The sequence below is a fragment of the Ahaetulla prasina genome, chromosome 1 (genome assembly GCF_028640845.1).
Source record: "Ahaetulla prasina isolate Xishuangbanna chromosome 1, ASM2864084v1, whole genome shotgun sequence".
NCBI classification, from domain to species: Eukaryota; Metazoa; Chordata; class Lepidosauria; order Squamata; family Colubridae; genus Ahaetulla; species Ahaetulla prasina.
Window position 1 is genome coordinate 263,022,086 of NC_080539.1, and position 144,179 is coordinate 263,166,264.

The 144,179-nt window shown below is 38.2% G+C and overlaps 1 protein-coding gene across 1 annotated transcript; it reads left to right on the forward strand.

Moving 5' to 3' along the window:
* The first annotated feature begins 20,671 nt into the window (after nt 1-20,671).
* MUC2 (mucin 2, oligomeric mucus/gel-forming) lies at nt 20,672-87,811 on the forward strand. Its single transcript, XM_058160314.1, is given in 50 exon segments — nt 20,672-20,741; nt 22,014-22,278; nt 24,671-24,785; nt 25,744-25,834; nt 26,606-26,715; nt 26,937-27,153; nt 29,110-29,235; nt 30,063-30,180; nt 31,696-31,834; nt 36,150-36,260; nt 38,346-38,415; nt 39,021-39,158; nt 41,214-41,378; nt 41,985-42,079; nt 43,092-43,218; nt 43,973-44,228; nt 45,493-45,518; nt 46,419-46,445; nt 47,460-47,560; nt 48,150-48,301; nt 48,468-48,606; nt 49,714-49,818; nt 50,528-50,710; nt 51,957-52,199; nt 53,083-53,239; nt 54,763-54,894; nt 56,075-56,231; nt 58,136-58,179; nt 60,713-60,910; nt 61,080-61,106; nt 61,213-61,227; nt 62,515-63,894; nt 64,002-65,125; nt 67,089-67,269; nt 68,772-69,019; nt 72,010-72,193; nt 72,621-72,819; nt 73,506-73,684; nt 74,726-74,795; nt 75,623-75,723; nt 76,130-76,161; nt 76,470-76,650; nt 77,766-77,870; nt 78,879-78,919; nt 79,989-80,111; nt 81,704-81,802; nt 83,581-83,709; nt 84,931-84,970; nt 86,026-86,155; nt 87,529-87,811. Coding segments are annotated over 50 exon segments (8,748 nt in total).
* The last annotated feature ends 56,368 nt before the right edge of the window (nt 87,812-144,179 follow it).

The following is a 144,179-nucleotide window of genomic DNA, read 5'->3' on the forward strand; positions in this document are numbered from 1 at the left end:
AATTGTAACAATGTTCTGTATGTATTTATTTAAATGTTTTCCCCTTTTGTTTATGTTTAATAGCTTCCAGGTATTTACCTATCTATAGAGCCAATGTGGGTGACACATAGTGGCTCGGTGGCTAAGACACTGAGCTTGTTGATCGAAAGGTTGGCAGTCCAGTGTTTGAATCCCTAGTGCTGCATAAGGGGGTGAGCTCCTGTTACTTGTCCTAGCTTCTGCCAACCTAGCAGTTTGAAAGCACATAAAAAATGCAAGTAGAAAAATAGGGACCACCTTTGGTGAGAAGGTAACAGTGTTCCATGCACCTTTGGCATTTAGTCATGCCGGCCATATGACCACAGAGACATCTTCAGACAGTGCTGGTTCTTCGGCTTTGAAACAGAGATTACCACTGCCCCCTAAAGTCAGGAATGACTAGCACATATGTGCGAGGGGAACCTTTACCTTTACCTTTTAGGACCAATGTGCTCTCAATTTGGACCACACAAAAATACCTGTCAAGCTGAATATCTGAATGGAAAAGGATACTTTTCCAACTATGATTCTCTCAGAGATCTTTTTAACAAGATTTATTGATATGAAATGGATTGAGGTACAAGTAGGCCGGCAAATGAATTAATTTGAACCCTTCAGAGCCATAGTGGTACATTATGGCTTTTTACACGCTTATGACACACGTTTCCAATGTACCGTCAAAGTACTTTTATGCATTTTAAACAATTTTTCTAACAACAAATACCAATTATTTTATAAAAATTCTCTTTAAGATTATAACACAATGTGAATTTTAATCCCTTTTTCCACATATTCTCCCATTGTTCAATTTGTATATTATACCCAAAGTTTTTAGTCTATTTATATCATACATTATTTCAGTTGTTCATTTTTCCGTCAATAGAAAATTTTATTTATTTCCAAAAGGTTTAGTTTTGTGTTCTTTCTAACTCAACAGAATATTGAAATAAATAAATAAATAAATAAATATATGCAAAGGGCCTTGAAACTCTATTGAACTGTCAGCAGGATAACTCTCTAAGCATTTAACAGAATAAGACTGGATTTGAAATGATAGGAGAAGCCAGCAGAAGAAATATTGCATTTGAAAATGGGGCAGATCTGGTTGATTGCTGAAGAGAAAAGACATCCAGAAAAAAAAAATCTTACTTTTGAGAGAGACAGTTGGAAGGTGTCTCAAAATGTTGCTGACTGTTCCATTCAAGGCCTCCCTCCCTCTGATTGTTTGACCAGAAAACAGTGCACATATATACAAATGCACATAGAGATGCAGTGCAAGGGGAGATCAGAAACATACAAACAATATGCTATTTCTTTACATGCATATACCAAAAGTATGAGCATCTCCTATGCTGGTAAATAGCCTTGAAAAAAGCTCCAGAAGTACGGCCTGCATGCTTTACCCATATTGCTATAGTTACATAAACACCACCTGTATTTCCTCCTTCTGGCCAGTCTTATGCTCAATTCTCTGTCTTCTTAAAGGGTTGTTGTATACATAAACAAGCCATATGGTGCTCATAGTATGAGTGAACATGGCACCACCTATGCAAATGTTCTGGGGTTTAAACCAGAAATTTCAGAAGATGTGGTCTAGTCCTTGCTTGTTGATCAATCAAAGGGCATAGGGTTCAGATTCCATTAAAAACAAATGAAAATTAGAGGTGCATAATGCTAGATTTTTGAGATTCAAATTCACCAGGCATTGGTTAATATCAAGTCTCATCTTTCTTAACTTCTATTTTAATTATACTAATCATTTGCCAGCAGTGTAATGGATTAAAAAAAATCACTAAGATTCAAAGGCCTTGAATGAAAAAGAAAAAATCCATGACATCATTTAATTTTCAGAGAAGAAATTGAAGTTGCAAGTAATAGCAAACAATTAGTTTATTACGAACTTGGAACCTTACATAGACGCAGTGGAATTTTTCATACAGAAAAGAAAGATACCAATCAATTTGAAAGAATGCAAAGATTTTCAGAAGTACATGATGCAAAAAATCATGAAAATATACACTTATGGAGCTGGAAATAAAAAAACCACAGAATAGAGCTGGAAATAAAAAAGAGCATTTTCAGTTTCTGCAGCAAAATGGATCTCTTTTATGAAAATAATAATAAAAAAGACATTAGCGATAGTTTGCAGTTGTTACATGTCACAGTGGTCAACATATAGTAATGTTCAAAACTCTGTCACTTGTGTTCCTACCTTTGACTGATTATTCATAATTTTGTATCTTAAGAAACCAATACCACAATTGAACAACAGAGTTCCAATGTTTATGAAGTGAGGAGGTGTTTGGAAGACAAGACAACTATCTCCCAGTGGGCAGCCAAGGAAAATGCTTATAGTTGTGGGAAAAATCCTGTGGTATTAATGCCTGAATTTCAATATTATTGGTTCCTCATTGGTAGAATCCTTATCTTCATTCCATGTTCCATCTCCTCACTTTTTCTATCTCCTGTCTGAAGCTCAGGTACATTAGCATCATGCCACTTTGTCTTCACCCATTTAAAATGTTCTAAGGGGCAAGGTTCAAGCATCTCCTAACAGAGGGTGGCTGAGTTTTGCTTAAACCAAGGGTCTCCAACCTTAGTCCCTTTAAGACTTGTGGACTTCAACTCTGGGAGTTGAAGTCCACAAGTCTTAAAGGGACAAGGTTGGAGACCCCTGGCTTAAACCACTGGGAAACTAAACAAAGCAATGCAGTACCTGTGACGATGAGGTTGGGGATGCTGCCTTGAGGTCAAAGTTGTACTTCCCTACTTGTCCCTGTTCTTAGTTCAACCATTCTTCCATAATGCTACTGCTGGGTATTCTCTTTCTGTGTTGATGAATGTGTATATGTGTGCCTTCAAGTCAGTGTTGATTCCTATTGACTGGCTGGATTAATCTTTGAAGTTTTCTTGGCAAGAGTGGGGAAATGTTTTGTCTTTGTCTTCTTCCTAGGGCTGAGAGAGAATGTCTGGCCCAAGAACACCCAATTGTTCTAATAATTGTTTCAATAACTGACCTAAGCACAGTACACAAAATTATCTGCTACAATGTACTACCTGTCAATGACTACTTCAGCTTCAACCACAATAATACACAAGCAAACAATAGATACAAATTTAAAGTAAATCACTCCAAACTCAATTGCAGAAAATGCAACTTCAGCAACAGAGTGGTCAATGCCTGGAATGCACTACCTGACTGTAGATTCTTCCCCAAACCCCTATAACTTTAAGCTTAAACTGTCTACTGTTGACCTTACCTCATTCCTAAGAGGTCTGTAAGGGGCGTGCATAAGCGTACCTACGTGCCTACTGCCCCGTCCTACTGTCCCCATTTATTTGTATCCATTTCCTGTATTCATAATCCTGTTTATATTTATTTCTGTTATCTTATACATGCTTGACAAATAAATAAATAAAAATAAAAAATAAAATAAAAAATTGACTTTGTGTGAAAGGTAGGACTAGAATTCATAGTCTCCTGGTTTCTAGCCTTAACCACTGCACCAAACTGACTCTTGGGTATACTCATAGATTTCTGTAATTTAATTTGTGAGGGCTTGAGTGGGATAGAATTAAAAATTGTGTGAAAGAATTCTTTTAGCTCTAATCATTCAGTTATATAATCTTGTTCCAGGGTTCCAGTTTTCAGAAAGAGAAAGTATAATAAAATCTTTGGAGCCAGCTTCTAGGCATGCAGATGATTGTACACTGTGCCACAAGATAATATAGAAGTGCTATAATATGGAAAATGCACACTTATCAGTCTTGTCTCTACTTCAATCCCTCACAAGGTTTTTTTCTTTAATAAAAATGTTACATTTTTTTGTGTCATGCTTGTTTTGAATACATTCAACCTATCTTAAAATTTTTATATTTAATGTCAGTACTTTAACTTTTTTAAAAACCCCATCCTCAAGATTTCACATTTATTGCAGACCGAGATACAATATATGAACCATGAGTTTGTAGAATTTAAGTCAACAACCTGATATAATATAGACCGTTCTGATGTAAAATGCTAATTAAAATTAAACATATTTTTAATATAGCAATCTGGGTTACTAGTCCTTGAGGTAACATTTCTCATCTAGATTTTTTATCTATTCCCCAACTGGGAGCCATACATTTGAAGAGAAAACAGTGAATCTTAAACTCATATATAAAATGTAATTCTGTATCTGTAAAATCAGATAATTTTCTCCTGAAAAAGAAGGCAGAGAGTTCTGAGGAAAAGAGATTATTGTCAGCAAACCTATCATTTCATTTTATGTAAAAACGCAGACAGCTCAGGTAAAGGTCTTCCAACCGGAGCTTTGTTCATCATCAACAGGAACTTCTCATAAATTGAGAAAGGTCGGTCTGTGGTCCACACCCAGGCCACCTCACAAACACGCCAACATTTTTTATCAGCTCATGACCAGCAGCTGTTACACATTTCATTGGAATCCTGAACATTTATGGCTTGTTCCTTTAAGAAGCAAACTAGAAATTGACATGGAAGTGTGTATCTGACTCCACCTGTTTACCTACTGTCATAAATTCTTGCAATAAAACTACTTTCTTTACTAATTGTCATAAAATCCTTTTGCTTGCTCTCTTTCAAGGAAAACAGGCAAATAACAAGAAAGGGAAACATAAACTGAAGGGTTTTTCAGTCCATATTTCCTTGTATCTTCCAAATGTGTCACTCCCTGCATTTATACTGTACTACTGGCATTCTCTTTGTATTTAGACATGTGGTGCATTACTATTTTACCAAATAAAGTGGCAGGGGCTGCTGCTGGGGAGAATCCTTTGTTTGCCTGTTTTGAAAAACGTTGGGTACAGTTGGACTCCATTTGTTTGGATTGGAGCTTATTCAGGGAAGTAGAATGGTGCCTGTCTGTCATTCTTAATCTGAATTCCATATAGGTAGTCTTCAACTTACCACCATTTCTTTACTAACCGTTCAAAGTTACAACAGCATTGAAAAAAGTGACTTATGACCAGTTCTCACACTTATGGCTTTTGCAGCATCCCCAGAGTCATGTAATCAAAATGCAGGCATTTGATAACTGGCTGGTTTTTACAATGGTCGCAGCATCCTGAGCTCATGTGGTCACCATTTGTCACCTTCCCAGCTGGCTTCCAACAAGCAAAGTCAAGGGGGGGGATTGGATTAGTTTAATAAGTATATGATACACTTAACTGCAGTGGTTTGCTTAACAACCATGGCAAAAAAAGGTTGCAAAATTGCAGGCAATTGACTTAACAACTCACCTTGCTTAGCAACAGAAATTCTGATCTCAGTTGTAAAGACTACCTGTATATAAGACCATCAGCTGTAGCAAGCCATACCAAAACACAGTGGCAAGCTCAATAGATTCAAGACATGAGACAGATCAGACCAATCAATTTGTTCCAGATCAGCATAATAATATTAATTATAATATAGAATAGAATAGAATTTTTTATTGGCCAAGTTGGATTGTGTGTCCAATAACACTTGGCCAATAAAAAATTCTATTCTATTCTATTCTATTCTATTCTATTCCATTCCATTCTATGATCATAACCTCACCTCCATTTTTTTTCCTAAATCCATGAAAGCAACCTCAAAAAAAAAAAACAGGTAACGTTTATTCCAAAATGATATACTTAATCATAGCTTCAATGATAACTTTGACTACTAAAGTGAAAGTCTTCATTTATAGTATCTTTTCCAGGAAGAAAACGTGAGGTAAGTTTTTACTGTAAAATAGATTAAAAAATCTGTCAATTCATATATTTTATTATTTCATAGAAAGGTATAGATCTATGAATTTATTATTATATTGGAGAAACAAGATCACAAAACTTTTTAATATTTATTTATTTATTTATTTATTTAATCACATTTTTATACTGCCCTATCTCCCAAGGGATTCAGGGAGGTTTACAGCCTAGTAAATCATACATATAAGTACAAATTAAAACACCAATTTAAAAAACTTATTAAATACGGCCGAATATTAAAACTACAATAAAATAATAAAACCCCGTTAAAACCAGATTTAAAATTTAAAATTCTAGTCCAGTCCTGCGCAGATAAATAGATGTGTCTTAAGCTTGCGGCGAAAGGTTCAAAAATCAGGAAGTTGGCGAAGTCCTGGGGGAAGTTCGTTCCAGAGGATTGCATATATATTTTAATATCTTACTGCTGTATACCTACTTTTAGTTTGTCTTGTGTCCTTTCAAAAGAAAAATATTCTCCTAAAAGCAATGAATATGTAGCACTATTTGCTTTAAATGTCATCATCAGTTCTTTAGATTTAAGATACTCTTTAATCATTCTACTCAAACTTGGAAAGGATGTACTTAAAAAATACTTAAAATCAGTCAAAATTGGCAGAAGCTATCCAGCACTTTGATACCTTCATTGTCAGTTCTAAGGCTTGTTATTCTATCTATTGTCATTAGTTTGATGTTCTTTATATTTAATTTTAGTTTTTTCCACTATGCTGTTTGACTTTGACTTACTGAACCTTGCAGATCCTTTGTATTTCAGGTAGTGTCATCAGCATAGCGTAAACTACTGATGTTTTAAAGCACAGGTGTTAAACTCGTGGCATCTCGTTGCCGTGACATGATATTTCATGATTTTTCCTCCCTTCGCAGAGCTGGGGTGGGCTTGTCCTGCATGTGACACATCCGGCCCAGGGGTCGCCAGTTTGACACCCCTGTTTTAAAGTTTTAAAAACTCCAGTTTCAAAACCATGCTCATCTTCTTTCATTTCAGTTGCCTTTAACATATATTCAGTACATAGTTTGAATAAAGAAAAGGAAAGTATACAGCCTTGTCCCACTCCTTTGCCAACCCGAAGCCTGCTTGTTTTACTATGTTCTTCCCAGTGGTGGGATTCAAATAATTTAACAATTGGTTCTTTGCCCTAATGACCGGCTGGGTGGGCGTGGCCATGGTGGGCATGGCCAGGAGGTGTGAGGTAGCACTCAGCCTCCTGCAATCCCCCAGAAGCAAAAATGAGCTATGGGGGAGCATGCCCCCCCACAGCCCGTTTTGGGCCTAGGAGGCCTCCCTGAAGCCTCCCTGCACTTACCTGGGATTCTAAATGGGGCATGTGGGGACTCCTGGAAGGGGCAGGGCAGGAAGGGGTGGAGCCAGCCAGCAATTTAACTACCGGTTCACCCCGAACCGGCCTGAACCAGCTGAATCCCATCATTGGTTCTGCCCATATTGTGACTTCCTGCCCTGTATATAAATTTATCATGAAGACAATGAGATGTTTTGGGATTCCCATTTTTCTGAATACTTTCCACAGCTTGATGTGAACAACACAAAGACCTTTCTATAATCAATGAAGCACATTGTGACTTCTTGATATTTGTTGGTTAGTTTAATTATACAGCATACATCAACAAAAACATCTCATATTTCTTTTCTAAAGCCAGCTTGAATATCCAAGTTCTCTTTTTCCATGTTGGACCGTAACCTGCATTGGAAAGTCATAAGCATTATTTTATTGGCACGTATTGTGCAAAAGGTTGCACTTTCTGCTGAGTCCTATTTTTTGGAATTCCTTTTAATATATTAATATGGTATGTGCACTATTTTGCAGAAATAGGCAGTGCAACAAGATTGTAAAGTTTTTACATCAGCTCCTGGTTTGGGTATGTTTCTCCTCTGATCCGCTTTCTGTAGTCAGTGTAGCAGAGAGCTCTAATGCATACAAAATCAACCAGTTCCATGATATGCCTCTGTAGAACAAGAAGGCTTGATTGCATGTTGCATTTCCGCCAATACCATCAGAAGATATTTTACTTTTACTTTGTTATCACTGTGAGTTTTCAGAGTATGTTAACACTAGGTATTTCTTAATAAGTGACTTTTTAGAATAGAATAGAATAGAATAGAATAGAATAGAATAGAATTTTTTATTGGCCAAGTGTGATTGGACACACAAGGAATTTGTCTTGGTGGATATGCTTTCAGTGTACATAAAAGAAAATATATTTTCATCAAGGTACAACACTTACAACACTTAATGATAGTCATAGGGTAAAAATAAGCAATCAGGAAACAATCAAGATCAATATAAATTGTAAAAATATTTTGAACAAATAGGTAGCATTCCTTTCTTCCAAATTATGGATGCAGTTCATGTACGTTAAAAAAATATCAGATACCCACAAGCTGAGTTCAATTGCTGATGGTTACATTTCTGGACAGCTGTACAGAAGTGGTTCTCACTGGCTTCTTCCAGAGTGTTTGTTTCACTTTCCAGTTGAGGTTACAGTCCTGAAATTTTGAGGCAGCCCTTCATCTGAATTCCAGTTATGAGTGACTCTGATTAACTTCTGAGATCAGCCAAAGATAGGTAGATGCTGCCATCAGCTTTAGATACTTTGCACTATTAATGAATGTGTAAATCTAAATATAATCTTTTCTTCATTTTTTTTGTTACACCCAGATAAATACTTGCATATGTATATTAAAGTTCCCATCATATATTTCTCTCTAGTTTCTATTTGTTTGTTTGGTAACCATTGTCAGCTCATAATCCTTCAAATGAGGAAATCACCTCTACTTAACCATCCCTATTCAAGTAGAATGTTTATTGATGACACATTTTCTTATGATTTAGACATTAATAATAAAGGTCATACTAAAAATGCATATAACAGCTGGAAAGCATATATAAAACTTAAAAATAGCTCAGTTTGTTAGGCGTTTTCCTCATACATCCTCTTTGACTGTGCCTGTAAACTATAAATGACTTAGGCACACTATCTATACTTGAAGTAATAAACAAGTTTCTTTATACATTGTAATGGAAATTCAAATAATAAAATACGGAATTGGAAAAATAATATACGCAAGATAACTAATGTCCAGGATATCTCAAATAAGAGTGCCGTTTTTATTATACCAATGAACTTTAGGAGAGGGTAATTAAAGTTTTTAAAATATTGACCTGGGAGCTCTCTTGGGCAGGATCCTTATGGATTCAGTGGAGTTTCAGTCAAGCAACTTCTGGGAAAATCTAGCTAGAAAAATTTCTTTCAGATCTGATGCTTGAAATGGATGTCTCATTCTGCCTTCAGCTAGGAATGGACTTGCATAAAACATGTGGCTGAGCAGTAGCGACTGCAACAACATTACAACTAGCAAAACAGTCTTGAGTATAATATTCCCCAAAGTCTGTGTAAAAAAAACCCCTGATACATTTACTGTTTAGATTATTTTCTCAGGCTAAGAAAATGCATAATTTCAATAAAAAAATTGATTGAAAAAATTCTGGAGAGGGCTTAATATATTAAAATACTGGGTTGTTGGACATAATAGAGGAAACTCACTGATTGAGACAACAGTACAAAAACCAAAATGCTAGCCACAAGCCTCCATGTAGATCATTCTGAGTGGCAAAGAAATTAGCACTACGATATCAACTGAATGAAAATGGTTTGTTTTGATTCCAGTCGGAGTAAGGATACTGTATGGATTTCAAATGTTCTTTTGCAATAGTAAGTGAAATTTGAAAATCCATCTGTCAACATTTCAGTTAGGCCAGAAGAAGCAGAGGTAAAGCGAGGCAATATGAAGAATGAGATCTTAATGTATGAAAGCTTGGGACATGATACTTCCAATGGCAATGCTGCTGGATTCTGATTGCTATTTTATTTATTTTTTAATTATTTATTTTTGTCAAGCATGTATTAGATAGCAGATATAAGTATAAACATAATTATGAATACATAAAATGGATACGAATAAAAGGGAACATTAGGACAAGGATGGTAGGACAATAATTGTCCTAATATAAAATATCCATTTATGCAGGAAACCGGAAATGCTAAGTCTCCCAAGAAACAGCTGGTCGAAGTCAAGAGACAATCCTGGTAAAATGATCTCTGCCCTCTATACAGAGGTGGATTTGGAGAAATAGGGAAGAGAGGCTTCAATGGAATTTCAGCTTGTGGAAGGCTCTGAGACTTGATTTTAATCTTCTAATGTAAATCCATATCAAATCTTAGGACTTTTAGTGCAGGAACCATATATTCTCATGCTTTGGTTCTGTTTGCCCCTCACAGTGCATTTTTAATTATATAATATGTATCAGCTTTTTGTGTAATATAGCCAGCTTCCATTTCGGTAAAAGTGTATATAATAAATGTTGCAGATGATCCAATCCGTCATACGCAGTGAAAATTCCATGGGTGTCAAATGACTGGGCCATTCAAATAAAGATGTACGGGGCATTTATCTGCCCTTTTAATGAAAATCACATGTCCTCCTCAGAATTCTCTGAAAAGGGTTTATTACGTAAAATGGGCCGGGTAGGAGAATGACATAATGCATTTTTTTTTAAAAAAAGTGAAATCTCTTTTGAAAAGATCCTCTTCCTTGTGTAAAGTATGTAACTATCCATACCATAATCAGTCTGAAAACAGACGGTCCAAGCGATGTACATTGCTGAGTTTACCTGGCCAAGAAGGAAAAGTTTTCACCTGATTTTTCAATACTGTTTGTCACAGGAGCGCAGAAATAAAAGACACCTGCAAACTGAACAGTAACCCGAGTCAGTTTCATGCTCCCGAAAAGGCGTGTAAAAGTGCTGGTTTCTGGCTGGAGCTCAGTGATCCTCTCCCTGTTTCAAATCGTCCCTTCTCCTTTTACCCCTTTTGTGCATAGACTAGATTTTTTTAGTTGCAGAGGAAGCCCACAGAGGAAGCTGGAAAAACCAGTGTCACCAGCAGGATTATGATAACCTCAAATTTCATATAAGGGCAAACAAAAAAAGTGGCTTTCTCCCTCTCCTGCATATTTGAAATGCTACACTAGGACCTCTGGCAGCGGTTGGTAATCTGTCTGGCACATCTCCCCTTGTTTTAGGGCTGCCACGAACTGCCTCACCAGCTTCCTCCAACTTCAAACTGCTGAGAAACAATCCCCCCCACCTCAGAACAAAATCAGCATATAAATCTTTGTTTAGGCTTAATGCAGTGAACGTATTATACTCAGAACCCCACTTTTCCATCTCCAAATCCCCCAAAATCCCTTTCTCAAACTGGAATATATCAGCTTTGAGTTTAAAAAGTTTGCTTCAGCACAGAGAGCAGCCAACATAAGCAGAACTCCTTAAAGCTGAAGCCAGTGCATGGGTCAATATTGTTGAACTATGGCTAAAGCCTGTGCATTTTTCTGTGGGCTTAACTCCATATGAGTTAGAGGAGCCTTCATTACGAAAAGGAAAAAGGGCTGGAGAGCAGGTACATTACTGCAGTTTTTCCCTTCATTCACTGATCACAATTGGATGCAATTCAGCCAGTTGTTTTTTTTAAAAAAAGTGTGTTTGATGAGGAAGAACAAACTAAGGATTGTTGTCGATGTAGGTAGTCAGATAATCAGGCATAAGCGTGCCAGAGTGCTCAGTCAAATTACTATACCAAATTACTATACCAAAACTGGGATTGTGCTGACTCTTACATGTTGTAATGTCTTGCAAAATGTTATTTTAGAACAAGGGTGTCAAACTCAAGGCCAGGGGCCAGATCCAGCCCACGGGGTGCTTAGATCTGGCTCGTGGGGTTGCCCTGGAAACAGTGAAGGTGCCCCCCACATCAGTAATGTCAAGCTGGCCAAACCCACCCAGGCCACACCCACCCCAGCCATGCCGACCTGGCCCCCCAGGGTCAAACACAACCTTGATGCATCCCTCAATGTAGTCGAGTTTAACAGCCCTGTTTTAGAAGATCCCATACAATGAACGTCTTTGTCATTGTAAAACTAGAGCTACTGAAACAAATGTTCATTACTGTCAATCCTACTACAAACCACATCACAAACTTTTATTATGTCCTTCTTACACTTTTCCCTTTTATCTCAACTATCTTTTAGCTGATCAGAGTGATGTACTGCCTTACAATGTGGCCTCATTTTGTCTAAAAGCTGGCAAAATCCATCAGAATCTAGCTAGGAGCAGTTCAAATTGACTCCATTCAATTTGACTCTATATTCCTTTTAAACCATGTTTTACGCTATCAACCTTATTTCATTAATCTTATTATGTTATGTTATACCAATCTGGTCAATGACTAATATAAAACCATTGACTTTATAATTTGATGAAGACATTATCACCTGGCCTCATATTTTTTTATAGTATAGTCTTATTATACTATATTATAGTATAAATAAAGTGACTTTATGGTTTCAACAAAGAAAAAGAAAAATGTGTCCACCTACATAGGAAAAGTGTGTCTGAAGGCTTCTTTTTATTCTTGGCTAAACTACGGTATGCAGCAGCTTTATTCAAACTGCTGGATCCAACCCAGAGCTGCAATTGTCTTGATTGTTTCTGGCACAAGACAAAGATGTTTTTATTGTTCCAAGTATTGTAATGAATTCATGTGTTGAACTTTTAAACATTGCCATTTAGGAAAAAAAAAACGTTACACAGCCTGTTGCTTTTGCTGTTTTATTATCACAACCTTGAGTACTGTCAGAAAAATCTAAGCAGGGTGGTATCCAGTTAGAAATGCAACAGAACTACTGGGAAATCCCAGGATTGCGGGTTACATTAGAACTCAGAAGGAAATGGCAAAACTACTTTTGTATTATTGCCAAAAACCTCCTATGTGGTGATACCCCTAAAGATGCCAGGAGTTCAGCTTGATTCAATGAAGTCTAACTTACTTTAATTGGGTTTGCTTATTTGTTTCAGGATTGTATTTAGTGATTTTATTTTATTATGAACTGCTCTGGGAAAACCTTCAATTCAATTCAAATCAAATCTTTATTGTCAATGCACAACACATGTACAATGAGATTGGTTGAGCTCCCTCAGTGCAGCCCCCCACCCCGCAACACAATATAACTCACAGAAGTCAGAAAATCCCTAACCCAATAAATCATATTAACAAAACACCCAGTTCTATTGCACCACTGTGAACATGTTACACATTGCTCTGGCCCTGCAGTCCATCATACTACGTAGTTATGATGTTATTTCTCATTCAGAAGTCTTACAGCCCACGGATAAAAACTGTTCTTCAGCTGTTTGTGTGGCTGGCTATACTTCTATATCTTCTTCCCAATGGTAGGAGGGTAAAGAAGTGATGACCAGGGTGAGAGCCATCCCTGAGAATTTTCCTCATTCTTCTAAGGCAACGAGCCCTAGCGATCTCATCTAGTGGTATCAGGGGACAGCCTACAATGTTTTGTGCTGTACTCACCACCCTCTGTAATGTTTTTTTTTATCCACGGCTGTCAGACCAGCAGGCCATACCATGATGCAATAAATGAGGACACTTTCTATTGTGGACCAGTAAAAGGAGGTCATCGGTTCTTGTTCCACCCTGTTTTTACACAAGACCCTAAGGTCATCTTTTAGAATGTGGCGTACAAAATTTTAAACTACAGATGAAGTAAAAGGATGTGAATTTAATTTGTGGAAACTTTGGAGCAATTTTCTAAGATCTTTAGATTTGAAGAATAGACTCAAGAAGATTATAAAGAGAAGTGTTTGGACAAATGGGACAGGACTGCTATGAAGTTAACATGTTTTGATCTGGATCTTTTAATGTTATATTTTATGTGTACTGATTATGATTTCTCAAAATTGAGGATAAATATTCCCACAAAGCAGGGGTGATATCCAGCAGGTTCTGACAGGTTCTGGAGAATCGGTAGCAGAAATTTTGAGTAGTTTGGAGAACCGGTAGTGGAAAATTTGAGTAATTTGGAGAACCGGCAAATACCACCTCTGGCTGGCCCCAGAGTGGGGTGGGAATGGGGATTTTGCAATTTCTTTCCCCCAGGAATGGGGAAGGAATGGAGATTTTGCAGTATCTTTCCCCTGGAGTGGGGTGGGAATGTAGATTTTGCAATATCCTTCCCCTGCCACACCCACCAAGCCACGCCCACAGAACCAGTAGTAAAAAAAATTGGATTTCACCACTGCAACAAAGAGTGCTATGTAACAGCACCCACTCCATATTTCAGCAGCATCTTGTACGGGAAAACATCACCATTAAATTAGCTCAGAAATTCTATCAAACTAATACAAAAAACATCTTGAAAATAAGAAGAAAGCTATAAGCATTTTGGTGGGGAATGGGGAAAAAAAGAGAATTGGCATTGTATTGTTTTTAATACAAATAAATAATAACACAAATGAAGACACTAACGCTACATTCCAAGGCAAAAGTTCAACATATAAACCCATTAGATTCAATTAATGTTTGGGCACTTAAACCAATTCTCTGGGAATTTCCCAGGGCTGTAGTAATAATTGACTCTAACTGAAATTTGAGTGCATGTAAAAAGAGGTTTAATTCAACCACTGAATATTCTGCATTCGTAAGAGAAAAATAATACAGCCTCATTCTTTCTTGAATGAGGCAGCTCTTTAGTTGATTCCTTATGCAAGTCTGTATTATCACTACTAATAACTAAGATGCTTCCTTCTGGTTTTCCTCTTAATAAGCGTAATAGGTTATTTGCTTAGCTCCAGACTTCTTGTTCTGTAACAATAGTCACCGTAATTACAAAACTATAATGAGCAGTATCTTAAGAATGAGAGGAAGTATTTGTAAAGGTCTTTACTAAATAAAGTGTGTTTATTTAGTTGTCACTCTTTCCCCAACAAATAAAATACAGTGGTATTAAATCTCAATCACCACTGAATCATTTAAATGAAAAAAAAATATGACTGGTAAAACTTTCTTATTTGCTGGAAGGTAAGAAAATCAAAAGTCCCCAAATTGTGCGAAGTGCTTTCTTTTGAAAGACACTTAAAAGAAAAAGTTCAATTTACAGTTATACAGGTGGCCTTTAAGAGGAAATACTACGAGACACTGAATCAGCCATCTCATATCAGATTGCCTAAATGTGGTTGCACCAAAACATCTACCTTGATGTAGTGAGGAATATAGCTAATGATCTCAGTAACATGTCCCTCTTTGGTACTGTAACACAATCCTCTCACTGTGAGATGTTCCTGGGCAATGGGCAGTTCTCCAATCTTTGCTTCTCTCTTCACCTCTTTAGCTCCCCACACTCGAAATCAGGGGTCTCCAACCTTGGTCCCTTTAAGACTTGTGGACTTCAACTCCCAGAGTCCCTCAGCCAGCAAAGCCCTGCTCTAAATCATTGGGTAAGGGTCCCTATGGCCTGAAGTTATTTTAACTCATTTTCCTCTCTTTCACATCCTTCATTTTTCGCAGCTGACTTTGAATAGGGTGACACTGTTTTGGCTACCTAAAATGTTATCTCACACACAATATCCAGTGGTGGGTTTCAAATTTTTTTATTACCGGTTGTGTGGGTGTGGCATGGCTTGGTGGGCGTGGCTTGGTGGGTGTGGCAGGGGAAGATATTGTAAAATCTCTATTCCCACCCCACTCCAGGGGAAGGATACTGCAAAGTCCCTATTTCCTCCCAATTAGCTGGACTCGGGAGGCAGAGAATAGATGGGGATGGGCCAGTCAGAATTTTTACTACCGATTCTCCGAAGTACTCAAAATTTCCACAACTGGTTCTCCAGAACTGGTCAGAACCTGCTGAAACCCATCTCTGACATCTCTCAGTGATGTTACTCATCTGTGCTTTGATGCATGTTTGATAAGAAACGAAACCATATACATGTAAATGTGAATAAGAACAAAGAGTGGCCTCCCATCAAAAGTACTTATGATTGAACCCTCTCCTCAAAAGTCACTTAAAAAGCTGGTAACTACTGCCAGGAAATAGTGCAGAGATTCATTCAGTTTTTAAACAGGGATTCGAGGAAGACATATTACAGGCCAGTGTTTCTCAACTTTGGCAGCTTGAAAATGTGTGGAGAATGACTGGGGAATTCTGGGGACTGAAGTTCAAATATCTTCAAGCTGTCAAGGTGAGAAACTCTCTTATAAATTAGTGTCTGTTTTGGGCAAAATGATGGAAAAATATCTTCATCAACCTATTTATGTTTTTAGAGAATGTGGATGTTTAGAGAAAAAGTATGTGGAAGGAAATGATCCCGTTGATGCATTTGCTTGAACTTTAAAAAAGGCTGTGAGGAAGTCCTTCATCAAAGACTCCAAAATTAAGGTTGTGATTATGGGTAAGGGGACTTTATGCTGAAAGCTATGAACAGGAAAGTGTAGGAATAAACTGACATTTTCCTCAATGTGGACAAGCAAGAAGCAAAATCTCCCAAGGATCTGTGTTGGCTTTATAACTTATTTATTAATGATTTTGATTTAAGGATAAGTAATGAGCTAGCTAAATCTGCATATGATATCAAATACACAAGCACACACTTTTAGTGAACCACTAGATAGCCTGTGCCCCATTAGGTCATTGTTTCAGAGATATTTCCTTACATAAAGAGAGAAACAGAAACACTACATATGGGTAAAAAAGCAGTGAAAGCAGGGGCAACTTCTGGCTTCCTGATGGCTTCCCCACTAAGTTTTCTTGTAGGAGACTGGTAGGCACCATCAGAAACCTCCCTCCCTCCCTCCCTTCTTCCCCATTTACTTTGCTTGTGGTCAGCTTACCAGGAGAAAGTCAATGTACAAGCCAGCAGGAAGTTGCAGGTCGAAGGCCAGTAGGCAAATAAATAACTGTTCCTGGGAAGGGAAGTGAGGGTGTGTGCTGGATGCAAGTCAAAAATTGTATATGGGGTATGAAAGAGGAGCTGCACAGGTCAGGAAGGGTTTGTAATGATGTGTGCAAGAGAAGCCGCATGGGTCAGGTAGGGTATATGTGAAGGAAGTGGCATGGATCATGAAGGGTGCATGGGAATTTCTGGGAGCTTTGAGAGATGCCCTGTGAATTAGGTATGGTGTGTGTGTGTGTGTGTGTGTGTGTGTGTGTGTGTGTAGGGAATGTTTGGTGGTGTTTGGAAGTATATGAGAGATGCTGTTCAGGTCAAAGACATTCTGTGGGGGTAGGATTATATGGGTTGGGCAAAGTGCATGGGGTGTGCAACAGGTGCCATATGGGTCAGGGAAGACACACAAAGAATGAGTTGCTGACAGTGCATGGGGATATATAAGAAGTTCAGGTTGAGAATGGCATATAATGGGGTAGCATGAATACATTGACTACCGTGCTGACTACATAAAAAGAAAAACCTATAATCAATTAGCCAACACCCAACCCCACTTCAATCAAAGCATCCAACCATCCGTCAATCAAAGCATCCAACCATCCAGCTCACTAAACTTCAAAACATCCGTCATACAGAACCCTCATCCAACCAACGTTCAACCAACCAACCTCCAACCACCCATCGTACAGAACCACCAACCATCCACTGTTCAACCAACCTTCATTCAACCAACCATCAACCACCAGTAATACCTTATGCCACCAGACTTGAAATCCTGGGTTTAGAAAATTTAGAACTATGTCGCCTTCGACATGACCTGAGTTTAACTCATAAAATCATCTATTACAATGTCCTTCCTGTTGAAGACTACTTCAGCTTCAATTGCAACAATACATGAGCACACAATAGATTTAAGCTTAATGGTAACCACTCCAATCTTGATTGCAGAAAATATGACTTCAGTAACAGAGTTGTTAATGCTTGGAATACACTATCTGACTCTGTGGTCTCTTCCCAAAATCCTCAAAGCTTCAACCAAAAACTGTCCACTATTGACCTCACCCCCATTTCTAAGAGGTCTGTAAGGGGCATGCATTAGGCACAAGCATGCCTACCATTCCTGTCCTATTGTTTACTTTCGTTATATCCAATTAATATTACATATTATACTTATATATATGCTTATATATCGTATAGTTATTTCATGCTTATGCTTATATATACTGTGTGACAAAATAAATAAATAAAATAAAATAAAAATAAAATAAATTGGGGGAGTATATGGGAAGGAATGGGCCAGGAAAAGTGGGGTTTGGGTTCCTTTCCTTTCCTTTCCTTTCCTTTCCTTTCCTTTCCTTTCCTTTCCTTTCCTTTCCTTTCCTTTCCTTTCCTTTCCTTTCCTCTCCTCTCCTCTCCTCTCCTCTCCTCTCCTCTCTGCCCAATGAGCAAAATTAAACTCTAGAATTCAGTCCCACAAGATGTGGCAATGATCATTACCTTGAATGAAATCACAAAGGGTTTGGATGAATTCATGGAGGACCACACTATTACGGCATATGAGGCTTGAAATTACAATGTTGTCACCATGCTGGAAAAAGTAGCATTCAAAATACCAGTTGCAGAAGAACAATGGTGGCAGAAGAATATCTTCTACTGAGAATTTCCCCCAGAGATATATAATTGCTTGTGAAAAATAAAATGATGGATTGACATGGTCTTTAACTTGAACCAAGAAGGCTGTTACATGTTATTATTTAAAAATAGAAAAATTGGAAAGGGCACGTTTGCCTACAAATTGGAATCAGAGGGAAATTTGATCAAGAGTGTGAAATTCTGGCACCAGTCTTATTTCAGCAGCTTTGAGACCATAGAATTACAGAGTATTCCAAACAGATTTGGAGTAATATAAAAAATTAAATTATTTGTTAAATTAATAGGAAAAAAACTTCCATCCCATAAATATTTTTTAAAAAATTCTGTATCCATTATTGAGCTCCTGTCCAGAACCAAATGCATGTGTTGAAATAAATCACTGGGTTTTATTTATTAATCTCACTTTTCTTTGATGTTAGGAGTAGATGAAACTGCTTAGGTGAGAGTATCAAGTGTGGGAGCAGTAAAATCAACCCAGCTTCAATTTCTGGACATGTTGAGATTCAGTAAAGCTAATGGGCTCACTCTACCATCTTTCTTTCTTTTTAATTCTTTAAACAAATGGGTTTAGAGATCAGCTGATCCATCATGAGAAATTTTGTTTAATGTTAAAATCATGCTTCTTCTCAATTGCCACTAAACATTGATGAAGAAAGCTGTTTCCCCTCCTCTAAAGGCTACTAAGCTCAGTCTAAAATGATGGTATTCTGCCTCTTTGAAAAGGAACAAGAAAACTTTTAATTATGAACTGTGGAAATGCATCAGGTGAACCACTAATCCCCTAGGTTTTTTAAAAGGCCAATGTAGATACCTTAGATCAGGGGTCTCCAAGCTTGGTCCCTTTAAGACTTGTGGACGTCAACTCCCAGAGTCCCTCAGCCAGCTTTGCTGGGGGTTGAAGTCCACAAGTCTTAAAGGGACCAAGCTTGGAGACCTCTGCCTTAGATAGCCTTATGTAAGTATACGCTAGCAAATACTGTAAAGGAAAGTCGGATGCCCTCATAAATTCTGACTCCTTTCTGTGGGTCCCCTCCCCTTCATATTTTCATTCTATAAAATGGTACCTTTTGAAACAGAGATTAGTCTCCTTTTGGTGGCTTTTATCACTATGAATCCTGATATTGCCAGATTCCTAATTGTTCAAGACAGTTCTGTGAGTAGAAGAGGCTCCCAAACCAGTGGTGGGATTCAGCCAGTTCGCTTCACTTCGGGAGAACCGGTTGTTAACTTTCTGAGCAGTTTGGTGAACTGGTTGTTGGAAGAAATCATTAGGGCAGAGAACCGGTTGTTAAATTACTTGAATCTCACCACTGTCCCAAACATATTATTTTTAATTAAAAGAGGCCATTCAATCACATGAACCCCATCTTCTTCCATCTGAAGTGATACAATTCAGATAGAGATCAATTAGTACAGTAAAGTTAGATCTAAGAGTGTAATTCTGGAAATGCAGGACTAGTGGAGGCTCTCCTTGCTTTTGGATTGTTCAAAACTTCTGGGAGAACTTGAGATGAATCTCTTGTAAACTTTAACAAAAGAAGAAAAAAAAAGATGTTATTTTGCCAGTATGAAAGTTGAGAATGTTCTTTTTTCATAGCTGCTGGCACAAAGTGCATGATATCCTATTTAGAATTAAATCCTATTTTTCTTCAGCCCTGTGCCAGCATCCAGGTAGGAGCAAACCAAAAGACTTGGGTGTGCAAATGCAGTTTATTTCTTTGAGGGACATTCCGCAGTGCCACTTTCAAAGTTTCCGAAGCTCTCAAGCAAGGCTACTTCCTAACGTGGAAGAAAATAGTGATTCAAAATGAGAATAATGGTCCTATGAGCATGGCATTTAAATAATAAATTAACTTCTTTTCAGATGAATGGAACTAGTATATGTTCTTTGGATCTACCATTGCATTAATATTGCTAATCAATAAACCATGTTGGTGTCTTAATTTTTTGATAACAACAATTAATCCTGTTCCAAAGGCTAAATCTTAGGATTTGAGGAATTCTAACTAGTCCTTATTCAGAAAAAAAAGTGTTTCTAGGTTCATAGGCTATTCTTAAATAAATTATTCTTACATTGAGCATCTACTTTCTACAATTAAAAGATGCATTCAATTAAGCCTGGGTGAGATGAAAGAAAGTCCAGCATCCTTCTGAGAAATAAAATATAAATGGGCCATATAAAGGGTAATTGCATGATAACTGAACCAATAAATAATAATAAAAAAATTATTCTATTTCCTGAATGTTAGATTACCGGTATTACAGTGAAAAATTCAGGTCTGTTTACTTTCTGAAGTTAACAAACATTGTACAAACATTTGATCCCTCCTCCTCCCTTCTGGTGGGATGGATTGCGGCAATGGGCATTATATAAAGAAAAGCTGTAGACTGGCTCTTGCCTTGCACTCGTAGCTACCATGGGGCCAGAGGTGACCAGCCTGTTGTTGCTAGGGCTGGTACTTTGCTATGCAAGTGAAATTAAAACAGGTAAGTTGTTTAACAAATATGTTACAGAAGTGGTCAATGGATAGCCTAAAGAGCACTCAAGGCTTGTTGTAATGCATATCAGATAGGCTTTCAAGCTCTCCACTGATTACATAGGGCTTGGAAAATATGGAAGGTATTGGGTGCTTGTAACAAGAGAATATTCTACATGATATGAATGAAAATATTGCCAATATTAAGGCATGGCAGATCTTGGCTTACGGTATTTGTCACAGAGTTTATTGAATCTATAGTCCTGCTATATTGCATTTTTAAAGGATGCAAAGTGCATCTTATAACTTCTTATTTAATAAAGTATCTAAGCATTTATTCTATGCAGAGTGACTGTTAATCTGGCCAGTAGGATTCAGTTTCTATGAATGTGATCAATATTTGCTACAGAACTTGTTAAACCAGATGCACTTTGACTGCGTTAGTGATGTAAATTATTTTGTTTAATTTTGTTCCATCTGCTGTTATCTCATTGAATTCTCGTCAGTGATCATAATAAACATAATATGAACAGTACTAGAAGGGAGGGTATCACTTTGTTGTACTATAATGTCCATTTCAGCACTGGGATACGGATTCTGAATTCTTCATTAATCTTCAAATACTAAGGTCCTGCAAATAGAGCAAGACTTATCTAAATTTATTTATTTATTTTATTTTATTTATCACATTTATATACCGCCCTATCTCCCTAGGGACTCAGGGCGGTTCACAGGCAGATAAAAAAGATACATATAAATACAAAATAAAATAACAGTTAAAAAACTTATTCTACATGGCCAAATTGTAAAAGCGATATAAAATAACCCATTAAAACCAATATAAATTTAAATTTCGCTACTGTTAATGAATATAATTCAAATCAGCAACCTTTTTATTTTTAATTAAAAATCATATCTTATATGGTTAAATGCTTCAGTATCTCACTACCATCCAAATGCATTAATAACTCACATTAATAGGTAACACTCTCCTTCTGCTTTGTTATACTACCAAAAAAAAGAAGCGCCAATATTTGTGTCTCTTTTTCATGCTCTATGCGTGCATATTTCTTGAGATGTTGCAATCAACAATGGTAATATAAAATGTTAAAATTTCAGTCAAGCAAGCTGAAATGGCAAGCTTTCCCCATTCCAAGGCTGTTTAAATTGTTTATTTTCACTTAATTACTTAAGTGTCATTGATCTGGTGGTTTTTTGTTTTGTTTTTTTGCTTCATAATAGTCGTTAATGGTTATTTGTCATCACATTTCTGTCTTTTCAGTAAGAAAATCTAACCACGGCCACTTTGTCTGCAGTACCTGGGGAAACAACCATTTCAAAACCTTTGATGGAGACTTTTACACATTTCCTGGGTTCTGTGATTACAACTTTGCCTCAGACTGCCGAGAAACTTACAAAGAGTTTGCTGTTCATATCCAGCGTGAGCAGAATGGTCAAGGTCACCCTAATATCCAATATGTTCTTGTTAAAATCAAAGATGTTGCTATTTACCTCACTCACAAGATAGTTGCGGTAGATGACCAAATGTAAGTTCCTCTGATGTGGTTTTGTTTCCAAGCATGCAACTTTTGAATTCTGAAAATCTTTCACAAAAAATTCACTGTAGAAGCTTTAAATATTGCAGAAGCTACAGCCCCAAACATTCAGAAATTACATTGTGTAGAAACTCAAGTTACATTTTCAAAAGAAATGTTGCTTTGAGCAAAATTTGAAGTAATGTTGGAATTCTTTAGAAAACTTTCAAGAGAAGTACAAAATAAGTTAGAATAAGAGAGGTGAAATGACTTCAGGGAGTCTATACATACACAGGTCATCACCAGTTTTCAACTAAAGCAAAATTTGGATTGAATTTGGGCATGATTATTCAGGAAAAACATCTGAGGCAACACAAGTTTTAGTCACTATTCCTAAGGCTTGCACATCTCTGTTACTATTAAACACTTAGTATAGAGCCTAATAAGGAAGCTAGATTCTGGACTGTTGAACTTCAATATACTTCAATATTATAGTCAGCAATTTCATTCTCTATCCAGAGGAGAATAATATTTTTCAACTTTTCATTTGGTCACATTTCACCCAATTGCCTTCCATATTCAGTCCCTCCTTGTTTTATACTAGCTTCACCTTGTTGACTTTTAGAACAATTGTTAATTAAACATTATGATGTCAACTTACAAAAATACAACTGAGACTGAGAGAGAGGTTGTACTGAAAGCTGCCAAGTGAAGTTATGTTCCTGTTGATCCATTGCATAGGTTCTCTTTAGATCTAAACACTGGACTTCACTAGAATTCCATCTGTATCCTACAAGCAACAGCATAATGGCCTTGATTTTCTATATGCTACAAACACTCCAATCTGTCAATATCTACTGAGAACGTTTTCTTTTCTTATTAAGGGATTTTGACTTAAAATTGAATGGTCATTACTAGAGATCCATCCAAATTCATGTAGAATATAAAGCAGGAAGATGAGAAGGATTAGAAGACTATACTAGCAGATTCAAAGTATTCTAGTTCTATGGGGAAAGATCCCTATGGTTCTATAGACTGGTATAGAAGCTTTAGTTGTTTTTCTCCTTTAGCATAGTTGAGATAAATGATGGTAGCTTTTCTTCTTTAATTAGCATTTTACATTCCTGATCAGATTATTGAATTTTAAACCCATGGTAAATGTTGGGTAATTGGCTTAAGAAACATATTCATTCTCTTAATGAATCTTAATATTTCTCTTTTCCTGTAATACGACCTGTTCCATTATTCTAGGGTTGACTAACATTTTACTTTGCAGCAAATCTCACAAATGATTAGAAAACCTGTATATAAGATCCTGCTGAGCGTAGCACAGGGAAAAAAACCAAGTCTAAACAATTCTTTGCTTTTTATCTCAGAAAAGGTTAAACACACACAAAGCCTATCAAAGTCTAATATGATTACTGCATACTGCACTGAAGTCTTGTTTATTCCAATATGTTCTGTAGCTTTGCATTCAAGTACTTTCCTCCTGCTTTTTCCCATTGCTTCTAGGATGCCTTTCAATGACTCTCCATATGTATAAGATGCTTCAGTGGTGAAATCCAATTTTTTTTACTACTGGTTCTGTGAGCGTGGCTTGGTGTGCATGGTGCACTTAGTGGGCATGGCAGGGGAAGGATACTGCAAAATCTCCATTCCCACCCCATTCCAAGGGAAGGATACGGCAAAATCCCCATTCCCACCCCAGAGGTAGTTTTTGCTGGTTCTCCAAACTACTCAAAATTTCCACTCCAGAACCTGTCAGAACCTGCTGGATTTCACCCCTGGGATGTTTCCAACTAACCTGTTGGTAGACTGAAAGAGAGAGAGTACAATTATTTCAGTAAACAAAGGAATGTGTCTTAAAATTTGCTAGCGGTAACCATACATAGTGACCTTGCAGAACGTTATTATTGGAATTAGCTTGACTGGAACCAATTAACATTTGTTGTCTGTTAATATCATTTTTATTCCCTGTTACCAGATTTTCAGAGGCTTATGAAAGAGGCTAGTAAAAACAGTCCGCTTTTCTTTAAACTGAGGTTCTTTTTCCCACTGGCTATGCCGGCCAAATTTCTTCTAGCTCATAAAAGTATAAGTTTTACTGAAAAAGGGAATTGCTTCTAACAAACAGTGTATTTTTACTTGCTGGCTTTACTGAGCTATTAAGAATGCACAAATATGGAGCCAAACTTGGGTACAATTTGGAGTGGTGGGTGGGATCAAATCAGGCAACAATTCAAACTTATTAAAATTCTGAAAACCTAGCTGTTTGGATGCAAAATAGACCAGGGGTACAATGTAATTCCTCACTAGTTATAGAAATATGATTGACTTCAAATGCTTGAGCTGTCCAATGCAATGGAAACCAATGCATGCACTTTTCTGTCATCCTTCTCTACAGGGTAAAGACTCCATATTATGGCTCTGGCGTCCTGATTGAGATGAACAATATATATACTAAAGTCTATGCAAAAATGGGCCTGAATCTGATATGGAACCAAGCAGATGCTTTGATGGTATGATATCAACCTCTGGCTGATATATATCACACAGGCAACTGATAAGAATAGCACTTAGCCATAGCACTTAGACTTATATACTACTTCACAGTGCTTTTATAGCCCTCTCTAAGCAGTTTGCAGAGTCAGCATATTGCCCCCAACAATCTGGGTCCTCATTTTATTGACCTCAGAAGGCTGAGTCAACCTTGAGCTTGGTGAGATTCGATCTGCCAAATTGTAGTCAGCTGGCAGTCAGCAGAAGTAGCCTGTAGTACTGCACTCTAACCACTGCGCCACCATGGCTCAGACTTGGATACTTTGTGGGTTGTTTTTTTCTCGTACCTATGATAGATTTTAGAATAATTCTATCCCATTGGTTATCTTTAGGCTAGACTGAATACAACTTGAGTCAGCATAGCTTGTAAGGACTTTTTCATACATCAGATTATTCAAGTAAAGTGCTAGCATTAGAAACATACCCTGTTGCAAAATATCCTGTTCTGTATCAGAGAATTGCTTTAGGCAATCAGCATTTATACAAGTAGTCCTTGACTTATGACCACAATTGAGCCCAGAATTTATGTTGCTAAGTGAGAAATTTGTTAAGTGATTTATCCCCATTTTACAACTTTTCTTGCCACATTTGTTAAGTGAATCAGTGCAATTGTTAAATTAGTAACATGGTTGTTAAATGAATCTGGCTTCCCCATTAACTTTGCTTGTCAAAATGTCGCAGAAGATGATCATATGACTTTGGGACACAGCAGCGGTCATAAAAATGAACCAGTTGTCAAGCATTTGAATGTAAATCACATGACCATGGGGATGCAGCAATGGTCATAACTGTGAAAATTATCATAAGTTATTTTTAAGTTATCTTGTTAAAGGATCTCAGCATATAAAAAAAGACATTCTTGAGATACTGAATCACCACCATCAATCAAAATGTCCTGGTTTTATTTCTTCAATGTAGATTGAGCTTGACTCTAAATTCAACAATTATACTTGTGGCCTTTGTGGTGATTATAACGGACAAAATATCTACAACGAATTTATCTCAGATGGTAAGTAGAGCAATAGTACAGAAAGCATTCTACTACAAACTGGAGAACATGCTTTAAATGCAGAATTTACAGTCAAACAATGGTTTAAATCACACATGCAACACCTTACTTTTTTTCCAGCAAATTAGTTTCTAAATGAGAATGTACAATGACTTATATATTCTAAATTTTAACTAAATTATGAGGTCATTAAACTAAGTTAGCAGAACTTGATTTACTATTTAATATAATATTGTCCACTGTGTAATTAAATCTGTTTTTTAATATAGTCAGAGGATCTAAAGATCGGTATATTTAGAGCAACGGAATTCACTTTACCAACTGTATGTATTACTTCCACTCAATCCAAGTTAAATTCTGAGGTTCATGCATTCTTCCATGAAAATGGAATGAAAAAAACCCACATTCAAACAGATCTTTACATATACGAACACCAACAACTAGAATAAAATTGTAAAAGATTTAAACAGTCTATTCCAGCTGAATGCATCATAGAATAAGAAATTGTGGTTTGCAAGCAAAACCAGATACAAAACTAGGATGCTTTGTACCCTAGTTTACTTAATGTACAGTATAACATTTTTTTCAGCGTTTCTATCGATCATCTGTCTTCCTTCCTGTTCCCAAAATACATTGTGTGGTATCCATAACACAACAACGTGCACTCCTCTAGCTGATTTATCATAATATGGATCTTTACACTTATCAGGATGCTAAGAATCATAAGCTAAAAATGAGATTGTTGAAACACATCTTTATTGTTTCTAATAGGATTAAGCTACAATCCAATCACATTTGGAAACCTACAAAAAGTTAATAACCCCACAAAAAGTTGTGAAGACCCTGATGAGACAAAGCCTATTGAACTGTGCAAGCAGCATGTAAGTCCTCAAACCCTCATGGATTCTCAGAAATATGAAGAGATCAGCCTCTAATCCTGACTGTTTTGGCTCCAGCAGTTTTTATTGAGACCAATGGCCCATGTTTCACAGCCCCAAAACTTGAATGCACAATTTTGGTTTATGGTTTTAATCAATTCTTTTATTATTGGAGGATAATGTAAGGGAGTCACCTATTCTTCTCTGCTTTCTTCCCTTTCAAGCGTGAAGAGTGTGAAACTCTCCTAACATCGCCAGCATTTGCAGATTGCCAGAATCGCCTGAATCTAGAACTGTATGTTCAAGCTTGTATGCAGGACAGATGTGCTTGTCAGCATGAAAAGGATTCTTTCTGCCTCTGCAGTACCATTTCTGAATATTCACGACAGTGTTCCCATGCTGGTGGCAGACCTCAGAATTGGAGGACCCCTCAGTTCTGCCGTAGGTAGCAAACTGGCTTAGATCATATTGATTGATTGATTGATTGACTAGATTTATAAGGCTGCATAACTCAAACAGTATTGAGTCTGGGCAGCATCCAAGAACAAAATGAAGTTGAAAAAAATATATAACAGGGTGCAGGTGTGAATACTGCAACTCCTTTATTTTATGTCGAAATGGCCCCAAAGATCCTCCATCTTTCATCCTGAATATGTTTCTCCTTAATATCCTCTATCATTGATTATTTATTTCAGTCCATTCCCATAAAGCATCAGTGTCTTGGGAACTAAGCTGACCCACAAAAAATGTTAAAACAAAATAAGGAAAATTAAAATCCTTTGAAACACAGGAGAATTCAGCCAATGCAAATTGTCAACTGACTAGAGACAAAAAAAAAATACAAGGCACCCATCAGTGGTTTTATATTAACAACATTTAAAAACTTGGAAACTTTCACGAAGGATACTGATAGACTATTATTTCATCTATCTGGGTTTGGAGTTGGTTATCCACCCACCCATCCATCCACCCATCCATCCATCCATCTCCACCATGATAATTCTGGGCAAATTATTCAAAGCATAAAAAAGGAACAAAAGAGTAATCAAAGAAAGTAATAGCATGAGAAAGGAAAGGGAAGGGAAGGCATACAGGTATCTAGTTTATAGCAATGCATGTTGGCTATACCACTCAAGAATTTAATTCTTGCAAACTAGCCTTGTTTCCATCACACCCATAAAACATTAAATTAGTTATATTTTGCTATATACAGCTCTGCCCTTTTTCCACTTTAAATACAAATTTCTCAATTCTCGGTCTTTTTACTATTTTGCCATCCTTTTGTTTTGTGGTTTGATCCTCATTCATTTTCTCTATATGCTCAAACCACCTTAATGGATTTCTTTCCTACTGGTCACTTACTTTGTATTCAACCCACATTCATTTGCTATCCTTTCATTCTTGATCCTGTCTCTTCTTGTTTTACCAGGCATGCTTAAGTCTCATTCCCACTTCATTCAATTTACTTTTATATCTTTCCTTATTCACCTTACAGACTTTCCTATAACTAAATGGGAAGAAGCAGGCTCCTATACATAGCCCATTTTGCTTCTGTCATTCTTCACAGCAGACCAGATATTACCCATAACTTTTCTGCTAGAATTTGCATGTTTTATTTTGCTACTTTCCCCATCTTTAGAAAAAAGCTTGCCAAGATATACAAATTCATCCCCTTGCCCGTGGTTTTCTTTTTGCTATTTGTGTATAACTAACAATTGCTTCCTCTATTTCTTTTTTATTTTTATTAGTTTATAATATAAAATACAAAAGAAAATAGTAAGGGAGGGAGAAGGAAAGGAAAAAATGCAGGGCAAAGGGGAAAAAGAAAGAAAGGGCATTGTCTTCCGACTCGTTTGGTGCAGTAGAATAAAATAATAACATCAATCCTCAACTTTTTACTTTTACAAAGTAATATAAATTATCCATTTCTACAACAACAAGCCTATCTAATTGGTCAAACCCAAAATCAAAGTTTCATTTTTTTCCCACCCAAGCACAAAGTCCAGAAGTGGTTTCCAAGCAGAAACAAAAGTAATAGTGTGTTTCAATTTAGCCATCTCTGCTAACTCCAACAATTTTTGCAGCCATTCATCCATTGTGGGAATCAAAGTGTCTTTCCATTTTTGTGCATAATGTAATTAGTTGTTTCCTCTATTTCTGTGGGAAAAACAATTACCTTGATCGTTCATATCTTCATTTTCAAATCCATTCTCCTCACTGCAGATTTACTGCAAATTTGGATTCACAGTCCACCTGGTATAATCAGCACACAATGGTTTAAAAGAATTTAGTTCCCCATAATGCAATTCTGTTGTGTGTTTTTTTTTCTCATAGGTAAATAGACTTTTGTCCATTAAATACAAAGTATGTTTCCTAATCATTGCCCTATTCTTTTAGCGAGGTCATGTCCCAAAAATATGATTTACCTGGAAAGTGGTTCTCCCTGTATGGACTCCTGCTCGCACCCAGAGATCAGCAAAATATGTGAAGAGCACTATATGGATGGCTGTTTTTGCCCCAAAGGTAACCATTTCAATGTATAAAGGGTTGGGCCAGAAATTCAAGCTTAAATCCCTGCTCAGTTGGATGGTTGAGGCCAAGTTGACTAGTCCCTTTCCATAATTATTTGTGTTTATTTCAATAGTAAGTGAACTATTAGTGCTCATTGCACTAGCAAGCATACCAGTAAGTGGTAGTATATAGTTGATTTACTGAGATTTAACTCTGAGAAAATATATATATGAAAAAAGGTAATTTTCTTTCAAGAAATGTCGAGGTAGCAATATTAGAAATAAATAAATAAAAATTGTCAGCATTAAGCAGAAGTGATGCTCTCCCTTTGAAAGAAGCATCATTACCGCCATCTATCACAGCTCAGAAAAGGAACAAGCAAACTTTTTTATAATAATTGAATGCCGCATTTTCTTGGGGATAATCATTCAGATGCCCAATGCAGTGGACCAGATTAGAGTAAAAAATGAGTGGGCCTTTTGACCCACCCCTCTTTTCTCTTTGGAATCTTTCTTTTTTTTCTTTTTCACTTTAATCCCATTATCAGGCTGATGGGACAATTTGTTCTTGAACATGACCTGAACTGTATGTTTTCAGAAAGCATCTCAAATTAGGACCTCATGAAATTAGGCTAAGAATATTACCAGACCTTGCAAAGCTTGTTCATTTCTGCCATGAATCTATTACTTATACTCTGTACGCTTCAATGAAATGTAGGAAATTGTTCTTATATTGGTAATGTGTTGTTCAACGAAGTTTAATGGAATTTCCTTTTTTGCCCTTTAATAGCTGTTTTGGTTGTCATGCATTATTAATAATCTCTTCTTTCACTTTTACAGGCACAATATATGATGATGTCACAGGGAATGGCTGTGTGTTAACAAGTCAATGCCACTGTAAACTTCATGGAAAAACATTCTACCCTGGTCAGAAAATTGCCAATGAGTGTGAAGAGTGGTAAGAATGACAATGGCTCACCATTTCTCTATTAACACTTTTTTAGAGGAATCCAATTGTTGTTATGTCAAAATGAGAACAGGGTTTATATCAGTGGTAGTCAACCTGGTCCCTATCGCCCACTAGTGGTCGTTCCAGCTTTCATGGTGGGAGGTAGGCGTTTTGTCCGATACTGAAGCACTTTCCCTTTTTTTAATTTGATTTTTAAAAAAATTTTCATAGGATTATTTAAAAATATTTTCATTAGGTTTTCATAAAATTCCCCGTGACAATTTAAATTTCTGAAAATATACTATTTGTATCGCCCGCGCATAAGTTTAATTCACATTATGTAAATGAAACTAAATGGCGCTATAGTGCGACTGCAAATAAAAGAGCCTCGTCCCAGAATAGCTCATGCATCTCCCCCACACACACACCACCCAGCTGTAACAGACAAGCAGAGCTAGTAGCCAGCGCCGCCCCCCCCCACCAAACCCAATCCACGTTGCACGAGAGGCATGAGCAGACGATGATACACGGTGCATTACTCTGGAACTGATGGGCGGTTAGAAAATTTTACTACTAACAGAGATACAAAAGTGGGCAGTAGGTATAAAAAGGTTGACTACCCCTGGTTTATATCATGTCAATAATGACACAGTGATCCTATTTAGACACTTTACATTACTCATACAGAAACAGCCGGTTTTGGAAGGCAGTTTTCTTTTTGCTTCTTAACTGCCACTGAGAGTAAGTTCAAATATGCTTGTTCAAATAATAATAATACTGTAGCTTCCTTGCATTACCAGTGAAATCCCTCCCCTTGCTTTTAACCCAATACCTTATATTATTTTATACTGAGTAAACATGCAAAGTCAAATTAAGGAAGTTTGCATTTACGTGCTATAAAGATAAATACCTAGGATCAACAAATAACCCTAAAAAAAGTGAATGTATTTGTAGAAGATGACCAGGCTCAGCCCAAGGGAGGGGTAAGGAGTTCCTTCATGCCTATAAGAGATCTAAGTCCTGCACACTTCAAATTCCATTGATTCTTATCTACCGCCAATTTGCTTTGATTTTAGTAATCCAGATTCTTGTAGAGTGTTAGCATGCAATAACCCGTGTTCATTTGAACCACCTTGCTTCCTGATTTCTTACAGTTGACAGCATTGCCTCCAATTTCATCTGTAACTGCAAAGTCATTATCTAGGCTTTAATGCATGGCTGTCAAACTTGTGGCCTGTGGACCAAATCCATCATGCGCTGGCTATGCCTATGCCCAGTTTTGTGAAGGGGGGAAATGTCATGGTACGACTTGTGACACCACTGTAACGATACGAGTTTGACACCCGTGCTTTAATGGCTTCTTCAGTTTATAAAAAAACAAAACAAAACAAAAAAATTTGTGATTATTTTGTAGGAAAAATACAAACAGACATAATTCCAAAAAACCCCATTCAGTGAGATGTTCTAAATACACGTATTTCCAGTACAAATTCTTAATTTGTATATCCTGTTTTCTATTTGCAGCGTTTGTCAATCAGGGAGATGGAGATGCAAGGAGTTACCGTGTCCAGGTAGCTGTGCTTTGGAGGGTGGATCCCACATAACCACTTTTGATGGGAAGAAATATACCTTCCATGGAGACTGTTACTATGTGTTGACCAAGGTTTGTGTGTGAAATACTACTCTTTGGAGGTGTACCCGTTGTTTTGAACATTACAAATGTGCTTGGGGTTTTTTTGTTTTTTGTTTACACTTTTTTAAATTAAGTTATAAAGTATTATAAAATACAAAATAAAAAAGTAAATAGAAGAGCATTGATGGGGGAGGGCAAAGGGAGGAAAAGTTAGGAAAGATAGGGAAAAAAAGAAAGAAAGAGAAGCATTGATTTCCAAATCTCTGTGTTAACAGTAGAATAAGGCATTAACAACTGCTTTTTGCTTTCCCATAATAGTATGAACAAGTCATTTCTATAAAGATCTATCAGTCTAATCTGTAAAACCTAAAGTCAGTTTTTCATTCTTTTCCACATCAAGCATGAAGTTCAGAAATGGTTTCCATGTGGAAACCAAAGTTCTTTTCTTTAATCAAAGTAGTCAATTTTGCCATTCCATCAACTTCTGCAATCATTCGCCCACAGCAGGAATTGAAGTGTCCTTCATTTCTGCGCATACAAATAGTCTTGCTGCTGTCAACATATATAGTGACAAAGTTCCAATTTTTTTCTCCAGTTCTTTTTCCATTAGACCCAAAAGAAAAGTTCTGGTTTCCTTTTTATCTCCATTTTCATAATTTTATATTTTAAAATATGAATCATACTCCAATTTTTTTTTGCTTTGTCACATGTTCAACATAGATGATAAAAAGTCCCTTTTTCATTTTTTTAAATTTGAATTTATATCCCGCCCTTCTCCGAAGACTCAGGGCGGCTTACATTGTGTTAAGCAATAGTCTTCATCCATTTGTATATTATATACAAAGTCAACTTGTATTGCCCCCCCCCACAACAATCTGGGTCCTCATTTTACCTACCTTATAAAGGATGGAAGGCTGAGTAAACCTTGGGCCTGGTGAGACTTGAACTTGCAGTAATTGCAAGCAGCTGTGTTAATAGACTGCATTAGTCTGTTGAGCCACCAGAGGTTACACTTCCAACATTCATTTGACCTTTAGACATCTTAGATAACTTGTCTGGTGTTAAATACCAATGATACATTATTTTATAGAAATTCTCTTTTAGGTTATAATTTAATGTAAATTTTAAACCCTTCGTCCACATATTTTCCCATTGTTCAAGCATCACATTATATCCAAATTTCCTTGCCCACTGAATCACACACGTTCATTTTACATGTTCATTTTCCAAATTCAATCTCAATAACATTTTATAAATCTTAGCAATAATATGTTCATCGTTATTACATAGTGAAATTTCCAATTCATTTTTAATAAAGTCAAATCCATAGCACTTTTTATCCAATTTGAACCTTTCTTTCAACTGCTGACAAATAGGTTTGTTTTCATAGCTACGGGAGAAGTGGATGAATTACATCATGTGTTATGTACATCCAAAAGACCCTATAATTATTAAACCTATTTAAATAGAGTAGAACAAGAAGCAATGGGTGGAAACTAATCAAGGAGAGAAGCAACTTAGAACTAAGGAGAAATTTCCTGACAGAACAATCAATAAATGAACAACTTGCCTGTAGAAGTTGTGAATGCTCCAACACCGGAAATTTTTAAGAAAATGTTGGATAGCCATTCGTCTGAAATGGTGTAGAGTTTCCTGCCTGGACAGGGGGTTGAACTAGAAGACCTCCAAGGTCCCTTCCAACTCTGTTATTATGTTATATTAAATACCACTGAAAAAGTTATGTTACATTTGAATGCTCCTTCTTTAGAAATGGCAACATTCCCAGCCTTTTATCTCAAAAATATAGAACATCTGTAATAAAAACTTGCCACATTTTCTTTGGCTAGAAAAGAAATTTCTGATATTTTATTTATTTTATTTATTTATTTATTTTGTTGAATATATATTAAATAATATATATATGTATAAGCATGAATTGAATACATAAAATGAATACAATGAAAGGGAACATTAGGACAGGGACGGTAGGCACGCTGGTACTCTTATTATTGTCATCATAACAGTCGCTGCAAGTATATTTTGCTGCAGAAATAACCAAATGGTTTACTGAATTGGAATAACTGGAATAAAATACATATTAAACACAAACATTTAAAAAATTAAATCACTGCTATAAAACAATATAAAGCAATCAGCAAAAGATATTTGGCACAACTCCAAAGGCCGACTAAAGAAATCTATAGAATAAATCAATGAGCATTCAAAATTAACATAACTTTTTCAGTGATATCTAAATGGGTTTAATGATTATAGGGTTCTTTGGTGTACAGTATATAACAAATGATGTACTATATTTTTCGGAATATAAGATGCACCGGAATATAAGACACATCTTAGTTTTTGAGGAGGAAAATAAGAAAAAAGCTGATTGGCAGGTGGATCGGCCTCCCGGAATACCCCCAATCAGCTGTTCCCAGAAGTGAATTTTAGCAACAGGTTCCTTGGTTGTGAGCTTTGTGCCTTCCTTTTTTTTTGCTTTTTTTTCTGCTGAAACTTGTTTCAGAAAAAAAAAATGTTTCCTGCCTCTGAAAGCCTCCAAAACAGAGCTTCAGAAAAAAAGCCTCTGAAGCTCTGTTTGGGGGCTTCTTTTCTGATGCTTTTTTTAGTCTCTGAAACAGGAGTGGGTTCTACTTATCTTTACAACCAGTTTGCATTATGCCCGCACACACACGCTCTTCTGCACATGTGCAAAAGAGTTTTGAGGACATTAAGGTCAGTGGATGGAGCCTCCCGCCAGTTTTACTACCGGTTCTATAGAACCAGTCCGAACTGGGTGTAAGCCACCACTGCTCTGAAACCTCCGTTTGAGAAGCTGGGCAGGGCTACATTCGGAGTATAAGATGCACCCAGATTTTCACCCTCTTTTTTGGGGGGAAAAGGTGTGTCTTATATTCTGAAAAATACAGTAATTCATCCACTTCGCCCATAGCTATAAAAAAAGCACATTTAGTTAGGGACAGTTTTCTCCTTTTAATGGTCAAACGGATAAGAGTTCTAGTCCATGCCCAATCTACTCTAGTCCTGCATTCATATTTTTTGATCAAAAGAAAATTAGGGTTTTAATTGTATTCAAAGACAAACATTTTAAACATATTCAAAAATAGCATGTCAGTATGTATTTTCTCTCAAAATATGCATTTCCATAGTCTGTATTTTTATACATTTGGGACCAAGAACTGAACTGAAATATTTAGGAAGTGTAACAGTTGATTGACAACTACCATATTTTTCATAGTATAAGATGCTCTGGACTATAAGACGCACTATCTTTTTTGGTGAAGAAAACAAGAAATAGAAATCTGCCTCTGCCTCTGCCTCCCAGCAATTTTTCCTTGTTGCAGCAAACAGCAAATAGCCTGCTTTAGTTTCATTTTTGTTTTCAGAATAGCTTGATTAGCACAAAAAAAAAATCTGCTCCCAACAATTTACCTCCTTGCAGCAAGCAGCAGAGGCCCCTGCAAAACAGCTGAGCATCGGGAGGCCGATCCAAGGGACAATCAACTTGTGCTAATTAGGCTGTGCTGAAACTGAAATTGGCTGTTTCTTCTTGCTGCTTGCTGCAAGGAGGTAAATCGCTGGGAGGCAGAGCCCAAAGGGTGGAGACCAGTGGGTGGGAGGGGCTACATTTTGTGTATAAGACACACCTAAATTTTAATCCTCTTTTAGGGGGGTGGAATGGTGGGTCTTATACTCTGAAAAATACAGTAATTCTAATTTCCAGAGAAGCCCAGGCAATGTGGATCAGGTCAGTTGATCAAAAAGATAAAATTCCCCAAGCATTTCTAAGTTGTGTTATGCCCAACTGATGATTATGGTATAGATAGCCAAAGCTGAATTTATTTCCTTTTTTTTTTGTTTTTGTTTTTTTGGATTCATATACAGACAGTCGACTTATGTATTGGGCAACTCAATATTATTATTAATTCTACCTGCTAGAATGTCTGCAGAAGTATGATTACAGGGATATTCTATGCATTGGCAAGTTCGTTCCATTTGTCACCTTCTTGTTGCACATATGATGCTAGCTGGAATTTCTTTTTTTTTTTTGGACTGGCAATTCTCAGCCTTAGACAATTCAGCACTAGGCATCACAGCCAGTCTGACGTCTGTTGACTGAACTGTATAATGTAGGGCATACCCTCCAGATCTGTATAGATATTGATGAGAGATTAGATAGATGATAGATAGATAGATAGATAGATAGATGATAAATAGATGATAGCACTTTTTTTAATTAGATAATTTTAGTTGTCTTGGGAAACAGTTTGGTATACAGAGGCAATGATTGACCATATTAATTATATTTGTTCTTCCATATGCGCAGACCACTAAAAATGACACTCATGTCGTTTTGGGCGAATTGGGTCCATGCACTTCTTCAAAAAAGCAGACATGCCTAAAGACAGTAGTGCTATTAATAGACCAAAGGAAGAATGTAAGTTTAATGAAAGTGATGATGGTATAGTTATTCTCAACTTGTTCATCCATACTACAGTGCCTTTTATTTCATTTGATATCTGTTTCTCTTTGTCAGCTTGAAAAAATCAGTTATACTTTTATTACTTCAAGAAATTGTAATAAGTATTCACATTTATGATTGTTGTTGCTGATTATATCATGATTGTGTTTGGCGTATGTTTATTTTGCTGTTATTTACATTGATAATATGCTATGTGTACGTAATATGTATTAACATTATTTTTGCCCAACAAAATTTTATATTAAATAGTAATGAGAATTATTTTCAACAACTATTTTTATTTTATTAAATTTATTAACCACTCATCTTACCACAGGGTAATTCTGGGCAGTTTACAATATTAAAAATAATTTTCTTCTTCATCCATTACATTTTGGTGATTTAGCTAGGATGGCTAAATAATATATACTGTTAACTCTTCAGTGAGGGATGGCAACCAAATTCCTTCCACAGGGTTTGGACTAGAGTGGACTTTTCAATTGGCTGTGCAGTGGATAGCCACTATTGGGAGGTCATAAATCAGGGGTGAAATCCAGCAGGTTCTGACAGGTTCTGGAGAACTGGTAGCAGAAATTTTGAGCAGTTCGGAGAATTGGCAAATACCACCTCTGGCTGACCTCAAAGTGGGGTGGGAATGGAGATTTTGCAGTATCCTTCCCCCAGGAGTGGGAAGGGAATGGGGATTTTGCAGTATCCTTCCCCTGCCACGCCCACCAAGCCATGCCCACCAAGCCACACCCACAAACCTGGTAGTAAAAAAAATTGAATCTCACCATTGTCATAAATGTTGGTGAGAGGTAATGTAGAGCAGTAGATTTCAGAGGTTTAGATTTCAACTCCCAGAACTCTTATTAATGGATATTTTATCTGGGGAAATATGGGTAGTGACATTCAGGGGTGGGTTCTACTTACCTTTACTATTGGTTCGCAACAGGGCCGCACGCATGTGCACAGAAGCTTCCTAATGACATCAGGGTCGGTGGGCGGAGTCTCCCGCCAGTTTTACTACCGGTTCTATAGAACCAGTCCAAACTGGGGGCAACCTACCACTGGTGACACTTCAGGAATTTGTTATGGTTGGGAAACATTTCCCTGGAGGAAGAGAGTAAAGAATGCAAAACAATCTGGCCAGCCAGGAAAAGAAATTGCACAGACCATGTTTCATCATTCTTTCACTGAAAACACAGGAGAAGAAGAAGTCACAAATATAGCTGTCAGTTGTCAAAATGAAATATAGCGATCCAAATCAATTTATTTAAATGTGAGGTTTTAACTGTTTTCTTTCACCAGTTAATTGAATATGGTACAAAGAAACTGAAACAGTAATATGTGATGTTGTTTATAAAATACAGAGCTTTTGTTGTCATTCTAATATAATAAAACTTCCTTTTTACAAGTAATTCCTAATTTCGGGTAGAGTTGGGGCAACTGGATGGAGCTGAATGTTTACTATTTGGATGCCCTTCCTGATCCCTATGTGGAGTTCACAGCAGATATTTTTTTCTTTGCACCTTAGGAGAGAAACATCTGCCTCTATCTAGAATTGAACTCCCAGCCTTCCAAGTGGGAGTCAAGTTGCTTCACCATTCAGCCACCATGTCCCTTATTTCATTTAAATATAATAAATCCAGAATTTGAATATAAATTGGCATATAACCAATCAAAACTATCATCTCTAAAATGTATATCATACTGTATATCATTCATATACTTTAAAAATATTCTATTTTTGCTTCAGAAACTGAACTTGCAGATATTGCCTTCCAATCAAAGAATATTTTTTGCTCGGGGTCATGTGTTCTGTTGCTCACATCTTACAATGTTGCTTAAACTATTTCTCAATTTCTCCTAATCCATTGGATTGGATATCTATAATCTGTCTGAAGAATGCTATTGTTTCATTTCTATGGTTGTAAATACAGAAGAATGATTTCTCTTCAACACTTCACAGACTATTCATATTAATTTAAGATTATGTTTTGTTTTAAGGATCCCCACAAAGTTGTACTGACATAATAGGCTGTATTTTCTCTCACACAGGTTGTAGTTTTCAAATCAGATGGCACTATATTACTGAATGAAATTGAGATTCATTTGCCATACAGAACAGGTAAAGAAGGGAAGCATTGTTTCTACATATCTCAGCATTGCCTAGATTGGTCTAGACAGCTTTCTGTTTGGGCTTTAAGATATTAAAAAAGTTGAGAACAAAAGGATCACTGAGAAGTGGGATACCATCAAATATAATGCAATAAAAGAGACATTGAAAAGGGAGGTTGAGATGTATTTCCTGATAAATTCAGTAGGTACTTATCCCTGAGAGTAATGTGCTTAATAATGATTTATAATTCATGACTCTTTCATGTTTCATTGTCTTTTCCCATCTTATTCCCCATAAGAAATAATATCAACATACTAGTTAACTATTCTTACCAGGGACGAGTTTCAAAACCCATCACTACCAGTTCGCTTATGGGCGTGGGTGTGCTTGTACGTGCCGTTCTGCACATGTTCAGAAGCATCTGGCTGGGGGGGCAGAGCTTCCCTCTGCCACTACCGGTTTGCCTGATCCGGGGTGAACTGATAGCAACCCACCACTGATTCTTACTCTCCTGGAGAAAGACACTTAAATCAATTATTCCCTCCCCCTTCACATTAAAGATAAATTGATTACATTTCACAGAAGATCACTCAACTTTATCTTTGTTTTTCCAGGTAGTTTCTCAGTTTTCCAGCCATCATCATCCTTCACTGTTGTGGACACAAATTTTGGACTGAAGATGCAGATCCAGCTGTCCCCAGTGATGCAACTGTTTCTCATTATGGAGGATTTTGCCAAGGGAACTCTCCAAGGCAAGTTAAACCTTTGTCTACCATTAGAGAAATATAAAGATTTTGAATTAATTTCTTCTATCCAACTTTTGACTAGTAGAATGGAATACTAGCCAAGCTATTAACATATGTTGAGACTCTTACACCTTACAATACATATCTCAATCTTTAGGATTTTTTGTTACTAAGTATGTAGTAACCTACTACTAGATAAAGTAGAAAAATGTGGGTTAGACAGCACCACCACCAGATGGATTTGTAACTGGCTGACCAACCGCACTCAACGTGTAGTCCTCAATGGAACTACATCCACATGGAGGGAAGTATGCAGTGGAGTACCCCAAGGCTCTGTTTTAGGCCCAGTACTCTTCAACATCTTCATCAATGACTTGGACGAGGGGATAGATGGGGAACTCATCAAATTTGCAGATGACACCAAGCTGGCAGGAATAGCCAACACTCCAGAAGATAGGCTCAAGTTACAGAAAGATCTTGACAAACTTGAACCTTGGGCGCTATCTAACAAAATGAAATTCAACAGTGAAAAAAGTAAGATTCTACATTTAGGCAAAACAAACCCCAAAATGCACAGGTACCATATATGTGGTACCTTGCTCAATAGTAGTACCTGTGAGAGAGATCTTGGAGTCCTAGTGGATAATAGAATAGAATAGAATAGAATTTTATTGGCCAAGTGTGATTGGACACACAAGGAATTTGTCTTGGTGCATATGCTCTCAGTGTACATAAAAGAAAAGATACCTTCATCAAGGTACAACATTTACAACACAATTGATGGTCAATAACCATTTAGATATGAGCCAGCAGTGTGCAGCAGCTGCTAAAAAAGCCAACACAGTTCTGGGCTGCATAAACAGAGGGATAGAATCAAGATCACGTGAAGTGTTAGTGCCACTTTATAATGCCTTGGTAAGGCCACACTTGGAATATTGCATCCAGTTTTGGTCGCCACGATGTAAAAAAGATGTTGAGACTTTAGAAAGAGTGCAGAGAAGAGCAATAAAGATGATTAGGGGACTGGAGGCTAAAACATATGAAGAACGGTTGCAGGAACTGGGTATGTCTAGTTTAATAAAAAGAAGGACTAGGGGAGACATGATAGCAGTGTTCCAATATCTCAGGGGTTGCCACAAAGAAGAGGGAGTCGGGCTGTTCTCCAAAGCACCTGAGGGTAGAACAAGAAGCAATGGGTGGAAACTGATCAAGGAAAGAAGCAACTTAGAACTAAGGAGAAATTTCCTGACAGTTAGAACAATTAATAAGTGGAACGACTTGCCTGCAGAAGTTGTGAATGCTCCAACACTGGAAATTTTTAAGAAAATGTTGGATAACCATCTGACTGAGATGGTGTAGGGTTTCCTGCCTGGGCAGGGGGTTGGACTAGAAGGCCTCCAAGGTCCCTTCCAACTCTGTTGTTATATTATATATTATATTATGTTGTTCAGTTTGATGTTTATCCATTTAATGTCTCTATATGTAAGAGAATCTCACAATAATGTATTCTCATATAAAAGAAAGCTACTGTGGCGTGTTTAATAGTGCTGATTCAAAACGCTAACATGAAGAGGCCTAAAAAAATTTCAACGTTAGATACATTTTTCTCTGCAATCCCGACTCTCCTATTCCTTTATTTATCATTCTGACTAAAAACGATCACCTCGGAAGTTAACTTTCTTGCAATAATACAATGAGGAGCATTGATATAAGTAAGAACTGATGTAAAACAAAACTTTAATATTATCTGGTAATGTTCATGTTTGTTTAAAATTACTGTTATGGAGGATGGAAATTTATAGAGCCATGGTGGCGCAGTGGTTAGAATGCAGTATTGCAGGCTGACTCACTGCTCACATCCTGATGGGGTTCAAGGTTGATTTAGCCTTCCATCTTTTCAAGATCAGTAAAATGAAGACCCAGACTGTTGGAGGTGATACACTGAGTGGTCTGTAAACCAATTAGAGAGGACTATGGGGTAGTTTATAAATCTAAATGCTATTGCTATGACAACAAATTTCAATCAAGTAAAACACATTCAATTGTTGTTTTTATCAACAGGACTTTGTGGAGATTACAATGGTATAGAAAGTGATGATTTAAAAACATCAGGTGGAGTGGTTGAAGCAACAGGAGCATCCTTTGCCAACTCCTGGAAAGCACAAGCTAGCTGTAGTGATATGGAAGATAAATTGGAACACCCTTGCTCTCTGAGTCTTGAGAATGGTAAGGAATGAGTGGCTTTTGTCAATACATTCCCAAATCCACTAATGTCGAGATAATTAATAGCCTATCTCCAAGTCTGGCCCTAATTGCAAGCTGTAGTCTTGCATGTATTGCATATATCTGTGCTCACCCAAAGGCTTTCAATTGAGTATTAGCAACAACTTTCAATCTCTCTTTTTAGAAGACTCGGGGGAAAAAAACCCCAGATGCTGAAGATAGAGAAAATTTCCAATTGGCCAATTTCTCTTATGAAAATGGATGCCAGCTTGGCTTAATGCTTGCTACAGAATATGCTTTTCTTCTGCTAATGCTTTCTACTTCCAAACAAGAAAAGACTAGGGAGATTAAACCTACAGAGGCAGCATAGTCCTCTAATGATGTGGTAGCCAACACTATCCATTGTTGAATGCATTCCATTGCATAGAATTGCACAGTTGCTTCAATATAGGAGCTATGTATGCAATGCTTAAGATGCCTATTTTGTTTCGCTTTACTGTTTGGTGATCAAAATAACCTGAACGCTAGAATACTGCCATACACATCATTTGAGAAACAGAAAAACATTAAATAGCTGGTAAACAAATGTCATTGCTCTCTCTGGTATAGAAAAATATGCTGAATACTGGTGCTCCTTATTGAAAAGTACAAAAAGTCCTTTTGCCAGATGTCATTCAGTGATTGAGCCAACGGATTATTATAAGGTATGAATTTTGAGATCTCGCTGATCATTCAATATTTTAGAGTTAATTTAAATCACCTAAAACCAGAGGCTTTCTGGGTGGTTTACCAAGCATTTTTTTTTCTTGCGAACTTGTCTTCAGGCATACTCAAATGACAATGAATTTCTTTTTAGTGTTTATGCATCTATTTGAGCTCCAATACAGCACTACAGCCAATTTCTAAACTTTAACCAAGGCAGTAGCTCTCCTTTAGGTAGTTTGCCCTGGGAGAGGCAACACAGTCTATTTTCAGCTTTTAAAAACACATTTTTTTTAAAAAAAAATGAGAGTAGTACATTCCAGTATGTGGAAAAAAATGATTGGAACTACTTTGGTACAGCTTAGGTTTTGAAAAAAAGGGAAAAGGAACAATTCATGTACACCTGACCTCCCTTATGTAAACGCTCTAGATCAGTGTTTCTCAGTCTCAGCACCTTTACGATTGGTGTACTTCAGCCTCTAGGATTCTGGGCGTTGACTTCTACCAATCTTAAAGCAGCCAAGGTTAAGAAACATTGTTCTAGATGTGCCTTTAGTGAGGCATTTTGGGAGCTGGAGTCTGAGCTCATATGAAAGACAACAGATTGAGTGGAAAAACAGGCCATTCCTAATATGAGTTTCTCACTCATATTATTCATATCATTAATATCATTATTCTTCCATCACAATTTGGACCATTCCTAATGTGGGTCTCTTATTGTGTCAGATGCTTCCATTGCAATTGTGGAATACAGCAGGGGTCTCCAACCTTGGTCCCTTTAAGACTTGTGGACTTTAACTCCCAGAGTTCCTCAGCCAGCAAAGCAAAGCAAAGCAAAGCTGGCTGAGGAACTCTGGGAGTTGAAGTCCACAAGTCTTAAAGGGACCAAGGTTGGAGACCCCTGGAATAGAGTGCTGCATTCTGCCAATAGCTATTCTCAAGTGCCAGTTCTTCATCCATTGACTTCTCTTCATTAATCTGGACTGACTGTTCCCTGATTACTAATTGTTTCAGCGTTGCAAGTATGATACCTGCAATTGTGACTCCAGTGAACAATGTTTGTGTGGTGCCCTATCATCTTATGCAAAAGCCTGTGCTTTCAAAGGAGTCATGTTGTGGGGCTGGAGAAATGTGATCTGCAGTAAGTATCTACATGGATTTTTTTCCCCTCTTAGTCACTTGATATCAGTATCTTTTTTTAAAAAAACCAGAACAGGGCAGCCCTGGGTTAACGATTAAGCAAAATAAGCATGTGCTTAGGGCTCCAAGGGAAGCCCACAGAATATCTTCCCCTAGTTATCATACCTTTAACTCTTCCCTTGCCATACTCAATTTTAATTTTCATCACTTATTGAATCTTAATGACTTGTTGGTTAAGCAATGGAAGGGGCAAGGGGCACCACTGTGGGGCTGTGTAGGGCCTCAATTGACCTTAATCCAGTCCTGAAATATGGCATATCTAGATGAATTGCATTTATGGGGGGGTGGGAATCTGAGATATACTATTTATAGCAACAGGGAAATTCATGGGATCATACCTAACACATCCAGAAGAATTTCATAAAGCTTTAGATCACAGACTCTATTTTTAATCATTCCCTACCTTTATATGTTGGTGTGATGCTTTTATTAGCAGTCAATTTTATCTATCATCCACCCACCAACCCACCCATCCATCCATCCATCCATCCTTCTATCTAACTTCTATTTAATTTCTATAGCTGCCGTACTCTACCAAGTGATTCTGAGAGGTTTACAATAACGATATCATAAGTCTTAAACACTGCTTCAGAAACACTGGTAGATGGGAAAGTAGCATAAAAGAACTCAGAAGCCATATCCAATGGACCTTGGATACTTATTTATGAATGTATTATTTTCTCCCTTAAATTTAGACAAAGAAGTAACTTCTTGCCCAGCCAACCAGGTTTTCCGCTACAATATAACTACATGCCAACAGTCCTGCCGTTCTCTTTCTGATGGAGATAAATACTGCTTGAAAGGTTTCTCTCCAGTCGATGGCTGTGGCTGCCCTGACAATACCTATGTGAATGAGAAAGGCATCTGTGTGCCTATGTCTGAATGCTCCTGTCATTATAAAGGCTTATATGCGCACGCTGGATATTCTGTCATGAAGGACGACAAGCGCTGGTATGTTGTGACGAGTGATTCCTCTGTTCCAATTTGATAAGATGGGCATTCGGCACAAGAGAACTTTAAGTGCTGAGTTACATTTGCAGATTAAACCTGGATGGAGAATTCAGCAGCACATTTCAGGGAACTGAATTAATCACTTGATACAATTCAGTAGGAGGTTCTTTCTCCAAATCGTCAACAGATAGAACTAATTATATAGTACAGGGGTCTCCAGCCCTGGCGGACTTCAACTCCCAGAATTCCCCAGTCAGCTTTAGTTTGCTTTGCTGGCTGTGGAATTTTGGGAGCTGAAGTGCGCCAGGCTTAAAGTGGCCAAGGCTGGATACCCCTGATATAGTACATGTTGAGAATCACTACACTTTGCAGTACTTTAGAAATCCTTCAGTAAGGGTGGTCATGAAACACATATATTGCAAGTGCAACCTTATACCCATGAAGTGTCTATTTAAAAGTATGTCCTTTACTTATGATCACAACTGAGCCCAAAATTTATGTTGCTAGGTGAGAAATTTGTTAAATGAGTTTTGCCTCCTTTTACGACTTTTCATGCTACATTTGTTAAGTGAATCACTGCAGTTGTTAAATTAGTAACACAGTTAAGTGAATCTGGTTTTCCCATTGACTTTACTTGTCAGAAGGTCACAAAAGAAGATCACATGACTCCAGAATACGGCAACCGTCGTGAATACGAATCAGTTGTCAAGCATCCGAATGTAAATCACATGACCATGGGGATGTTGCAATGGTCATAAGTATGAACAACAGTCATTAGTCACTGTTTTCAGTGCTGTTGTAACTTTGAATGGTCACTAATTGAACAGTTATAAATCGAGGACTACCTGTATAGTTTTTCAATGGAGTATACTCCTAGGGAAGAGGGGATAGAATTCAAGGTTCAGAATGCTTGAATTCTTGTGATAACTTTAAAGAGTAATACCATAGGTACAGTATTAATTACGCTCTTATCCACCATTTATTTTAAACGGTTGATCTGTGAAAAGGAAGGAATGTTGGTTGTACATTTAAAACATTATCGTAAAACATATGAAACAATGTGGCAGTCCTTATCAAATCACTGACATTTCTAGTTTGGCTGCTTGTATTGTGTATCAGTGGTATACCATTCAGGGATTCAAGAAATCACTGTAATAAAATATACTTCCATTAAAAGTATATAAATTGCAATTCATTTGCAAAATTCTTATGGCTACTGTTTTATAATTTTATTTATTTTCCTATTATTTTTTGCTATTTCTAGTGTTTGCAGAAATGGAAAATTTCAATGTGTAACAGTGGATAAACGCCCTCACAGTACGTATCAACCTTCATATTATAATAATACATATATTTTCTCAATTTGAGCTATGTGTTGAATGAAAATTTCCTTTTGACATGGCTTTATCATAAAGCCACTTCCTCCTAAACCTATTAGCTTTTCATTGTTGTTGTTGTTGTTGTTGTTGTTGTTGTTGTTGCTGTTGCTGCTGCTGCTGCTGCTGTTGTTGTTGTTGTTGTTGTTGTTGTTGTTGTTGTTATTATTATTATTATTATTATTATTATTATTATTATTATTATTATTATTATTATTATTATTATTATATTTGTAATTTGATTTGCAGTCTGGGACTTGAAAAAACTTAACAGTTCAAGTTAGCCAAAAACCTAAGAGCTGTTAAGATAATGTTTGAATATATAGGCAGTTCCGAGTAAGGTGGTTGTTGTTATTGTTGATAATTGTTATTATTATCTATTCACAACCATGTGAAATCACAGCCTCCAGTTCTTTAGCTGATTTTGGCCTTCATGCAGGTTGAGTTCGTCCCAAGAACCTAGGATGCTGTAATGTACTGGAGTGATATATGTACAAATCCAAGCAAGCTGGCCTTTTGTAATTGACAAGGAAAATTTATCAACGCAGTTTTTTTAGGTGTCATCCAAGATAGTTTGGTATGTCAACCAGGGTGTTGATAACCACTAGAAACACAACAACTGATTTATTTATTTATTTTATTTATTTATTTTATTCATTTATTTTGTTGAGTACATATTAGATAATATATATAAGTATAAGCATGAATTGAATACATAAAATGAATACAATTAAAGGGAACATTAGGACAGGGACGGTAGGCATGCTGGTGCTCTTATGCACGCCCCTTACAGACCACTTAGGAATGGGGTGAGGTCAACAGTAGACACTGTTAGGTTAAAGTTTTGGGGGTTTTGGGATGAGACCACAGAGTCTGGTAGTGCATTCCAGGCATTAACAACTGTTACTGAAGTCGTATTTTCTTCAGTTGAGTTTGGAGCGGTTCACTTTAAGTTTGTATCTATTGTGTGTGCTTGTGTATTGTTTTGGTTGAAGAAATATTTATGCCATAATCTTTCAGTTTTAAATGCCAGATCTAAATATTTTGTGATCTTCTCCAATATATTGTCTTCTATTCTACTATTCTCTGGTATTGCCACATCAATTATCCACACTTTCTTCTTTTCAACCACAGTTATACCTGATGTGGTATGAGCCAAGATTTCATTGATCTGTATTAGTATTATAATAAAGATTTCCACCTGTAAGTCTGGAACTTAATTTCTTTACAGGGACATAGAGCATTTCCAAATGAATTGCTCTCAGAATTAACCCTAACCCTAGCCAGACTATAGCTTTCCCTATAAAGGAGAAAAAACAAATTTCCTGCCAGTTCTGCACTGCCATCATTATTCTAATGTCCCAAATAGAGTCAAGCAGGCTCATGCAAAAGCAACAGCATTTAGACTTATATACCGCTTCTCAATGCTCTTACAGCCCTGTCTAAGCAGTTTAAACAGTCAGCATATTGCCCCCAACAATCTAGGCCCTCATTTTACCTCAGAAGGATGGAAGGCTGAGTTAATCTTGAGCTGGTCAGGACAAACTGCTGGCAGTTGGTAGAATTAGCCTGCAATACCACATTCTAATCACTGTGCCACCATGTCTCTGCAATCCATGATGTCAGTTCAATTTTATGGACTAGTTCATTCAGGCATTGCAGGGCAATTCCATCTTAAACTGATACAAGAATTTTGACAAGAGCATTTTCTATATATATGGTATTAAATTTGCAGTGTGACATATTTTTAAAGGCACAAACCATTCCAGATTCCTTAGGTTTTTTGAGTTTCCGTTTGTCTATTACTGTGGAATTAAATACAATTTTTTTCCAATGTTCTTTATTTACTTTTCAGTATGTTCATCCAATAAGTCATATTTTGATTGCAACAACTTTGACTCTTGGTCTTCCCAAACGCCAATACGACTTAGCTGTCAAACGCTGGGTACTGCTCACGTATGTCTTTCTTCTGTTCTGGCTTTTTTTTACACCCGTATTCCAAAAGTGATGTAATTTTGATAGCGATGTATAGTGTGAAGCTATTATCTTTAGTGAATTTCACTAAGAGAATACTGAGATGAACCAAGCTTCTGCTCAAAGTAGCATTCTGTTTGTTAACATTTTGATACAAGAAGTAAAGTCACTGGCCTTTTCATATTTAAAAGCAAGAGCCCTACCAAACTTATATAGAATTCTTCCATTTTGGGGGGAGGGGATAAACATGCCCATGTAGAAATGAGAAAGCAATTTCTTTCTAATCATATTTCAATTATTTGAAAGATATTGAGACAAAACTCCATATCTAACTTTAGCCCATACTGATTCCATATTGGTGGTGCACTTTAAATAGTGCATTTGTGTGTGATTTATCTTTCCAAAAATATATGAACAAAAGTAAGGCATGTGAATTTTAATTGGCTAGATCATACACTGTAAGCCGCCCTGAGTCTTCGGAGAAAGGCGGGATATAAATGTAAAATTTAAAAAAAAAAAAATTAAGGTTGCTGTTAAATAGTCATGTGAGTATTATCCTTGTTTCCCATAGTTCCAAACTGGATGTATCTCAGGATGTGTTTGCCCTGAGGGCTTGATTGATGACGGCCGTGGGGGATGTGTAGCAGAAGAGGATTGTCCATGTATTCATAACCAGGTGTTTTATTCCAATGGAGAAAATATAACCGTTGGCTGCAACACATGGTAGGATGTACAAAGTAGAAACAGAAGATGATAGTCATTTCTTATTTCACATGATTAATATTTTGCTCTGCACCTTTAAAGCATTCTATGGAGAGATAACTTTGGTCTTACTATCTCTCTTCCTCCCTCCCTGCCTCCCTCCCTCTCTCTCTTTAATACTCTCTAGTATCTGCCAAAAAGGAAGCTGGAAATGTACCAACATAGTGTGTTACGGGACATGTACCATTTATGGCAGTGGCCATTTCATTACCTTTGATGGAAAATTCTATGACTTTGTTGGTCACTGTGAATATGTGGCTTCTCAGGTAATATTCAGTTACTAGTACCAAGTTTTGCAGTAACCCAGATTATACAGTATTTGAAGTGACTGTCAATTTTATTCCATTAATATCCATCACAATTTCATTCCATGGAATCTTCTTACCCAGCAGGCAGCTAAGTAATTGCATTAAGATGATTTTTTGCACATAATTATTTTACCAAACTTCAAAAAATCTGGCTTGTATTGAACCCCATGATACTGAATTAAAATATTAACAACTTAACAACTCTTTGGATTCTTTCTGAAATTTATTTCATTCAGTATTGATGATATCTTTATTAGTAACAGGAACTTCACTCAATGCACTTTCAAAAAAAAAAAAGACTTAGCCAAGCTTACCTTTTAAAACAGGAATTCCTAATGGGTAAGATATGGTGGCCTAGTTTGTCTATGTCCTACCAAATTTTGATCCTAACAGAGTAATTTCTTTAAGATAGTGTCCATCTGACTTCCTGATATTGGGGTCTTTACATTTAAGTGAAACTAAATTGCAACTAAAATAATCTGACTCAAATCTCACCATCTATTACAATCTTTCAATCTATTCTGTTGTTTCAACCAAATCACAAAATATTTTGGAGATCTGGAGCTGTAGTCTTGGTGTTTTAAAAGCTGGGGGAATTCCTTTGCAATGACTCTTTGGGGTTTGTATTTTACAGTCTTCATGTTTATTGATTTTATATTTTGATCATTTCAAATATTATGCCAATAATAAAGTGTTTCCTGAGTTACAATGCTTTGAATTAATCTTATCTGAATGCTTGATCAATTACTTTGCTTCACCATGCATGTGACTGTGACCATAATATAATGACTGTGACATTATATGACCCCAATGGTATCGATACAATAATTTTCAGCCAAATAAAATATGCTATTTTTAAAAACTATCTCATTAAATGTTTTTTTGAGGTGGGTGGGTGGGGGAAGTTGGTTAGCAAGTGGTTTGAAGCATGAATGTTCTCATAAACTTAAAGGAATGATTAACTGCACAGTGCCCAGAGTCACTCTGTGAGTAAAATGTGAAACATTATTTTTGATTTTGCTTAATCTTGATCCTCTTTTTTTTTTTTTTGTCTATGCCCACTAGGATTACTGTGGAAACCAGCAAGGAACATTTAGTGTGATCACAGAGAATGTTCCCTGTGGAACGACAGGAGTTACCTGCTCCAAGGCCATTAAACTGTTTCTAGGGGTATGTATCAAGCACAGAAGTGAATATGCCTGAGATGGGTTGTTTGAAAGAAATCTTCTCTACCAAAGAAATCAGAGAATGCTTTGAAGTCTTGAACAAATTGGACTCAACTTTATTTTTTCAAGACTGACATTAAATAATATACTATCTGCTAGATCAGGGGTCTCCAACCTTGGTCCTTTTAAGACTTGTGGACTTCAACTCCCAGAGTTCCTCAGCCAGCTTTGCTTTGCTTTGCTGGCTGAGGGACTCTGGGAGTTGAAGTCCACAAATCTTAAAGAGACCAAGGTTGGAGACCCCTGATCTAGCAGATTGCTAGATTGATAATTCAGTTGAAAGTTGAGGATTGGTCATGTTTTGTTATTAATTAAAAAACAACAAAGCATTACAACAAATTTAAATTTATTTATTTTATTCTGCCTTTATTATTTTTTATAATTGATAAGCTTTTGCCTACTATAGCACATTTGTTCCGATACAGGAAGGGTTATTCTGATGACCCCTTTATAGAGAATGGTCGTCTCTTTTTGGTTCTACCTCACCAGCGGGCTGAAATGGGTTGCATTCCAAAAAGCGTAAACCTAAACTAAAACCATAATAAATGTGTTAGTCCAGTGTGTCAATCCACTGTTCTTGGAGTGTACCCACTAGGAGGGACTATTTAAAATTCCAACTTCTGTTTTCATCACATTGTATTTCTGCCTTTTAGACCACAGAGCTGAAGCTGCAAGAAAAACACATTGAAAAAATTGAGTGGAGTAACCATAGCTCTATATCATATTGGATTCGTGGATCAGTTGGGTTGTATACAGTAATTGAAGCCAGCAATGGAGTGATGCTCATCTGGGATAAGAAGACAACTATTTTCATCAAGCTGATGCCCTATCATAAAGTCAGTGCTTCTATAACACTTTCCACGCAACATTTTTATGTTACTAATGGATGCATATTAAAGAAAATATTAAAATATTTTCTTACAGTATTTATGTCTTAATACATACTATATATCTCTATGTATATTACAATTTTACTTCTTGATAAATGTAGATTAATGCAATATGCACAAGAAGTTATTGAACCCACCCAGGAGGACTCACTGAATAATGTTTAAATACGATTTAAATATATAGAATAAATAGGAGGAAGCGACAAATACTTTCCTGTCCAGTTTAGCTAAGCCTTGGGAAAACAGAACAAACCTTTTACTGGATCCAGCCCAAGGCAAACATCTAAAATGCTTAATGCAGATTTACTTAATGCTTTTCCTTTATTTATTTACAGTAAACTTTTTTTCCATGCTATTGCTGCATACCTGTTTGTAATTCTTTTAGTGTGTGCTGTGAAGATATTGCTGTTTACTTGGTAATGATTATTTTAAATAACTATAACAACAGTGGAATACAGTGAATTTTCGAAATTGAATCTGGTTTAATTTCAAAAGTAAACAGACCAATTCTTTCCCTCTTTACACACTTAAGTTTGCTTTCTTCTTATATATAGAAAGTTATGTACACAAAACTATCATTTGGAATAGTGCCTGAAAAAGAAGCAGCAGAGTCTGTCACATTTTTCTTAAATACTAACTTTGGGGGTTTTTTTTTCTTCTTCTCTGGAACCCTAGACGCAATACAGGTAATTCTCGACTTAGGATCACAATTGAGCCCCAAATTTCCATTGCTAAACAAGACAGTTATTAAATGTTTTGCTTCATTTTACAACCTTCCTTGCCACAGTTGTTAAGTGAATTACTGGAATTGTTAAATTGGTAACATGGTGACAAAGTGAACCTGGCTGCCCCAGATTGACTTTGCTTGTCAGAAGGTCGCAAAAGGTGATCACACGACCCTGAAACACTGCAACCATCATAAATACATGCCAGTTGCCAAGCATCCAAATTTTGATCACATGACCATGGGGATGCGGCCATCGTTGTAAATGTGTAAACTGTTGCAAATGTGAAAAACAGTCACAAGTCACTTTTTTCCAGTGCTGTTGTAATTTCGAACGGTCACTAAACAAATAGTTGTACGTTGAGGACTGCCTGTATTTCCACAATGGATCATGGTAGAAATATGAACTAGGTCAGTAAATTATTCAAATTCCTTTTAGCTTTGATGAAGTACTTTCCTTACTTGCAGGGGAAAGTCTGTGGTTTGTGTGGTAACTTTGATAACAAAGCCAGCAATGACTTTACAACAAGGAGTATGGCTCAAGACACAGTCAGTGCCTTGACATTTGGAAATTCATGGAAAAAGGATGCGGCTTGCCCTGATGTAGACGTAGACATTGAGCCCTGTGAGTTGAAGCCACATCGGAAAGCTTGGGCAGAGAAACAGTGCAGCCTTATCAAAAGTGATACCTTTAAAATATGTCATCACAAGGTTAGTAGTTTTGGTTTGGTTTTGAGTTATTATGGCATTGGCAACTTTAAGATATGTGGACTTCATCTCCCAGAATCCCCAAAATGCTGGTCAAGGAATCCTGGGTGTTGAAGTCCACACATCGTAAGATTGCTAAGGTTGAAAAACACCATATTAGGGAATGCTTTGACGCAGTGTGCTTTAAAATAAAATAATCCACTATCATAGGGGAGCCTTGGACTCTGTCCATTGGTGTTGCTATACATCTGAACAATAGCTGCCCTGTACCAATTTTGGAAATGTTAATTTATGAATCTCTTCCTTCCTGTTTCCACATTAATTTGCAATATTTTTTTTTACATGTCATTTAAATGCATATTTAAATATGTATTCTGAACATTTTTCACAAGATACAGATTTAGAGATGCAATGACACTCCAGATATATATTTTCTAATATATTATCATTTTAAAGGCAGATTTTTAATTACATTATGGTAACCGTTATTGAACTATGATATTCAGAGAAGGGAAAATTATGGTACTTCGTCCAGTCCATTAGGACAGGAATTATTGATCAAATAATTCCATATTAGGTTCTACATAGACTGCTTTGCTTAAACACATTGAATCCAGAATGCAATGTTTAGCTATGTGAGGAAAACAAACTTTAAGTAAAAATATAGTTTCCTTGCCCTAAGAATTGAGAGAAATGTTGAACAAAATTAAACTTTTAAGGCCCTGAAGCATCTTGGTGCTTCCAACGTGAATGGGATAGAACCTCATTCATTCATAGCATGTAGACTTCTCTTGGATAACTGGATGATCACCTTGTTCTTCTGTGTTCAAAGGAAAATGCAGTGATGCAAATATCCAAATGCTGTGATTCTGTGATTTTTCAATAGGTGGATCCACAGCCATACTACGAAGCCTGTGTACATGATTCCTGTGCCTGTGATACTGGAGGGGACTGTGAATGCTTCTGTACTGCAGTTGCTGCCTATGCGCATGAATGCATCAAAGCTGAAGCATGTGTCCCCTGGAGAACTCCAGATATATGCCGTAAGCATTCCAGATAAACTATTGAAGTTCCAGGATAAGCATACAATATCCAGTTATCCCAAAAGCTGATATTCTAGAAACAGGAGACTATAATCTTTCACAAATCTAAATGTGTTTATTTAATTTATCTAAACCTAATCTTGATAAGGCTTATTCTCTGAGACATTTTATGCTAAAGCCCTTTAGTTTTGTAATAAGGAATCACTGATGCCAGATAGCACCAGATGATGGTTGCGGTGGTAGTGGTGCTGATGATGATGATAATAATAACAATAATAAAATTATTATCAAATTATTATTATTCCCAAAATCATACATTGGAAGTGTTGCCAGAAGTTTGGGTTTGAATACAGCAAAAATTACTGGGAACACAAAATTGACAAAGTTCTTGAAAATCAGCCACTCAAGATCTTGTGGGATTTTTAGATGGCCTACAAGACACTTTGTGGAAAAGAAAAAAACTCTGTTTCACTGATATTGCAATACCAGGTGATGCGCAAATTGAAGAGAAACAGCTAGAAAAAATAACAAAATATCGTGATTTGCACATTGAAGTTGAGTATCTAGGAGGAAGAAATAGGAGCCCTGGAAGCAATACCCAAACAGCTGCCTAGATACATGGGATTTTTGAACTTTTAGACCTGAATATATTGGAACTGCCTATATACTCAGACATTACCCTAACAGCTCTTAGGTCTTTAGTTAGGACTTGAACTGTTAAGTTTTTACCACTCCCAGATTGTAAATCGAATTGAAGATTATTATCTCATTTATTCATGAAACATGAAACTCAGTCAACTGAACATTTAAAAATGTGCCACAAATATGATTGACTGGTGCTAAATGGTTGATATAGGTTGCTGCCAGTGTCCTAGATATCAACCAAGTACCTTATTAAGATGTACGATGTTCCAAGTAGCATAGTTTTTTGCAGTTCCGCTGATGTTACTGCAGGAATAACACAATCATCATCATCATCATCATCATCATCATCATCATCATCATCATCATCATCTTATTTATTCATTAAACATGAAACTCAGTCAACTGAACATTTAAAAATGCATCACAAATATCATTGACTGGCGCTGATAATTGATACGGGTTTATGACAGCACCCTAGGTATCAACCAAGATGATGATGATGATGATTCACAAACAAACAAATAAAAACCGCAAAAGGCAAACTTGATAGACCACTCAGTCATTTTCTGCTGTTAGACAAGTCAATTTAGATAAAAAATGTTGCAACAGTCTACATAATTGCCTTTAAAGCCACCATTCTGTTTTTCAGAATGTACAAATGCCCATGTACTTTTTATTATAGATTCCCCACAAAACATAGATAATGTTAGCATCAAAGTTAGGTAGTGTAGGATACATCATCTATATATATATATAGGATACCCTCCTGTAGTGTTATTCATTAGTTCCTATGATGTCACATAGAGATATCTTACATAGGAATTGGAAAAAAATATTTTTTTCTGCTTCTTTTCTAATGAGCAACTTTCTTTTTATAGCAATCTTTTGTGAATACTACAATCCTAATAAAACTATATGTGAGTGGCACTATGAGCCTTGCGGACGTGATATTTTAACTTGCAAAATCCTCAATCAAGTCACCACCAACTTTTCGGTGTCATTTTTAGAAGGTAAAAGACTTATTAATTTGTAGTGGATTCAAAGACTGTTTGTTAGTCCAATATGGGGCTAGGGGACTGTGGTTGGGTCATTCAGCTGGGTGGCCAATAAATTAATATAAAATAAAAGTAATTCAGTGAGCTGATCCACTTTGGTAGGAAAGCCATTTATGAGCCATGGTGGTGCAGTGGTTAGAGTGCAGTACTGCAGGCTACTTCCGCTGACTGCTGGCTGCCTGCAATTTGGCAGTTCAAATCTCACCAGGCTCAAGGTTGACTCAGCCTCCCATCCTCCCGAGGTCGGTAAAATCAGCACCCAGATTGTTGGGGGCATTATTCTGACTCTGTAACCTGCTTTGTAAACCTTAAAAATAAGAACTCCCTGAAAATATTTAAACTCATTGGCAGCCTGTGCCTGCCATTTCCTCTGGTTAGGGTTAGGGAGACAGAGCGTGAAATCAGGTAAGATGGCAAGAGGAGCTCTGACTTGCTTTATGCATTCCAAAATAATAAGACCTCCCAAAAAATAAGGCCAAGCACTTATTTTGGGGTTCAAAAAATATAAGACAGGGTCTTATTTTTAGGAAAGCACGGTAAGTCTAAGTGCTACTGCTATTGCTATACTGCTTGTTTAATTTTGGACCCAAAAAGGATGGTGCCACTGAGGCCCTTCCTGGCATTTGGGTTGGAGTTTAGGAAACATCCTTGTCTCTGATTAATGAATCTTAGCTTCATTAGACTGTTAAATGCCTAGGACATGATTTTTCTTTCTAATTGGCCATTTTACTTCTGTGCTTAGTCTACTAGACTGATTCTTTAAAAAACAGTTCCAAAGATGTAAACCTAAATTCCATCAGAGATAAAACATGATATGAGTGTTTCTTTAGTTACCAAAGTCTTGACTCTTAGTCTTTAATGAAAAGGGGATTTTTTTTGCCCCGTTTCTAGTATGTTCTTAGTGTTATTACTCCAAGGTGAATATCAGGATAAACATACATAGAAGTTCAGAACTGCGTTTGTCCCTTAGAAATGACATTCAGTCAACTGGCACACAGACTGAATAATTTCCATTTTCTTCTGATATATAAATCGAAGGTGTTATTTTTTAATCAAATCTTTGGAGCATGTCTTTTTCATGCAATGCTTCTATGGCATAGCTGCCATTTACAAAATGCATCTTTTTGGACAATAGGCTGCTACCCAGAGTGCCCTCCAGAATATCCAATCTACAATGAGGAGACCAACTTATGTGGAACAAAGGAAACATGTGGCTGTTACTATAATGATACTTACTACCCACCTGGAAGTCTTATCCCCAACTATGAATATAGAGAACTGTGCCACTCTTGGTATGTGAAAAGATAAAGTGAATGGAGGAAGAACTGAAAAAAAAAGCATTTGAACAAATGTCCTTATTGAAACTATTCAGTTTCAAACGGTTGGGTTTGTGCATGAGTGTGCGATGAGAACAGCATTCTAAATTAAAAAGCACTTTTAGGATAGAATATATTGAAAAGGGTGAAAAGTTAGAAGAGATGAGAATGCAAAATTGCATACTCTCTCTTCCAATTGCTATTTCCTTCAGAAGTCAGTAAACTTATTTGGTAGAAGAAAAGGAGCATGTCAGATAAACACCACCTTGTGTTTTTTTATAATGCTTCATATACATCATTTATTTCTTATGATGACCCAATAAATTAGGCAAGAATACCATTCTATGGCTAAAGCAAGTAGTGGGAAAAGAAGTTTTGGCTACCAAAGTGAACTGGTGTCCAGTGAGTTGGAACCAACTGCATGGAGAAGAACAAGAATAGTAGCAAGTCGTGCCTATGCTTCCCTACCCCACCCCCCCAACTGGCAAAACCACTGTGTATGCTGTTCTGAGTGGTCCTGATCTTTTTTAGAAGAGATTGTTAGGAACTTTGGGAATAGCAGTAAGAAGAGACAATGAGAGACCAGAGGTTTCCCCTACTGGGGTCATTCAATTCATGAAGTTGTCCTCCACAGACATGGAAGGCACATATCTCCCTCTATATGTGGAAAGATGTGCATCTGAGGAATCCAAGAAGACGGAGATGTCCTAATTGAGAGTTTCGGTTTTTGACTAATCTCCAGAAGTTATTCAACTTGCTTTAGAACAGGGGTGTCAGACTGGATTTCTTCGAGGGCTGGATCAGCATTGTAGTTGTCCTCCATGGGCCAACTCGGGGGGTGGGGGGAGGCAGGGGAGATGGGACAGACACCTCCTGCAGGCCAAAATGGGACATGGGGTGTGTATGTTCGTGCAGCCACCCTGCGTCCCATTTTCAGTTGGCAGAGGCACTGCGGGCCGGTCCTTTACTATTTCCAGGAGGCCCCGAGGGCCAGGTCTTAGCACCCCATGGGCCGGATCAGGCCTGCGGGACTTGAGTTTGACACTCCTGTTTTAGAATAAAAAAAAAAGTTAAAGAATAGTTTCATGCAATTTCTTAATTTCTTCCTCACTTTATGGGACTTCAGCTTTACAGTCCCCAGCAAAATGCCATTGTTTGTGATAAAAATGCTATGTAAAGCAATGTACATGCAAGGCTTTCTTCTGTACAAAATGAAAACATCAGGAAGCAATCTTCTCTTTCTTCCTTCCTTTTAATCACAAAATACTGGCAAAGCAAAGGAGCTTAATTGTAAAAGTACTACCTAGTTTTTGCCAAAGTTTTTTGCCACAAGGTAAAAAAATAATTAGGTCGTGGAAATAAAAAACAAGTCCTGCGGGGCAATGTTTCCCAGTTCTGACGTTGAGTACCATAATTCCCTAGCCAGCTTAGCAATTGCTGAGATTGCTGAGAGTTGAATTCTGCACACCTAAAAGTAGCCAAGATTGGGAAACGTTGCTCACATATCTGAAAAGGAAAGATCACAAATGACCAAGGTTGGCATTAATTTGGCATTAATTTCTGATTAGGTTAGGTCTGGTGTTTCCATTTGCGGTATCATAGAAGTTATAGATATGTGGCGTTCACCTACCAAAGACCTGACTCCATTCTATTCTCATATCTATTCCTGCCAAGATTAATTTCTTGTCCTGTGAAATTATGTGAACAACTTACATTGATTATTAGAATTTCATTATGAATCCGGGGCACCAAAAACACAATTGCAGATTGAATATAGTCAGGCTATAAAAACTTAACAAAAATTTAATATTAAAGTTTAATATTGCTAAATAAATAAAACTTACAATATTTTGTTTCTGGTTTTTTTTTTAAACTTTCAGTTACTGCGAGTCATCAGGAACTGTGATATGTAAACATGAAAAAGGTATGTTTTTTCTATACAAAACTCAAGCAGCTTCCATATATCTCTCTTGAAAGAGCAAGTCATGATTTGAGGCGTTTATTTTAAAATTTTAAAATTCCAAATATGAAGAATATCAGCTTTATTTTGTAACTTTTTTCTACACATGGTATATTTAAAGAAAGATGAAGTCCCAGTAGCTATACATTTAGATGCAGATATTTATTTGTTTTATTTTTAATTACCAGCAATCCTACAGTTCTAATCCTTCAGAGTACAATGTTTAGTATAGTTCTCTGCCAATTTACACAGCCATAATGGTTCCTTGAGTTTCAGGAAAACTTTTGATAATGACCTGAGATGTTTGAAAGTTGGATATACAAATTGAATCCAATAAGACACATAATAGAGCTTATTATTAGGTCCACTCTGGAATAACGCTGGAAGCTATAAATTACATTTTTCAACTTGTAAATTGATTGTTTAGACTCTTGTGAAGATATATGCAATTTCTTGAGGCTTATTTAGAAAAGGGAAGAGCAGATTTGGGAGCATTTTGCCAAGGTTTTCCAGATAATGTCTCTCATGTTTTTTGTTATATGGATTCTGCCTTTCCAGTATCAAACGAGATGATAATAGTTATCTCTCAACCATTATTATAAGATCCTGTTTAGTTTATTATACCAAAGAATGAGGATGGAACTTTTGAAAAACTAAAGCCAACTACCAGTGTGTTTGAACCTTACCAAACTATTTTAGCCAAAAAAGTAACAACAGCCAGAGGATTTTCAACCTGCCTGAAGCAAGCAATAGTTCATCCCTTGATGAAAAAGCCTTTTCAAAAACTTGACAGGTTGATAATATTTACAACAGTTCAACACTACACCAGTCACTCAAGGAGATGGTCAGCTCGTGTTTACTGGATGTTTAAATATAGAGCCTAGGCAGCATCACTTGGGAATGCTTTGAAATTAAATTCCTGAACCGAGCACTGTGTATTTAGATTCTATGACCACTTTCAACTTTAGGATTCTGAATTCTATGAATGACCAAACTGTCTCAAATTCCCATTTTGGGCAAGGTGACATAATGATTCATAGCACAAGAATTAAAGTTTATGGAGGAAACATTGTCTGGGGCAATTTCAGATGAGATTCAGAGCTTAGTTTGGCCCTCAAATTGCTTAGGCCACTTTAACACTTTTGTTCAAGAACTTAGGTAGGCAGAATGTGTACCCACTGGTTTTCTTGACTCTCAGGAGTTTTCACTGTTATTCATTGTGGGTTGCCTATCATGGATACTGACTTGTGACTATTTAGATCCTATATAAGATCCAGAATGTAGATGTGAAAGTGTCTGTTCAATGTCATTGATGCTCTATGTAGTTTGCTAAAGATCTACAAAATTTCTATACTGGTTAACATTTATTTGAAATTGCTGGGAGAAGTAATCCAGCGCTACAGGATATGATGTCTATAGATAGATGATATCCAGTTGGGCAACTAATTCTCAGCCCCAGCTAATGTGGCTATTCATATCTTGAAATGACGTCTGAAACCTGTAGAATTTGATGCTACAAACTGGGATTAAAACTGGATAAGAAGAAGTATTCTTTCTGGAGAATAAGGCTCCCTCACCAGCCTATGGGATTACATTTCTCTGAAGGAATGGATATATAATTTAGAGACATGCTCAAAATTTGGCTGGTATATCATTATGAACAGTTCTGCAGCATTTTGACGTAACCCAAATCTTGTCACTTATCGATTAAATTATTATAATACTCTTCACTGAGGCTTGCCCTTAAAGATTATTTCGAAAGTATAGCCAGTCAAAAATGGCAACCCAGGTTGTAACCGGCTCTAAAAGATTGAACCATAAAATAGCACTGGAGCTGGGCTGGTTATCGGTTCACTTCTTGATGCAATTAAAGGTATTTATTTATTTTATTTATTTAGTTAGTTTGTCAAACATGTATGAGATAACAGGAATAAGTATAAACATGGATATGAATACAGGAAATGGGTACGAATAAATGGGGATAGTAGGACAGGGACGGAAGGCACTCTGGTGCGCTTATGCACGCCCCTTACAGACCTCTTAGGAATGGGGTGAGGTCAACAGTAGACAGTTTAAGCTTAAAGTTATGGGGGTTTCAGATTGTAACAACAGAGTCAGGTAGTGCAGGCATTGACCATTCTGTTGCTGAAATCGTATTTTCTGCAATCAAGTTTGGAGTGGTTTACCTTGAGTTTGTATCTATTGTGTGTTCTTGTATTATTGCAGTTGAAGCTGAAGTAGACATTGACAGGTAGTACATTGTAGCGGATAATTTTGTGTACTACGCTTAGGTCAAATCTTAGGCGGTGTAGTTCTAGGTTGTCCAAACCCAAAATTTGGATCAAAGCCCCTAAGAATCTGGCTGGCTTGTAAAAAAAACTGTGACAGTTTCTTTTCTGAACTCACTCCTTCTGAAGTGAAGTGAAGCTAGCATTGCAAGGAAACAGCTGTTGTGAAATTCCTTCTGTCTAAACTTTGTTATTATATTTTTCCACAGAGTGTTGTGTTTATGATGGCAAAGAATATGAAGTGGGAGATATCGTTGCTAACAAAACTGAACATTGTGTGTACCTAATATGCACACTAAATGGCACCATGGAAATTAAGTATGATGGATGCAGTTCAACTTCTACTACTGCAACCACCACTTCCAGCACTACTACTACTACTACTACCACTGCTACTACCACCCCAAGTAAGCTTCCAGTGTTAATAATTCTTTTTATTGCCCTGGAGGAAAATAAACATGTATAGAAATTTGGTTGATAATGCCATGTTGAGCTACCGTGGACACTTTGCCAATTTTCTCTAAAACTCTTAAGATGAACCAACCAAGATTTACTATTCTTTTTTCTCCATTTCAGGATCTTCTACAACAGTTTCAACTACAAGTAAGTAATAAAAGGAATGTGGGAAAGGTCCAAAATTTAGCAGCATAAAGCACAATCCTTTCATTAAAAGGGACTTATGTACTATTCTTTTTTCCCTCCATTTCAGGCATTCCTACAACAAGTAAGTACAAAACATGTTTAGTTCATCTTTTTTTGTTTTAAAGGAACAGGTCAGGAAATACTCAGATAATCATGCTAAGAATTTGTGGGGACTGTTAGCAAAAGGAATTAAAGGAAATAAACTCCAATTTATTTTCCATTTTGAAATCATGGCCAACACATCTACACTAAAGAATATAAGACTGTTACTCCCCATGAATATTATACACTACTCTTTCCTTTCTACCTCCCAATAACATTAAGGTTTTCTGTAGTATTACAATAACCAACCAACCACAGGTGGGTTTCAGCAGGTTCTGACCAGTTCTGGAGAACTGGTAGCGGAAATTTTGAGTAGGTCGGAGAACCAGTAGTAAAATTTCTGACTGGCCTCACCCCCATCTATTCTCTGCCTCCCAAGTCCCAGCTGATCGGGAGGAAATGGGGATTTTGCAATAACCTTCCGCTGGATTGGGGAGGGAATGGAGATTTTACGGTATCCTTCCCCTGCCACGCCCACCAAGCCACACCCACCAAGCCACGCCCACAGAACCAGTGTAAAAATGTTTGAAACCCATCACTGCAACCAATCAGTCACCCTCCCAATAAACAACAACAAACAAAAAACAATGGCTATGAATTTGGAGCACTAGTATAGTATAATTTATTTTACGGAGTGAGGGTTTGAGAAATGGTACATGTAAACAGACCTAAACAAATTCCTGTCAATTATGTTACCTGTCACTTGGATTGATATCCTACTAAAATTCTGGATTTTCAGGTATTTTCTGTGGGTTGTAATCCTCACTGAAGGAGAATACAGTAGATTTCTATTAAAAACAAAACAAAATAGATTAGAGGAGCAGAAGAGAAAAACAAGTATGAATAATACAGTTCCACATTGGAGACAATTAATAATGCTAGGACTAATTAGGTTTGAGCTGCAGAAAACCAGGCAATCATCAAGAGCAGCAAAGCATTGCGTCAATTTTTAAAGGTCAGGAGTTGTAGTCCTAAAGCTGGGGTGGGGAACTATCACTGTTTTATGACTTGTGGACTTCAACTCCCAGAATTCCTGAGGCAGTTGGCCTTGGTTCCCCACCCCTGACCTTGGTTCCCCACCCCTGCCCTAAAGGATATTCACAAGCAAATATGTTAAAGAACAAAGAAAGAAATCCGATCCAAATACAAGCACTCCGTTAATTCTAACTTTTGTTATTTTATAACAGCATATCATAGTTTGAACTATTGTTCTAGTATTGTTCTCACAATAAGAATTCTTCCTGTTTCTGTCACTTTTTCTTTACAGCACCTTGTATAGAACAAGAATGTAAGTGGTCTGGATGGATTTCTGTGAGTGTACCAGAAATTGGTTTTGAAAAAGGAGACAATGAAACTTATGAAAACATCAAACTGCACAACATAAAGATCTGCGAGAAGCCAGAAAACATATCATGCCGAGCAAAGAAGTTTCCTGACTGGTCTTTTGACGACTTGCAACAGAAAGTGACATGTGATGTTTCCACTGGGCTTATTTGTAAAAACAAAGATCAGGTTCCTGGACCTGTAATTCCTGCACCAGTCTGTCTCGATTACGAAATCAACGTCTGCTGTCCGGTGGTGTGTTTTTCCACCACTCCCAAAAGCACTACTACCACAATTACCACCACTCCATCTACTACCACTCCAACGCCTACTCCTACTACCACTTCCACTTCTGAAAGCACTACTACCACAATTACCCCCACTCCATCTACTACCACTCCAACGCCTACTCCTACCACCACTTCCACTTCTGAAAGCACTACTACAATTACCCCCACTCCATCTACTACCACTCCAACGCCTACTCCTACCACCACTTCCACTTCTGAAAGCACTACTACCACAATTACCACTCCTCCATCTACTACTACTCCAACGCCTACTCCTACCACCACTTCCACTTCTGAAAGCACTACTACAATTACCACCCCTCCATCTACTACCACTCCAACGCCTACTCCTACCACCACTTCCACTTCTGAAAGCACTACTACAATTACCCCCACTCCATCTACTACTACTCCAACACCTACTCCTACCACCACTTCCACTTCTGAAAGCACTACTACCACAATTACCCCCACTCCATCTACTACCACTCCAACGCCTACTCCTACCACCACTTCCACTTCTGAAAGCACTACTACCACAATTACCACTCCTCCATCTACTACCACTCCAACGCCTACTCCTACCACCACTTCCACTTCTGAAAGCACTACTACAATTACCACCCCTCCATCTACTACCACTCCAACGCCTACTCCTACTACCACTTCCACTTCTGAAAGCACTACTACCACAATTACCCCCACTCCATCTACTACCACTCCAACGCCTACTCCTACCACCACTTCCACTTCTGAAAGCACTACTACAATTACCCCCACTCCATCTACTACCACTCCAACGCCTACTCCTACCACCACTTCCACTTCTGAAAGCACTACTACCACAATTACCACTCCTCCATCTACTACCACTCCAACGCCTACTCCTACCACCACTTCCACTTCTGAAAGCACTACTACCACAATTACCACTCCTCCATCTACTACTACTCCAACGCCTACTCCTACCACCACTTCCACTTCTGAAAGCACTACTACAATTACCCCCACGCCATCTACTACCACTCCAACGCGTACTCCTACTACCACTTCCACTCTGAAAGCACTACTACCACAATTACCCCCACTCCATCTACTACCACTCCAACGCCTACTCCTACCACCACTTCCACTCTGAAAGCACTACTACACCACCCCACTCCATCTACTACCACTCCACCGCCTACTCCTACCACCACTTCCACTTCTGAAAGCACTACTACAATTACCACCCCTCCATCTACTACCACTCCAACACCTACTCCTACTACCACTTCCACTTCTGAAAGCACTACTACCACAATTACCCCCACTCCATGTACCACCACTCCAACGCCTACTCCTACCACCACTTCCACTCCTGTAAGCACTACTACAATTACCACCACTCCATCTACTACCACTCCAACGCCTACTCCTACCACCACTTCCACTTCTGAAAGCACTACTACAATTACCACCACTCCATCTACTACCACTCCAACGCCTACTCCTACCACCACTTCCACTTCTGAAAGCACTACTACCACAATTACTACCCCTCCATCTACTACTACTCCAACACCTACTCCTACCACCACTTCCACTTCTGAAAGCACTACTACCACAATTACCCCCACTCCATCTACTACCACTCCAACGCCTACTCCTACCACCACTTCCACTTCTGAAAGCACTACTACAATTACCACCCCTCCATCTACTACCACTCCAACACCTACTCCTACTACCACTTCCACTTCTGAAAGCACTACTACCACAATTACCACCCCTCCATCTACTACCACTCCAACGCCTACTCCTACCACCACTTCTACTTCTGAAAGCACTACTACCACAATTACCCCCACTCCATCTACTACCACTCCAACGCCTACTCCTACCACCACTTCCACTTCTGAAAGCACTACTACAATTACCCCCACTCCATCTACTACCACTCCAACGCCTACTCCTACCACCACTTCCACTTCTGAAAGCACTACTACCACAATTACCCCCACTCCATCTACTACCACTCCAACGCCTACTCCTACCACCACTTCCACTTCTGAAAGCACTACTACCACAATTACCCCCACTCCATCTACTACCACTCCAACTCCTACTCCTACCACCACTTCCACTTCTGAAAGCACTACTACCACAATTACCACCCCTCCATCTACTACCACTCCAACATCTACTCCAACGGCTACTCCTACCACAACTTCTACAACAACGGAAATACTTCCAAAAGAACCTTGTGTGATAGGAAATCATACGGTTAGTAATTCTTATTCTATTTATTTAAATATTTAAAATTATGCATGAACTTGGAGTATGTTTATGTCTGCCATGCTCAGATGTCATCTATACTTCTTAAATATCTTTGGATGCATAAAAGGCAGAATTTGTACAACAGGTATTTGAAAGAGAAAATTACTTCCAAAATGTGCCTTAGCAAATTATGTTTTCAAAATTTCTGGGCAAGTCAGAATTAATTTTATACATGAATTTTTCCTGATACTGATCTTCAAGTTTCAATAGAAATCTATTGTAAAGGCCTGGTCTTTTCAAGTGAGGCAAAATGTACAAAATTAGTTATGATGATACAAACAAAAATATATGATGACTTAGGTCCATTTTAATGTATATATTGGTAAAATGTAGTTATAACTATGCTGGATGTCACTGGAATTAGATTTCATTTAGATTATCAAGTTTTGGGCTTACTAAATGAGGATTTTGGGGTTTTTAGTTCAACACAACTAGAAGTTATTATATTTTTTAGTAGATTTAAATCCCACTATTTTATTTAGGAAGTGGGATATAGTGGGAGGTAGTTCCTAGCACTGTCTCCTGGTGTTTTTTTCTTCTTCTTCCTGAGAGATTGTACTGAAAGAATGCAACTGGTCCCAAACCATCCAGTGAATTTGGTCCAAAGGCTTTTTCAAAAGGCAACTGGACTTTGTTTTCCCCTGAATATGTTTCGCTTCTCATCCTAGAAGCTTCTTCAGTTCCAACAAAATGATGGAAGATCGAAGGATCCATATTCCTTGCAATCATCTAGTTGTTAGCCCTCTTTCTGAGAGTCTTTGAGGCCGCTTGGTAATTTATCTGTGCCCTCGGGGGGTCACCTGAATAGGGCAAATGGGTGTGGAACTTTCTTGGAACTGCTGAAAGGACTGTATTGTAAACAGGAGACAGGGGATGTTGTATCCACCCCCCTCTGTGGTGAGAGAGCTGTTCAGTCTTAATGTAGATGGCCTCTTTGGCCCTTCTTTCAAACCATGATCTGGATGGCTGAGAATCTCCAGAGAATCCTTACATGCCGGGTTTCTTTACTTCAGCCCAGCATCTGATGTGCATCCCTTCCCTCAAATTGGAGAGGGTCGAATTATTTTCCTCGACTGATTCTTACATTAACCAAAACGGGGAAAATGCTTTTGTCATTTGAACTGATTCCAATTTCCTATATGGTCTCAGTTTAAGAATAGTTATCTAATGTCACACGCAAAGCCATCGTATCTGGTATTGTATTACCAGAACACATAAAAAAAATTCAACATGCTAGCGCAAGGGTGTCAAACTCAATTTCATTGAGGGCCACATCAGGGTTGTGTTTGACCTCGGGAAGTGGGGGGCGTGGCCAGCTCAACGCCACTCCCAAGCTCCGTTTTTGGCTGCGATTGCATCCTGCAACCTCTGCCAGAGAAAATGGAGCTCAGGAGGGCTGCATGCGGCCCTCGCGAGCTCTATTTTCACTGGCAGAGGCATTGTGGGCCAGTCCTTTGCTGTTTCCAGTGTGGCCACGCAGGCCAGATCTAAGCACCACGCGGGCCGGATCTGGGCCCCAGGCCTTGAGTTTGACACCTCTGTACTAGTGCATAGTTTTGAGATCCATAATTTAAATTGGTATGTGGTACAATAGAAGATAGTTTTCAATCCAATGGCTTTATTTTAATTGATAACAACAAAGGCAGGTGTTGAGTGGGAATAAGAATAATAAATGAAAAGGCTTGCCTCCAGAAGTTGTGGGTATTTTAACACTCGAGGTTTTTAAGAAGAGATTGGACAACCATTTGTCTGAAACGGTACAGGGTTTCCTGCTTGAGCAGACTAGAAGATCTCCAAGGTCCCTTCCAACTCTGTTTTTCTGTTAAGTTAATTCTTCAAATTCATTCATATATTGCATGTTTGTTCAGGATTAAAAAGTGTGATAGATTTTTTTTCTCTGTTGTCTCAGATACCACCAGGAGGAAGTGGTGGGATATGTAATTGCACTGAGTTAGTGTGCGTTTCGAATAACACATGGGTGATGGTCCCTATCGTGTGTAAAACTCCACCAAAGCCCACATGTGCCAATGGGCTTGCTCCTATAGAAGTATTGGATGAAAATGGATGCTGCACGCATTGGGAATGTGACTGTGAGTACATATATTTATATAAACAATTTTGATGTTTGATGTTTATGTCTGCCATGCAGTCCAATACCAGTCCAGTCCATTACCAGTCCAATAGCTTCAAGAAAACTCCTCAAGCTATTGGACTGGTATTGTATTGCAGGGGTCTCCAACCTTGGCAACTTTAAGCCTAGAGGACTTCAACTCCCAGAATTCTGAAGTCCTCCAGGCTTAAAGTTGCCAACATTGGAGACCCCTGTTGTATTGCACATAGTGTATTACCCGAAACAGCTGCTAATTCCTATAAATTGAACTTGGAGTGAAGAGATTCAGGGATCAGTTTCAGGAGATGTTGTGATGAAAATATAAAGAAAGGCATTCTCTAAAAAAGAGCAAGCAAATACATTGATCCATGTTCAAACAACAAGACATCAGCACTTACGTTTTTGACAGTAAGAATGTTTCCTGGTTATAGAAAATTAGCATGCAGAAACACTGGAGGGCTGAAATCTTATTTGGTAGACAATTAAACTGAAGGAAACTAAATACTATATTAATAAGAAAGCCAGTTTGCGTAGTGCTTAAAGCACTAGGCAGGAGACTAGGAATTCTAGTCCTGTCTGAGGCACAAAACCAGCTGAGTGACTTTGAGCCATTCATTCTCTTTCAGCCCTAGGAAGAAGGCAATGGCAATTCACTTCCAAAATCCCACCAAGAAAATTTCAGGAACTTGTCCAGGCAGTCACCTAGAATCAGCACTGACTCAAAAGCACTCTGAAATAAATAGTTAAAATAATTTAAAAAAAATACTAATGATATTTTCAAATACTATTTCAAGCAGGCTATTGCTGCTGGGAGGAATTTCTCATATCATGGATAGAACAAATACAATTAGTAAAATAACGTATAAAGTAATTAATGAAAATGTTCTATTTACCATAAACTAACTGTATATATTGGCACTTCTGAATAAAACAAATAGTCTTTTAAAGAATAGATGCAGATAAATTTATTATTGTGAAAGAATACATGCAGATAGGTAAATAAATAAACTTAACCTAATGAAATCTTAGATTAGAAAATCTAATCAATTCAAATAAATAAAAATACTTTCCCCCATCATATTCTTATTATCAAGCAATTGCTTAAAATACTGAGTAAAAGCAAAAGGAAAAAGCAAAAGGAAAGAAAGAACAGTTTCCAATGTGCTTTTTCCACTGAAATGCTTCTGTCCCTCCTCGGGGATAATTCTGTATTAGAGAAGCAATGTGAGAATTTCTCTTTCTTCTGGAGAAATTTCAAAGAATTGTCCACTCAGGGGATTTTGGCCCTCAAATTTGTCAGACAATTTCAATATCACATTTTTGCTCGTCTCTATAAATGAGAATGACAATGTTTTATTCCAATCACAGGTTTCTTGACAACTTTTTCTAGATTTTCTAGATGAAATTTATTCTCAAAAGTCATTTCTTTTAGTTATTTATAGGAGTTCCCAGAAAATAATCAATTCTATTGTCTTTCTGAAGGCTATTGCACTGGCTGGGGAGACCCACATTACATGACATTTGATGGCCTCTACTACAGTTACCAAGGTAATTGTACCTATGTCCTAATGGAAGAGATTAATCCCACCATCAACAACTTTGGAGTGTACATCGATAACTACCACTGTGATCCAGCGCAATCTGTTTCTTGCACCCGTACTCTAACCATAAAGCATGAGTCCCAGGAAGTGCGCCTCAAAACGGTCAACCTGATTCCTTTGAAAGTAGAGGTACGTGTAGAATGGCTTACATTTCAGTACAAAATTGTAAACAATGGTTATGACTAGCAAATCTTTACTTACCCAGGTTTAGCTGAGAATTTACTCTATCAACTCTGCATATGGCCAGTAGCAGACAGCCTCTGGGACACATATCATGCAGAGTATATTACAACACTTTTCACTGTTACTTCACAACAACCCTTTCAGTAGATAATTTACAGATCGTTCATATTACTGTTCCAATTTTAATATCTCCAGCTTTCACCTCAGGTGAAAAAAACTGAGTCCAAAAAAGCTCTTACCTTTGAGGAAGTGCTTTCCTCCATAAACTCTAATATTAATAGTGATCTTGGGTAGCTTGAGGTCTACAATACCTATGTTGTAGAACGTTTGTATTATTTTTGGTTAGGTAGCCATGGCCATAGCTTGGAAGGAGGGAAGTTGGTTGAAGACAGCCACATTTTTCTCATTCTTCAAGAAGAATGGCTTTTCTTTCCTATCTCTTTCAGGCAACTTTATAGTTTTTCTTGTTCCTTTCACTAAATCCTTATTTGCTGTCCAGTGGTGGGATTCAAATTTTTTTACTACCAGTTCTGTGGGTGTGGCTTGGTGGTCATGGCATGGCTTGGTGTGCGTGGCTTGGTGGACATGGCAAGGGAAGGATACTGTAAAATCTCCAATCCTGCCCCACTCCAGAAAATCCCCATTTCCTCCCAATCAGCTGGGACTTTGGAGGCAGAGAACAGATGGGGGCGGGGCCAGTCAGAGGTGGTATTTACTGGTTCTCCGAACTACTCAAAATTTCCGCTAAATCTGCTTTGCAGCGCATTTATATTTGACACAATCATTTTATTGAGTTGTGGCTAGCTAGCATCTCTTGGTAGTAAAATACTCATATCACAGTGTTAGAGAGGAAAAATACTTCATATCCCATCTATTACATCTAGTGCCAGTCCTCCAAAATCAGTTTCAAGCAGGAATTTGCTTGTCTGATCTATCAAAATTGGAAACATTGCTGAAAATTTTTCTTTTGATGGGCCTTTGTGAAGCTGGTTTAAGCATTTATTCCTTCTGCAGATATTTAGATATAGACATCAAAGCATGTGGGCCATTCAGATTACTGGGGTTAGGCATTTCACTTACGATCTTAAATTAGATTGTGTGAACTATCTTAATTCTGATGTAGTATTTTATTGTTTTGTACTGTGCTTAGTTATGGCCACATTAAAAATAAAACTACCACTATTACTATGTTATTATGGTGTTATTATGTTGCGATTACCAAGATTTCATTATTTTCAGAAAGAATAAAATCAGTTTTAAATTGTGGCCTACTAATAACCAAGACTACAAACCCCACCCCCCTTATTCATCAATGGAATAAAAAAGTCTTTAGCTAAACCAAGGCCTCCCATTTCAAAGCAGCATTTTTCTCTTTTTAAACCCCTTTTCTCTGCCCCAGCTTTAGTTTCTTAAAAGAAAGTATGACCTTAGTAATCACAGTTATAAGCCATTCACAGTTCATACCTTAATACACCTTTAGTGCCGAGTCTCTCCAATCATTCACCCTGTGTTGAGAATTTTATACCCGTTACAGGCAAAGCAAATACACCCCACCCCCCAATTCTGTCATTCAGTTTTAAAAAGCACATTGAGTGTCTCCCCCCTCCCCAATCTCCGTTGACAAAAATCCTAAATTGACCTGATAGCCAGCCCATCTCCCCCAGAAAGAGTGAATTTACAAGTCAGGGGTCTCCCATTTCTGGATTCAAGCTAGGAAATTTCTGGCATACAGTTGGATTCATACCTTGTGCCAACCAGATCTCCCTGTACCTCCTAAGATCTTTACTCAAACTGTGACATGAATTTGTTGAAATTGTTCTGTCCCCCCCCCCAACCACAACCAAGAAGACATGCGAGCTGACTATATCTGCCAGCAATTTATTCCTACGACAGATATCAGTTCTGGCAATGAACCTAGGATTGCCTGCCAAGTTCTCTTATCTCCTCAGAAGCCAGCATAACTGCAGTTCGTTGCTGGAGCAACCAAGAGTACAGAAATAAACAGAAATCCAGAAGCCAAATTCTTAGTCTCAAAATATTGCAGCCAAAGTTTCCAAGAGTCAGTTTTTGTCTGTCACAAGAAGCTATAGAGCAGCTCCTCCTGCTTTTATACCCTGTGGGGTGTGGCTCCGTGACTCAGCACTCTCTAGGCCTACCCCACCCCTTCTTTTGTTGTTCCCACCTCTACTTTCTGCGATGCCTGGGATTTAACCAGGACTGATTGTCAGCAGCTGAGTCTTGAGGTGTTTCCTGGGAGGGGGAAGGTGCGGGAGAAAGAGGCCTCGTCATCTCCTCCATCTGGCCTGCCTCTGGAACCTGGAGAGGAGCCAGAGAGGAAGGTCCTGCAGAGGGAAGCCCTGTCGGCTCTTCCCCCTCACTCTCTGAGTCACTCTCTGCCAAGAGGTCAGGCTCGGGAGCCAAAGACAGAACAAAAATAATAATTGAAATCAAATGAGAACCACTAGTCTACCTCAGGCTGGTTTTAGACAACAAATGTTGCATGTATATTTTTATTTTGTGCATTCAGTCAACTATCATGTAATTAATAGGCTCAGTTATATTATGGGATCCCCAGGCTAGTTGACAAAACCATGTTTTGAGGTTCTTCCAGAGTCTGTCTGTTTGTCTGCCTGCCTGCCTGCCTGCCTATATATAAAATTATATTATAAGACGCCGACAAGAAATAAATGTAGCAAGATAACCATCTGACTGAGATGGTGTAAGGTTTCCTGCCTGGGCAGGGGGTTGGACTAGAAGGCTTCCAAGGTCCCTTCCAACTCTGTTGTTATATTATATTATATTATAAAATCTTCTTAGATATAGCATAATTAAGATATATTAAGATATAGCATAATTAAGATATGTTTAAGTAATGCTATTTCATTATAACCACGGTTCCCATTTAATTATATTTTTTCTGGCTTCTTGAACATTAGGTGACTGTGAATAATGTGGCAGTGGCTTTACCTTATGAAAAATTTAGCTTGAAGGTTTACAAGGCTGGTATAAACCATGTGGTGGAACTATCTAGATTGAAGACTAATATGACATACAATGGCATGGCCTTCACAATCCGGATGCCCTATAACACTTTTGCCAACAATACCCAGGGACAATGTGGTAAGAATGACTATACCTATGTTTGTAAAATGAACACTGTAAAGTAGATGATTGCAAAACTATCTGGAACGTAGGAGGTAGACATTCTGACATAACATCCAAACGGCCAATTCTAACATATATAAATTATGTAATAATAATTTTGCATGTCAATTTTTTTTTTGCAACACTAAGGATTGTTGACATATGATATAAAAAGCATGCATGCATAGGGAAAGTACAAAAGCTTTTGATATTCAGCTGTGTGACTTTGTATGGTTTTCCCCTTCTTTTTATTCTTGGTATTGTTATTGTCAGTGTAAAGGTTATTGCCGACTTTTGCATATTACTGTTATAACAAATTTAGATAGCAAATTATTTACATCAAATAGTATGATGGAAATGTAAGTATGAATTTTTGTGTGGTTCCTTTGTCACTCCAATTTAGGAAAATGCAACAACAATATCCAAGATGACTGTATGTTACGGAATGGGACTGTTATACCTTCTTGTGAAAAAATGGCAGATGACTGGATTATTTCTGATCCAGAAAAGCCACATTGTGAACATATGCTCCCACCTCCACCTACAAACACCACACCCAAACCCTGCAAACCATCTGAGTTGTGTGAGCTTCTAAAAGGAAGGTAAATAGTCTGTACATTACTTTCACATTTGTTCTTTTTTCCCCCCTGATTTTAAACCATGCCATACACTTATGATTTAATTTTTCACCAGTAGCCTGCTCTGCTGAGCAATTTTATTTTAGAAAGTCATAGTGTGCCTATATTTGTTATTCTGGGACCACTGACTTCCCCCCCACCCCACTCTCAGATCTCTGTCTGTCTGTCTGTCATTAATAACTTTCCAGTTTGATCTAGTAACAATGCCCTCATCACACCCTCAACTCATTCCTGAAATGGTCTTGTCATTATCTGTCCTGAAATAAAAACAATATTTTCTCTCTTAAGTTGACACCATCCAACCATAGTGTCATGGTGTGGAACATCTAGAGCTTTTTATCAGCCATACAATAGTCAGCTGACCTGTTATGGGTATCAGTAGAGGTTCATTTGGGAAGTGTTGGATCAGCAAGGTGATACAGAAAATTCTAACTCTTTGCTACATTCTAAGTTGCCCAGAATTTTACAACTCAAACTGGATAGTTTTAAAATCTGGCCATAAAAGCTTACATTACTTTCCCTGCTAGCTTAGTAGAATGTTCATTGTCTTTATGTAAGGTATCTGGAGGATGAACATTTACCTTGAAGAAATGCTCCTATGCCACCCATGACCTCATGATTATTATATCTATATCTATATATTTATCCAGTCTATTTCAGAAATGCCATCACGTTGTTGATGTTAAAAGCTACTATGATGCCTGCGTATTTGATAGCTGCAGAATGCCCAACCAATTCATGGAATGTGCAAGTCTTCAAATTTATGCAGCAACCTGTGCAGATCAGGGGGTTTGCATTGACTGGAGAGGACATACCAAGAAAGCCTGTCGTAAGTGTCTCCAATTCTAAAATTTGTCTGGAACTGAATAAAGAACTACAGGCCATGCCTTTCCAAACAACCTCTCCCACTTTAGCGGGAGAACATCAGTGAAATTGTGTACAGTAATTTGAAACGTCTTACTTTATCTAGGTGATTGTATTTTCTATTGTTGGAGTCTATTTTTCTTTTTCTTGAAACATGGTCAATCTGTCGATGAAACTGCTCTAGGGATAAGAAAGTTGTAGAAGCTGTATCAACATCTGGAAGGCTCCTGTTAACAGCGAAGAAATAGCAGATGAATGAAAAAGTGGGATGTGGAGAATGGGGACAGGTCACCCTCCATTTCTTTTTTCTTTTGCTAGCATTTCCTGGGTTCTTCCCAATATACTCAGGTACTCATTCTCCTAATGTGGGTAGCCTATGCAGGAGAAATTAGATCACTTCATACACCGGAGTTAGTGTCCTATGTGAAATGCTCATCCCATCAAGAGAAGAGGAGGTGTAAAAAAAAAATTGGATAGTAAAAAAAAAATGAGCTTTTTCTGTAATCATAGAGGAGAAGATAACTTTGTAATCATACTTGCAAAGGAAATCAGAAGCTTTTTTCTATTTCTTTGTAACTTTTTTCTTCGTTTTTTCTGTCTCTCTTTCTTTGTTCCCTTTATTCGATATCAGTTTATGTTAGTTTTATAATGTTTAATTAAAAAATGTATCTAAAAAAGAGAGGGGGGGTGGGGGAGGTCCAGGAAGGAAGAAGTATAGGCCAATTAATCTCTTTCTACCACCTTCTCCCTTCTCCTGCTTCTAAGGGCTAACAAAATGAACCTTCCTCCTTAGCTTAATCTTATCTCCTATCTCATGAATGAATCTTGAGTTCTTATTCATAGCACAAGCATAAAAATTATATTATTCCCCAAATGTGATATCCAAAGGCAGTCCCAAAGAATGTAAAATCTGCTAAGCTTTGCCACACTTTATTTTGGAAGGTGTTATCGTTCATCCATTGTATCATCTTCATCTGTATCCTCCCTCCTTTTTTCTCCCCCACAGCCATTATCTGCCCATCCCATAAAGTATACAAAGCATGTGGTCCTGCTGTAGAAGAAACTTGCAAATCAGGGTAATTCATTTTCTGACATTCCAGACTCAGAATTATTTAAATGTGATTATTTTTGCAGTGTTGTTGTTTAATATAATATGCCTTAGATAGCATGGTTCCTATCCTGTTAGAAAAAGGGACGTGGTGGCTCAGTGGCTAAGATGCTGAGCTTGTCGATCGAAAGGTTGGCAGTTCAGTGGTTCGAATCCCTAGTGCCATGTAATGGGGTGAGCTCCCGTTACTTCTTCCAGCTTCTGCCAACCTAGCAGTTTGAAAGCATGTAAAAAAATGCAAGTAGAAAAATAGGGACCACCTTTGGTGGGAAGGTAACAGCATTCTGTGCGCCTTTGGCATTTAGTCATGCTGGCGACATGACCACAGAGACGTCTTTGGACAGCACTGGCTCTTCGACTTTGAAACCGAGATGAGCATCGCCCCCTAGAGTCAGGAACGACCGGCACATATGTATGAGGGGAACCTTTGCCGTTACCTTTTATCCTGGTAGAAGAAATGCAGAACTCAGTTTTTGAGTGAGATGAGCAGCCATATAAATGTGATAAATAACTAAATGAAAACTCTTAAAATGCTGGATCTGGCTTAGAAAGCTGAAATATATAATGGCATGAATGCATACCATACAATTTACACATTTATTGAGGCAGTCATTTAGTATAAGAAACACATTCCTCCCTGCCCTCTGAGTTGACCTATGATTATGGGTAGTAGCACAACTGCTTGACAGATACTACACTTGTCCTTCAGTATGTCCCAAAACACCTTTAATTAAAATGCAAGTTTTTGTTAGATATCTGAATAATTATTGATTCTTTTACCTTTTTCTGTTGTAGTTTAACAGGACAAAACCAGACAAAACAAATGGAAGGGTGCTTCTGTCCTGAAGGGACAAAACTTTATGACACTGGTATAGATGTATGTGTGGAAACTTGTGGTAAGTTTGGTTTCTGACTTTTCTTTTTCTCAAACATACTTAGGATGTAGTCCAATATATGCTTGCATCTGGGAGTAAATCTCATTGAACTCAATGGAGTTACTTCTCAGTTGGCATGCATAAAATTACATTTCTACTGTTCTTTTTTATTTTATTTATTTTATTTTGTCACTCAGTATATATAAGCATAAGCATGTAATAACTATACAATATATAAGCATATGTATGAGTTTGTAATAACTATATTAATTGGATATAACAAAAGGAAACAATAGGACAGGAACGGAAGGCACACTTGTGCCCTTATGCACGCCCCTTATTTCTACTGTTATTTCTACTGTTCTTATTAATACAATTTAAATAATAGAAATTATTTTAACATTAATGGAGATACCTTTGTTTTTAGGATGTGTTGGACCAGACAATATTCCCAGAAAGGTAAGCAACATGTCTGTTTCTTATGCATGAGTTTGATATAACTCTATTTTCTGCAATAGGTGTGCTTTATGATAGAATTCTGACTCTTTTCCCTATCAGCTTTATTTTACATTATACTCATCTACTTGCAGAGTTTATCCATGCTAATAAAGCTCATAAAGTTGAGTAATCCCTTCTGTTAACTCCTAGAAATTCCTGCAACATTTATGATAGTCCTTCAATGATGCATATAGGTGGGATTAGGTTCATGCTGCTTAATATTCTGTAGGTTCTTACACTATTAACCAGTTACTCTTTCTCATTGGCAGTATGGGGAGATCTTTCAGTTTGACTGCAAAGACTGTATTTGCCTGGAAGGTGGAAGTGGCATTATCTGTGAACCCTACAAATGTCCAGTACCAGATCGTGAAGTAGAGTGTGAAGGAGAAGGATATCACAAGATCACCCAAATTAATCCTGATGATAAATGCTGCTCAGACACTGTGTGTGGTGAGTATGAACATGTGGGTATCATATGTCAATGATAGTGATATTGTCGGACCTATACTCTGTACATTTAGTAATTGCAATAGAACTTAGACATATACACCGCTTCATAGTGCTTTATAGCCCTCTCTAAGCAGTTTACAGAGTTAGCATATTGCTCCCAATAATCTGGGGCCTCATTTTACTGATCTCAGAAGGATGGAGGGCTGAGCCAACCCTGAGCCTCTCAGATTCAAACTCCTGGAGTGATCAGTGAGTTAGCCTGCAGTATTGCATTCTAACCATTGTGCCACCATGGCCACCATTTATTTATTTATTTATTTATTTATTTATTTATTTATTTATTTATTTATTTATTTATTTATTTATTTATTTATTATTTTTTGAAAAACTTTATTTATTTTTAAACATAAAATAAAAAAACCTCATCAAATCAATTCCATTACAACATGCTGTAAGGGTGTTAACATATCTTCCTGTGCATTCACAAAATAATCATCTCTCCCATACATATATTTTATACTCATTTTTCCTAACATATCTTTCCATTTAACCAATTATAGAATAAATCCCATATTTTATAATATTGTTTATCTTCTTGTTCTCTAATTTCAAATGTTAATTTACTCATCTCTGCACATTCCAATATTTTTCTAATTATTTCATCTTGCAAAGGTAACTTCTCATTTTTCCTATTTTTTGCAAATACAATCCTAGCTGCTGTAGTAATATTCACAATCAAATATTTTATATCTCTAGTATATATCTCCGGTATAATTCCCAATAGAAAGATTTCTGGCTTAAAGTCAATATGCTGGCCACCATTTATTTTTTAATGTCATCTCTCTCAGGCAAGCAGGCTAGAATCTCTCAGTATAGAAAATATAATTGTATTTCAAGCGATGTGCATTTGTGGTCCAACTCATTTATAAAGCATTATTACAAAGTAAGCTAACTTAATAAGATTTTTTCATTACAGTTTTTTCAATCTATAGGAGAGTCTTTAAACTTAAAGAATTTCTAAGAACACAGTTGCTTTATTCTGCAATAGATTATGCTTAGAAGAAAAGGGATAATTTGCCAATGTGGAAGTTGAATTTTTCTTTTCTCCATCATAGTGTGCAATACCACTCAATGTACGACCAAACCTCCTCAGTGTGATCCAGGATTCGTAGCTGTTGCTAACACCACTGAAGAACACTGTTGTCCTACTTATCAATGCAGTAAGTCTCTTTTAACTAACTTTGGAAGGATGAATATATGGCTTTGGAAAATTCAGCTTGAGACTTTGATCCTAAATGTGTTATGTTAGAATTATGTCCAGTTATAATCAATGGAAATTGTTTCCACAAAATATTTATTTTATCACCTAACACTTATCAGCTGAAAGCAAATCAAATTTAGAGTACAGGTACTTTTCAATATACTGTCTTGTTTTTATGCATTAATTTGAACAATACATAATAGATATCTATAATCCCTATCCACCTTGAGTTCATATAAACTTCAGTAGAACATTCTATGTAGGTGACTGATATTTAGGAATAAGGATCTTGGTTCATTTAAGGTAAAGGTAAAGATTCCCTCGCACATATGTGCTAGTTGTTCCCAACTCTAGGGGGCGGTAATCATCTCCATTTCAAAGCTAAAGAGCCAATGCTGTCTGAAGATGTTTCCGCGATCATGTGGCCGGCATGACTAAATGACAAAGGCGCATGGAATGCTGTTACCTTTCTACCAAAGGTGGTCCCTATTTTTCTACATGCATTTTTTACACGCTTTCGAACTGCTAGGCTGGCAGAAGCTGGGAGAAGTAACGGGAGCTCACCCCGTTACCTGGCACTAGGGATTCGAACCACTGAACTGCCGACCTTTCGATCAACAACCACACGTCCCTGGTTCACTTACATCTCCCCAAATCTCCCACTACTGGCCATGTTGGGATCCATGGTGGTTTTAAAACAAACTATTTGGGTAACCATAGATTCTACATCCATAAGGTACTGCAAAATTCAGAGTTGTTTAGATTAAATAAATAAATAAATAAATAAATAGCATATCTTCAGTAGGCATCAGTAAATGCCATAATTGGGGAGAAAAGATGAGAAAATGTGTTGTTACTTTATTTAACATTACATAGTAGAGAAAATATATCAACAATAATATACAGTTACTTTTAAGCACAGAGTCTAAAGTACTGACAAAGATTTTTAAATAATTATTTTCTCTAGATCCTAAAAATGTGTGTGTGAAGGATGGTAATGAGTATCAGGTAAAGTTTTCCTTTCTTCTTCTTACAAGGGATTTTGTTTTTAAAAAAATAATCAAAGTCATAGCCTACTTTTTATCAGAGTTGCAACTCTAGAAGGCTTATTTATAAAGGTAAATAACAAGAATGAGTTATAACTGAAAGTTAGTGAGTCAGGGAAAATAGCAAAACCAAGGAAAGAGTTGTAGAAAACTGATCTCAGGGAACATGCCTACTCTATACACCCGGGCCAAGTTCTCTGTGGCTAGGAAGCACAGTATGCTTTAAAGTGAGACATACTATTCTGCAGACTCAAATGCCGATCAGAACAATCTTTTCAACCATGGTGGTTGTGCAAGTGACAAAAAAAGGAAGAGTAATGAAGAGCTGGGTTAGCAAAAGGGCATCTCTAAACCCCATTAGGAAGTTGTAGAAATAAAGCGGAGGATATGGCTGTAGTGCTGTAGTGATTTGTGATGGGAAGTGGGAGGTCAGTCATGAGAATGGGATTGAGAAGCCTTCAAAGATGTTGTTCAGGAATCTTCAAGTCGTGCCTAAACGTGCATTATGAAAAAAATACAAATAAAAAGAGGCAAAAACATAAATGGATTAGTTAGTAAGGGAATATCAGCCTTCTGGGTAAACCAGATAGGAAACATGATTAGATGAGTTAATTCTACTTTATTGTAAGGCTACGTTAACAGACTCATGCAAATCTTAAGTACAAACTACTACCTGAATTTTTGACCATCCAATTAATTAAGTTTCTTTCTCTGACTGTTAAGCCACAAAAGGCTCTTGCTTCTCTTGTCTGACCATTTCCTAGGCAATATGTCTTTTCCCATCCTGAAGGTCATTGTCAAATACCATTACAAGGGAATAGTAAAGTAGACAAATAGCAAGAATAGAAATAAAGAGTTAGAGGCTTAAGAAGCCATATAATAAATTCCAAAGTTGCAGCCAATTCTCTAATCCCCGGTAGCCTTTCTCATATCAGAGTTTCAATAATTTTATAACAAAATTATAACATATTGCCTCAGATCTGCTTTATCTTGTTCTTTGCTAATGAATGAATCCCATTGCTTTGTTTCAGCCTGGTTCAGAAGTCTTAGGAAGCCGGTGCCAACAGTGTAAATGCACAAATCAACAAAACACCACCACTCTTCTGAATATCATAGAGTGCAAGGATATCCCATGTAACCTGAAGTGCCTGGAGGTAAGTAATTCCATTTATATTAGCAGACAAAGCAATATGTGGGGAAACAAGAGGACAAGCAGGATTGTGGAAGAAGTGTTCCCTGTAACCTAATTTGTGACATTCCCAAACTTGAGGACAAGCTTCACTGTTAGGTAGAGTGAAGTAGCCATTTCTGACAGTAGAAGTGCTCAACTGAGAACAGCAGATATAGCAGAATAAATGTCTTCCCATCCAAGCTAGCACATTGTCCCCAGATGGATTGAAAGCTGTCGTTCTGCAGCCAATATTCAAGCAAGATTATTTTTTTTAAAAAAACAACCAGTTTATGCATACAACTGGAATAGAGAGATTTTCATCTTTTGCCTTTAGCAGGAAAAATATCTTGGGTCAACCATAAAGAACAAAATATCATTAAGGAAGAAAAAAACCAAAGGTGGAAAAAGAAAGCCAAAACAGTTCAAAAAAAAGAAGAAGAGGGAATTGAACATTGTTGATAGGCCCCAAATGCTGAGAAGGAGGAAGTAGAAATCTTGATAGTAAAGTGGTTGAATGGAAGAGGGAAGGCAAGTAGAAGTTGTATGACAATCTCATCAATCATATTATTGTGATCACCTGGAATTACAGGAATTGCAGCCCCAAATATCTAGAATTAGGATTTCAAATTAAACAATAGTTGGTTCTAATAATAATTTGTGATAATGAGTCCATTTGGGGACAGACTGGCTCAGGGACACTGTGCCTTCTTTGTGACTTCTTTCACCCAAGAACTGAACTAGAGTTTGTCCTAGCAGAAGCTCCCTGCCATGCCAAGGATCTCAAGCTGCCTTGCCAGGAATCTAATCCCTTTAGTCTCAATGCCCAGCCACATGTATAGAAATTTTGGGCAAAGCAGAAATGTGTCTAATAGGGGCTTGCCTATCACTGCCCTGGAACAGAAATGTCATGTCATGCCATACCCATCTTGCTGGCTGCTCTTTCATAGGCTGCCCAACCCAACCAAGATTATAGATCTTGTTGAAACAACCAGAGCTTCATATTAACCTAATAACTTCAAGGCTAAAGCATCAAAGATAAGCCCAGAATTTACCTGGGCCTCTTTGGCCCAAATGCAAAAACCCCACACACCCTACAAAAAAGCACCAGAGGGGCTCCCTTACTGATAAGAATCACATGTGTCATGGTATCCATGGACAACAAGTTCACAGAAAATGCCATCCTTTGGGGAAAAATCTACCCAGGTAGGAGACATCTTCTGATCTCAGAGGACCAGTTGATCTTCCTTGATTAGCCCTGCATTTCTGCCTTTTATGATATTCTTAGGCAAAGATACTGAGAAAATAATCACTATCTGCTTTCCAGGCAGGAGGTAGCTTGACCTGTTCTATTTCTGTCAGTCTTGAAGGCACAGCAGAGCAACTGAATAACCAGTTGGCATTAATGGATCATTCTAGTTAGATAACTGCTCCCTCTGGAAAGACCACATTGCCTACCTCAGAACAGAACACCAAGGAAAGAATGGTTGTCTGGAATTTGAATAAGGCTCCTTGGTATTATTAAATCGTTTTAAAGTCCTATTTGAACATCACAGTTGCATATCTCTTTCTCTGTAGGGTTATTCTCCCATTCTACACCCTGGTGACTGCTGTCCAACATGTGTGCAGACAAGTTGTGTTATAAGAACAATAGAAAATGACATTGTCGTCTTAAAAGTAAGCTTATTTTTTTTTTCATAATTATCTTCAGGTAGTAATGCTTTCCTTGGCATTGCTACAGGCTAGAAGGTGGAAAAATGTGGGGAAAAATTGAAAATTTATCACTGCATCAGCACCTTCTTATCATTTTCCTTAATTCACTATCCTTACAACATCTAGGCGTCTGTGTGAAATTTCTCGAGAGGAAATGCATTCAGATTAAGCACAAATTTAAAAAAAACAACACACCTAATGCATTCCCATTGAGTTTATAGTTGTTATAATACAGGATGAATGCAGAAGTGATATAAGAAATGACTATGGACATATTCATGTCTATTTTTTCCAATTTATTTTGTCTCCTTCACTATCATAAGGATGAGAGGATGAGGTCCTGAGTGGATTGTTCAATTGTGCCTACAAGCATCAACAGGGTTAGTCTTAATGGAAATTGCAAGAAAAATAATGGAGACTCGAGGCACACAAATCTCAATAAAATAAAAGTGAGGGAAATTGAGTAAAGGCTAGAATGGAAGTAAGAAAATGAATTTGGCTTATAAATTGAAAAACTTCATTCCTTTACCTATTTTTTAATTTTTCTAATTTTCCATCCTTCGGCTACTGACAAAGGAGCTTCCTTGCTTGGTTTCTTCCCTGAACTCTTTCTAGAGTCTCAATATCTTTTTTCTATCATGGTGACCAAAACTGGATGCAATATTCCAAATGTGGCCTTACCAAGGCATTATAAAATGGTATTAACACTTCACATGATCTTGATTCAAAGGTGGGTTTCAGCAGGTTCTGACCAGTTCTGGAGAACTGGTAGTGGAAATTTTGAGTAGTTCAGAGAATACTCAGCTCGGTAAATTCTTGAGTAGTTCGGAGTGTACTCAGCTTGGTAAATACCACCTCTGACTAGCCCCAGCCCCATCTATTCTCTGCCTCCCGAACCCCAGCAGATCGAGAAGAAATGAAGATTTTGCAGTAACCTTCCCCTGGATTGGGGAGGGAGTGGAGGTTTTACAGCATCCTTCCCCTGGAGTAGGTGGGAATGGGGATTTTACAGTATCCTTCCCCTGCCATGTCCACCAAGCCATGCCACGCCCACCAAGCCATGCCACACCCACCAAGCCACACCCACAGAACCCATCACTGTAGTAAAAAATTTTGAAACCCACCACTGTCTTGATTCTATCCCTCTGTTAAGGCAGCCAAGGACTGCATTGGCTTTCTTGGCAGCTGCAGCCCACTACTGGCTCACATTTAAGTGATTGTCCACTAGAACTCCAAGATCCTTCTCAAAGTTAATACTATTGAGCCAGTTACACCTTTTCTATACCTGTGCATTTGGTTTTTCTTGCCTGAATGTAGAACTTTACTTTACTCACCGAATTTCATTTTGCTAGATAGACCCCAATGTTCAAATCTCTCTAGATCCTTCTGTCTCTTAAGTCTATCTTCTAGATTGTTGACTATTCCTGCCAGCTTGATGTTGTCTGCAAATTTAATGAGTTCCCCCTCTACCTCTTCATCTTACAGCCCTATTGATTTGGCTCTCCACACCAGTCCCAGTTTTCATGTGGCCCTTGGGAAAATTAATTGCCCACCCCATGTTCTATAGCCTCTCAGGTCTCAGGTATGAGTGGCACAATTGGTGGGGAAAGGATTTATCATGTTAGTTAATTTTCATTGAGAGGATGCCTCCATGGAATGTCTACTCTGCTCTTTGTGAGAAGAAAGGTTTTTAACAAATAGGAATCTATTTAGTCCTGAACTTATTTCCTTCTTCCAAACAGCCTGGTGAAAGTCGGAATGATCCCAAAGACAACTGTACTATTTACAGCTGTACGAGGATTCATAGGCAGCTGATTTCCTCTACCTCTGTGATTAAGTGCCCAACATTTGATGAGTCTAGATGCCAACCTGTAAGTTAAAAGTTGAATCTATACATATGATGTTGTGAAGAAAAACAAACATTTATTTGATTCAGATTGAATAGGGTAGAAGCAAGAGTTGAGTCAAGTAGATTTTATGTGGATTCCTGGAACAATGTTGCAATTAATATTAAAAAATAAGCAAATATGATTCAGGCTGGAAAAGTTTATAATTTAAATACAACAATTAATTATTCTTAAAAATGTTTTATTCACATTGAGGTATCACAGCACCCATAAGGTGAAAGGTCAGAGGTTTCAAGAGTTCATTTCCAGAAGTCCTCTGAGTGTATACCTCCTGGCCTGCCCTTTGGTAGAGGAGTGGCTTGCAGCTTCTCCTGTCACTACACATCTTCCAGAGCAGGGGTCTCCAACCTTGGCAACTTTAAGACTTGTTGACTTCAACTCACAGAATTCCTTAGCCAGCTTTAAACCAACAACATTAAACTTTGGGGTATGTTTTTTTTTAAAAAAGAAGGAAACTATAAATGTTCATTTAAACTTTAAATAGGTGCAAATGGTATGTGGGAATGACCTTGGAGATAGGAGAAACACCCACAGCCTAGGCAGAGGGTCTTCAAAGTCATTCCCACATATTACCACAATACCCCAAACATTTTTCAATGCTGATGTTGAAAGAAATAGATATAATTTGAAGAGAAAGGTATCAACTGACAATCTAATATTATACCAAAAGGATATTTTTGTTGTTGCTGTTGTTGTTGTTGTTTAAATATTGCCAAGAGTTCTGGAACATTTCAGACAGATATCATCCACTTCTGCTTTTCAAAAATGGATCACGACCTGTTCTGGTGACAAGGCAACTGAGCAATATGGATATGTTCTTAGGCTGCAGGGTAATCCCAGTAGGATCCATACAGAATAGACAAATACAAACACGTGTTTGTAGTTCCACTATGAAAGGAAGTAATTCTTCCTTCAAAGAACTTATGGAGTAGAGGAATCTGCAGCATGCTCATGTTTGAGATTAGCATATTTTTCTCACTTGTTCTTCATGTAAGAAATAAGGTAGAGGGAAAGATTGTTCTCCTCACTATCTGTCCCATGCAATTTGTAAACTACAAATCCCATAATTCCTAGGAAGCATGGTGGGTATTAGACTGCAGAACATTGGAGCAATTATTTCAGTACAATTTGCAGTTCTAGTAGGTGGTTATACATATTGTTGTTATGTTATTATTTTGTTTGCAGGGCACCGTTGTAAACTTACCTAATGGCTGTTGTAAGACATGTAAGTATTATAAAATTATAAACACTTCCATTGTAAGGAATTAGTCTGTATATAGTGAGGAAGGGAGAGGGGCAATTAAATTATATCAATCAATATTTATTTGAGATAGGTACATCCACTTGTACTTTAGCAAATTGAAGAAAAGCAATACTTTGATGGAATACAAGTGATGCTCATTCTATTGATGCTCTACTTATATATATTTGCTTGATTAATGAACCATGTTAAAAAGAACAATTAACAAACATGAAAATACCCCTAGTTAAGAAGGTTGTATTTGTGTGATTTAAAGAATGATTGGCTCTAGATAATAAAAATATATAGATAGGTTTATTAAGGATTTCCCTTAATTTTCCTTGATGTTTTGGAAGAGATGAAAATCCCCTAAAAATGTTGAGAAAAGAGAAAGTTTTCCTAGTTCCTAGTTACTTCCAGGAACATACCTGTAAGAAAGGAAGCTGTTATCTACCTGCTAGATTATAGGACTGTACACCTGGCAGAGGAAATGGGATAGGTTCTTATTTTAACAGAGTCAAACTACTTTTTTCAGTGAGCTTGGTGATTGGATAGCAATGTATGGATGCTAGACTAATGATGCTCATTAATATAATTTTTGGTTTAGTTATTTGTGCAGCTGTTTTAACTATTTTTTTTAGTAATGTGGCATTTGTATTCAGATAATGCACAGGAAAATTATCTCTCTTTATTTGTTTATATTTTTTTAAATCTTCCCAACTTAAAACTAATGGAAGCATCCTGATTTGTACTCTATTGAACAATTCTATGCAAAAATTAAATTTGAAAAAAAGACTCACTTGTTTCATTGGTAAGGTTGATAATGGTTTAATTTTCCTATCTAAAATATCTGGTTTTGAAAATTTCATGAGTATTCTTTCCCATTCAGATACCCAACCAAATTACATTTAATAGGTATTTGACACAAATTTCAGAGAGAAAATTATTGACTATGCTGAACACTCCATTCAGGAGAGCAAAAAGCTTGAAGTTTATGCTTGTATTTGAATGGCAGTCTTTTTATTCCTCTTGTTTGATAGGTATATTGATGCCAGACACCCCAGCATGCTCTCCCTCTCAAACAATGGACTACATCAATTACAATGGATGTCGTTCAGAGGAACTAGTCCCTGTGACTCAGTGTGAAGGAAGATGTGGAACTTTTTCAGTGTATGTAAATGCTGAAATCCATTGATATGCTTGTGTGCAAGACAACTCCAGATTTCTAACTTTGTTCAAAGTTATTAAATTATCTTTTTAAAAATTCCAAGCTATGAAAGACCATGCAATGATAGAGTTGGGGAACAGATGATTTTGATAAATTAAATAGCATAATGAATGGTTTCCACTTGGAAGAATGATAGGCAAATGGATAATAATAGACAAATTCCTGATTAATAGATTATTATGGGGAATTGAAAACCTTGAAAGTATTAAAACTGAATTGTAGGCAATAAGCTTTAGGGCTGCTGCCAAAGATGCAAATTGGTTTTCCTTGAAAACCAATTTGGATTGTAGGAAAAAAATAAAAATAAAAATTCAGATATTTAAAAAATGGATGACATTGAGCGTGTTTGAACTGAGATCTTTCTGCTGAGAAACAATCTTAAATATTGGCTAACCCTAACCCTAACCCTAACCCTAACTACTATTGTTATATGAATTGCATTAATTATTTAATAATATGGATTATTTAAAGATTCCATCCTCTCATTGGACCTTCCAAATTAACAAAGGTCAATTTTGGAAGATTTACTAGACTTTGGGATGAAGATGTCTTCTCAGAGAGCATGCTTCTACTTTCTCACTGTCCCTTTTCCTTAACCTCAGTCTCTTGACTCAGCCCACCTCTTCAGCAGAATCACCTGCTATTTGGAAGAACATTTTCATAAAATCTTATTGTCCTAGGGAAAAAGAAAAGATAAAGCAGTAATCTTCCATATATTCACTTCAATGGATGAATTTCTGGGTCCAACCCTCTGTGACCATGTTTTCTGATGGTTTTTTTTAAAATGTTGTGTTGCTATTGGTAGGAATATAATATGATAATCTTGTAGAGTAGGCCAAATAGTGAATAGTACAGTCCAGGGGTCTGCAAACTTGGCTCTTTTAAGACTTATGGACTTCAACTCCCAGAGTTCCTCAGCCAGGTTTGCTGGCTGAGGAACTTTGGGAGTTGAAGTCCACAACTCTTAAAAGAGCCAAGTTTGCAGACCCCTGGTATAGTCAATTCAACTAATTTCCCCTAAACTCAACCAGACTTAGGTTACTTTGGTTCTCTTAATTCTCTTAAACAAAAAAGCCTGTGTTTTTCTGCCTTAATTTTAAAAGATGGCACAATATTTAAAGGACATTATATCTTGGCTGGATATTATGGAGGACATAGTTTAAGTTCCTGGAAAATAAGCCGTGGAAATTTTTCTTCCCTTATGGTAGAGGTTCTGTAATATCACATCCCCAATCTTCAACAAAAGCACCCTCTTTAAAAGCAGATGTAACATGAGCAAATGTAACACTTTCTTCATTTTGCATTATAAAAACAGATACTCTCCCGAAGCTAATTCCATGACGCATAAGTGCAGCTGCTGCAGAGAGTCAAAGACAGCCAAGAAAGAAATCATGCTGCTGTGTCCTGGTGGGATCAGAAAGAAACACAGGTACATCCATGTAGAACGCTGCGAGTGCCTGAAGACTGGATGTGGTGACCAGCAAATTTCCTCAGAAGAATACAGTGAGAAGACAGAAAACACCACGCAACTGCCCCAGGAAGAGAAGGCATTGGAACGGGTCAGGAAAGCTCTGAGGGCTATTGGGAACAGAAGTTAAAAGAAGGAAAGCTTTGGAATGAAATAAGTTAACTGTTGATACACAGTGAAGAAATATACTGTAACTACTATTATAATCTACAACTTTGCCTTACTTTCTACAGCATGTTTTCAAGGATGTCTCACCGTGCAAACTTTAAGACTTGTGGACTTTACCTCTCAGAATTTTGCTGACTAGGGAATTCTGGGAGTTGTTGAAGGCCACAAGTCTTCAAAGTTGCCAAAATTGGACACTCCTGTTCTACAACCTTCTCAATCTGTTCCCCCCTCCCCATCCCCTTTGACTGTCCTTTATTGTGCTCACTTATTTATTTGCACTAAAAAGAAAAATATTTTCATATATATATATATATATGAAGGATGAATTGTATGACTTGGACTTTTGAATCAGCTTCTTTCGCTTTGGTTAATTAAAGGCATATTTCAAAAGCGAGGTCTCCATTTCTGGTTTTGTCGACATGTTTTTGGGTTTCTTAAACGTTGTGCTTCTACTCTTATAAAATTTATGCTTCAGAAGAAATGCTTCTGATCTGTGAGGGAAATGTCAGTAACTTGCTGAGTTTCCATAGGAGTTTTGCTGGATTTTGCTGGGTTTTTCCATGGTCTTATTGAAGTCCACTGAACTATAAACACTTACATGCACATGGCAGATAATATTATCCAAAACAGTTTTTGAGTCCATCTGATTGCCCGTGTTCCAAATACATGGTACAGTGCAATCTCAGATGGCTCATATTTTCCTCCAAACTACCGGTAACTTCTTTTTGATTCCTATATACGTCTGTTGAGAATTGTGTTGATTGTGCTGCCTAAAGCAAAGAGCAATGCTGAAAAGTCAGTAGAAAAAGTTGAAGAGAGGATGGAGAAAGTGCACATATCTTCAAGTCCATTTATTCTAATAACACAAAAACTTTTATCATTGCTTTATGTACAATTTGATTTTCAAACTGAAATTATAGTTTCAGATTTTTCTAAATTCCGCATGCTGCAATTTTTACCACTACAGGGAAGTCTATGATTGCATAGATTAAAAAATCTGTCCCATTTTTAATAGTACATACATGAGATTGTGTCTTCTCCATCATGTACTTTTTCCATGTATGTCATAGATTTCGATAGAATTGTATTTTCAGCACTGCAGGCTATAAACTAGTTTTTGTTTTTTTTTTACATTTATATCCCGCCCTTCTCCGAAGACTCAGGGCGGCTTACAGTGTATAAGGCAATAGTCTCGTTCTATTTGTATATTTACAAAGTCAACTTATTGCCCCCCCAACAATCTGGGTCCTCATTTTACCTATCTTATAAACGATGGAAGGCTGAGTCAACCTTGGGCCGGGCTTGAACCTGCAGTAATTGCAGGCTATTGTGTTCTAATAACAGGCTCCTTACAGCCTGAGCTATTCCGGCCCTAAATGGGGAGTTTTAAATCTGTGAAAAGATTTAAAACTCCCCATTTATTAAGTCAATTAACTTGAAACTCCCCATTCTCTTCTACATGTCCATGTTGCAGGAGGTGTGTGTGTGTGTGTGTGTGTGTGTGTGTATTGTAAACTGCCCCAAATCTTTTAGGAGATGGCCATCTACCAAATGAATAAATGTGTGTGTGTGTGTGTGTGTATGTGTGTGTGTGTATGGGGGAAGAGAGAGAGAGAGAGAGAGAGGGAGAGAGAGGGAGAATGAACTAAATTTTACTCCTGGTTCTGCTGTCAAAAGCATAAACATTCAATGGTGGAGAATATAAAAATATATAACTATTCAAATGGGACATTTTCAAAGAATCTTCTGTAGAAGAAAAATAAAGAATATATACTGTATATACAGAGCATAGAAGCCTTTGACAGAACATAAAATAATGCTGGTTTACTTCTGTTAAGAAACAACTCCTTCAGTATAGCAATTTGAAGTGGCAAAAATATTCGATGCTAAGCTTGTGCAGAATCAAGCATACAGTCAAAATAACAATCATATAGTATTTCTAGCTAATTTTGTTACTTATTTCTCAAAATGAGTAGGCACTTAAAGCCCTTTATTTGCTTTTTCTTGTATGATTTCCCCCAGCTTCTTGTAGATGATAGAGGCTCAGGAATAATGCTTCCTAGCCCTTGTATCCCTTTCAGGTAGATATCTAATGTTAATGTGTAAACTGAGTATTAATATAAATTAAATGCTACTCTATGGGAAATGATCCATGAAAAATGTTCCTGCAAAGACCATAAATCTGGAACTTTGTAGCTCAGGAGTGAAAAGACTGAAACCTGACATATCAATACAATAAGAAAATTTATAAGCTGTAATAGTATCAGCTTACTGCCACAACTTCTATCAGATACAGTTATTAGAAATTTCACTCATGGTTTCAATAAATACAATGCCTCCTCACCCTCATCTCACACCCCATTATAATGATATGCCACAATACAAGTTTTCACTTACCATGTTTTCCGGAAAATAAGACCCCCCTCATATTTTTTTTGAACCCTGAAATAAGTGCTTGGCCTTATTTTCAGGGAGGTCTTATTATTTTGGGGCGCCTGGAGCAAAGTGGAGCTCCTCTTGCCATCTTACCTGATTTCCAGCCCTGTCTCCGTAACCCTAAGAGGAAATGACAGGAACCAGCTGCGCATGTGTTTAAATATTTTTGGGGAGAGCTTATTTTCAGGGGAGAGTTTATTTTCGGGGGAGGATTTATTATCCGGCGAGGTCTTATTTTGGGGAAAACATGGTAAAATAATGGAATTGTAAAAAGTAAATTATGCAGTCATCAGGATTCAAGACCAAGTCAAAGACATAAAATGAATGAATGAATTCAATAGTTATTATTTTTCTTATTTTAATTAATTCTTGCCACCAACTAATTTTGGTCGGTGGGAAGAGAGGCAGATTCTCTGTTATTTCAAACATCTCTGATTACTCCTGTACTTCTGATACCCAGTTCATTTTAGGTTTATAGCTTCATTCAATTCCTTTACCCATGCATAATCTATCTTCTGCAATCCATTCTTATAGGCATGGAAAATCTGAATCTATTTTGTTTATTGGCATGAGTATTGAGTAAATGAATTTATTGTAAAGTTCAACAGATAATTCAAATATTTTAGGTTTTTATCTAATATCCTAATGGCTGCATCATCTTAGTCCACTCTATCACATTCTATAATGGCCACCTGAGAGATGTTAGGCTAACAGGGGCATTGGTATTCAACAAGATCATTAATATGCTTTTATATTTTAATATATACTCTAGTTGAGCCTCACAAGTGAATAAAACTGAGAACATAACAGTTTGTTGTGGACTGTACATAACAGTCCACAACAAACAGAATGGGAAGTAAATTCTGAGGTCAGGTCACACTAATGGTGATGATGACAAGACTCACACACACCAGAGGTGGGTTTCAGCAGGTTCTGACCAGTTCTAGAGAACTGGTTAGTGGAAATTTTTGAGTAGTTCGGAGAACTGGTAAATGCCACCTCTGACTAGCCTCACCCCATCTATTCTCTGCTTCTCGAGTCCCAGCTGATTGGGAGGAAATGGGGATTTTGCAGTAACCTTCCCCTGGAGTGGGGAGGAAATGGAGATTTTACAGTATCCTTCCCCTGCCATGTCCACCATGCCATGCCATGCCCACCAAGCCACACTCACAGAACCAGTAGTAAAAAAATTTGAACCCACCACTGACACACACATACCTGTTTCTCTCCCCTCATAGAAAAATATACTGACCTAGATTTTTCTCTAATGTTCTTTTTCAATTAGCAACTTAGAACTAAGGAGAAATCTCCTGACAGTTAGAACAATTAATCAGTGGAACAACTTGCCTGCAGAAGTTGTGAATCCTCCAACACTGGAAGTTTTTAAGAAGATTTGTCTGAAGAGGTGTAGGGTTTCCTGCCAAGGCAGGGGGGTTGGACTAGAAGACCTCTAAGTCCCTTCCAACTCTGTTATTCTATTCTAAAGATTTCCTTGTTCATTTATATAATAATAATAATAACAACAGAGTTGGAAGGGACCTTGGAGGCCTTCTAGTCCAACCCTCTGCCCAGGCAGGAAACCCTACATCATCTCAGACAGATGGTTATCCAACATTTTCTTAAAAATTTCCAGTGTTGGAGCATTCACAACTTCTGCAGGCAAGTCGTTCCACTTATTAATTGTTCTAACTGTCAGGAAATTTCTCCTTAGTTCTAAGTTGCTTCTTTCCTTGATCAGTTTCCACCCATTGCTTCTTGTTCTACCCTCAGGTGCTTTGGAGAACAGCCCAACTCCCACTTCTCTGTGGCAGCCCCTGAGATATTGGAACACTGCTATCATGTCTCCCCTAGTCCTTCTTTTCATTAAACTAGATATACCCAGTTCCTGCAATCGTTCTTCATATGTCTTCATATGTCTTCATAGTCTCCAGTCCCCTAATCATCTTTGTTGCTCTTCTCTGCACTCTTTCAGCATCTTTTTTACATCGTGGCAACCAAAACTGAATGCAGTATTCCAAGTGTGGCCTTACCAAGGCATTATAAATTGGCACTAACACTTCACGTTATCTTGATTCTATCCCTCTGTTTATGCAGCCCAGAACTGTGTTGGCTTTTTTAGCAGCAGCTGCACACTGCTGGCTCATATCTAAATGAGTTGTCCACTAGGACTCCAAGATCCCTCTCACAGCTACTACTATTGAGCAAGGTACCACATATACGGTACCTGTGCATTTTGGTTTTTTTGCCTAAATGTAGAACCTTACTTTTTTCACTGTTGAATTTCATTTTGTTAGATAGCGCCCAATGTTCAAGTCTGTCAAGATCTTCCTGTAATTTGAGCCTATCTTCTGGAGTGTTGGCTATTCCTGCCAGCTTGGTGTCATCTGCAAATTTGATGAGTTCCCCATCTATCCCCTCGTCCAAGTCATTGATGAAGATGTTGAAGAGTACTGGGCCTAAAACAGAGCCTTGGGGTACTCCACTGCATACTTCCCTCCATGTGGATGTAGTTCCGTTGAGGACTACACGTTGAGTGCGGTTGGTCAGCCTGTTACAGATCCATCTGGTGGTGGTGCTGTCTAACCCACATTTTTCTACTTTATCTAGTAGTAGGTTATGATCTACTTTATCAAATGCTTTACTGAAGTCCAAGTAAATTATATCGACAGCATTCCTCTGGTCTACTAATTTTGTCACTTTGTCAAAGAATGCAATAAGATTAGTCTGGCATGATCTGTTTTTGACAAACCCATGTTGGCTTTTGGTCATTACTTTGTTTGCTTCTAGGTGTTCGGTGATTCGTTGCTTGATTATCTTTTCCAGAATCTTCCCCGGTATTGAGGTCAGGCTGATAGGTCTGTAGTTTCCTGGATCTGTTTTTTTTCCTTTTTTGAAGATGGGAACTACATCAGCTCTTTTCCAGTCCTCTGGCAGCTCCCCTGTGCTCCAGGATCTTTGAAAGATATAGTTCAGTGGTTCTGAGATCACGTCTGCCAGTTCCTTCAGAACCTTGGGGTGTAATCCATCCGGTCCTGGTGATTTGAACTCGTCTAGTGTAGACAAGTGTTCACTTACCATTTTCTTCCCTATTTTAACTTGTGTTTCTAATCTGTTTTTTGTGGTGCTGTTTTTGATAGGTTGGATTGTTTTTTTCCTTTTGTGTAAAGACAGATGCAAAATATGAGTTAAGTAGATCTGCTTTCTCCCTGTTGCTTGTCATCTTCTTGCCACTTTCTCCCAGCAATGGGCCAATTGTTTCCTTGACTTTTTTCTTGTTTTTAACATGTTGGAAGAAGCTTTTTTTGTTATTTTTTACTTTTGTCGCTAGCCTTTGTTCATTGTGAGCCTTAGCTTTCCTCCCTTCATCTTTACAGGCTCGGGCCCATATAATGTGGAGGGGATTGGCATATTATAAATTTTAATTGCAAGATATAGTTTGCCATCCCACCAAAACTGGGTCCAAAGTGTAATACAACAGAAGAGAAAGAAAGAACAAACCCACCCCTTCAAAGCAATTTGGGACTTTGAAAGTTTCTTTCCACCAGGATAAATATATTGACATCTGAGTCCATGATAGTTGAGTCCAGCAAATTCTCTTGAGAATAAGGTCTGTTCCAACCTATTCAGCTGGGGAGCTGATGGAATGTTTGGCAAAAGATCAAGAACCAAGCATTTCCTTTACTTTTCTAGATTTTTTGGCACTTGTCCGAGGGTTGGATATTTCCAAACATGAAGAAACCTAGCCAAGCCAAAGATTAAATTCAAGAGCATAGAGATAGAATTTTGGGTCACATTCAACATAACCTAGTATTAATTTACAATTTGTATTAAATTGAATATCACATTATTCAAACCCACACTAATTGCCACCTACCTGTACATGTTATCTTCTGGTAGAATATTAAGGTATCATGTGCTGTTATTGAGATAAACAGGAAGGGGGCATACATTTACTCTGTTTAATTTTTTTTGGCTCATATCAGTAGACTTTCTTTCTAAGGTCAGCCTTAACAAATGCTCTTCAGATGCAGAGGTCATACTGGCTGATGATATTGAAAATGAAATCCATTTATTGGGGGCACCAGCAGGCTGCGATACTCCATGTGACTTACTATAGATCTTTGTTGCCAGCTAATATTGGTTATATCATAAGAATTACTTTCAAGGAACATTCTGACCATTGCATTTTATCCCTTGAGACAATAGAGATACTCTTATGTTGAGGTCACAGTTCATAGCCAGTATAATGAATATCTGTAGACCTACCATTTACCACTTATCATTTTTTTACTTTGTCTTGGCAGCAAAGGATTTTTGATCTGTAATGCAATATAGATGAAAATATTTTTTGTTTCATCTGAAGCTGCGAATCAAGTTTGAGATAGATTTTTGTGTATTTTTCTGAATGGTGCACAGTGTTTTCCCTTCATTTTTGCTTTTGCACACAAAAAAAGTGTGGCAATCCAAAGGAGGATTAATTGTTTGTCTCCTCTATTTTGTGCTGCTAACAGATCTACCTATTTGTGTGTGCTTAAAAGTAACAGTTCCAATGAGCTTATTGAAGATAAACCACAGCCAGCTAAAGTCTAAAACCCAAGTAGCTTTCGAAAACTGTTCTTTAAGGTGAACATTAGGGCATATTACCACATAGATATATCTATGAAGTCACAGGAGTCAAGCTCCACTCATGGAAATCTTCTTTTTTTATACAGTTAATGAAATTGTATACTTCATGATTCATTGCTGTAAATGGAAATGAACAAGTCTTCATAGGTATTTATGGCATAAATGCTTGTTCCTGTTTCAGATTAATAAAGAAAGCAGCCACTGTAGCCACATAAGTTATTCATAGATAGTCCTTTTGTTTTTGATGCCTCCAAGTCCTGTCTTCACTCCTGGCAACTATCTAGACAAGACCCTGCAGCTTTCTTGGCAAGATTTCAGAAGTGATTGGCCCTTGCCTGTCTCCTAGAGCTGAGAGAGACTGACTGGTTCAAAGTCAGTCAGCTGGCTTTCATAGCTAAGGCAGGACTAGAATTCATAGTCTCCCCAGCAGTTTGTAAACTGCTGCCTTGAACCACTACATGAAACTGGCTTTCATTGATAACTTTGTATGTAGGAGTTTACATATAAGTAGTTATAGGCCACAAAAAATTATTAGATTGTGAATAGCATTACTGTGGCAGGGGGTGTTTGGTAGCATGCATCAAACCCCCACCACTCACACTGATAATGTTGAGCAGGGGTGTCAAACTGGGGGCCTGGGGGCCGGATGTGTCATGTTCAGGCCACACCCACCCCAGCTCCGCATTAGAGAAAAACATCATGATACATCAAGTGACAGCAACGTGTCGCCATGAGTTTGACACCTGTGATGTTGAGTAATAAAACACCTACAAGCAAAGAACCATGTTCAGAGAGCACCAAGAAATCCATAGAGATAAATAGATTCCCTTGTCAGTGAATAGAATAGAATAGAATAGAATAGAATAGAATAGAATAGAATAGAATAGAATAGAATGACAGAATTGGATGGGACCTTGAAGGTCATCTAGTCGACTCGCTGGTCAAGCAGGAGACCCTATACCATTTCTGACAGATGGCTGTCCAGTCTCTTCTTGAAAGCTTCCAGTGATGAAGCTCCCATAACTTCTGAAGGCCAAATAGGATGCAGATAGAATGTGCAGTCTGCAAACTCTGCAAGCTGTCAGATCCTGCCAGAACCCAGTGGTGGGTTGCTACTGGTTCACCCCGGATCGGGTGAACCAATAGCGGCGGCGGCGGCGGCAGGAGGTTCCGCCCACCCGCCTGGATGCTTCTGCGCATGTGCAGAAGTGTTGTGTGCACGTGCAAGCGTGCCTGCGTGCCCACAAGTGAACTGGTAGCGACAGGTTTCGAAACCCACCCCTGATCCACACCCCCAGGTGAAGGCAGATCTAGCTTCCGTTGCTCTGTTCTGTTCTATTATCAACAAATATTTTAAGTAGAATTTTAAGAGACATTTCTCTCCCAATGTATCCCTACTGAAGATATAGCAATGTCTGTGAACAGATCATATAAATGTATGTTTCTCTTCAATGAAATCTTCTCAAGAGATATAGAGTACATCCTGTTTTGTTGCTGCTGGGTTCTGTTTTGCTTTTATACGGCAGCAAATGAAGAATGCAGTTATCAAAATACGTACACGTACACACACAGCTCCAACCCACACTCCTATTCTTTCAGCTAACATGGCAGCATTTATTTATTTATTTATTTATTTATTTATTTATTTATTTATTTTGTCACAACATCATACAAAAAGATTATATAGTATATACACATATAAACATATATAGGAAGAAGAAAAGAAAAACAATAGGACAGGAACGGTAGGCACGTTTGTGCGCTTATGCACGCCCCTTATGGTCCTCTTAGGAATGGGGTAAGGTCAATAGTAGAAAGTTTTTGGTTAAAGCTATTAGGATTATGGGAAGAGACCACAGAGTCAGGTAAAGTATTCCAAGCACTGATAATTCTGTTGCAGAAGTCATATTTTCTGCAATCTAGATTAAAGCGGTTTACATTAAGTTTAAATCTATTGGTTGCCCTTGTATTATTGCAATTAAAGCTGAAGTAGTCTTTGACAGGAAGGACATTACAATAGATGATTCTGTGAGTTAAACTTAGGTCTTGTCGAAGGCGACGGAGTTCCAAGTTTTCTAAGCCTAGGATTTCAAGTCTGGTGGGATAAGGTATTTTGTTGTTTTCAGAGGAATGGAGAACTCTTCTTGTAAAATATTTCTGGACACGTTCAATTGTATTGATGTCAGAGATGTGGTGAGGGTTCCAAACAGGCGAGCTGTATTCTAGAATTGGTCTAGCAATATTAACCACAAGTGGCCTTCTTTCTGCAGCTAATTCATAGCAACTTACCAGAGTGGTCAAACCATCCCTCAGAAACCTATAGTGTCATCCTTTTATTTTCATTGTATTTTGATACAGAAAGTGCTGTAAAGAGGGGAAAAAGGAAAAGAGTGCAATTTACACTAAGCTAAAGACATAGGCAGATGCAATTTAATTAATGATGTTTGTGCCATTGGGGAAAGCATTGCAAATGCTTCATTTTATGTTTCTTATGCCTCCCATTCAGACATTCCTTTGTCCCTCATAAAATTAAGCATGGAGGCAAATGCTGCCATGCTACAAAATACCATAAAGAGAAAAAGAATCTCACTTGCACAGAAGAAAACAAATCAGAGACAGATATCTCCATATAGATGAGTGTCTGCTCAGAGATGCCTCGCATAAAGCTGTGAACCAAAGGCATCATCAAAATGTCTTCAACTTAATATTTATCTGGAAACAAGATTAATTTGTTTATGCCTGCAAACTTATATGCCCCTTCCCCAGTGAAGTGAGATGTCTAGGCTTTGATTTTAAAAGTCATTCCACGCTGTAATCGGGGGCATTTCCTCATTAGTGATTTACAGTATGTTATAGTATCACCCAGGCATTTCTGTTGCAATAAATCACTAATGATGGCAGCTTTTATATCAGCATAGTGATGGTTGGGTGGCACTACAAGATATTATAAATCATGAGGCTTGACTCCTATTTTGAATGCTGCAGGAAATTAATGACAAAAATAACAAGACACCCCACCTCCACTAATTTGATGTTTGTCAAATAAACAAACATATGTTCAGGTTCCCTTGCTCTCTTTTGAAGTAAGTTTACTATGCTAAGCTTTTTTCATGTTTAAAAAATTGCTACTTCTCCCCAAAATTGTGGGTGATGATGGGGGACAGAACTGGTTATGCACAATTTTAAAAAAAAATGTTTGAAAATGTCTTCCTATGCAAGATGACCAAGCAAAGGATATTATTTTTAGGAAAGGTAAAAGGCTGAGGAAATATTTCTAAAATGGCTCTGGAAATTTAGAAAATCAGAACTGTGCTGGTTTTAATGATAAAAACATTACTGTATGCATAAGCAAAATGTTCTCCCTTTTCTTATTTCTTCTTGAACACAATTAGAATTCAGTGCCAAATGGACTGCTGAGAGAAAATTGGCAGTCTGGTTGAAACTTTGTTTGCAGCTGGGAATGGGAAAAGTTGTAGAAGACTTATGCTCTCATCCTGAGATGATCTGGAGCAACTACATTTAATCATTCATTTAGTGACTGTTCAAAGTGACAATAGCACTGAAAAAGTGACTTATGGTGGCTTGTGATCATTTCAGTATCTCCATGGTCACGTGATCAGCATTCAGGTGCTTGGCAACTGGCATGTATGTATGATGGTTGTACTTTCCCTGGGTCATGTGATCACCATTTGTAACCTTCCCAGCCAGTTTCTGATGAGCAAAGTCAATAGGGGAAGCCAAATTTGCTTAACTGCCACATGATCCACTTAACAACTGCAGTGATTCTGTTAACAACTGTGGCAAAAAAGGTCATAAAATGGGGCAAAACTCACTTAACTAGCTCATTTAGCAATACAAATTTCAGGCACAATTAAGCCTACATGTAGATCAAACTCCTTTTCCAGCTTCTGAAAGATTGGATTTTTAATTACACGAAATCTGCCAGAACCTCTCAGGAGGCAAAAGCAGGGGTGAAATACAGCAGGTTCTGACAGGTTCTAGAGAACCGGTAGCAGAAATTTTGAGCAGTTCGGAGAACCAGTAGTGGAAATTTTGAGTAGTTCGGAGAAATGGCAAATACCACCTCTGGCCGGCACCAGAGTGGGGTGGGAATGGAGATTTTACAGTATCCTTCCCCTGCCACGCCCATCAAGCCACACCATGCCCACCAAGCCATGCCCACAGAACTGGTAGTAAAAAAATTTGGATTTCACCACTGGGCAAAGGCCTTGTCAATTTCAGGCAGCAATCAGGTGAGGAAGGGGACTAATCAATTAATTAAGTTTACAAAACAAAGCTTGTTAATTTGTGGTTAGCACTTATAAGTGCGGTTAGCCCTCATTAGCACTGTGAAGAAAATCTGGTGAGACACGAGATAAGCTTTTTAAATATTTTTTTAAAAACTGACTATCATTTATTTTCAGGCTGTTCCTGCTGGACAGAGAACTGTAACTAAGAGGATAAGCTTTCCTGAGATTAAATGTTTCAATATATATTAAAATGAATTTGCCTAAAAATGTTCTGGGGTGGTTGTTGTTGTTTGCCAGATAACTGTTTCGTGTGCATGTTTCTTATTGCTGGAATTATTTATCATTTATTAAATATTCTTTCTTTCTAATAAATGTTAGAACATAGAAGAATAGAGTTGGAAGGGACTAGTCCAGCCCCCTGCTGTAGAAGGAGACCCTATACTATTTTAGACAAATGGTTGTCCAGTCTCTTTTTGAAAGCCTCGAGTGGGGTAGCAGCACCCACAACTTTTGAAGGCAAGTAATTCAGAAGTGTAAGCTGCTCTTGTATATGTTAGTTTATGTTCACTTTCTAGAGCAGGGCTCTCTAACCTTGGTCCCTTTAAGACTTGTGGACTTCAACTCCCAGAGTTCCTCAGCCAGCTTTGCTGGCTGAGGGACTCTGGGAGTTGAAGTCCACAAGTCTTAAAGGGACCAAGGTTGGAGAGCCCTGCTCTAGAGTGTAGTCCTACGTTTGGGCTTAAAATAGATTGCCCTTTTATTATATACAGATCCAAAACACAGGCCTTCTGTTGTGACCCGGGTTCCTGGACCCGGACTCCTGGACTCGGATGATTCAGAAAGTGAGGGAGAAGACCTGGCAAGCCCTGCTTCTCTTGAGCCCTCTCCCTCCCTGGCACCCACTCAAAGGGAGGAGGAGGGGCCGGCAAGGCCTGATTCTCTGGAGCCTTCTTCTGATTTGGCAACGCCCCAAGAACAGTTTTGGAGTGATGCAAGACTGCGCAGATGTGACCGGCGCGCGCAGCAGAAGCAGCGTTGGGATAAGGCCAAGTAATAATTGTCATGCAGTGACATCTGCAGAGACTATAAATAGGAGGCGGGACTTCCTGGTTTTTTGTCTTGGACAAAGCAATGAATTTGCGCGGGCAAACTGTATCAATGGAGGGAAGAATATATTCGTGAGTAATTCTGGCCTTATCTATAATTTCCTCGTTATCTCCAGAAACTTGGCAGGCCCGTGGGTAGACGTGGCCAGGACAATTATCTATGTAAATAAAAGGAGAAAAGGAGGCTTCTGACTGACTCTTTGCTGGGAGTATTGGGGGGAGGGAAACAGAACACCTTCCCTATCAGGAAATGCAAATCTTAGAAAATGCTCTGAAGGCAGCATTTTGTAATCAGTGAGAAAAAAAAAAGTTATTAGCCACAAATATATGCAAATCCTTGCTTCTACTTTCATACTGAAGAAGAAACAAATATTTCCTGTATCCAACCAGCACTTTTAAGTTTGTAAGTAAAAATGCCACCACCTACTGGTTATTAGTTTGTTACAACCTCTTGTAATTGCATGCACTACTCACTGATTCAGGGAACCTATAATTTCTTCTTTTTTATACAAAAGCAAAGCTATCATAGGGATTGGTCCTAACAAAGAGATAGTGGCCAGTTTCTTTGTTTAGGATAAAAAACAAAACGGTTGTGCTTAGGGTGACAAAGCACTAAGCAGCAGAATCAGAATGCTGACAAAACCCAAGAAACAAATACAAAGGAAATCAAAAATTGACTAAGCCAGGCCAGAGACAAAATGTATTACAAGAAATAGTAAAATTAAATGTGTTATAACAATTACAGTATTTTGGCAACTGATCTTAAAGATGAAAAATTTTAAAGTTAGGTTCTCCAAATCTTTCTCACCTGCAGCCCAACAAAGATTGCTTTGAAGTGCAGAAGGAGCACTCATGCATACTCCAGAATAGAATAGAATAGAATAGAATAGAATAGAATAGAATTTTATTGGCCAAGTGTGATTGGACACACAAGGAATTTGTCTTGGTGCATATGCTCTCAGTGTACATAAAAGAAAAGATACGTTCATCAAGGTACAACATTTACAACACAATTGATGGTCATCATAAATCATAAGGATTGCCAGCAACAATTTTTTTTAAATTTACATTTATATCCCGCCCTTCTCCGAAGACTCAGGGCGGCTTACAGTGTATAAGGCAACAGTCTCATTCTATTTGTATATTTTTACAAAGTCAACTTATTGCCCCCCCAACACTCTGGGTCCTCATTTTACCTACCTTATAAAGGATGGAAGGCTGAGTCAACCTTGGGCCGGGCTTGAACCTGCAGTAATTGCAGGCTACTGTGTTCTAATAACAGGCTTCTTACCAGCCTGAGTTATCACGGCCCCTACAGTTACAGTCATACAGTCATAAGTGGAAAGAGATTGGTGATGGGAACTATGAGAAGATTAATAGTAGTGCAGATTTAGTAAATAGTTTGACAGTGTTGAGGGAATTATTTGTTTAGCAGAGAGATGGCCTTCGGAAAAAAACTGTTCTTGTGTCTAGTTGTTCTGGTGTGCAGTGCTCTATAACGTCATTTTGAGGGTAGGAGTTGAAACAGTTTATGTCCTGGATGTGAGGGATCTGTAAATATTTTCACAGCCCTCTTCTTGATTCGTGCAGTATACAGGTCCTCAATGGAAGGCAGGTTGGTAGCAATTATTTTTTCTGCAGTTCTAATTATCCTCTGAAGTCTGTGTCTTTCTTGTTGGGTTGCAGAACCGAACCAGACAGTTATAGAGGTGCAAATGACAGACTCAATAATTCCTCTGTAGAACTGAATCAGCAGCTCTTTGGGCAGTTTGAGCTTACTGAGTTGGCGCAGAAAGAACATTCTTTGTTGTCCTTTTTTGATGATGTTTTTGATGTTAGCTGTCCATTTTAGATCTTGCGATATGATAGAACCTAAAAATTTAAAGGTTTCTACTGTTGATACTGTGTTGTCTAGTATTATGAGAGGTGGAAGTATGGAAGGGTTTCTCCTAAAGTCTACTACCATTTTTACGGTTTTGAGTGTATTCAGTTCCAGATTGTTTTGGTTGCACCACAAGGCTAGTTGTTCGACCTCTCGTCTATATGCGGATTCGTCATTGTCTCAAATGAGACCAATCGCTGTTATTCAGTGTTATTCAATGTTATTCAATGTTATTCAGGAGAACATCTGATTCCCTTCATCTCCTCATTAACTGAGCTTCTATCCTCTGTGTCTCGAGGAGCAAATCTGAGAAGATCTTAAGGAAGGTGAAGCCTCCATTCCATTTTATATTCTCAGGAATAATTTACTCTTTGTAATGTTCCCTTCCAGATAGATATAACAATAAAAAAACAATCAATTACACAATTGCCATTGACTCTCCTTCAGACAAAATGAGGGTTGTTAGATCTATGCTGCAAAACCTCAAATGACCACCAGATGACAGGTAAGAGTCGTCTAGATGTTTTCAGCTCAAATCAGATAGACTAGTACACTGTACTATAGAAGAGTAATTTGAAGGTCAGTTGGGAATGGGAAAAATTCATGGATTGCCTCTGTTTATCCACCCAATCAGTTACGTTCTCCCTGTTGGAGCTTATTACAATGATATGTGACATTATCAGGTAGTCCTTGACTTATGACCACAACTGGGCCCAAAGTTTATGTTGCTAAGAGAGACAGTTGTTAAGTGAGTTTTGTCTCATTTTACCACCTTTCTTATCATAGCTGTTAAGTGAATTGCTGCACTTGTTAAGTTAGTAACACTGCCGTAAAGTAAATCTGGGTTCCCCCTTGTCAGAAGGTCACATGATCTCAGGACAATGCAACCATCATAAATATGAGCCAGTTGGCAAGCATCCAAGTTTTGATCATGTAACCATGGGGATGGTGCAATGGTCATAAGTGTGAAAAATGCCCCTGTCACTTTTGTCAGCGCTGTTCTAATTTTGAATGATCACTGAACAAATGATTTTCAATTGAGAACTACCTGTACTTCTTTCCTATGCTTCACACAGATCCAATGTTCAGGAAACGTATTATACACAAGTATAGAACATCATGCTAATGTAATCAGAACTATTGCTAAGTTAAATTAAAGGTAAAGGTTCCCCTTGCACATATGTGCTAGTCGTTCCCGAATCTAGGGGGCAGTGCTCATTTCCGTTTCAAAGCCGAAGAGCCAGCGATGTCTGAAGACATCTCCGTGGTCATGTGGCTGGCATGACTCAGTGCCAAAGTTGCACGGAATGCTGTTACCTTCCAACCCAAGGTGGTTCCTATTTTTCTACTTGCATTTTTTACTTGCTTTCGAATTGCTAGGTTGGCAGAAGCTGGAACAAGTAACAGGAGCTCACCCCATTATGTGGCACTAGGGATTTGAACCGCTGAACTGCCGACCTTTTGAGCCCCTGAGCCACTGCATCAGTTAAATTAAATTTAAATTAATTAAATCAATAGTTAAATTAAACAACAGAAATGGTCCAACTATGTGCAGTGTTTCTAGTTTGAAGATTTGAAAATGACTCCAATCAACTGATAGCATCATAAGCATCTCTGATGGAGCAGATATTCTAGGCCCCAACCTTTGGTGGCCCAGTGGGGGTGTGTGGATAGCAGCCAGCTGGCACACATGTACTCACAGCTCTATTTGCTCAAGCAATGAACTGGTGTGCACACACATGCGTATGTGCAGCTCAAATTGTATAAATTGAGCTATACATCATGTGCACACATGCCAGCCAGCTGCTTGTACAAGTTGAGTTGCACGCATTTGCGCTCGCCTGCTGCTCGTTTCCAAATAGGCCATGGCCTGTTAGTGGGCTGCGGCCCGGGGTTGGGGACCTCTGCCCAAGCCCATCTAATCCAACAGCCTGTGTTGATGGAGGCCAACCAATTGCACAATGAAGCCCACTAGATTAGTGGCACTAGTTTTCTAACAAAGAGCCTTCAGAGAAAGGTTAAAAGCCAAGAGGTTAAAGGAAACGAACCTAGTTTTTTGATGTCAAATATGTGATAGCCAAACAAAACCTATTGTGGCACCCTAACTAGTATATGATGGTGCATTGTCACAGAAGTGGATTCCAGAAAAAATAAATTAGATCTGTCCATCTGCTCCAATCTAAGAAAAAGCTAAGTGTTTTAGAAAGAAGAAGTTTTATATGGCATGCATCTATTCAAGGTTTTGGGGTACCTTCAACACCATTGAAGCATGTTTAGAGAGAGCTAAAGTTTACATTAGAATGGGTTTTACATCTTTAATTTTCTGATAGTCAAATATTGAGAAACTGTTGGAGATTATGATTTCCATGACCCTGGTTGAATCTTCAAATTATTATTTTTTAGCTCAGAGTCACCTGGTAAAGTTATAAATAATTTTATTGCTGAATTGTTACCATTGTAAAAATCTATTCCTTTGAGGGTTATCTGAAAGCTTGGATTTGTTTCGACTTTTACTCAAAGTTCTTCTTTAAAAGAATTTCCGTTTAGGAGATGGGATGTAAGGCAACGATAACATTTTTTGATTACTACCATGTTCTTTTAGATGCTGGAGAATTAGGACTGCTAGAAATGCTTGAGAATTAGGACTGCTTTTTTCAACTGCTGGTCTATAAAAGGGCACAAGTCCAGTGACCTGTAATAATTGTTCTTGGTAAAGTTATTTAATAACTATAAAAGCTGATGAATGAAATCCACAATGTTCAAAACAAATGACTTCCTCATACTCTGTATGTAAGTCACATTCTTTGTAATCAGAAAAATCTTTAAAATCTTGATTCTACATCATCTCAACATAACAAGAACTATGTAAGACTAAATTGCTTGATTAAATCAGTTAATTCACTCCCTGTTCCATTTTCCATTTACTGCTATCTATTGCAGTTAATTGGGGATCTACAGATTTCAATTTTGTTCCTTGTCAGAAAAAAATCTTGATAATCTCTTTGCCAATTCATAATAAACATCAATCTTTGGGAAGAACATGCTGCTGAAAATATCGGCTAATTTTGGATCTCTAGTATTATAATGACTAATGTAAAAGAACAAGGTATACAAATAAGAAATTGATTTTGCCTATAATGTATAAGATCATAAGCCCTTTTCTTCAGCATAGGTTCTCCTATAACCAGTGAGTAGAAGAATGTTATAATTTCACTTATATTCTCCACAAATCATGAATAGATGACTAATTGCCTTTGACCTGTAATGATACCTTCTATCATGATGGATTCTAATATCTGTGGAGATTCTCAGTCATCCAGGTGCTTTTTCCAAAAAGCAGCTGGACTGTTTTGCTCCTCATCCAAAAACTGATGAAGCTTCTTCGATGAGGAAGGAAACGTCTCCCTCAAGGAAAAAAACAGTCTGGGCACCTTTTGAAAGAAAGCTCCTTTGAGATTTGTTTTTATTTATTTTTATTTATTTATTTTATTCATCCCAACATTATATATAAGCATAAGCATGAAATAACTATACGATATATAAGCATATATCTAACCATAAGTATGTAATAACTATATGAAATTGGATACTTGCCTCTAATGAAATCATGTGCTGGATGTTTATCCCTCAATGACTATTATGGGGTTTTGTTCCTTCATACAACATGGATAGTCCTTGACTTACAACGATTTATTCAGTGACCATTTGAATTTACAAGAGTGCTGAACAAAAGGACTTACGACTCATTCAAAAAGTTATAGCTATTGCAGTGCCTCTATGGTCATATGATCAAAATTTGAGTGCTTGACAGTCCACCCACACTTATGACCTCAGGGGTGCTGCACCTCCCTCCACTGCCCTCATCTATGCCTTTTGGCCCCCTGCTGCTTGGTGCTGTACCACCCAATAGAATAGAATAGAATAGATTTTTTTTTATTGGCCAAGTGTGATTGGACACACAAGGAATTTGTCTTGGTGCATATGCTCTCAGTGTTGTCGTTAGTTGTGAAGTCGTGTCCGACCCATCGCAACCCCAAGGACAACCTTCCTCCAAGACGTCCTATCCTCTACCACCCTCTGGAGTCCATTTAAGCTCAGCTCTCAATGTAGATAAAAGAAAAGATACGTTCTTCAAGAATCATAAGGTACAACACTTAATGATAGTCATAGGGTACAAATAAGCAATCAGGAAACAATCAATATCAATATAAATCATAAGGATACAAGCAACAAAGTTACAGGCATACAGTCATAAGTGGAAGGAGATGGGTGATGCATTCTTGTGCCATCATGTTATTGTCCTACTGCTGACAAGGTACGCCCAGTCTGGCTGCTGACCTGTATGGAATGTCTTTGCATTGTGAAGAAGTAGGGGGGAGCACAAAACAGCCCTCTCTTAAATGCCCTTTTGTGTCATGGTCTGGGCCTTCAGAGGTCAACTTTGTGCTGCAAAAAAGGAAAAACAAGTTGAAAGCAAACTTTTTCTTTCTCTTTTTTCAGTCCAGTCCTAGGCCCAACCTCAGCTAGGAATTTTTTGCAAAAAAAAAAAAAAAGTGATTGCAGATATCCTGCAAATGGCTGCAACTACAAGAACTGGTTGTAAGTACAACTCATTCAGCACCCCTATTCAGCACCATTGTAAGTTCCAACAAAGGCTAAATGAATGGTTGTTAAATAAGGATTATCTGCATTGCTCCCTTGGTTATTGATTACACCTACAAAAGATCAACCTGCCCACTTTATAAACATCATACCTGTCTTTTTAATAAAAGCAAGTGAAAAAAATAATTCATCAAAGGTAAGTACATTTAAAAGCACCCATTCAGATTTCTTTCAATGAAATTAGTGAGAGTTAAAAATAGTGCATTTTGGCTGGATCATGGCTGTTGTGTCAGTAAGTGCCTATGGAGATTCTCAGTCGTCCAGGTTATGGTGGTCCCAAAGGTGCTTTTTCAAAAGGCAACTGGACTTCCTTTGTTTTTTCCTTGAAGACGTTTTGCTTCTTATCCAAGAAACTGAAGAAAAAGCACCTTTGGTTTCACTATTTAGTTGCTGAAAGAAAATTGTGATGCTTTCTTGAACATTCAAACTGAGTGTCTTCTAGTTGCCATTCACATTCCACATCTTAGTTATGCACCTGGGAAAATATATGAAGTTCTTTGAGCAGAACTTTTTATATGCATGGACTTCAGAATCCATCTAATCCAATTCTGAAGTCACAGAAATCTAGACTATCTCCAGATTATTCAGGAGGTAGGACAACTGATTCAATGCCAGATCCAAGTCAAGATCTGGTAAAGCAATATTTCTAGTGTCTCTAGTCCATTATGAGAAAAACATCATCTGTATAGTCTGTAATGTTCCATTACTTTTGAGTTCAAAGGGATTAAATGTACGAGTATACCAATTATAAATGATAAAAATTATCTGGTTTTTATAGAAATCAATGCAAGGAAGTTGCTTTAAAAACTACAGCGCCGATAACTTTATTTCAGAACAACGTGATAACACTTGCAATGAAGAAAATGTCTACGGCGAAGAATGCCCATGCCAAAATTCAGACAAGAGCTGTGAAAGGATTTTGTGCAAAGGGAAGGAGTAGAAGGTTACCCAGATAATTCCTAGATATTATAGATAAAAAACAATCCCAGCAACATGATCCTCTAATTTTAAAATTAAATTATTAGGGGACATCTAGTCTGATGTTCAGAATAATATAGTTTTCTAAAATTATCTGTTGGATTGATTCACCCAGTTTTATTGTGTATTTATTTATTTATTTATTTATTTAAAAATTGCTCTCACCGAATTATCTCAGAGTGCCTAAGCTAACACACACCATAACCTGTAGAAAACACTGCATGTGGGGATGACTGCAGCATTTATGCAATTCTGTAAGACCACTGTTCAAAAAGTCCATTAAAGGTAGAAAAATGCAAAAAGCATCTACCAATCTGGGAGGTACATTCTAACCCTATCTTTAGAAAACTATCCTAGTCGTATTTGGCTGGAAGAATGTAGCACAACTAGTGCTGACCCAAATAAAGAGTACTGTCAACATCGAAATATTTTTTTTTCTGAGGACGCCAGCGATCTATTAATCTGTAATCTCTTGTTTATGGTCTGCAGCAAATTGCAAACCACAGGGCCCACATTTGAGAAGACCATAAATCAATATTTTTGAACCAGGCCCACAATGAGAACGTTCATGGAAAGGAAAGCTCTTTTCATTTCTGCATTGCAACTCCCCCTCCCCACAGAACTTCCAATCTCGTACAAATCTTCCGAAGGACACTTCAAAGTAAAGTTTGCATTCCCTTCTTTCTGCTTTTTCTGTGGTTTATCAAAAAAACCTTTATGAGCACTGGGTTACAGTTCTTCGAATGTTTTCCACAATAGGGCCTGGTATGTAGAATGGCTAAAGTTAAAGGTTCCCCTCACACATATGTGCTAGTCATTCCCAACTCTAGGGGGTGGTGCTTATCTCTGTTTCAAAGCCGAAGAGCCAGCACTGTCCGAAGATGTCTCCATGGTCTTGTGGCCGGTATGACTAAATGCCAAAGGTGCATGGAACGCTATTACCTTCCCACTGATCTGCCGACCTTTTGATCAACAAGCTCAGTGTCTTAGCCACTGAGCCACCACATCCCTTTTAGAATGGCTAAAAGATGCATAAATAACTATTTATTAGAAAACAAGGATTTAATTGTGTAATGTATTTGAACTTTAGGAGGGAAATTTGGGCGGGAACATGCACGTTGCTGATTGGCTCAGCCAAAATACTATTTAAAGAAGGGTTTTGCTTGTTGGTTTTTGCTGGGATCACAATAAACCAAAGAGCTGTTGTCACTTGTATCGTCTCCTGCCTCGTCATTGCCTGAACTCAACATTGGCGACGAGAGTGGGATGTTGAGGCAGCTAGACTAGGAAAAGAGCTGAAGGAGTAACGGACCTTAAAACCCAGCCAGTATTAAGGGCGGAAACATAGCAATGTCAAGCTATACGCCGCCAGCACCATTTGACCCAGCCAAGGAGAAATGGGGGTCCTACATGGCTCATTTCGAGTGCTTTCTCAAAGCGAATGAACTGCAAGGAGTCTCGGATAATCGGAAATGCGCTTACTTCCTGAGCCACTGCGGACCAGAAGTTTTCGATACTGCCGAATCGCTGTCAGAACCAACGCTGGTACAGTCAGTGCCATGGCAAACGTTACAGATGACACTACGAGCACACTACGCGCCGGTGCCATCAAAGTTTGTACAACGGTTTGAGTTGAGGCAAAGAGTTCAGCGAGAGGGTGAATCGATAAGCGTGTACATGGCCGCGCTAAGGAAAGCCACAAACCACTGTGAGTACAGAGATTTGGAGGACTCTTTGTTAGAACAACTCATTTGTGGGGTCAGGGACATCCGACTACAGAGGCGGTTGCTGTCGAAAAGCAACCTAACCCTGATGATAGCCCTGGATGAGGCCAGGGCACACGAGATGTCCACCAAAGCGGCAGAAACCTTACAAAAGCCGAACACACCAAATGTCGCAGCGAAAACAACGCCAGTCCACAGCGAGGAAATCCGGGCTGAATCAGAGGGTGAAGAAGAGGAAGAGGTTTTCCACACCGGGAAGCTGGAGAGAAGCGACCGGGACGAGTGCGTGAGCTGCGGAGGCCAACACCAACGACAGAATTACAGGTTCAAAGACGCAATTTGTCGGCGGTGAGAAAAGAAAGGACACATAGCTCAGGCCTGCCGAGCCCCTCAACCTTCCCGCCAAAAATTCAAACCAGCCAATCAGCAGGGCACCGGATCAGCGAGACAGCCAGGGATTGGTCCGTTCAAAAAAGGCACGAAATTGAATCAGACCACTGTAAGAGTGGGCCACACATCGACACGGCTGGAAAAGAAGATATTCACCAAGACTTACATCGAAGGAGTGCCGTGTAAGATGAAGGTGGATACCGGCTCATCAATTACGATTATGTCTTGGGACACCATGGCGAGGGACCTGCCCAACGTCGCGAAACGCCAGCTGCAAACCCAAAAGCTGAGAGTGCAAGACTACCAGGGAAACCAAATCCCTGTCCGAGGAGTCACATCCGTCAGAGTGAAATATAGACATTTCAAGAAAACCCTGCCAATCACCATCGTAGATGGAAGCCTACCCAGTTTGCTAGGTCTGGACTGGTTCAGAGCCTTGGGCATGGAAGTAACCGGGGTTTACAGAAACGGAGTCAACCTGAAGGATGAATTGCTAAACGAATTTGAGGACATCTTCCAAGACTGCCTGGGCAAGTACGTGGGGACCCCCATCTCTTTCAATTTGGACCCCCAGGGAGCCCCTATTAGGTTAAAAGCTAGGAGGGTCCCGTTTGCCCTAAAGCCAAAGATTGACAGGGAACTAGACAGACTAGTAAGCCAAGGAATACTAGTCCCCGTCGACCATGCAAAATGGGAGACACCAATAGTGACCCCAGTCAAACAGGACGGATCAGTCCGGATTTGCGCTGACTATAAGGCAACGCTTAACAAAGCCTTGCAAAAGAGTGCATATCCCGTTCCAGTAGTGCAACATTTGTTGCACTCGTTAGGCCAAGGGCAGGTTTTCGCCAAACTCGATCTGGCTCAAGCCTACCAACAATTACCAGTAGACAATGACACAGCTGAAGTGCAGACGATTGTCACACATCGAGGTGCTTTTAAATGCACTCGACTTCAGTTCGGAGTTAGCGTAGCCCCCAGGTTATTTCAAAACCTGATGGAATGACTCCTACAGGGTCTACCAGGGGTAGTCCCATATTTCGACGATGTACTGGTGTCAGCCGAAACCTTAGAAGAGTTAGGGGTCAAACTACGGAAGGTCTTGAGCATTTTCAGGTCTGCGGGACTTAGGGTTAAACTCAACAAATGCCAGATAGGAGTTGAATCTGTAGAATTCCTGGGATACCGGATAGACAGAAAAGGAATCCACCCAACTGAGAGCAAAGTGCGAGCCATTAAAAAGGCTCCTGCTCCAAAAAACAAGACAGAATTACAAGCATTTCTGGGGCTTGTAAACTTCTATGCGGTATTTTTAAAAAATAAGGCTAAATAAAAATAACCGCTACATAAACTGCTAGCGAAAAAAACTGTCTGGACTTGGGGCAGGGTTGAGGCTAGGGCATTTGAGAGCGTTAAGAATCTCTTGTCCAGCGATAGCCTCCTAATCCAGTACAATGGGATGCTGCTGCTAGTGCTAGTTTGTGATGCCTCGCCCTACGGGGTAGGGGCTGTCCTCAGCCATAGGTTACCGAACGGCTCAGAAGCCCCCATAGCATATTTTTCCCGCACAATGTCCGCAGCAGAAAGGAACTACAGCCAACTAGACAGGGAGGTCCTGGCCATAGTTTCTGGGGTTAAAAAATTCCACGAGTACCTATTTGGGCGACAAAATAATCACAGACCACAGACCATTGTTGGGACTCTTGGCGGGAGACCGTCCGACACCGGTTGCACTATCACCCAGGCTGACCCGTTGGACTATTTTCCTGGCAGCATACTCGTACAAACTGTTCCACTGCCCGGGAAAGGAGTTGGGGCATGCGGACACTCTAAGTAGATGCCCCTTACAAGAGACTGTAGAAGACCCGACTCCAGGGACGCCCGTCTTACTAATTGACTCTTTGGACTCTGGCCCAGTCACATGAAGCAATTAGGTATCACTCAGCCAACCTTTGTGAGTTATATATCTTTTGCTACAGTTTGATGTTAATTAAGAAGTTAGATGAAAGACTAATTTCATGCTTTGAATATTTATTTTTTGGCCACAATACAGTTAATCTGATTATTGAGATGCTTGGTCTGGCAATCGATCCAAAATCTGTCATCTTTGAAGCTTCCAGTTATGGTTTACTTTATCCAACAGTATCAATCATCTGTTGGTACGTAATGGCCCTGTCAGACCCCCGTTCAGAGAAGGAGGAGAAGTTGGAACCAGGACCATCTGATAAGAATGGCACGGAGAGTCCAGAGGCTGACAACAATGCAGTCCCAGGCATTAGGAGGGACAGCCAACTGGATGGGGAGCTGCCTGCTGGAGAGAATCAGCTGCAGAGAGCCAGTGGTGACAACCATTTACAGATTGCCACAATGAGGAACAGCTGCTGCCCTTGCCCGATCCATGAGTGTGGAAAGCAGAGGAGAGGGAGGCACAAAAGAGTTGGTGAGGTTGCTCATGAGGAAGCAGCCCCATCACTCATCCCAAGGAACACCTGGGATAGGTTGATTTAGCCGGACACTGGGGGAAGATGCGTTTGTCCGGAACACCTCTCTGCCTTGATGTGTACCTTCCCAGCTTTCATGGACCCTGCCTCATGAATCTTGGATCATGTTTCTTGGATGTGGATTTCAGACTTCATTTGTGGACTTTGTACTTGGCTCTCTGACTTCGGACTCTTGAATCATGCTTGGGTTTTTGGAACCGTGGACTTGTGTTGCAGACTTGGTACTTGTGGGTATTGTGATTTCCCTCTTTGTCTTGTGGGTCAGCTAGGATCTAGTTCATGGAACTGGGGAATTTGGTCTGAGGGAAAACTGTGGGCTGAGGTGGAGATTCACTGGACACTATTGGTGGATCGTTTGGTGCTGTGTTACACATGCAATAAACAGACTCTACTTAACCTCTGCCTTGTCAACATCACTCAGATCAGGATATGACATGAAAAACATAAAGGAAGGACCAGCAGAGAGCTTGAATGCATGGTGTCAGTTCCTGGCTTGTGAAGGCATTTCTGACAACTGGTGAGAGTTGGACTAAGCAAGTTTCAGCAGCAGTTTGTTCAAGGCATCCCTGATGACAACTCTGCCCCAAGGCAAATGTTGAGGAAGTGGTTCCATTTAGCTTACTGATATTCAAAGAACAAATATTTGCTTGATAATGTGTCCCATGATCGCAATCCAATGTGATTGTATCCTGAAAAGCTGTTATCGTACTCTTTACGCAGGTGGCTGAAGGATAGAGTTAAAGTTCCTATGGCAACTTTCTGAGCACTTTTTCCTGCTTCTAAAGGATTTGGTCTAATGTGTTGTTAGCTTGGTCCTCTGTCATTTCTAGGCAAATGCAGAGGAACAAAAATATTCCAGCATCTATTTATATCTGAGATGAGGATCTATGTTTTCAAGTTTTATTTCCCTGGAGAAGGTGCTTACCCATGGAAGGCCTCTGATACGCTGTGACCTGATATAAATATCTTTAAAAACTATCACCTTGGAATTTTTTAAAGTTGCAAACTTTAAAAAGTATCCTGCAGATATATAATGGGTAGTCAAACAGATATAGCAACTTCAAAAACTGGAAAGAGTTAAAATGAAATATGTAATCAGTGGAGTCAAAATCAAAATTAAAACATTAAAATTAGTCTTACCATATGAGGCTGGCAAACAGGAAATGTATGTATGTATGTATGTATGTATGCATAGAGAGAGAGTAAGAGGGACGCGGTGGCTCAGTGGCTAAAATGCTGAGCTTGCCGAACAAAAGGTCAGCAGTTCAGCGGTTCGAATCCCTAGTACCGTGTAATGGGATGAGATCCCATTACTTGTCCCAGCTTCTGCCAACCTAGCAGTTCAAAAGCACATAAAAAATGCAAGTAGAAAAATAGGGACCACCTTTGGTGGGAAAGTAACAGCATTCCATGCACCTTTGGCATTTAGTCATGCTGGCCACATGACCATGGAAACGTCTTTGGACAGCGCTGGCTCTTCAGCTTAGAAATGGAGATGAGCATCGCCCCCTACAGTCAGGAACAACCAGCACATATGTGCAAGGGGAATCTTTACCTTTACCTTCATATAGACTATGTAGGACAAATTATTTTACCAATGTTAACAACAGAAACAAGATATTAGGCATATTAATAGATTTCAGACATTGCTGAATCTTGTGTGGAACAATTATTTTTGAATGCTTCTGAGAATTATTCTAAGATTTGGTGTGGCCCTGGTACTTAAAAAAGTGCAGAAAACTTGTTCTTTAAAAATCTCTTGACTTATAGGAAAAATCAGCAGAACTTTGGGATTGCATTTCTTTGTGGTCCATCACATCATTTTCTCCTTCCCTGTTTCCTTGATACTTACAGCCTTGAAAGAGTGTAAGGGCCCTTTACAGGAACCAATTTCTGGCTGAGCATTCAAAAGTTCATAAATGGGCTTGAACTTTCTGGAGAGGTAACCCTTACAGCGGTCTGCATGAAACTCTTCCAACTTACTTTTCCGTTTTTAGAAAACATTTGGGATTCTTTCTGATGCTACACTGTTAACCACTTTTTCCTTTTTTGTGTGTGTGTGTGTGTGTGTGTGGCTATGCCTTCAAATCAGTGTAAACTCCTAGTGATTGCCTTGAGTCATTCTTGCAGGTTTTGTTATGTCTGCTTCTTAGGGTTAAGAAAAAATGTTTGGCCCAAAATCACTCAGCTGGCTTCATGTCTTAAGCTGGACTAGAACTCACTGTCTCCCGTTTTCTAGCCTGGTGTCTTGGGCACCACGCCAAACTGACTCCCTGTTGGTTCTCTTAGAATCTGAGATCTTTGATGAGGTTCACTTCAGAGTCAGCCCAAAATGAATGACAATCTGTTGGGTTCTCAGCAGATCCCTGTGAAATGAGTTCTTTTCTTTGAGATCTACCAAGCTGCTAGTTCATTCTGAGGAGCTTAGTGTCAGCTTAGGGTGAGATATTTGGAATTTGTCCATTGAATTGCTGTCTGACACTTTTATGTTTAGACTAATGTGATTCATTTGTATTTATTCATTTGAAAATCTGTTTGCTAAATCATTTATAATTATTATGGTACATCATTTGATAGACCATTCAACTATTTACATTATGCAAGAAAGGTGTACCATCCATTAGCATCCCTTTTCACAGAGATTTGTAAGGAGACAGGTATAAAACTTAAACAAACAGACATTTTGTTTCACTGACATTGACAAAAATCCCTCTTATTTGTTTTGGCTGTTCCTTTAACCTCAGAATATCCTTTATTGTGTACTGTAGTAAATGTAATTTTTAAGCCAGAACTAACTGCATTTGTATTCGTTAGAAAAGGACTATAGGTTTGTTCTCACGTAAAATCTGTACCAGAATTGCCATGAGGCAATTTGCAAAGAAGTGTTCATTGTTGAAGTCCTTGACTTACAACCACAATTGAGCCCAACATTTCTGTTGCTAAGCGAGACAAGTCTTTCTTGCCACAGCTGTTAAGTGAACCACTGCAGTTGCTAAGTTAGCAACATGGCTGTTAAGTGAATCTGCCTTCCCCATTGACTTTCCTTGTCAGAAGGGAGCAAAAGGTGATCACATGAACCTGAGACATGCAACTGTCATAAATATGAGTCAGTTGCCAAGCATCTGAATGTTGATCACATGACCATAGGGATGCTGCAAAAGTCATAAGCCTGAAAAATGGTCATAAGACATTTTTTTCAGTGCTATTGTAACTTCGAATGGTCACTAAATGCACTGTTGTAAGTCGAGGACTACCTGTACATCTGTCACTTTCTACCATGGAAAACCCTTCTGAATTCCTTTGGCAAATTGCTCCACCTTTCCATTCCTTCCCATTCTATGGAATATTGGAACAAAATTATGTAAAAGAGCTCAGAACTTTCTCTGTTTGTTTCTACACAGGATAACACCCCAAAACCACCATTGAGACTCAATTCAAATGTGAAAGGAAAAGCCAAGAAAAGAAAAAATGGAGTTCAAAATTGAGCCAGATCTGCAGAGAAGAATAAATCAGGACATTTTTCTACAATTCACCCCTCTTGGAGAAGCAGCAGGACTCAGGGTGCTGCCAACTGCTCCATTCTTAAGTCCCTTCTCCAATCTTATGATCCAGGGCAAAACTGCTTTTAAACACTGGATAAGAACTCCAGATGCCTACTCTTTCCCTACCATTTTAGTATATAATATGTTTATATTAGTCAGACCTGTTTAATTCTTAGCTTTTTTAACAAGTGGCTAATAAGGCAACACATGAATATTCTGAAAATATTTACTTTGAAAGACCATTTTAGTTTCTCTAAAATCAGTCCATTTTTATTTTGTATTCACGAACCTAATCTCTTTTTTATAATTACTTTTTAAAACTGCACGATGAGACATTGTTTTGATCAAATGGGCCTTTTCTTTAGTCCAAAGTATTGCAATTAACAAGGGAAGTGAAGCTCAGAATGGTTCATTCCGGAAGTTTCAAAAAAAAAAAAAGTTCATTAGGTAGCCTTAGCTTTTTGGAGAAATTTCATTTCTAACATGAATGCTTAGAATTGCAGGGAAGCAATCTGATCCTATGGATTAACTGTAGACTGAGCAATACGAGCACTAACTTGTATGGTTTAGGGTTTTTTTATTATTATTATTTGAATTTATATCCCGCCCTTCTCTGAAGACTCAGGGCGGCTTACACTATGTCAAGCAATAGTCTTCATCCATTTGTATATTATATACAAAGTCAGCTTTTATTGCCCCCAACAATCTGGATCCTCATTTTACCTACCTTATGAAGGATGGAAGGCTGAGTCAACCTTGGGCCTGGTGGGACTTGAACTTGCAGTAATTGCAAGCAGCTGTGTTAATAACAGACTACTTAGTCTGTTGAGCCACCAGAGGCCCTTTAACCAGAGGTTGAACTCCAGTACTGCATGCCAAGCAACAATGAACACGCCAACCGCTTTTCTTCCTACTGCCAAGTTTTTTAAAAACAGTATCTATATATTTTATCTAATGCAATGGAGTATTTCCTCACCTATGGCTAGACAGATTAGGAAATGAACCAATTTCTTGGCCACATACGGGACCTTGTCTGGCATACACACTGCACTGCACAGACAGAGTGTACTGAATAAAATTCTCAGATAAATATTGTTTTCAACAGAACATTAAGTCTCACACGTTGAAGTGTTCTGTGTGTTCTTTTAAGGCATGGGGAATGTGCTACATTTGGCTAGGGTTCAGAGCGATAAGAGAAATCAGGTTTTTTCCCCCTTAGAAGCCTTTTTCGACTTCTCAGGAAGTCTAATCTGTTGGTCAATGCAAGTTTGGGGATCACCTTAAAAATTAGATGCCAAGAGGAAGAATTCTTCTGCCTGACAAATGCTTTTTTGTGTGTTTAATTTTTAAAAAATGTCTTATTGCAATAAAAAGTAGATCCTATGTGACTGAAACAACCTCTTTCGGGTCAAAGGCTGGTATAATTCCTTGGATATCTTGCAGAAACCATGACAAGCAGTGGTGGGATTCAGCCAGTTCGCACCACTTCGGGAGAACCGGTTGTTAACTTTGTGAGCAGTTTGGCAAACTGGTTGTTGGAAGAAATCATTAGGGCAGAGAACCGGTTGTTAAATTACTTGAATCCCATCACTGATGACAAGCCTTCATTTTCCCATGAATGAAGGCAAATTTACATGTCCCTGTTGCAGGATCCAATCTGGATCAGTCACCGGGACTGGATTCTTATGTCATCTGAGCTTTTGGCAGACTAGATGTTCACCACCAGCTTATCAGGTACTTAGGAGGCAAGGGCTTGGCAGCACAAGGAAACAATAGCCAACAACTAAACCATCAACATCCCAAACAACAACTAAGAAGTCACACACAACCAGGCACCATATAAATATCACATATAGAATAGCCCAAAGCACATATTCTGCTAGAGAGAAATTCCTTGAGGAAGCATGAGTCCAAAAGCTCAGAAGACTAAATCTCTGATCCCAGTGGCTCACCCAGATTGGATCCTGTTTCATTTTCCCACTATCAGTCAGTAAAAGTCAATGTCACTTACAGTCCGGATCCCTACAGTAATCCAACAAAGCGTATATGTGAAAAAAGGATTTTGCATGTAATAAAAGGGTGTTGTCTCATCAACATTGCTTATTTTGGAGAAAGAACAAATTATATTTATACTTGTAATGTGTGTTTAATGACATGGTTCAGGGTTTTGTTGTCTTATGGTGAGAACAGCATACAGAGGTAATGCCTTCTGAATTCTGCTAATGACTTTTTCTCAACATTTTGCAGAGGCATTTTTTCCCCCCAGATATCAGTATAATCATTTCAGGACTTGTAATTGGTGAGTGTCCTAGATTCAGTTCAGAATGCAATTGAAATTTTTAAATTCATTTATTTAATTCATATGGTCACCCATCTCACTCTGGATGGCTTGCAAGGTAAAAAAAAAACTAAAACAAGGAGTCAAGGTGATTCCTGTTTAGTTCAATTTGGAACAAGATTACTCACCTTTCACACCAAACTAAGAATGTGTCCCATGAAGAGCTGGTACTGGAGCTATAAAACTTAATAATTAGGTAACTTATTAAGGGAATATTCACCACAGAACCAGGAAGGAAAGGATGTGAACTTCTTGTTGCTATTTCTGGTGTGGAAATCTTCCCTCATTGAGGACAATACACTATCACATTTATACCAACATGCAAATCATAGCACTTTGTAGCTTCTACACCAGCACTCACTAACCAAGACCGATGGATTCTAAAGGAAGATTTGATGATCCAGCCTTTGTAGAAGAAAATCAAGACCAGAATGTGGTAAAAATGGGTTTTTACTACATTTACTTTCACTCCAGAAATGAACTTCAGCCCACTCAGTAAACAGAAAGACATAGAATAAGAGCAAAAGCCACAGAGTTGCCTTGAACCATGAGATGGGCAGCATATGAATTTAATAAAGCGAACAAACAAACAAACAGGTTTAGTGGAAAAAAGTAGAAGAAAAGATTGAGGAAGCAGAGCCTGGAGGCAGCAGTTAGATAGTGAAATAGAAGAAAAAAATCACTGGCATGTAAAACAATTAACCTGCGTGTGAAGGCAATCGATCAATCGATCAATCAATAAAATATTCCAAAGTAACCACCACAACCACCAAAATAAACCCACACCATTCAATATGTTGCCTTTGGTAACATAACATTAATACCATTAATATGGACTTTTCTGACTCACTTTGGGTCATTGAATGTTTACTCTAAGATAAAGCTAGGTAAAGTGCAATGACAGTCATGCCTATGCCCTATTAATTGCCACTTACAATAGGACCAAAGGTGAAGCCAACTCTTAAATTCACTGAGCAGTGACATAATTTGGAGATTTATATTCAATTCTTACAGGAGAAAAATAAACCATTGGTGTTCTATATCTGTATGTGTAGTATGATCACAGTGCATACACCAACAGGAGGTAGTACTGTATATACACACTATAATTATTCAAGGCTAACTCCAATCCATCATTCCACTCCTAAAACAAGTTGGTAGCGGTAACTAAGGGCACAACCATAAGGCTGTGTTCAGATAAGTTCCTCCAAACTCTTAGCTAGCAGGAAAATATGCCAGGGTAAATTGCACTGTCCTCATCACAGACCCCAGTTTTGCTACAATAATGAGATCAAAGAGTGGAGTTCTCCTTATGTTTTAATGAGACAAAAGTTAAGAAAAGGGATGGCTGGGATCCCTTTGATTCCCCCCCCCCTTCCCTCTGAGCATTATCAGGAAAAAAAAATACCAGTCTCTCCTTAATGCCATAGGGATGAACAAATTATATGTGGGTGCTTAGAACTGGTTTAAGACACCTGCTATGTTGTCTACTGTGCATGGAGATGTTCTGGACCAGTTTTTGAATTGAGATATAGCGCTGTTTTGAATGACCCCTAAAACTATGTTTGAAAATAGCCTGTTTGATCGGGTCATGGACATGGAAGATGGGAGTGGAGCAAAGTGATAGGGAGCCCTCTTCCAAGTAGTTGAACAGATTGCAACCTCTAGCCCTATCTTCAACTACTTCAATAATTCACCATGCCTGCTCAGGTCTACTGCAAAGGTTGTGCTGGCAGAAGATGGAAGAAACTATTGTAAAACAGGGAAACTAAAAGACTGTTTTAGCTGAGGTCTTTGAATGAGATGAAAGCAACATCATGAAAAACTGGCATAAGAATGGATTACCAGAACATGTTCATAGCATGATTAGGGGGATATGAAGAACACCATAAGTAATCTTGGTAATGCCAGTCAATATCAAGAAATGGATAGATCTATCTATATGAAAGTACCGCAAACTTAACGTTACCATTGCAATCAGGAAATGATACTTCAAAACCATGTTCTTTAACATATTATCTCATTGAAAATCTTCCAAAAGGGGAAAAAATATTGAAGTCTCTTAGGTTCTACAAAAAATAGAGAATTTATTATATATTAGTTCATGGAACTTCCTCAGAATAATTAAATGTGAAAAGTATTGATGAAAAAATATAACAAGGATACAAATACATTTTCATTTTTGAGAATGTGAGTAGTCTAATATGGAATGATGTTCAATGATTTTACACAAATGAAGGCAAATATATGTGTCCCAGTATAATGTTGATGGATCCAATCTGGGTCATTGCCAGGACTAGTGGTTTTATCTTCTGAGCTTTTGGACCCCATTTTCAGGGTCAATGATTTTTACAACTTAAGTCATTTACATTGTGATGTAGCAGTGCTATTAAAAACCAGTGTAAACTTGATTGGTATTTCTATAAAACACAAGTCTGTTACTTTCTTCTTCAGCTGGAACACATTGTCATGAGTTATATTTGGACCATATCATTTTCTGCTTTAATGGAGATAAAAATATTGTTTGCACCAAACTATATGAACATACAGAGTTGTTTTAAATTTTTGTGTGTCATTTGACAAGGTTTGTTTTCCAAAATTCAGCTGAATTAAACAAGCCCTCCATTTTTTCCCCCTGTTGAAAAGTAGCCACCTTTTGCTTGTATGACAATAGAGTAATAAAGAAAAATTGGTGTTCTGTTCCCCCCAACCACAATCAATTAGAAACGCAAACTGACTAGATGTGCCAGCAATTTATTCTTGCCAAGTCCTCTTATCTATCAGAGCGACTGCAGTCCGAACTGGAACAATCCCAAAGTTCAGAAGGAAACGAAACAGAATCCAGGAGCCAAAGTACAGCCAACATTTTCAACAGTCAATTGTTTGTTCGTCACAAGAACTATAGGGCAGCCCCTCCTGCTTTTATATCCTGTGGGGTGTGGCTCCGTGACTCAGCATTCTCTAGCCTGCCCCACCCTTTCTTTTGATGTTGCCATCTCTCCTGTCTGCGATACCGGGGGTCCAGCCACGACTGATTGTCAGCAGCTGGGTCTTGAGGCGTGGCCTAAGAGGGAGGAGATGCAGGAAACAGAGGCCTCGTCATCTCCTCCACCTGGCCTGCCTCTGGGACTTGGAGCAGAGCCAGAGAAGGAGGCTACGCAGGGGAAGCCCTGTTGGCTCTTCCCCCTCACTCTCTGAGTCACTTTCTGCAAGGAGGCCAGGTTCAGGGGGGCAGATTTGCGGGGGGGGGCAAAGACACAACAACTGGATACGCGGAGTAGAGTAGTGGAAAATGCTGAGAAATATTTGGCATTATTCTGGACATAGTAATTTTTTCCCTGTTTTAAACATATCTGTCAGCAAAACTGAATTAAATTCTTAACAACAGGCATAACTGATCATCAGTGAACTGAAGAAAGAAAAATCAGCCTAACGGATGGTTTAAGGAGAAAGCAGGCAGTAGCATTTGCTATGAGTTTCCATGGACTTGAATTTTGGGTCCAAGCATTGTGAAGAAAGTGGTATGTTTAAATTATTAATAATTATTCTTAAGCTATTTTGATTAGAGTGATAAGAAAGAGAGACTAGCAAGGAGTAAGATGATAGTAAACATTCAAATTACTGAACAGGATTTCCTGTTTAATTATTCTGCTCTTAGAGTTCCCCATATATATATATTTTCTTACCTTCCTCATACATAATCAACAGATCTCATACCAACATGATGACTGTGAAGTATCTTAAAAGTATCTATGATCTCTTTGCATAATGTTTATTTGCTGTTTGTGCAGTGTTATCAGAAATTATTCAGTTGACTTGTACAAAATCTTGTAAGAGTCAATAGCAGCTACTTTACAAACGTAAGTTCTACGTACAAATTGAGTACGCTATTTCCTTCTGGATAAAGCAATACTATGTAAAATACAGAAAAAGTTTGCAAAAGAAATTAAAAGCAGGAAATGAAAGGGAAGGGAAAGCCAGTTCTCTAAAATCAGCAATTATTCTTTCCCTGTTCTCTGTCATGTATTATGTAATGTATATATAAAGGAAAATAGTTGCAAAGAATATAATGAGAGAGAGCGAGCACAAGGAATGGTTAAGATTTATACTGCTAGAAAAAAATGGAGAACAATTTTAATGGAAATAAAGTGGCCTGAGACTTTGATTGTGCAGCTGCAAGTACCATTTTGACTTTCTCTAACCTATCTTCCCACCCCACCCCACCCCACCCTCAAATGCCGAAGATTAGATAACATACCACCTCTTCCTTCTGTAACCTGATTTAAACCAGAATACGTGCACTGGCTAGGTTTCTGTCCTAGAATGAACCCCACTGATTCACCAAGAATTTAAGGTTTTACAGTATTGCATAATGAGGATGGAAACCTCAAAGAAAGTTGAAAAGAAAGAAAAGGGATAAGAATAAACAATTGCTTTCCAAAGAGATTGATCTCAGCTGTTTCCTCCTGCTAAGGATCTCACATATGCACGCACAGCAGAACAAATTTACTCAGCCCAAATAAAATAATTGTTTCACTGATCCTAGCTTGCTGTTCAATTACTACTAGTAGTCCTGTCCAGCAAGTATCTCTAAACAATGTATTTGGGCGACTGTTTTTCAAATCAATCTAAGTTTAGTTCCCAGAGCCTTCCAGCACATTTTTTTCCCCAGATGGGTCCTAGTCTCTTATCTATCTATCACAATCCTGACATTTTGCTGGCCCTTCACTGTGGTCAGGCTTTAGATAATTTTTTTTTCCTTAGAGAGGTCCTTACAGGGATGGCAAATTAGATTTGAGCCATATGCTTCAGGAGTGAAATCCAGCAGGTTCTGACAGGTTCTGGAGAACTGGTAGCGGAAATTTTGAGCAGTTCGGAGAACCAGCAAATTCCACCTCTGGCTGGCCCCAGAGTGGGGTGGGAATAGATATTTTGTAATATCCTTCCCCCAGGAATGAAGAGGAATGTGGATTTTGCAGTATCCTTCCTGTGCCATGCCCACCAAGCCACACCACGCCCACCAAGCCACAACCACAGAACCGATAGTAAAAGAATTTGGATTTAACCACTAATATGCTTCAACATTGGAATGTCTATATGGAATCCTGGACAATTTTCATTTATCCTAGAAATTTCCTGGCAGAGAACCTGACTTCCTTGTTGCGTCTTCTGTCTGACCATTGTTCAGGTACACTTTGTTGGGTTCCCCAATTTTATGCCTCTATATACACATTTGTATTAATGTCTTTTCTTTTTAGCCTCCTATATTTTCATTATTATCTGTTTCATCTGCTGCCCTTGTGGCCATAATAAAAGATTGATCTAATCTGATCTCTAGTTTTAGTTTTTAGTTTTTTGTATTAATTAGTTTTTAAATATTTTGGCCATTATTTATATAAATTTTAGTCTGTTTTTAATGTGTATTTATTGTATCTTTTAAATTGGTTGTAAACCGCCCTGAGTCCTTCAGGAGAAGGGCAGTATACAAATGTAATAATAAATAAATAGTTAATTGAGACTTTCACTTAATGCATTTTAGAAAAAGAAGGCAAAACTAGATTGGATTAGCAGCCTTAAGAGATTCCCTGCAAATGGTAAAGGTAGCACTGATCAGTTATTGTACACTGGGGTCAATATAATACAGATTAGGTAAGGTAAAGGTTCCCCTCGCACATATGTGCTAGTCGTTGCCGACTCTAGGAGGCGGTGCTCATCTCTGTTTCAAAGCCGAAGAGCCAGCGCTGTCCGAAGACGTCTCCATGGTTATGTGGCCGGCATGACTCAACGCCAAAGGCGCACGGAACACTGTTACCTTCCCACCAAAGGTGGTCCCTATTTTTCCTACTTGCATTTTTACGTGCTTTCGAAACTGCTAGGTTGGAAGAAGCTGGGACAAGTAACGGGAGCTCACCTCGTTATATGGCAGCACTAGGGATTCGAACCGCTGAGCTGCTGACCTTTCGATCAATAAGCTCAACATCGTAGCCTCTGAGCCACCACGTCCCCATATAATACAGATTATAATGCAGATTATAGAGCTATAATAATACAGATTATAGCTCAGCAATTAGAGCCCAGTTTGACCTTAAGCAAATATGCTCACATTATAGAATCTCTAGAGACTGTATAATAAACCAACAGACTGTTGCCCCTCATCCAACACCAAGGGGGTACACGTATTTATTTATTTAGAACATTTATATGGCCACTCGAGTTATATATAAGAATAGTCAGAAGCTGCTCCCAGGATAGCAGAACTAGTACAGTGTTTTGAGAAAGCATTGGATACCTGTCCCAAAGGTGCTTTTTCAAGAGGCAACGGGCCTTTCTTGTTTTTCTTTGAAGACATTTTGCTTCAGAGCTGAAGAAGCTTCTTGGAAGAGAAACGAAACAATGAAAAGATTCCTTTTAACTTTTTTTTTTAAATCCAAGATGGCAAAATGTCTTAAGATGGTCCTGGGGAAAAGCTTTTTTCTGCTGAGGACATCTTTACTAGGCCATCCTGATGAATGCTTAGGAATGGTGTTTTAGAAAAGGAACACTGATATGCCCATTGAATTTTTGCAAGAATTTCTCCAAAACTATAACCAATAAGAACTATCATGTGTTCAGTGATATGACACAACTTTTGGCATATTGAGTGAAGGCTTTATATTTTGACAAGGGGTTGTAGATTCCATTAAACCTTTCAAGAATTCAAGACAGTAAATTGTTCTCGCTCTCTTTTTTAAAGCATCTTAAGAAAAATCCCACCAAACAGGTTGTCTCACCTGTGTACACAAGGCATGTGGCAAGGCTTAGAGAAATAGTGAGGGTCAAGCAGATAGCATGGCAAGAGTTAAGCTACTTACTTTAGCCACTCATTTAATCCAATCTTTTTTTTAAGTCTAAAGCTCAATATTTAATGATCTTAAATACAGATTTAACATACAATGTTGGCACACCATTTAAAATGAATATAATTGTCCTTCATTCTATTTCCAAGTGTTGCTGTGCTTCTTATGTGTCACATTTCTTGAACAACTGCTTCAGGTGTTTGCAAATTCAATCCAGGGAATGGGGAAAAAATCATAGAAAAGAAGAAAGATGCTGCTGCTGCTGCTGATGATGATGATGATGATATTGCAGCCACCTGCAATAACAGCAGCGGAATTGCAAAAAACTGCTACTCAGAACATCATATATTTTAAGAAGATACTTGATACCTAGGACACTAACAGCAACCTGTATCAACTATTAGCCCCAGTCAATGGTATTTGTGACAGGTTTTTAAATGTTCAGTTGACTGAGTTTCATGTTTAATGAATAAAAGAGATCATCATCATCATCATCATCATCATCATCATCATCATCATCATCATCATAAAAACTTTCATCTTCCACTGCACTTATGCATGTTTATCAATATATTTGTGTATTAATAGACTATATGTAACATTTCAATCCATGGGGGTTTGTAAGTGGCATAAAACTGTAAACATAAAAATAATACAAGATCAATATAATAACAAAATAAAATTTTATTTTATTTTTGCAATCTAATTTTTTTTTTGGCAACATTTGCAATCTAATTATGTCCTCCACTGTTCAAACACCAAAGAGTTTCCAGGATAGGCGATGTTTTACAAGTGATTAGTAGGTTATGACACAAGGAGCTTCTCTCATCTTGAGAGGCAAAATATTTCAGAAGAAGACACCTCCCCTCATGCCTGCTTCAGGTTTCCTCTTTTATCAGGTAACAAATCAACAGATATTTTCTATATGTCCAGCTTGGGCAAGCAGAACCTACCTAGGAAAAGTGGTTTTATCCCCAATATCAGGATAAACACATAGACACCAGATATAAGCTTGCCATCAAATATTCCTTACAACCTTAGCGTGTCACTCTTTAGAATAATGAATTTGTATTTGGAGGAAATACACACACACACACACACACACACACACCATATCAGTTTGGGATGGTATATGCAGGTGTACAAACAGGGTGGGGTTTTTTGTATTTATACTATTTAATATAGTCTATTCATAAATATTTAATATAGAGAATCCCTCAAGAATAATTACTTCTGAGAATATATATTTATAGGATTATTTAGTTTGCTAAGCTTCATATATTATTGGGACTCATGGCTGTGGTTTACAGAAGCAAACTTTTTGAAGTGGATTGTCAGTATACTTTTTGCAAGCCCGTTAAACATATTTGCCTCATTCTGAAAAGGAAGTAGAAATAAAATTCTTCCCCATTTCACTGCCAAGTGCTTTGTAATCAACCTTACAACTATTCTATTGTTGCATGGTCTGAGGAGAAGTCATATTTGAGTCATAGTGCAAATGCCAAAATTATTGCCCCATTTAGAAAATAGAACTAAAGTTAATTCACAGCTCCATATTACATAAATAGGTGGACATTTGCTTTTAACAGTCTTAGGAAATCAGAACCTGTTCCTGACTGTACGAAAGCCACTGTGAGAATTAAACACTATAACAATGTTTACTTCCCACCCCATATCCTCCCTCTGATAAGATTCTTTATTTATATGCACTCTCTAAATATATACTCCATTACACTGTAATGTATACAGAAATATATACAGATTTTTTGGGGACATTATTAAATGTTGTGCAGATTTCAGAAGATTTTTCTAGGGTAACAATTTCAAAGTATTCACTAGAATGCTAGTGTCGAATATAGAATTCACGTACATGGATGTTCAGTGGATGGTTTAGGGCAGTGGTGACCAACTGGTGGTCCATGGACTCCTGGTGGTCCGCGAGAATATTTTGGTGGTCTGCAGAAAAATTATTTGCATTTTTTTATATTGCACTAAATCAGGGGTCTTCAAACTATGGCCTTGGGCCAGATATGTGCAATTAATGTTTGTGTTGCTGCAGAGTCTCCCCCTTTGGGGTCTTTTTTTGTGGGTCAGAGCAAAGCAGAAATTCTGACTGGGGTCTGCTTCGGCCTCCTGGTGCTGGGCTTTGGGCAAAGGCTAGTGGGAAGTACAGCTGGTGGTGAAGAGCCGGAGAGCCTTGTTTCAGTGGGACTGCCTCATGGCCTGGAACTGGTTGACCATCTCAACCCGCTGAGCCTCCAGGCACTGGTACCTGGCCTTGCACTCCTGCAGGTCTTCCCTCTGCTTGGAAAGGGAAGTGCGCCTAGTCCTGAGTGAGGGGCTTCTGCTGAGCCTCTTTCTTGGTCAAGTCCAATTTGAACTGAGCTGTTTTGCCAACTCTTTCTCATGGTGGCTGCTTAACTCCAACAACTGCTTCCTGTTGGGGCCCTAAGGAGCCTGGGCAGGCAGGCAAGAAGTGGCTGGGTGGGGAGGGGTGAGTAGCGGCTGGCAAGGTGCTCCTTGACGTGAGTGACATCGAGCTGGCAACACCCACCCAGTCACATGACCACCTAGCCACACCCACCCAGCCGGTCATTAGGCAGATCATATTAGTGGTCCGCAGAATTTAAAATTATGAACTTAGTCCGAAAGGTTGGTGACCCCTGGTTTAGGGAATTAAAATCAGATAACTTTGCAGTAGCATTTTCACAATTCCTTTGGAGAATAACAACATGTAGCAAAGGTCACATGATTTAACCTCTTTAAGTTGTGAATTTGTCCTTGATAAGTTATGGATTTCTCCTTACCTGCCTTCCGTCTCTCCAATTGTTATTAAGTTTTTAAAAGTCAAGCTGTCATGGTTCTGACTGATGAACCCAAGCAAATCAGAACCCTGAGACTAGAATCCTTCTCAAAGATCTTCTTTATTGAGTACATCATATCAGCACTGCTTCAAAGGAAAACTGACTCTAATTATTTCCCGTGGTTTCAGTATAACTAAAATAGGAAATAACTCCATCCCCAAGTGTCACAGGTCCCGTTGGCCAATTGGTTAATTGGCGGGCTCTCTAGGCACTCCCTCCTGATCTTATCCATTGCCAGTAGAGACGACCTTGGTTCTCAGAAAACTCTCTGTTGTGTCTAGTAACCTCCTTCTAACCTCCTTCTCTGCCTTCCCACTCTGTGTGGCAACTGAGGAACAGTTCAGGTTCAGCTTGAAGTTGACAAAAGCTTCACCTTCTCTCAGATGCTCAAGTTAAATTCTCCACAAACTGAATCAGGATGTCGGGTGGGGTGGGGGGAAGACTGCTTAAGGGATAAATGAAAAGGAAAAATATATAGTTTTATGGAGCTCAAGCATTGGGAAAAGCCAGAACTATTGGGATAAGAATTGTTGTTATTGCTATTATTGCAGTTAACAATTGTTTTGGCTTTCTTTTATCTTCCTTTAAATATTTATGTTGAATTTTTTTCATGTTTACTGCTTATTATCCTTTTTTCTCAGTTTTCTTTGCTCATAAATTAATTTATGTAACAAACAACTCCATTTCTTTTGTGTCACTTACTTATTGCAGACTTACATTTTGGGCAGTACTTGAGATTTCTTATGACAGACTTACATTTTGTACTTGTGACTTACTGACGCAGTACTTGAGACTTACTTATGACAGATTTTGGGCAGTACTTGAGATTTCTATAAATTCCTTATTTTGGGAAATACTTGAGAAGCAAATAAATATTCTGTATCTTGTCATCAAGAAACACTAGTTAAACATTACTTTTTATCACTCTAGATGATAACTGGATTATTCATGAATCAGCTTCTCTTAGCCCTGCATCAGTGCACTCAGGTGATTTCTCTCATTCCAGCTGGTTGGCACTAAGGAGATATAAATAACAGTATAAATATGCATGGGCATTCCACTGAAGTAGAACACTAACTTGGTCAAGCTTACAAAATATATATATATATTTGTTTTCTGAGGTTTTCGCAGGTGTTTGTATGTAGGTCTTTGGTTATTCGGGTTTTCTCCCACAGAAATTGGAAGTGTCTTTATGACGCTTTGATTTAAGTCTCATTCGTCATCTTCAGGTTTTCTCTCTCTCTCTCTCTCTCTCTCTATATATATATATATATATATATATATATATATATATATATATATATATATATATATATATATATATATATATAGAGAGAGAGAGAGAGAGAGAGAGAGAGAGTGAGTGAGTCATAGAATTTATGGTCAGATCCATCTCACTGCAGGACACATTTGAACATGGAGAATTATCAAAGGTTCAGCAGGTCTATTTTTTCCTCCAAGTTCCTATATAACATGTATTATATTCAGCCATACATGCAACAACTGAGCAACAAGTCATTTATGAGAATAGGAGACCTTTATGTGCTTACCTTATTTCTATTCTCTCCTTCTTGTTCCTTTCTGACTTTGGTCAAATAATCTTGTGTACATTCTTCTTAATAAACCAACTTGTACCAGTGGAGATGGATTTATTTTTCATGATAATGATAATCATGTTATCCATTCAGTCATGTCAGATTCTTGTCAATTCTATGGGCCAGGTCTCTCCACATCTTCCAATCTCAAATTACTTCTTTGAGTTTTTCTATGCTCCGACTAGTGTCAGCATTGATGGTTTCCAGACACTGTTCTGTGGTGGCCTGATTTCCTTTTATCACTAACTCTTCCAAACATAATTGCTTTCTTCAGTGAATTCCCCTAAATGATATGGCCAACAGTATGGGAAATGTACAGGAAACTACAGACCAATCAGCCTGAAATCAATACGTGGGAAGATTCTGGAAAAGATAATCAAGCAGCAGATCTGTGAACACCCAGAAGCAAGCAAGACTATAACCAGAAGCAAACATGGTTTTGTCAAAAACATACCATGCCAAACAAATCTTATTTTTTGTTAAAGTGACTAAATGAGTGAACTAGTGAAATGCTGTGAAGATACTATACTTGGATTTCAGTAAGACATTTCACAAAGTAGATTACAGCCTAGTTCTTGTTAAGAAAAATGTGGGATGGACAGCATCATCACTAAGATGGTTTTGCAACTGACTGACAAACCACACTCAACATGCAATCCTTAATGGAACAACATCTTCATGGAGGGAAATAAGCAGTGGGGTACGCAGTGTGCATGCGTGAGACATCAACCCAGAAGTTTGGGTGCCTGCTCGCGCATGCACGATGGACCACCACTTCCGGGGTCTGCCGGCACTGTGCGTGCGATGGCCAGCTGATTGGCACACGTTTGAGCACAGGAACCCGAAGAAGAGCCGGCGAGGCCGTGCACTCGTCACAGGACAGTTTCGCATGCCATTTCCGGCACGCGTGCCATATGTTCGCCAACACTGGTCTAAACCATTGGTAGTTTAGCCTTCCTCCTTCTCTCTCCCTCTCTCTCTCCCTACACTCTCTCTCTCTCTCCCTCCCTCCCTCTCTCCCCCCTCTCTTTCTCACACACACACACACACACACACACACACACACACACTGTCTCCCTCTCTCTCACACATACACACATATCTTTCTATCCCTGTTCATTTTTCTCCATTTTTAACAGTATGAAAGAGGAGTTATGAGTTACATTTTCCAGAGCTCTGAACTGATTCCTTGCGTTTTTGAAGTAGGTAAAGTATTGCAACCTGCTCCAATTTTAAATGATTCAACTGGTACAAAATCTAGCTATTAAAATAGCAGCAGGAACTCAGCAACTGGAACATGTGGTAACTAATTTGTTTCCAAGTTCAATTTCCAATGCTGATATTACTTTTGAAAGCCCTTAATAGACTTGGGACTAAGTTATCTTGAATTCTCTTAGGGGGATCTTGCCTGAGTCACAAAATCACTTGGACTCAACTCTCAGGAGAAGTTTAAGGAAATTAAGGAATCAATGCAGTACAGTAGATTTGGAATCCGCCACCTGGCAAATATCCTCTACCATATACCGCCTATAAAACTGAGGATGAATTCCTGCAAATTGAAATGGAAAATGTGCTTCAGTGAAAACAGACCTTTGGTGAAATGATCTAGAAACAGAACAGTGCCATGTATCAGTCAGTAAAATACTGCAATGGAGAATAATCCTGTCTGTTTACCAGAAAGGCAGCTGCTCCATTTTTTTCTTTCTTGGTTGTCCATGGTATTCTCAGAAATCTTCTCAGCACTGAAGTTCAACAACATCAATAATGTTTCTGTCCTGGTTTTTCAAATTTCTGCTTTCACTTCCATTCAGTATCATATAGGAAAAAATATTGCCTGCACATTTCTGATTTTTTTGTAAGTTTAGACACACCACAGTATCCTTCTAAATTTTCCAAGGGCTCCTTGCTATCCTATCAAGTGCTAGTTCATATTTTATTTTATTATTTTTTATTTTATTTTTTATTTATTTATTTTTGTCAAGCATATATTTTATGACAGATGCAAGTGTAAAAAATAATTATAAACACATGTAAAGGGTATGAATAAAAGAAAACATTAGGACAGGGATGGTAGGCACGCTGGTGCACTTATGCAGGCCCCTTACAGACCTCTTTGGAATGAGGTGAGGTCCCTAAGGTCACCTTAGACTGTCCACCTTAAACAGTAGACAGTCTAAGGTAAAAGTTTTGGGGATTAAACCACAGAGTCAGGTAGTTCATTCCAGGCATTGACATTTCTTCATTGCTGCTTCAATTACTCTTCAGAATTCATAATGCCAGACACTTACCACTTCTGTATCTTCATTGTTCATTTTAAGACTGCTTATTGTGTCTGCTGTTCTCAGTTTGGTTTTCCTTATATTTCATCTTAGTCCCTTCGTTTCACTGTGTTCCTTGATTTTATTGCTAAAGACTACATTTTCAGCAGGTTCTAGCAACATCATGTAAAAATCATGTTCTTTTTGGGCTATGGTTTCATGTCCTATCTAAAAGTTAAACATTAGGACAATGAGATGTTCTGATATTTCTGTTTTCCTAAGGATTATTGACATGACAACAATCAAAGACCTTTCTATAATCAATGAAGCACATTTTGACTTCCTCTTGTTTTGGTTTTCTTTCTCAATTATCCAGTGTGCATCAGCAATAATCTTTTTTTCCCTTGGCCTTTTAAAATTCTGAATATTTGATATCTCCCTTTCAATGTGTGGCTGTAAATTTAATGATCCTAAGCATTATTTTACTAGCACAAGAAATGCAAAATCCAAAGGCTGAGGATATTCCAATCTGCACATTGGCCTCGGAAATGGCGGCCAATTATTTTGCAATTCAGACAGGGAAATTTTAACAACAACAACAACAACAACAACAGAGTTGGAAGGGACCTTGGAGGCCTTCTAGTCCAACCCCCTGCCCAGGCAGGAAACCCTACACCATCTCAGACAAATGGTTATCCAACATTTTCTTAAAAATTTCCAGTGTTAGAGCATTTACAACTTCTGCAGGCAAGTTGTGCCACTTATTAATTGTTCTAACTGTCAGGAAATTTCTCCTTAGTTCTAAGTTGCTTCTTTCCTTGATCAGTTTCCACCCATTGCTTCTTGTTCTACCCTCAGGTACTTTGGAGAACAGCCCGACTCCCTCTTCTTTGTGGCAACCCCTGAGATATTGGAACACTGCTATCATGTCTCCCCTAGTCCTTCTTTTCATTAAACTAGACTTACCCAGTTCCTGCAACTGTTCTTCATATGTTTTAGCCTCCAGTCCCCTAATCATCTTTGTTGCTGTTCTCTGCACTCTTTCTAGAGTCTCAGCATCTTTTTTACATCGTGGCGACCAAAACTGAATGCAATATTCCAAGTGTGGCCTTACCAAGGCATTATAAAGTGGTATTAACACTTCACGTGATCTTGATTCTATCCCTCTGTTGATGCAGCCCAGAACTGTGTTGGCTTTTTTAGCAGCTGCTGCACACTGCTGGCTCATATCTAAATGGTTGTCCACTAGGACTCCAAGATCCCTCTCACACGTACTATTATTGAGCAATGTACCACATATCCGGTACCTGTGCATTTTGGTTTTTTTTTTTTGCCTAAATGTAGAACCTTACTTTTTTCACTGTTGAATTTCATTTTGTTAGATAGCGCCCAATGTTCAAGTCTGTCAAGATCCTTCTGTAACTTGAGCCTATCTTCTGGAGTGTTGGCTATTTCTTGCGTAGCCCTACTTCTTCCAAAAAATAAAACAATGCCAATGGCCATTAGTTTGGTCAGGTTCTTAATGTGTGTTGTTGTGCTCCTTTAATTTCCTTTTAAGATGATTTAATTTAATTACATATTATTTAATCTAGTTTATTTGCTCATGAAACTATTCTAATTATTTAACTGGAAATCACATGCCATTATTTAAAAAAAACAAATGTAAACTGCAGATTGCCACCAGAGGGAGAAAGATGTGACAGAGTATAACTTCCCTGTTGTAAATGAAATATGACAAGTTTTGAATAAAGTAAATTATCCTGAGACCAATCTGAGACGATTGGGCAGGCATAGGCCTGCAGGGCTAAATGCAGGTTGCTCAGTCTGTCTGAAGAGCCAATGTTGAAAGTCTAGACAGGGTTAATTAAAATACAATAGAGTTTATTCTAACTATTGCCCTTTATTTACCAGTTGGTAACCAATTTCCATGGGCTCCTAGAAATTTGGAACAACTCATATTAAAGTGTTTTCATGAGTCCCTGTACATGCATTGGCTCTGCTTGTTTTCTGCAATGGAGATATGGAACTGTTGTTACTAAAAATATATAGATTTCCAGAATTCTTTAGGTTATGTAACAAATTTTCCAGGATATTTACAGTCTATTCCTCTTGTTTAACCTTTTGTTTCATCTCCTAGTCGATGAGTTAAAGAGGCTAAACACTCTCATTAGTTCTGAGTGTTCTTCCCAAAGCTTTCATCGCCCAGAATCAAAATCATGGGAAAGGAAATAAACTTTCTAATTTTCCTCCAGGGGTGTCAAATTCAATTTCATTGAGGGCTGCATCAGGTTTGTGTTTGACCTTGGGGGGCCAGGTGGGCCTGGCCAGCTCAACATCACTTTTGCTGGGGGTGCCTGTGGTGGCCCAGGTGGGGCTGGGGGATCCATTTTCCCCAGCAGAGGAAGGCGAGACTAAGAAGAGCACCAAAACCTTGTCTTCCAGAGGAGCCTCACTGTCCCTCTCAGGCCATGCGGAGGACCCCCAGATGGTGGTACAGGCTGTCCAGAGTCTAGGCAGTGGAGGGCAAGCACCCAACCCAACCCTCAAGCTTCCAGGGTGCTGGGCACCCACATCCCAGGCCAGCCCAGTCCCGCTTCCCCAAGGGGGTGCCTGGCTCGTTTACCTCCTCCTCAAGGCTGCTGCTGTGCTCACTCTCCTTGGTCAGGTTGCTCATGGTTTGTGCAGGAGAGCAACATATATGGGTCAGAGAGAGGCCTACTCCTTCTCCATGCCAGGAGACCTGGCTTTATAATCAAAGCATCTTCAGCGATAGGATGGGAGACCGCCAGGAGAGATCAGGAGGAAGAGACAAGAGGATGGTGAAAGGGCAGCAGGGCTGCTGGTGGCCAAGTGCTAAGGTAGGAATTCCCTCAGACCCTCCCTCCCTCTCATTATAATCCCCTTTCTTCCTCCCTCCCTCCCTCCCTCCCTTCCTTCCTCTTTCTCTGTTCTTCTTTTTCCTTTCCTCTTCATTTCCCTTTCTTTCTTCTTCCTTTCCCTCTTTCGTTCTTTTTCCTTCCTTCCTCTCTTCCCATCTTTCCTTCTTTTTCTTTGACTTTCCTTTTCCCCTTTCTCCTTTCCTGTTCCCCTTGGATGCTCAAATGTGAAAGGGGAAACATTTCTCAATGCCTCTTTGCCTTGTGATCAAATGCCACTTTTACTAGTAGTTTGTTTTGCTAGCACTCTGTCAACGAAAATGGAACTCTATTTTCAGCTGCGATGGCCTCCTCCAGCACTCTGCTAATAAAAATGGCACTCGGGAGAGGCGCATGCGGCCCTCCCGTGCTCCATTTTTGGCTGCGAGGGCCTCCTCCAGCACTCTGTCAGCCACCACCAGGTTGTACATCAGCACCCATTCAGCCAGGGCTGGGCCAAGGCACCACGGACCGGTCCTTTGCTGTTTCCAGGGTGGCCATGCGGGCCAGATCCATGCACCCTGCGGGCCTTGAGTTTGACACCCGTGCACTTGTGTATTGTATTTTTTGTTTCCTGTTCTTTTCAAAGTTGTTCAGGAAAACGGGTTGGGCAGAGGAAAAGATATTGGCAGTACTGGAGAATGTTAGCAAGTGATTGTGGATTGAATTGGAACGACTCAAGGATGTCCAAATGCTAGACCTGGAGTCTCCAAATCTGTCAACTTTAAGACTCCTGGCTGGCTGAGGAATTCTGGGATTTGAAGTCCACAAGTCTTAAAGTTGACAAGTTTGGAGACACCTGTGCTAGACCACTGTATCTGACACTCTGACGCCTTCATAAGGACACTTACAGGCAAGTACATGGCAGTGCAATGCTTCCAATATGAGAGGACCATTTTTCCAAAAGGTGCTTTTAAAATTTGTCCCAAATATTGGCCTTCTATGTCTCTATGTTTCTGTGGCACTATCTCACTCCTGATACACAGGAACAATTTAACCCAGCAATTGTTTTAGAAGTGTTAAGGTTTAATCCAGTCTTCTCTAATCAGGACATGCTCCAGATCTCTTGGCCTGAAGTCAAGAATTTTGTGCAATAGTTGCAATAGTTGAACATTCTGAAAGTTGAGGCTACAAAACTGGATGAAAGGAGCTGATTGGAGGAAGATAGCATTAAACTGCAGTGACCTAGATTTTTTTTGAATAACTCATCCACATACAAATGAAAAGGAAAAGAAGACGGCCCAGCTTTCACTTTAATTTATAAAGTAAATTCTAAATAAAAAATATTGTGACTACTTTAGCATTTGTAGCATCACAAACATATTGTCTTCCAGACTAAATTTTAATAAACAAATATCAATCTCGATATCAATATCTATCTTCCTTCTATCTGTCCATTTGTATATTTAGCCAGCCAGCCAGCCAGCCATTTAATCTATCTAGCTGTTGCTGAAGGAACGAGGGGATACATTTTATATTCAGGACTCTTTTTCTTCATCGATCAAAAAGGATCAAATGATCCTTAGTAGGATCATTTATCCTACTAAGAGCAAAATGATGGCCAAAAAAAGGATGAGTAAGAAAAAAAGAACACCTTTTGATTCAGGATGGAAAATCTACGTGCTTTGTCACTAAGGAAAGACTGCAGCATACAAACCAAATCTAACCAGAATCTGCTGGATCTTAATCTTAATCACTCAGTACTGGCACAAACTGTTCAGTGCAGGAAAACATAATAGAAATGTCTCATATGCTGTAAGGTTATATCAATTTGCCACATTTATAACATATTTTGCATAGACATGTCACATGGTTGGCCAAATGGGTGTACTTTCAATGTTCTCTAAGGTATTTTCTGGTATGGATATAATAAGATCCTCACATGAGAAACCTGTTATAATTATTTGTTATGGTTGGACACATGGTCAACCAGATGGGTTTGACATTTTCATCCACCTATCAAGTCCTTTTCAAGGATTGGGATAGAAAGATGATGTTGTTTGATGGTATTAAAGGTATTGTCATAGGATGTAAACTGTTCTAAGTAAATCTGCCTTTTGCAATTGACTGGTGGTGATTTTTGTCAATTGTTGTTATTATTTGATCATGTTTTTACAAAGTAGAAGCAATACAAATTTTAAAAAGAAAAAAAAAGTAAGAAAAAGTGATGTAAATAAGAAATAACAAAGAAAGGACCAAAAGGAATGAATGAATGAATAAGAGAGAGAGAGAGAGAGAGAGAGAGAGTACACACAGACACATTCATTCATTCATTCCTTTTGTCCTTTCTTTGTATATTTTTGCTTTTCAGTCACTAAAAAATGTAATCGTAATATTATCCTTAATCAAATATGCACATAATGAATCCAACAGATATCATTAAGAGTCCTTCAACCACTTAAAGTTTCTTTGGGGAAAAGATGGATAGCAAACTGGTGGGTAAAAAGATTATTTTTCTATCTATCTATCTATCTATCTATCTATCTATCTATCTATCTATCTATCTATCTATCTATTTATCTATCTATCTACCTACCTACCTACCTACCTACCTACCTACCTACCTACCTACCTATCTATTTTCTATCTCTCTATCATCTATAGATCCAATATGTTGATCTCTATCCATTCATCCATCTAACATCATATTTAAATAATAAGAACCTGATAATGACCAATTTAGGATTTTAAAAAAACTATAAAGTAGCAATATTAGAAGACAACCAACAATTAATAAGATATGATTAAAAAGTCAAGGAGAGAGCATCAAATCTTACAGATAATCAAGCCATCTGATTAACTCATCATTCCCTTGAGATTCCCAAGACTTGAAGGAAATTTAACGGGGATAGGGCCAACTTTACCTCAGGAAGTTGATGTTTCTGCCATGACAGAAAAGGCCCAGTTCCTGAGTCCTGGCAAATGTAATTCCTTCGCAGATGAGATCTGTAACATACCTCTTCTGCCAGACCTGATGGTTGCAGGTGATACTTTCAAGCCAATATTGATTGTATGAGTATGTATAAATGTGGGTATGAAAGTATGGGTGCATTTGATTTTGAGACCATCTGTCTGTTAAAAAGATCACATATAGGTAATAATGGCTACATGGCTTAGGGTCAGGTCATTTGAAGCACTGTCTTTTTCCAATTACATCTACCTGACCCACCAAATTAGGGAAGCAGAGTATGTTATGGGTCCCTTCTATTAAAGAGAGATGCCTAATTGGGCCAACAAAAGATGCCTTCTCTAGGGTTGCTCCCTCCCTGTGAAACAACATCCCTGCAGAGATAACGGTTGTCCCCTTTCAAAAGGCCCTAAAAACATGTTTTTGCCAGCAGCTCTCAGGACCCCAAGATGCTACAGAGCTCACCAAGTGATCTGCTTGATTGTTGTCACCACAAATGTGAGAGTTTATTGGGTTTTGTACTTGGGATTTTACTTCTATTAGCCACCCAGAATCACCATAAATTGGGCTGCTATATAAACATTCCTAAAAAATAAAATGTAAATTACAATCAATTTGCTTCCTTTCCAACTGACACAGAACACTCCTCTTCTCCTTCCATAGCCCAGTTTTATTGTAGCCTTTCTTTCTTTCTTTCTTTCTTTCTTTCTTTCTTTCTTTCTTTCTTTCTTTCTTTCTTTCTTTCTTTCTTTCTTTCTTTCCTTCCTTCCTTCCTTCCTTCCTTCCTTCCTTCCTTCCTTCCTTCCTTCCTTCCTTCCTTCCTTCCTTCCTTCCTTCCTTCTTTCTTTCTTAAACAAGAATTGGCTGCCTTGCTGCTTGCTGTGTTCTCTCTCTCTCTTTTTTTTGTCCCCAAGAACATGGTTTTTGTTTTTTTCCCCCACAGAGATTTTCATGCAGGGTTTCCCCCTCCCTTTTTTGTGTGTGGCTAAGTGGGGGCAGCTCCTCCTGTTTTTCAAGTTTGCTGATAATAAACGGAAGAGGAATGGGAAGAACATTTCTTCAGAGATCTAATCTAAAAGTGAGCATTCTTCACTCTTTGAACAGAACAGTTGGTGCTCTGCACTGAGATCGCAGTTCTGATCCATATAACTGGAATTGTATTAGAGGACAGTAGCAGATTTATCATTAAGAGTTTTGTGTGGAAGCAAAGTAGTCTAGAGGCAAACATAAATAAATGTTCTTATTATCAAGAAAACAAACTGAACGATCATGGAACAAATCAGCCCAAAGGCATAAATGACCCTTCTTTGGACACATCATGTGAAAACCTGGCTCCCTGGAGAAAGCTCTAATGCTGGGAAAGGTGGAAGAAAAGAGAACACAAGAAAAAAAAACTGGAGCAAGGTGGATGGAATTGGCACCAATATTGCTAATCCACATTCAGCCAGCCAGCCAATTTATATGAATGCCTGCTAGCCAAGCACCTCTGGATGGCCAACAAGGATTAAAAACATCAAATAGAGGGAAATGGTTACAAAATAATAAAAAGTAGACTCCAACCCCATATCTCATATAGTTCCAAAGAACTCATATAATATCATAGCCAAGCACCCATGGGAAGAATCAGGTCGTCAGTGTTTTCTCATGATGTTACTGTTTCATTGATGGGACCCAGAGTATGCCAGAAGGGTTGGGTTTTAAAAGACAGGCAGAAATGACTGGAGACTGATATCCGCACCAAGAGTAGATATTCTTTTGGAGTCACACAGAGTATTAGGACATCTCAGTATATTTAAATTGTTTCTTGTCAATGGAAGATAGAGAGCATCTTCCCTATTGATGTTTAAGCAGAGATTTCATAGCCAGCTATCAGAATACCGTATTGAAATAGACTTTCAATAGACTTCATTTAAGGGTGCCAGGCGGGTTGCTTGTGGCTTGTGAAGTCAAGACAAATCTTTGATTTTTGCATAGTAATGAATACCTGTGGTTGCAGAGATCAGACATTACAGCAAATTCTTCTATGGAAATACAGCACTTTGTTATTCTATGATTACAGCAGATTGCCAAGTATTAATTTGTTCTCATGTTTTACAGCCCTGCTATTTTCCCTGAGTGTACAAGATTCATGTAAAAGAATCATGAGTCAGAAGTCAGTCACAGTAGGATGTAACAACATCCAGACATAGCTGAAGGAATTTGAAGTAGCTCAGCAGGTTTTAAGTTGTTGCTGGTTCCTTGCAAGTTAAATGTCATGATTTATAGGAAAACAAACCGTTTCTCTTTGCAGTTCGGACCAGTTTCATCCAAGAAGAAAGCACAAATTTATAAATTTCCAGAAATGTTTGGTGGGGAAATGTTTAGCGGGGAAATCTGATGGGGAACGGTAGGGGAAACACCTCTGGAGGAAGTGCTTGTAGGGGCTTCTTAGGCCATGACAACCCGGGTTGCTTCTGTGATTACTTCCTACTTCAATACAAGTAGTCCTCAACTTACAACCATTGATTTAATGACTGTTCAAAAATAAAACAATGCTAAAAAAAAATGACTTACCATACTTACCCTTTTGCAGCATCTCCACAGTCTTGTGATCAACATTTGGGAGGTTGGCAACCAATGTTTATTGATGATGGTTGCAATGCGTCAGGGACATATGATCATTATTTGCAGCTTTCCTGGTGGGCTTCAGATAAGCTAAGTCAATGGGGGGGAAGATAGATTCGCTTAATCACTGCACGACTCAGTTTAATTACAATGACTTGCTTAGCAACCATGGCCAAAAGCTCATAAATTTGGGTGCAACTCACTTAATAACTGCCTTGCTTAGCAAAGGAAGTAAGTTGAGGATGACCTGTGGCTGCAAACAATTCAGGATTGTAGTGGGCACTGGTAGGTAGGGCGAGATTTTGGCAGCCAGAGATGGCAGTAGATTAAAAGGTTGAATAAAACTTGACAATTTCTATTCACACAGGCTATAAGTCATTATGCCTGAAATAGAATTTACTTTTGACTACCTTTCATTGGATTTCAAAATATAAATGCAGTCATGTTTACTAGAATGAGAGATCAGTGGGTTTTTTAAAGGGTTTTTTTTGGGGGGGTAATCAAGGTGACCGTTCTGAAGTATAGTTTGTTTATTTTAAACTGGGCGGCAGTTAATGATACTATACCTTGGATTCAAAATGGTATTTTTACTGTTAATTTTCTCTTTTCTTAGCAATGGTCTTGATGGTTACTCAGCTAGCAGCAGCTGATATCCTCAGGACTAGCTTACACAAACAAAAAACATGAAGGCAAGTAAACTGGGATAAGGGCTCTTCAGATTTTTCCTTAGTTAAACATATATTTTATTTCAATAGCTCTCTGGCCCAGAGTTCCATATCGGTGTGTAACTTTATCTAGTCTTCTTATGTTTGAAAATTCAAACATCCTCCAGGTAGCAAACTGTACCTGTTATATCATACATACCAGTCCACCATAATAACACTTAACATCTTAAAGATGTACAACACTGAAAATCTGCATATGGATCCCGATCTAATATTTTAAAATATAAAATGAATAGCTCGAAGCCTTAGGATAGCCTGGAAAGTGACAAAATGCTGAAAATATCATATATGTATAACCTCAGCCTTTTACAATATTGCTAAAATTCTCAGATTGCTGCATCAAATGGGTGCAATCACCATCTATTGAAATAATACCATTGGCAGCACTTTTAGTGAATCAATTAAGTTGAAGGGAAGAATGATGGAACATACACAGATGTAAGGAATTGGTTCGGAACATAGAAGGAATCAGTTAAAGATGGAGCATAGTTGGGGAGGGGAATGGCATTTGAACAGTATTGAAAAAGCGAACTATTGAAGAAGCAAAGGATATGTCAGAAAATTGTATCGTTCCTGTATTTAGTTTATACCATTCCTTTTTATTGGAACAATTAAAGTAAGATGCCAGCAAGCTTCAGTAGAACTTTAAAAGTAAGAGTAGGATTTGGAGGGTGAAAGTATAAGAAGGACAAAGGAGTCACTTTGGGATCTGAAGAAGGATGTTCTCATTATCTCCACCTGGTGAAGATCACGGCATTCTCCACTTGATGGAGGGCAGCCAGGTGGTTTGAATGAAAATCTGAACAACAAATTAATCATTTTGACAACAGTTCTGATGATATTGATGGGAAAAACATATTGAGATGCATAGAACACAACTAATAAGTAGCTTGGCTGATTATGTCAAATATAATATGAGAAGTGGAACCTAACCCAAATAAAACTGAAGTATGCACCGTCCATCTAAACAATCATACCACTTCCAGGAATGTAGTTACCCTGAAAAATATGGACCCACCTGAATAGAATCAGGACAGGACATGCCATAATTAAAGCAAAGCTCTTTAAGTGGGGAATGGCCGAGAGTCCACAATGTGACTGTGATGCCCCGGAACAAACTATAACATATTAAGTTCAAGAATGTCCTCTCAGGAAATTTCAAGATACCTGGGATGATCTCACTGCAACTGTACCAATTAGATGATTAGCTTCTTTAAAGGTAAAGGTAAAGGTTCCCCTTGCACATACGTGCTAGTCGTTGCTGACTTTAGGGGGAGGTGCTCATCTCCGTTTCAAAGCTGAAGAGCCAGCACTGTCCGAAGACGTCTCCGTGATCATGTGGTCAGCATGACTCAGTGCCAAAGGCACACGGAACACTGTTACCTTTCCACCAAAGGTGGCACCTATTTTTCTACTTGCATTTTTACATGCTTTCGAAACTGCTAGGTTGGCAGAAGCTGGGACAAGTAACGGGAGCTCACCCCGTTACACAGCAGCACTAGGGATTTGAACTGCCGAGCTGCCAAACTTTCGATCGACAAGCTCAATGTCCTAGCCCCTGAGCCACTGCATCCCTATTATATAATTATATCAAATTATAACATCTATCTGATTACAACTCTATGGCTCCATATTATAGTGATTTTATTATGGTTTTATTCTAATTTAATATATTATGTCTTGTATTGTATTGTCCACATATCATTCATTCATACATACATACACACACACACACACAGAGAGAGAGAGAGAGAGTGCTTTATTTAAATTAAATATGTATATCAATGATTGCATGACCTCTGTAGATGCCATATGCTAAATAAATAAAGTAGCTTTGGCTGTAGTAGCCCAAACATAACATGTCAATTAATGTTTAAAATCTCACATTTCTCACACCTTGTTTGATTAAACCACAATTTGAAAACATTCAAATTGATTAAAGGGCCTGCCTGTCAAGATTGAAAGTATGTTCAAATACCAATGATTCACAATACTTTCCGTACAACAAACAAAACAAAAAGAATGCTCGCTTTTGAAATTGACTGACCCCATAGTCGACTTGGTTATAGAGTTTCAACCTTCTTGTAAATTTAAATGAACATTTCTTCCTGCTTGAAGACAATATAAATTGACTATTGAAGTTTATTATTGCACCAGTCTTGTGAATGGACGATGTACGTGGTTGCAACATGTTCAGTTAACAGAAAAACTCTGTGAAATCAAATTTCCTAAGCCTTAATATGGCATATGATACCAGGAACAAAAGTTTATTAAAAAAAATGTGTGTGCTACATATACAAAATAAATAAATAATCCCCAACCCAAATATTTCTACAGCTGTACAAAATCATATTCTTATTGAGGGAATATGCAAAGAACACAGGATTTCTTACTGGATAAAAGAAAGATTGTTCTCGAAAAAACACATTTGAATTAAAGGAAAACTTACAAAGATTAAGTTGTGTTGATGTTTATCTATGTAGTGATTGACAACCAGTCCTACATCTAGCTCAGACCCAATACAAGAAGTGTCCTTCCAATTGCATTAGCAACACATCACAGCTCAGAAAGATATCAAATTGCTCCCCCTCCCCCTAATTTAGCACTCTACTGGATATGAATGACTGGACAGGGAATGAAGAAAGCTGCTAAGAGGCTTATGATGAAAACTTCATACATGTGTTAAATATGTGGACTGAAAAACTATGGCTGAGTTTGAACATCATTCCTTAAATACCAGTGGTGGATTGCCCTTGGTTCGGACCGGTTCTATAGAACCGGTAGTAAAACCGGCAGCAGGCCCTGCCCACTGACTCAAATATCATCAAAACTCTTCTGTGCATGCGCAAAAGAGCGCGTGCACATGAGCAGAGCAACCACATGCGTGCGGGCATGATGTGAGCCGGTAGTAAAGGTAAGTAGAACCCACCCCTGTTAAATACCTACTGGTAGTACCCAACGTTTTCAATTTGATAATTTTTGTGGCTTTGCATACACAAATATAGCTTGATTGATTAATTCATGATAGTGTACAAAACTAGAAATCTGATTAATGGAGTATCTAAGTTCAGTTTGTAGCATGAATATCTTCTCATAATGTGGAGTATGTATGTATGTATGTATGTATGTTTATTGCTGGCAATGTGCAAACTTCAATTGACTTTTTTCAAACAGGTGTAGGATGAGTCTG